We start from the raw sequence: 123,290 nt of genomic DNA, 5'->3' as shown, positions 1-123,290 counted from the left end.
TTCAATTGTTTTTCCTATCGCAACGCTTCTGTCATGTCCCATCTTTTTTATATAAAATAATATTAAAATAAAGTATATACCTACACTTCACTAACATAATTGCATGCTATTTACAATGTCACTTAATTTCACTAGTGGTAGATAAAATGAACGCAACTGGACTCCCTGTCTCTAACTGGGACATGTAATCGCAATGTGTCGGGGGGGGGGGGGGAGATTTTAATGGTCTGTAAATGGGAGTTCGGTAATTCCCTGAATATCCTGCTCAAGCCACTGTAGAAGAGAATAAAAGACACGAAAAACTTGATAAATGAACCAATATTGCGTTATCAAATATATTTTGATTCAAGCAATATTGCTTCTTCCTGATTTTCTGACTACTGTTTCTCTCTCCTCGGACCTTTGGTAATTATTTGACAAAGTCGAACAATATTCAATATTCATAATTCTAGAATCTGATTGTAAAATCCTTGATCACAAACGTAATCAGGGGTGAAATGCTAAGGAATAACGAAGAATGAAACTGGAAAAGCTGATCAAAAGTGTTAAAAACTCTCTCTCTCTGACACAAATTTTCCCCTTTTCTCTCAAGGCATCAGATTTTCCTCGGAATATGGGAATTTTCCCTTAAGCCCTGATCACCAGAATGATACAAAGGAGGAGAGTTCGGTCAGTGTCATGAATTGGGTCCGGCATAGCTCAGATAAAAAGAGCGCTCACTATGCAGAGCTGAGAGGTCCTGTATTCGAAAGAAAATACTGACCATTGACGCAAATACTTGAAGCACTATTGTAGCGCTGAAGTAAGTTCAGTCCCTGAATAACATATATGGATGAAAAACGAAAGTTTAATGACCAGTGATGCTAATACTTGGAACATCATTGTGCTGTTGAATTGTGTTCAGACTCTGAATAAAATATATGAACGAAAAACTATAGTTTTATTCGCAGTTCAGAATTATGTTTTCAAATGTAATTATAAAAAATGAGATGATTGAGCCTTTCCATAAGAGTACGGACATTTAACAAATCTCCAAAAATAAAAACTGACAGCAGGACAAACCTTCAAAATATGGACGTTTGGTAACCCTATCTTCAATAATAGGTATCTACATGTATGACTACATATATTCATTCATTCCCGGTGCTGGAACAAATTTTTCTCCAATAACGTGTACAACTTTTCAACTTTGTGAATGTAAATGGGGTGTATTCCTGATAATATAACACAGAGCCAGCTAATTACCAGTGCAGGAGTGTCTGCTTGGACAGGAGTGAAGATTTTCTCAAGTCAGGTAATACTGTACAATTCTATCGTCCTTCAACAGTAGCTCTAACTCAGTGATCGTCAGCACTCGCTGAAATGGGTAAAGGGTAAGTGGAGCTGTCCCGTGTGCCCCGTCGTGCAGCAGGAAGAGGTAGAGAGCATTCCCGCTAGCAGCTACGAGTGCACCATAGTGCAGTGTGTTCTCCGCAGGTAAGAGACGCTAGCCCCAGGGTGCTCTGTGCTAATGACCACTGCTCTAACTCTTGGAGACCAGCTTCAACCCTTCTCGATTATTAGTACTGTTAAATCTGCAAACTCGTTACTCATACCACAACCCTCCACCTGCAACAAATCTAACCCTTTCCTTAACTGAAAGAGTCCGAAGTGCACTTCACAAGCACTGTGATTCTCCAATGCGTGACGTCATGTTACCAAGGAAATCAAAGTGGTGGGTGGGTGAGTGAGAATGGGAACCCAAATAGTTTCACCTCTACAGTATTATAAGTTCCAACAGGTACTGCTTCGCTCGGCACTTGTAACAGTTGACATGATTCTATTCAGCAGATGGTTACAAGTATTGTTTATACAACTAAACACTGTTCATTTCGGCTGGAGAAAAAAAAACTTTATCTTAATTTTAGAAATAAGGTACAGGTAATAATTAAATTATTAGTACGAGATAAAATTATATATTACATATAAATAGGTGAAGTAGCATTTCACCTGAATAACCTCCCCTGAATGTAGGCTAACCTTTATTTTTAACATATAACACTATTTGAAAAAAAAAGTACTCACAAGATAATGTTCAGTTTTAAGTATTGCTAAGTCATTTCTCATGTGAATGGACAAAATTTTTAAAAGAATAGGTCATTCGTTATCTTGTTAAAGCTACTTGCTCGTCAGGAGAAGAAGAAAGTAGACTGAGAAGCTTCTTCCTCACTATGCTTCCACTTGCAGCTAGTTAGCTCATTTACCCCCACCATAAGATTTTTACTATGAGCTAAGGAGCATCTCTTCAGACCACTGAAGAAGGTTTTTTTCAGGGGTTTTCCCTCAACCCAATACGAGCAAATGCTGAGTAACTTCCGGTGTTGGATCCTGGACTCATTTCACCGACATGATCACCTTCATATCATTCAGACGCTAAATAACCTAGATGTTGATACAGCGTCGTAAAATAACCCAATAAAATAAAATAAAAAAAAACCACTGAAGAAGCACCTGGGTATTATCGATTCAACACTGATATAGTTGTTCAGCAAACTCATGACATGGCTTCAAGGACTTCACACAGAGTTCTTCTATGCTGGCATCAATGTCTTGGTCTACCATTGGAACAAATATTTGGACAAGCATGGTGACTATGTTGCAAAGTAGTGTGTACCAGTGTGCTACTACTGTGTATCAGTATATCTGCCTGTGAAATAAAGTTGTCCATTAGACTTCTTGTCACCTTACTTTTTGAAGCACCCTCATAATTCTTCCACAACTTACAAATTTTCATCCATCCCTCTAATAAATCTACACAACTGCGCCATACATATATGTCGATATTCTCATCAATAGCTACTGAGTATGTTATGAAATTTCTTACCCTCTCATTAACTGTTCATAGAGATAGTCCGCTAGATCTTGAATTCTGAGTGATATTGTGAAAGTTGACAAGCGTACACTTTAAAACTGATGAATATGTATAGGAGTGAATTAGCTGAATGCTATAATGAGACAATGTTTAACCTTCCATCAGGCGTAATCCTTCCTGTTACACAGTCGGTCGCAATGTATCTGAGACATACCTTTCATAATATTAAGGTCTATGTTGTGCCTGAAAATTATACCAAGTATGAAATTTGTATTTATTTTGTTACATTACACTTAATTTTGTATTTCAGAATAATTAGTTTTTTATTTTGTTTTCAATATACATTCTAATGCTGAAATAATAATAGGTAATCTAGAAATCCTTGAAAACTATACATTTCAATACTATTACTACTGGTATTTGAAAAATGGCCCACATTTTGGCACAGTCTGCCGAGTTAGTTCTGTGGTAGCGTGTTTGCCTCCAGATTAGCCGGCCCCGGTTCGATTCCTGGCGGGGTCAGAAATTTCAATATAAAATTTCTACCTCGGGACTAGGAGAGATGGCGGTGCACAACTTCTAATCACTAGATTGTGCACCAATATGCCTGAGTTAAATCCCAAATCTCTCCGCAGTGCATATAAAGAGAAGGCATATATCACTGTTGATAGTGATTCGTCCATCGGATGGGGATGTTAAGCCTGGCGGCCCCCTTGGTGCTATTCGAAAGGAGTAGGCTATGTGCTGGCAACAGGTTTCCCCTTCTCCCTTCATATCTTTATCATTATCACTCATTCCCGACATTACACTTAAACGAACACTTACACATACACTCACCCTAGTACACGACATAATTCGTCACAGATACACATCATGTACAGTGTGACCCGTCGAAGTGATGTACAACTAGAAAATGGGTCTCACAGTTCTGCCATCTATCACGCAAGTGAAGGGGGTGGACACACACACACACAAACACGCACGCACGCACACACACACACACACATTTTAGCACATCCCTGGGATCGTTTTTACTTTCTTTTTACGTGATTATTTTAACGACACTGTATCAACTACTAGGTTATTTAGCATCAATGGGATTAGTGATAGACGAGGCCCAGGATTCACCATAGATTACTTGGCATTTACCCTATGATTGAGGAAAACCTTGGAAAAAACCCAATCAGGTAATCAGCCCGAGCAAGGATCGAACCCATGCCAAAGCACAACTCCAGGTCGGCGGGCAAGTGCCTAGCCGACTGAGCTACGTTGGTGGCAATGCTGGGATCATTAAGATCATACACTTTATCTTCTATTTCTTTTTTCTGCGACATTATGTTCACAATAATATACCATTCAGCACTGCAAGCTGCTAAAACAGTGTGTTACATGTGCGCAAGCAATGTGTCTTTCAGATAATTCTGATTAAAAATGATTTAAAGATTAACAACAGACGGTCAGTAATGAATCAAGTGATGCAACAATGGATTCTAAGAAGTTACTATGAAGTACAGTTGTTTTGCTGTTACAACAATGATGTTACTTTTAAAAAATCCGGGAAGCGGATCTCTCAGATACATTGCGCCTGACAGAAGATTAATAAATTGTCCTTCAAAAAGTGAAAAAACCTAGTGTTTTCTAGTGCTATTTGATAACTCACACGAACTGCAGGTTCTGTATCTGTATTTTCTTCCATTTCTTCCTCTTTCCTCTTTTAGTCTTTGAATTTAAGCAGTACGTTTTTCATTTTTCAGTTTATAATAATCTTTAACGTGCGTTCAGATAATGACATTGAAGGTTAAATGTTTTCAGAACTTGAAATTTTTTGTTACAAATCAAACATATGACACCACCATTACTTTCAAGAAGTACTAAGTATTCTCCCGTTCGGAATTAAAATGACAATTGTAGTGTAAGACATTTGTTTTAACTTGCTTTCTCTTATGATGAGAGATGATAAGGATCAGGCTCCCACTGACACTGAGATACAAATGAACACCCACAATGCTCCACAGAAAAGCTACACATACTGGAATGCACAGTGCAGGTGGGTGTGCACGAGCATCATGAACAGAGATCGGAACTTTGGCAGATTGCCTTTTTAAATGCGTTAAATCTATCTTCATTTTGAAAGTAAATCTGTACGAATTATACCTTTGTGATTGAAACATCACAGTTTTATGTTGCCCTTTTCTGCCTTTTTTAATATGAATCCCTAATTTACAAAATAAATGTTTTTTTGTCCTTATTTATTTATCTGTTATTTATTAATTTATTATTAAAAATTGCCTACAGGTATTATTTTAATTTATTTCTATAACCGCTACAATGAAAGTGACTTCAGTGAATGTATATTATTGTCTTTGAGTGAGCTCATATTCTCTTTGCAACAATGAGTGCTGCCATGCAAAAATGAATAACAGTAAGCGTTTTAATTATCACTTTGACAAGGCAACTTTGAGTGCGGGTCTAACGTTATTTTTCTTTCAGTTTTCATTGCGACATTGTTGTAGCCAGCTAAATATTTCATATTGCACATATCAGTACGACCAAACACAAAAATGCACTTTCCAAGGCTACTGGGAAGATTTCTTTGCTTCCAACAGTAATTGCAACATCGAGTCGAAAATCTCAATTTGCATTCGACTTATGTAAAGCTTTTCTTGCTGCCGAAATCCCTTTGTGGAAAGGGCAAAGTTGTGGGCCTAGTGCAAGGTTTCTGTAATTGCCTTTTATTGGGTATTTTAGCTATTTATAATGCCTTTTTGCCTGCCTATTTTAGCTATTTATGATGCCTTTTTTGGATGCCTATTTTAATGATTCATAATGCCTAAACTTCCGGTCTCTGATCATGAAAAAACAAATTGGCTGTGACTGCTTTAATGGTAGAAGAAATCGAACAGATTATGATTAATACAGGTGTGGAGAATAGTGATGAAGGGGGTGAAGATATGAACTCTGCGTCTAGTAGCAAGGACAGCAGCAGAACTGATAGAGCCTGATCGGAAACTTGTGGCAACAAAATGCACGAGCTTCTTTCTGAGACTTCTGCTGCGTGCAGAGTGGGGTTCTGTGTGTGCGGCCATTTTCAAGTGACTGCTTAAAACAGGCATCAACTGTTCAAACACCCCCCATCAAGACTTTCGGGCGAGTTCATGTAAGTGGATGCCAATTAGTCTTTGTGCAGGTACCACGAGTTTGCGATCGCGCTCTACAACAGATGGAGACGATTGAACTGACATGGCTTATGAATAAGGAGCGGATTCCTATGTAATTAAATATTCTTTTTGCATGTGATAAAACACAATTAACAAAGTTAAAAATTCCGAACATGAAGTTTCAAGTTTAAAACTCGAATTTTATTTCACATAAAAACACATATTTTCACAAAAAAAAAAAATGTAAATACATATTTTCAGGAAATCTATTATAAACACATAAATCTTGGAGTTTTTACTTAAATAATTTTTTTACAAGAACTTTTAAATATTTTAAAACTAAATCAATTATATCACTCAGAAGTACGTTATCTTTTTAAGAATTCTTGGTTGCTTCGTGTTTTTAAGCGCTGTGTGGTGTGTCCGTGATCCATTTTTGTAATAGTATCGTTTCAAATTCTGAAAACTGCTAGGCAGCATATCAGTGTTATTATTAGAGAATAAATTAACATGGACAAGGAGGAGGGATCTTGTAACACATGATTAGGAATGTTTATTGTTGCTGAAGATGATTTCATTCCACGCTTTGTTTGTGAAACACAACAGATAAGAGCTCGGGTATGAACATCATTTAATTTAAACAAATCTCTCGCCTCTCGCTCATGTCCATAAAGTAAGGCAATACGTCTTGTTGTGATTCCCTGTTACCTGGCTTCGTCAATCGATATCCTTCAAGATATACTGAAAGATGGTTGTTTAAAAAACGATTGTGAGACACCATAAAAAGAACTCGAAACATCCAAAAATCTGTTGTCTGAAACAAGGAGGTGCGTGCCGTGAAAATTAAACTAGACTCGCTACAAGGTTCAGAAGTACAAGTACTAAGGGACAAATTCCAGAATGTGTTTGGGAAAAACAGTGGATATAAAAAAAATGTGTAAAGTTATTCAAATATTGGAGGGTGTGCCTGTAGGTGAAATTGACGGTGTTTGTGTTTGTGACATTCCTCTCTTTAAATATGCACGTCTGACGTCCTGTGATATGGAAAAATCGTTTTCACAATATAAGTCGTTGTTCAGAGATTATCAGCATGCATTTGTGATGGAGAATTTGGAGATGACCTTTGTCGTTCACTGCAATTCTCGGCCAACTACTAGCACTCAAGTGTGGTTGGTGAGTACCTAGTAACATTTTTTTTCCAAGCTAAGTAAGGTATTTTTGTCATATTTAAAATAAATATTTTTTTTATTTTTAGCAAATATTTTCATACTTTTTAGCACATAAAAAATAAATATATTTAAAATTTTTAGCACACAAAAATCCGCTCCCTACTTATGAAGTTTTGCCATCTATCTCCAGATTACACCCTCCTCTAAATTAAGATGCGTCATATCAGCATAATAATTGAATTACGAATCTTGTTATTGTTAAATTTGCTTCATAAAAGTTATCCTGAACTGTTGTTGAAATTTCTTTATACACCAGCTGTACAGCACATTCTACTTATTGTCAATCTCACATGAGCTCATCAGTTCCCCACTCGAAAATGGCAACGATTTGTGCAACATAATAAATCCTGTAGCACCAATTCACAACATACTCGTATGTAATGTATGGATGTCACATATCACCATTACTTTAGCTAACATAAAAAAACTGAAGGCCGAAAGGCCATAAGAAAAAGAAATAGAAAAGAATCTATGTATTTGAATAAGAACACAATCGTTATACAAGAGAATATTAACTCAAATATATTTATTTTCTATAAATAGAAGACAACACTGCATGGTACAACGACAGTATCTAAAAATAACTTTTTCTTTTTCTGAGAAAAATAAACTGAGCAAGACCTCTTTTTAATACATACACACTACACATACATACACATTAATGTTTGTTTTTATTAATGCAACATACATGGCACTGATTTCAAATAATTGTTTACAAAACAACGATAATGAGGCATTCTCTGGAACAAGAACCTTAACTACAAAATCTTGAATTTGAGAATTTAACATTTTAGATCTCACATAACGACATTCAATGTTCCTACAGGGTGCTGTGTTTGTTGGAGAGAAATAATATTTTGTCAAGGGGGATATGTGTTATTAAGAATTGAATATAAGCTAGAAACGAAAAAACGGCGTAACGTAGTTAAGCTGTTGTTCCAGAGTACATATCAACGAGAAACATTGTCAGTTGTTGACTTGCATATCTTGTCAATATTATGTTTGATTAAAGATCATATTGTAAACATCATTAAACTGTTGAAATAAGGTGTGAACCTAACTGCTGGTAAAAATATTAAAATTATAAATTAACCATTTTTTGTCTCCATGCACAGACATTAAGTTTCAGATATAGTACATAACGACACAATATGATTGCCGGAAATATTAACAGCCTTTGAAGATTACCAGTACAAACCAAACTGAGTAATTGAAGATAATAAAATACGGTGTTTCACACATTGAATTTTAGAGATTCAACTTACATTATACAGAGTGTTCGGGAAAAGCAGTCACTTTGTATTGTTGCGGAGTAATTAAAGTCTTAATCATTATCATAAATAATCCTCAGTTCCTGCTTTTTCTGAAATCAACTCCGTGATGTTAGAAATGATTATTTATAAGATAGGCAGTGGTGTGGGCATGTGAAAAATGGCTTCAAAGAAGATTGCTGAAATGGGCACCAAGAGGAAAGAAAGGAGGAAGAAGGAGACCAAGGAAGACATGGATGAAAAGAAATATGAAAAGCATAACAGCAAGACACCTTGTAGACCAAGGAGATGAACGTATTAGGCAATTGATGGCACACACATTACACAGGAGAAGGAAAAAGTAGGTTTGTCTCTCTTACTATTGTACAATAAAAAAATGAAGAATACCATGCACCTAAGGCTAGTAGGCAGATAAAACAGTGACAACAGTATTAAAATATCTACAATTAATTGTGCATGCAAGTTCACTCAAAGATATTAGCATCATATTCTTGATGTAGAGTGTAGCAGAGTACTGTGACATGGGTAAATCATGAACTGGAGTCATCCCAGTGTCATTGAGATTCTATGCAGAAAGTTATTAAGCAAGCAATTAACACTTTCCCGCGTTTTTCAACAGTGTATTCTATTTAATGAAATAACTCTCGGATATTTCTGTAATGAGCGATAATGGGGTGTTGATATCAATTGAATAAATTAATTGGTACAATGTCCTATATTCTTCAGTGTTGTTGTTGGACATTTTCCGAACACACTGTATGTAAGGAAATGTGTGTGAATTTTATGTAATTTTTTTCTTGCTCCCAAGTGCAAAATTATCTTTTATATTAAAAATTACATCTAAGATGTTGAACGATTATATAATTTACATTTTATATAGTCAAAAAAGGTCTAGTCACCTACATCTTACTTCTACGGGCTTTTGGTGTCACTCAATGCTGATGGTTCTATTTTTTTTTACATGCCTTTATACCCAAGGGATAATATGTACAATTCTTTTGTTGGTGTCAATTTAGTTTTAGCTTCTTTCTCATACAATTCAAACAATAGTAAAAGCATGTTCAGAAGACAAAAACATACAAGCTATTTCTACTGAAATAAATTGAAGAGTGTGATCTCAAAACTCATTCAGTCCAAATGGCCATTTTTAAGATTTATACATACAGTATATATCAGTGTTGATTTTATTGACCTCTTATATTACGGCACAGAGCATAATTTCTCAGGAGAAAGAAAAAATTAATTAATAATCAATAGGCCTACTATGATCCTCGATGATGTCATTTATGTTCATCATATTCACCAACGTTTTCTACTGAATTACCTCATATTCTTATTTAGGTCTATTGATATTTAATTTTTTTTTTCCTACTGAAAAATTATGCTCTGTACCAGTGCTATCATGGTAATTTTTTTCTTGACCATACGCCACTCTGTTTATTTTTCTCCCTTGAAATATATTTTACTCTCCTCTCTCTCTATACCTCTCCGACCGTCATTTAATAGTTCTTTTAACATATATTTTAAGACGCTTCATCAACTGCGATGGTTGTATTTGCTGTTAATGGGTTTGTGGAAAAACCCCGGAAAAAACCTCAACCAGGTAACTTATCCCAACTAGGAGTTGAACCCGGTCCCGCTTGTTTCACAGTCAGACTTGCTAACAGTTACTGAGAATCTTTAATTTGAAGAGAGTAAAGAATTATTGTTTTGATTTACATTTTCATAATTAGAAAATAAGAGTGATTTAAAGAATATCCCATGATGCACACGTGACTTGATGAATCTTGGAGCGTGCATCTACAGCACTTGGGTGTTTTTCAATTATACTATTATGGTTCTGGATTCCAGCATTGTAGTGATGGACCTTTTATGATCATAAACATCAAGTAAGATAATTATACTAGGAACAGTAAGTGAGAATCTAGGATCAGTACAGATTTCCGTGTAAAAAATAGATCTCCATGTAGGTCTACAAAACTTAGGCACGCATATGCCATATGGGTCCGTATAGGCAGAAATTTCTCTTCCCCATACAATTCATTAAAAAACTGTAGGTTCCCATACGCAGTATGGTCTCGTATGGGCCCCATGACAGCACTGCTCTGTACTGTCACATAGGAGTTTTCGTAAAATCAACAACTACATATGATTATATACATATATTAATATATGAAGTCTCGCTGTCCTCATTGAATACAATGACTATAAGTAGCCATACTGTAGAGATATCTATTCAAGAAAAATTCGTTCCGACACCGGGAATCGAACCTTTCAGCTCTGTGCTCTGAGCGCTCTTTTCAACTTTCCGGTACCGGAACGAATTTTTCTTAATTTAAAAGATATATGATTATGTTTGAGACCTCTATTATTCATACATTTTCGTAGCTTTCACACATTACCCTATTACATAAGCGAGTTTACTAGACTCCTGCTTGCATTGCAAAAGGACATGGCATCTTTCAATGTGCAGATATACAACTTCCGGCCTTTCTTCTTCCAATCCTGCAGTCAGCTCCTTCACCGTCCCCTCTCCCCCTTTATGCGGTAGCTATTAGGTTACGTCCATTTTCGGCATTTTTCCCTTCAAAATTTTATAGCGCTCCTTCAGCAGAGCAGTGAAACCTGGAGTGAGACAAGTGGCCAACAGGCTTGGAGCTCGATATTTAGTTTTTCTCAGCCATGAACTCCCTTGCAAGAACGCGTTTTCGAGTACCTTTTAAGGTTTCTCCTAGCCCAGTCCTTTCATAAAATTAACTGAACGCATTTTGGGATCATATATTGTAAATATTTTTGCTGAACATTTGTACACAACAGGATTCAGCTAAATGCGTCCTCTTTAAAAAGAAGTCAATCATAACAATAACTAGGGAACATTTGTCTGTAAGTTAAACCTAAGTCTACACCCCAACTCTGGCTACTAGCAACAGGCATCTATAATGAACACCGATAAAAATACCCCTTATTTCTCGTGAGAAACAACAAGTGAATAGACTACAGGACTATAGTAGACTTTATGTTGTCAGCAAACAGCTGGATACATTAAAAAGATTGATTAAACCTAAGTTCATTTATCAGATACTAGGCCCTACTCACACTTTTAAATTGGAATGCTGCAGCCAAAATGATTAAAACCTACTAGTCCATTTTCACTAGGAATCAACAATAGAACTGTAAATTCCAGTCTAATTTCTTATGCAAACGTATTGAAAGGGATACATAACAAGAACTACTTCTTTCTAAATGTACTTCATCACAGAAGAGAAACATTTTAAATTATATACAATTTTAAACTTTGTACCTTTGCTTACCGAGATATTAGTGCGTAATGTATTTCTGTTTCATGCATTTACTCGTATGTTTTGGAATTATATAATAGAAGCTTCAATAATATGGTAGCATTTTGAAATGAATACAAATTTAAATACTTTCAACATATGATAGAAGACATGCTCTCATCTACCACGTTTCATTGTGTCCTGTTCTTCACTGCTCACTATAAATTTATTAAATTGTCATTAAAAAATCCGTCCAAAAGAAACTGTGCTGTTTCGTGAGAACAAAGTATGTACTGTATATAAATAAACCTAAAACTTTTGGAGATAGGACAGAGGACTTCTGAGAACTATCATGCTGCAGAGCCAAGCTACCTACAAGAAAGATGCCACTGTATGTTGCATTCTCACGAACTCTAAAGCTACAAATCTCTCATGGCTAAGTACATTCATGCAATAACACTACAGATCTACCCGTAACATCAAGGCAGGCAGCTCGTGATTGTTAACTAATGAGAGCACTGTCACAATGTACAGAGTGTTCAATTCAATTTTATAATTTACTATTTTACAATGAGAAATGAGTACAGTCCTCAGATGATTAACTGATCTGTTGCTATGTACAGTGAAGCCCAGTTCCCAGGGTGCTTGTTTTCTTGCTCGTTTCCTTGCTGGCTCTTGTGTTTGTTACCATTCATACACAGCTGGCTCTTTTTACGGTTCAAATTGGAAAATCATCTGCTGCTTCATCTGTTGCCAACACTTATGATGAAAAAGAAACTAAACCACCATGAGTGGAAAACAGCTTAAAGTCTCATATTTAATTGCTGTTTCTTAGGGGGGGGGGGAAACAGGTTTAGTTGGAAAAAAACGAACGTGACAACATGGTTCCAGCAGTGATACTATATTATCATCTTTGGTTCCAGCATACAGTCCAACACGAAACATAGCGAGCAACACTTATGATGAAAAAGAAACTAAACCACCATGAGTGGAAAACAACTGAAGTCCTACATTAACAATACAGTAGAACCTCTATTATCCGTGGTAATGGAGGGTGTGGAGTGAACGGTTAATCGAAAAAATCGGATAATCCGTACCATAAAATACTTTCATAAATTAAGTGCATAATACAGTTTCCTAATTTCCTCCGTGGTATTGTGTTTTAACATGTCAGGTAGTGGATCAGACATTCACTAATTTAAGTCTGATTTTCAATGATGGGTTTTAAGAGCCAAGGAAACACTTTATGGCGACTGTCTGTGGAAAGATAGAATAGTACAGGTCTCATGTTGTAGATTTGCATACTTATTACACTATATATTTGTTTTTAATTAAATCGTGCGTGGTTGTAATTCTATTTCGTATTCTGATGCGAGATGAACCACAGTTTCTCTCTTCTAAAACCTCTCAATTACATGCATAATTTTCCGTAGCACAATTCCTTTTCTTTGACACTTGTGGAAGGCATTTTGCATAGAATTTAGGCCCCTCGAAGAGTAGACAATACTGTGTAAGAGTAAAAGTTTGTAAAAGACACTCTATAGAAAAAAACACATTCGTACTAATAACATGTGCAGTACTTCATGTTTTTTCTGCAGCATAAAAAAAAGAGCGCAAGAGAAAGACAGTCGGATAATCCACCAATCGGTTAATAGGGTGACGGAAAATCGGGGTTCTACTGTAGTAAATTTCGTAATAAAGTAATTAAACCAGAAGTGTAAAACAGCTTAAAGTCCCATATTTAATTGCTGTTTCTTAGAAACTAAGGGACACAGAAAAAAAAAAACAGGTTTAGTTGAAAGAAAACAAACGTGGCAACATGGTTCCAGCAGTGATACTATATTATCATCTTTGGTTCCAGCATACAAGCCAACACGAAAAATAACGAGCAACCTAATCTCGAAATTCAGCATGATATCTAACAAAGCAGCCACCAGTGGGCAGGATTTTCAGCAAGCAAGCATGCACAGCTGCCATCAGCGTTCCCAGCATTGAATTCATCACAGAAACAAGAACTATGGGAACCGGGCTTAAGTCATAATTGATTGAAACCATATCAGTTATATTCCATTATATATCATATCACACTGCCTTCTTCTTATTAAGTGACAACCAAAGTGCCTTATTTATTAAATATATATAAAACATATACGTAAACCCTATATAGAGTGTCTCACTCTTACAGGTCATGCTTTACAAGACAATTTATGGGCGCCATAACAAACATGTTCATATGAATACACACACACACAGAACACTCTCTCTCTCTCTCTCTATCTGTACATTACACTCTATATCCCTAAAATAACAGATTTAGGTAGTAAAATAATGTAATTCTGACGCCATTTTCAGCATAACAGTCGTCAATCCGTCAATAACTAACCAGAAAGTTTCCTGCACGATAGATTGGTTGTGGACATTATTCTGCACACTCACTAGACTTGAATGTCTTGCTACTTTCTGGAAATATTTGCAAACCAACGTCTATGCGACTGACATTAATACTAGAGTGAAACTATATCTCGAACTTAACATTTTTTATATATTCCTTAAAATCTCCGAATGTCTGCAGTCGATTTTTATGTTGACCTGAACTGTTTGTATATGAGTGTTTCCTGATGTGATGCCTTTGTTACCACAATAATTACTCATAAGTACAATAGGTAACATATATTACATTTTAATCATCTTACGATCTGTAATCCTCATCAGGTTTGTTTCTTAAATTCTCTAAGCTTCATTTCAATGACTGTGCAACCAATTTCTCTCCTAGTCTTCTAGACTGTATTAGACTCGCATATGTAATCGCTCACTACCAACCACTGCTGCTTAGGCAGTGGCACCAAGATTAAATAAGTGAAGCACACCAATATCCGTAATTTCGTTACCCACGATCATTAATGTCTTTAAAATTCGTTACATTTCATTATGCACGTTACCAATTGCTTAAATTAATTACTTTTTTGTTACTTTCATTACCGGTAGACACCCTGATTACAGAAGGAATAGTTTAGAAGGGGAAGTTAATTCTTTTACATGTTAAGTGATAATTTTACTTTTGAGTGCTGGTTTTACTGTCAGATATGTCTAAAGTTTGACACATTTTCTCTAGAAATAGAATTGAAAATTTTTCTTGAAACAAAAATATTGCCTATGTTAAGGATGCTTTGGTTGCGTCATGTAAAATGAGTCCAGAAGAATGATGTTAAGTTACAAATGTGAATATGTTTCTCATTTTACTACATTGAAGCTCTAAAAAAACAATGCAATATTTAGATTGTCTTAAAAAATCGATTTTAGTTTCAAATAATTACAGAAAAAAGGAAAATATTTGATACTGATCATTAATGTGTGTTATGAACTAAAAAAATATCTGGTAAAATTAGGGACGAAGAATAATTCTTGAGGGGTTTAATTTATCATCACCATAATCATCCTTGCATGTTTTGGACCTAGGGGTCCATTACGGTCTCTATCCAACATTTGAAGGGTCGACCTAAGGATCTCTTGGATGCTGGTTAGTAATTTAGAACCTAACCAGGTATTCTGATATGGTTCATTCTTGTAACACGAGATTTCCAATTTCTTTTATAGTTTTGTATATAATCCATAACTGATTCAATTTCTAGCTCTTTCATGATGTCAGAGTTTCTCTTATGATCTGTTCTGGAGCAACATCTCATACATTTCATTTCTACCACGGTCAATCTTTGTATATCCACACTGCGGACTGTCCAGACCTCACTGCCATAGCATTGTATAGGTCTAGCTAATGTTTTGTAGATTCTAGTGCGAGTGTGTTTCTGTACTATGGTTGGTTTTAAAATGTTATTAATAGTTCCCATTGCTCTGTTGAATTTAATAGTTTTTTGATTGAGGTCTTTTTCTTCTTCATATGTGAATTGCTTTAAAGGATAACGACTCAAGCTTGTTAAAGACTTTAATTTATTTGCCATTAAAATGTCTGAAGACAACTTTTTGACACTAAGAGATACTGTCTTTTAATATTGTTCCAAATAAGCAAAACTACATGTTTCAGTAACTTAAAAACACGGAACCATCACATCGACATATGTGCATATGATAATATAATTAATTAGCCAGTGATGCCAATATTTAGGATATACATTCACATGAACGTAATTATATAATGTGATGCCCAGGAACTGACTTGTAAAGTACGGCCACTTATTCATCTTCCAATAACAGAAAACCAATTACCAAGAAGGTGAACAGAAGCCTACTAAGAACTTATGCATTAGCAATAACAAGAACAATGAGCAATTCAATTGTTCCCATTGAGAAATTTAACTTAGGCAATTATCGTGTATAGTTTGAAAATGAAAAACCATAAAAACTGATGGAAAAATACTCTGGACACTCAGTACAAATATATTACATTCTTTTGGTTAAAATATTTATATAGATAAAGGTGGTATTTTCAGTGTAACTTAAGATCAGTAAACTTACTGTGCTGCTCTTTTCTCAGGCAGTGTGGAATATCTGGCTGAGCTGCTAACATTACATAAATACCAGTATGCTTTAGTTTAATATCACAACACTACTCCATAAATTGAACACTTGAGCCTAGGCTTGCTCCTAAAAGATTCCAGATAATTTAATAATTTACATAGAATAAAACATATTACAAACATTAAAACAAAATTATGCTCTAGGAAATGAAAACAACTTCACATCTTGGCAGTGTTATAGGAAGCCATTTATTTTCTACATGCTTATTCTGAGGCTGGTTTCCGAAACAAGTCTTACTGTAAGACGGGCATCGGTAGGACTCTTGAAGATTCTGCAGAAAGACATGAATTTTGATGTGCTTTAATAGAAAATCAGAAAAAAATTGTTTCTGTAGTTAACAGAAATGTCAATGTGCTGATAAGTAAAAGCTGCATGTGTTTTTGGAAGCATGCGTCGCTGTACCTCCAAAATCCAATATGTGCATTTAAACATAATTATATAGATCTCATGAGAACACAAAGAAGTTGGTACATAGAAAAATAGTAATTATACTCGTAGTATAAGAGTAAAATTAGATTTCATCTGTGAGTGAAAAGTTTAGCACCCGAGACGAAGCCAAGGATGACGATTTCTACGAATGTATAAAATCTCTTTCCTCTCGTATGCTATACATTATTTGATCCATTACTGGTATCTAAATTTAATTTTAAATTGTATGCCTTTTCTTTGTAATGTGCTGTTTGTGAAGAAGTTATAAATGAATGAATGTATGGACTTTATTGTTGCCAATGTGTTGATTGTCATGTATAAAGTGATTTACAAACTTTTAATTCACTGCTGTGAATAAGGCCATTGTTTAGGTTGTTAAGGACGGTCAAAGAAAGACCACTTTAGATACAAGTCATGGATAAAGAGAAAGAATGTGCTGTTGCCACAGAGAAAGAGAAAGAAAGCAAACACTGCATTCACATCACAAGCTTCTGTATTAAATTTGTGTACTATGGCAACAGTGTACATGAATAGCTCACTGTCTCCTTTTTGTTGGAAAAAGCAGTAAACGCATTAAACAATGTTCTGATTTATTCAAGAGCTTGACACCTGCTACTATCAGTTTCTAAGGTAAAATAGAGTAATCTGTGGTACTGTATTGTATTTTGGGAGGGTGGCACTATGACCTAGGAGATCTATTGCGCTTACCCTCGAATTAGACATATTTACAACTCATACAGGTTGACTACACTAAGGTTCGCTGCATATCCAGGTTTCGAGCAGGCAACCCCACTTATCTCTAAACCAGCCCTCTCTATGCATCATCAGTTGGTGTTTGGGGAATAACAGAATGGAGATAGGATGAAATGAAGTTGATGCCAAACATGGGGAAAAGGGAGAATCCCGAGAAAAATTCCAACTACAAAAATTTTAAAATGTTAAAATTAGTCTATAAGCAACTCAGAATGCAAACACAATTTCATTAGCGATATATATAGCATGGAAGTTTGCAAATGATGGAAGCTGATTGGCTAAAATAACACCACGTGACCATATGTGCAGGAACGTTTTAAAATGGGCCACCTTCTGACAAGATAGCCACAATAAGGTCTAAGCCAGGGGTCAACAAATTGCCGGACCTTGGTCCAAATCTGGAGTGCAGCATCTGTTCTTCCAGACCAGTTAACAAGTAAAAACTAAATTTTTTTCTCATAAATTAAATTACTGCTGTCCTAACTCTAAGTGACGTAATAATGTACACATACAATGATTCTACAAATGCATGCACGCAAAAATCTCTACTGTCAGCTCTTATCAAAACACAAATGATATCGCTCATGATAATGTTAGTGAGAACTTATCGTTTCTGTAATAAATTAGTTTATGATTTGTGACTGTCAATGTGCAAGGTAAAATATGGAAGCCAAAAGAAGAAAAATCGACTGTGAAAGTAGACAGCTGTTATCAAAATTGAACGATTTATATTGTTTCACGTTATCTAATCGATGTGGAGCTGTACCAGTTTATTTGATTTATTAACAGACTGTTGGAATAACCAAGAGTTCCAATATAGAAAGGCATTATGACACGAAGCACAAATCATTTGCAGAAGAGTATCCTGTTGGTAGCAGCCTTACTAATTATACCATACCCCAGAGGTTGTGTGTCTACTTATGATGGAACAAGAGAAGTACACTGAAGTCTCTGTATGCATAACTTGGATTCTGAGCAAACATATGAAGTCTTTTACAGACAGAGATATATTTGAGACAGCGTATGATTGGTGTTGCAGAAAACCAAAAAGATGTTATCAATACTTTCTAATGTGTGCTTGTCAGGTTCTTCAAACACAAGAAATACTCATGTGTTAGCTCAACAAATTGAAATTAAACTGAATGAAGCTCTGAAAGTCATACAATTAGTTCATTGCCCAAATCAAGGAAAGATTTATTTGTTGGAGAATATTCTGGTTTCCGATATTAATTCAGTTACAAGCTTTCCTTTTCTTCGTAATTTCTTGTTCAGTTCATTCATGTGCTATCGAAAAAGCAGTGGCAGACATGAGTTTTTCATTCCATACGGTCTAAGTGCCTGTGACTATGAATGTTTGAAGCGAGATAAAAATTCTTTCATTTCTGACAAAAGTGCATAAAACTTCTGCAATATAACACCTTTACTTAATCACGGCACATTGTTATTCAACAGCATTTAATTCATCAAGGAATGATTGAACTTGCGATGCTGAGTGATGATTTTAGCACAAATAAAATTAACTTTGTTATACATCTTGATTACACAACTTTTAACACTATATCACTTCGGAAAACGTATTATCAGTCTTTCACGTGTTAAATTTTAATTATCTTGTACACATGTTTTGGCCTGTTACTGGCCATCTTCAGAGCTGGTTGTTGGTCTTGGCACTTTTTGTTTTGTTTCCTGTGGGGGTGTGTTTGTGCAGTGTAATGTGGAGTCAAAGAGTGTGTGTGTTCTGAAATTGAGTTGTGTGTTGAGAATTTCATTTGGATGTGTTTTTGTGTCTGTATATTTCGTCTTGTTCTAGTGTGTTTAGTTTCTGGCTTTTTGGTTGGATGTGTAGAATTTCCAAGTCTGTGTTGATGTCTCTGTATGTGTGGTTGGCATTTGTGATGTGTTCTGCATATGTGGAAGTATTTTGTAATTTTGTTATTGCTGTGATGTGTTCTTTGTAACGTGTTTGAAATGATCTGCCTGTCTGTTCTATGTAGAAGTTGTTGCAGGTGTTTCATTTAAGTTTGTATATGCCTGTGTGGTTATATTTGTTTGTTTGTGTTGTTTGTGTGTTGAGATGTTTTTGTAGAGGTTTTTGCGTGCATGCATTTGTAGAGTCATTGTATGTGTATATTATTATGAGCTCTGAGAGAGAAACATTTTTAGGAATTTTGTTCTGTTTGCGATGTTGTAATTTAATTTTTTTGAATGAGATTGCAATCTTGTGTGTGTTTTTGTTTTCGTATGTTAGTGTGATGTATTTTCTGTGTTTTTGTGTTTGTATTGTATTAACTTTGTTAATAACGTGTTGCATTACAGTTAGGAATTCAGAATGTAATTTTCAAAAGTAAACACTTTGATAGATAATACAGTGATATGGTATCAAGTGCGGATTAGAATTCTTCAGTCTCTGAACTAAGCTTTTATTTGAACTTACCATGGCTGGTGCACCATCAGTTGTAATTGAGAATAATTTGTATAAACCCCGTTCTAAAGTATGTATCATTCTGATAAGAGCTTTGAACGAGTCCCCCATCATTGTACTGTGTTCTAAAAGAGCAGTAACTCTTTCAAAAATTCTTCCTTTTTCTGCAAATGCACAAATGCTAGTAGCTTAGCATTGTCTGTAAAATTACATGGTTACTCCATCATACACATGTATGTTTTATATGGGTGATTCAAGCACTATGTAAAATTTCTCCGAGAGTAATAAAATGGCCACAAAGGGAAGACAACTAAAGTGCTCAGTGGTACCTGGGAAGATTTCGAATATTTTAAATGTGACTGGTGCTACAGACAGTTCATACTGTATATACCAATTAAAGCGCCAAAAACAGGATGCTGAAATGTATATGAACAAGAAATGTTTTCATGCCATTACATTACATGCAATTTATGACCATTTCACTGACTTTGTACAAGATATCTGAGCTCTCAGAGAAACAAACATTTTTAGGAATTTTAACATTTTCAAACTCTCAACATTACTATCCTAATGATACATTTTTAGTTGGGGATAAGGTGTGTCCTGTATTAGAATTATAATTAAATGACAGTCAAATATTACAAATATTCTGCACAGACTGTTTTAATAAATAGATTTCCCTAACATCAATCTGTTGTGTTTTCACTTGTTACTCAGACATTTTGCTTGCAGGTGACATTATGGTCACCAGATTCAATGACAAGATGACTTGTTTGATTAATTAATTAATTAAGAACTATAATTATAGTACTGTAACTGAATAAATATTAATTAAAATAACTGAATATAAACGTTTAAGATAAAGTCACATCACAAACTTAGCAACAGTGTTATTCTCGACAGACATTCAAGGATTTATCATTTTTGATACTGGAAGAGTACATAATCTATGGTTATGGAAATGACTTGTGAATTAGGCTAGGAATCGATATTGGTTTGCATGATCACAAACTGACAGGTATGTTTTGAAATAAATTCTTTGTGCATTGCTTATTTCCCATGTGCCAATCTCTCATTTAAGTTAATCTTTAAAAAATGCACAAATCAGAAATTGTAGTTAATATATATATTTGTTAATACTATAATAAGAAGCACAACCATAACGCACTGAGGGATCCTAGATTTGGCAATAAATTAAAAAAAATAATAACAATTTTAAAAGTTTTTAATTTTATATGGAGGTTAAGAAAGGCTATTTTAACTCTCATCATTAGAGGGCGGATGTTGATGAAAAGTTAGCTTTTTATTTTTCACATTAGGACGATGCCTATTAATATAGAAATCCTTTCTATGTTAATATCAACGTAAAAAATTAATTTCTTATATTGCATTTTTTGGTCACTTTTAATATTTTGAAGAACTTTCAGATCATTTTGAATGCATTTTACTTCCTTCTTTACACATAGGCCTGTTAGGCTAAATTTTTTTCTAAGCAAACAGATCAGTAGTAGCACTACCATCGTGATCTAAACCAGGCCGTAATGCAGGATGTGTGACGTCACTCGATGGGTCGGGCTTTTCTATTTGAGTATACGGAGCTGAGTGAAATATATTACTTTAATGCGTGTCGGTGCTCAATTTTATTTAGTGCAATGTGTGTATAAGATACGTTCACTTCTTACTGTATAATATGTTGCAGAAATAATTACAAAACTGTGTTATTTTAATGTGAACGGAGTTTTACATGTTAACATAACCTGTTTGCATCAACATTTTAAGTTTGGAATGGAAGCTATTTTGAGATTTAATAAAGAAGAATTATTTATATTGTGATTTTAATTTAGCACATCTATCTTCCTTACTTGTAGGTAGAAAATTTACCACAGTCCCTCCTATGAAATAAGTGTAGGTATGTACGGTTGTGCGTTACTTCATCTGGTAGGTTAGATAAATAGAATTAAATACGACCCAGTATAGTAGGGAACAAATAAATAATACAATTAAATTGTTATTCAATGCAATGTGTGCATAGGTTCCGGCTAGTTCCATTTATTTGTTGCATAATGTGGCAGAAATAATTATAAAACTGTGTTATTTTTATGTGAAGAGAATTCACCATGTTAACATAACCTATTTGCGCCAACATTTTAAGTTGAGAACGAAAGCTATTTTGAGATTTAATAAAGAAGAATATATTTAGGATAAACTTCAGAACACGGTTATCTTCCTTACTTATAGGTAGAAAATTCACCACAGTCCCTCCTATGAAATGTACATACGGTTATATTACTTAACTAGGGTTAAACGAGCGCTGAGATATAATTCCGGTAACTTCTGAACTGAAAACAGTTGAATTTATTCTTTGTGGAGATGCATTTCATCCTCTAAGCAAGGCATAATAAAAGCCTGTACTAACCGAACTAATTAGTATATGCAAGGTGTATGAATACGAAGGGAACTACCTCAGCGCTAGTTTAGTCCTGGTAACATTAAACTAATCAGACCGGAGTACCGTATGAAACAAATAAATACAATTGAAGTGTAAACAAATTGCATTTACAAGCTATACGTAGCGTTATACTTAATTATTGTGCATAATTGCGAATATAGAAATAAGGCAAGTACTGATAGAGTAAACATAACCTATAATGTCAACACATCAAAATATGCGTGCGATGCAACTGAAAATTGTTGAAACGTGCTTAAATGAATGTGCAAGAATTTCGTAATGAAGCGAGCGTGCTTTATTTCAATTAATTACAATACTAGATACTGTAAAAGTAATGAAAACTATAAGGTATAATTTTTCATAATATACTATATGTATCTCGCTTTTAGTTCAAATTGTGTATATTATCAAACGTATTATTTATAATGTAGATTATTCACACATAAGAAGGGCGCAATAATTTAAATTTAATAAAACAAATACGGTAAACTAACAAAAATGGATTAGACAAGAGTAACATCAGTAACGCTGCACTTAGGCCTAATCATAATTTAGTTTACATCCCAGTCAATGTTTCACTTTCACGTGTATATTATTACAACTATTTACTGTTTATAACACCAAAAATTCACTTAACCACATAAGGGCGCAATATTTAATCGAAATAAAGGCAGGTATTACAGATAGGAACTTTGCCTGCAACAAAGTAATTTTCACACCAAAAATAATATTATACCTTACGTTGCAAGTGAATTGTGTCTCAAGTGTCTCACAGTCACTGTTTAAAATTTTACTGACGCGATTACACTGCATTTCAGAGAGATATATGTTATTTTTCATGTACTGCAACTAATTGATATGGTTGAAAGACCGCCCTTCGCGATCAGCTGTTAAGCGAGTCACGTGGTCTGCCTTACGGCCTGTATTAGATCACGACGGCAGTGGTAGTAGGCCTTAATAGTAATTACCTACCGAATAAGTGAATAACAGTGAAGTTTGAGTTTTATAGTTTGGAACAAACTCTGAAGGCTTCACCTCACACAACGGAAGTAATATAAAATGCTTGACAACAGCTTAGTTTAAGTGAGGGCTTTGACCTCTACTGTTCTTTTGTCAGTACGAGGGCGTCTTTACAATGTATGTATGGAAGAAGGGGAACTTTCACCGTTTCCTGGAAAATAGAATATTGTGTCCCCAATATGATTCGAAAGAGATGTACTACAGTATACATTATTTATAACACAAAGATTGCAAGAATGCACACTGCGCCCACAATTTGTTTTGTCATTTACATTCCCCATCTGAAAGATCTGGTAAGAAAAGTGAAGAGCAGGAGGAGAGACGGAGAACGAAGGCACTGACATGGACTACTCCTGATTGAAACACATTGTAAACTTTCATTAAAATATATATGATTTTCCTTTAGTACTCTAATTTTGTTGCATGCTCTTTCCCTTTATCTTAGTCAAATCCTAGAAATTTGTCTCCTCTCTCTGAAATTTGCAGGACAATTACTGAAACAAGGTGACTAATTTTTAAGAAGTTGTGTTGCGAGTACAGTGAATAATATTTAAATATCATTTTCCATTATTTTAAGGGCATTTTATTGATAATTTTAAGTAGATTTGTAGGTCATCAACATCCGCCCCCTACTCATCATAAACCACTATGTGTTCGAGCTGCAATATTTGGCAATGACGATTTATTCTGTCAGGAATCAACTTAGACTGATTCCATACATTGAATTTTAATGTGGGTCTGCTTATCTTGATTGACTTCTCTTGTGGGACACATGCATGCATGCACACACACTTAACATAGGGTTCAGCCTAAAAAAAAAGTCTTTCTGAGCATATTCAACTCCATTATCGATTATCTCTATTAGGTTTCAATATGTGAAACTTTAATCTGACAACATGTGTGGTACATACATCATAGGCCATGGCCATTGCTCTGGGCTGACATTTCATGTCGTGGAGTTAATTAAATTGTATTACCTAACCATTCTGTCTGTGGAACGGCAGTTTTTGTACTAATATACAGTGTGCTGCTGTTACGTCACCTATGCAGTACGGTCGCTCTCTTATTCTACCCATAGTCACCGACTGTCTTTCTCTTTCCCACAGAGTAACAATATAAGATAGCAGTGCCACTAGTTACGTTCCACATACAAAATGGTCACCTAGTAAAGGGACATCATTTTATTTTTACTTCAATTTTTATTGTACCTGAGTTTTTGAATGTACTTCACTCCCACCCCTTCTACTAGTGACTTTCCAACTGATCTGCACACAGAACCAAGACAGCAGTGAGTTAGTGAGTATAGTATGTTTCAGAAACACGTTCGCGTTTTCCAATGACGAAAGAGCTTTCAATATTGAATCATATTTTCGCACAGGTACTGTCGTCCGTTTGCCTATCTCGCATCCCGATTTTCCCCCACTTGCTTCTGCTTGTCCCTCTGTTAAGGGCTAGTGGCTGGGCTGTCTTAGATCTTTTCTGAAAACAATAATTTGTTAGGAATTGGACGTCTACTTAATATTATACAACTGTTTAAAATAACTTAAATAAAAGGACCTTGTTGAGTAATTAACTGTCACGTGATTTTCCCCCCTTTTACGATCCTGGGACATAACCACTTGGATGGACAGTAGATAGCATGTCGGAATAATTTTATCTGTGTGGGTCGGGCAGAAGTGAAGATTGAATTTACAGTACATAAGATACTCTTTTATAGAGTAGATGCAGAATTATTTCAACATGAGTTACTAGTACGGAGGACGAAACTGGTAATAATTGGAATTAGATGCAATAGTCTATAGTGCGATAATATGCACAAAAGAACTGAAGCCTGTATCGAAATGAACGGCCACTATTTTGAAAAATGTGTTCAAATATCCATATTATGATTATTTTTCAATTTAACTTCATTCTCTATATTGTACGCTAATGTGCTGTAGACAGTATAATATACACTGCATAATGAATACGTTCACATGGATAGCTCAGTTCGTGAGTAAAAACACTCATTGTTAATACAGTACTGTATTTTGATTAAACAAAAGCTAATGAAAATTATCAAACTCAAAATTGCGATATTTCCTAGTTTACGTAAACGAATGAACTACTTTTCTTCCCTCCTGTACCTAGTAAAGTGATCTGTATTTTACTCCACTATCATCGAACTCCAGTAGTGTAAGGGGTAGCAAACGGTGTTTCCGGTTCTCGATCCGTTAATTCAAAGGTATAGCCAGGTTAATATTAAAAATGTTAGTAAAATTAAAATGATATCCCTGTATATTTAAGGATGTAAATGATATGTAACTAAAATAAATAAGTATACACACCGTTACTATTACTATATCACTGAGTTACAGCTATCACAAATGGCAAGATGAGAACACCACTTGTTCCCGGGACTTACATGTGCAGTCAATAATACTGCATGCAACATTACATGATGGCATTCTGTGTACACAGTGTACGGGAGCATGCCTCAAACCCAAAATTGCACTTTTCAACAATCCCATGGAAAATTGAGCATGAGGAAGCAACTCTCTGACATTCAAATGGAGATTGTGATCTTCAGACAGATCCATTCTTTCCAAATCAAAAAGTATGGTATTCCTGTAGATTTCTGGAGACCATTATCAGATCATTTTCTGAGATTACATAAATTCTCACTTGAAATACAGTAAAACCTGCCCTTAATGAAATTGTACAGGACCAGGAGAAATTTTCAGTACAGCCAGTTTTCTGTTTAGTGAAGATGCACTATAAAAATCACTGGACAACAATGATTTTGTTAAATGTACAATTTCTGCTGTTTATTATGTAATTTCATCTGCTGATTCTAAAAATGAAGTCAGAATTTTTCTACCACCCACTATTTTTTTTTGTAATTTTAGAGAAATTGATTTATTTTTATTGCTATATTATATAGTCCTTAACATGCTAATAGAAAGAAAATATTTAATTTTATTGCTTTAACAATTGACCTATAACTTTAGATCATTGCTGTCTGTGAAGTCAAAATTCATAAAAATAAATTTTATTCCTCGTAAAACTGTGAGACTTAATATTAATTCTCAGTTGAGTTGGAACTTACATTCATGAAACAAGTTTCATAACCTGTGTTTTCTTTGTCCTTATTTTAAGTGTAGTAAAAGTATCTTATAAGGTGAAACATACCTCGAAATATTGTATATATCACATAAACAATTTTTGTTGCGTTTGTGATTAGTTAGTTAACTTTCAATTTTACTACACTAGTTAAAAGATGTTAAAAAATAGGTGATGACATGAATTGGGGCCCTGAAATCTGTTGTACTCCATGTGATTCTATTAAGTGGTTGGCTCAAAGGATCCCGTTATATGACTTTTCCAGATCCAATGATTTGCCTGGAACCTAAGGATCATTCAACACTGTTAATTTCTAGGAACAACAAATCAGAAGATTACAGAGAAATTGTCAGTGAGCTGATGGGATGTCATATCTCTCAAAATAACTTCTTCGATTCTAATATATTTTTTCTTTCCTCAAACCTTCGATGAACTGGGGAGCGTTTCCACCAGAACTTTTCTGAAATGGAAAGGCACTACCAGGAAAAATGGAACCCAAATATTCTCTCAGACTACTGCTGGACATTCAAAAGAGATGTTTCTCAAGCAAAGTATAGTCTATCTAAAATGTATTTCACACACATTTTAGGTAAATAAATATGATTTTAGGTAAAATGTTGCAAGATATCAATACTAGAAAAGTCTGAAGTACATTTCATACAATTACTCAAAAACCTTGCGTGATAGAAACATTCTGAAAACAGATCTGAAATCAGCATGAAATATGCTATGAGAATCACCTATTCCTTACCTTTTAACAAAAAATATGTTTAATTTTGTTGACCAGTGAAATTAAACCGGGGAATACACGTGATTCAGATGAAATGAAATATCTTACTCTTTTAGTTATTCACGCTATAACTAAACTCAAAGAAACATTACATAAAAGCTCACTTTTTCTTTATCATTCCTAGTAGTCAAGCTGGGTTTTCTGTACTCAGTTCATATTTTTGCTACCGAAATTTTCACAAATACTTTAGCCTGAAGAATCACACTAAGCATATATTTTCTGTACCACAAAGCCTGACATGCGGTGATTTTTCACCCTGACACTAACAAATCACTTCCATACAATTTCATTAATGTCTTCATTTGCAGTTTTCTTTTTATTTTCCATTTGCACAGTTTTTCTTACAGCTTCAGAATGTCAGTTTTATTCTTTAGAGTTTTACCAACATTGAACACCTTCATAATCTGTTTAAGAGACGATTTACCTAGTTCAATCACATGAATCATTTTTACTCTCGTTATAAGATCAAGTACAATTCATGTCTTTGAAGATACAATGACAACTGCCAAACTAAAGTAAGAAATGTACCTTCTCGTACAATATTTCGTCATCACTGAATTATAATTAATAATTCTGTATAATTTTTATTCTCTAAAGCCTTTATTGAGTAAAATTTTAATACAGGTAGTGAAAGATGAATATTGCAGGTAGAGCTGCGCAGTTTAAATCTGAATTCCAAAGATGAGTGACCACTTAATAGTGCAGGAACTGAGAAGAACAGAGATATGTAACAATCAAGAGGCAATTTCAGAAAAAATTCTGTAAGCAGGGTAACAAGCAATAAAACAACTACCAAGGAGAAAGGAAATGTACCTGGCTTCACATTATCTCAACATAAGAGCAAAAACAACTAGATGATGTAGGTGATGATTGACTGTAAAATGTTTCAAGTGAGTGGTTTAATTATGTAAATCCTACTTAATTCTAATTTAATACTAATATGTATACTAATGTGTTTATTTTTATTTTTACTGTGTACATTTTTTTTATTGAATTATTGGCTTCTGTTTTTATGTGATTCGTATTTGATTCTAACAACATTAATATGTATTTCACTATGTTTATTTTTATTTTATGAGGTAAATTTTATGTAACTACCTCTTTTGATCTCATTATGTACCTAAATTGTATCAGTATGTAATTACTTAATTCCGATCCAGTTTTATGTTCAACTGTGTAAGCAAGTTTTAATCCTGGTAGAGTGTAAGAGAAGGCCTTACGGCCTTAACTCTGCCAGGTTAAATAAAGCCATTATTATTATTATTATTAACTATGCTTGAATGCAATTGTTTCTCTGTGGTAACTAGGGATGTCCAACATTGAGACACAACTAATGACTGATTAATGAACACTGAAATTATTCGAAAGTTCAAATATATATTGAAAATAAAATTCTATATAATGTATAGGGTACCTAAAATTTTACTAAATGATACACTTTGAAACATTGGAAATTTTTCCATATAAAAACTTATTTTGATTTCAGTTTCTATGTTAAAGACAGTTTCTGTTTAATCCAGTGAATTTAACATGTTTTTCAGCCCTAAAGTCATAGGACCAGAAAATACTTTCTAAGATAAATTTCCGTTTAATGAAAGGGCATTTTAAGGCAGGTTTTACTGTACTATCATTATTCAGCAATATACTCAAGAAAGGATTTGTGTGTGTGAAAGTGTTTTTTCCGCATTAAAAGCAATTCAGTCAAAGAAAGTGCTCCACTGGAATTCTGCCTGAGACTTTCCCTAACAGAACTTCAAACAGACATTGAAAACTTCTTTCAGGAAAGCATTGCTAATTTTCACATTGTTTCCAATAAGGTTCAGCACAATTAATAAATTATTTGAAGTTTCCATTAATGTTTTATATTAAATGATTTATTTTCATGTTAAACTTGTGAATTAAATTTGTGCGTAATTTATTAGTAGATAAAAAAGGGGGGGGGGCATTATTACAGAAGTGACAGTCAATGCTTCCTTAGATAGTACTATGTTCTGACAGACTCCCAGGTAATCAAAAGTTGGACTACATTGACTTCAGTGATCCCTCATCAAACCATCTCTAAGCTTGTTACAAACCTCGGTATACTGCTATCACAGATAATGCTACGGTATAAGGTTTCTTTTCCATCTGTACTAGTCTTTCATTTGCTCTTTTTACATTACACTTGTTGCTACTACTGTTACTGCTACTATGGCAAATCTTAGCTTAACAGTTCAACTAGTATGAAGATTTCAAATCATTCAAGACGAATTATATAATATTCATGTTGATAATGAAGAAAGTGTCTTCTTTTATGTCATAAGTTATAAAATTATTTCTATATATTGTTCATGCTGCAAAAGTGGTGTATCATGATGTAAAGTCATTAGTGGTTTATAATTGAGTTCCCATACTGAATATTCAATTATATTTGATCTGATTTGTACAAAATACTTTAGGTAACTTGTACTATAGTACTTGGCACAATTACGCTCGTCATTATTTCTTGTTTACCCTGATCATTTTCTCAGCAATAATGTATGAACAATGACGCTCCCTTAACAATGTGTACACATTCACCTCATGAGATTATTTCCTCCATTTACATTATGAGAAAAAAACAAATTAAGTAGCACCAAATGGTATCATCAACATGACTAACTTACTAACTCTACTGTAAATTAAAGATACATTCCTACTGAAATATAAATATTTCTAAATCAGAATTAAGATAAGTAAGTAGACCAAGTTGTACTATGCTAACAGAGACTGCTAGTCCACACACAGTGGATTCGTCTAGCCTTCACACTGCTGGCAACAAGTTAACAGTTGTCTCCAGCAACTGCTCCTCCACCTCTACAAACAGAAGTTTGGCACTTGGTCATTTCCCTGCAGGAAAGACTATGTTTGCAGTTCAGGCGATGTTACTTCTTTGGGAAGCCACAGCTTCTGCTGGCGTATCTCCTTCTTGCACAGTGTGTACACAGCCATGCATCCAAATACAATGCCGAGTACCAGAAAATAGCTACCATAAACCATGAACTGTAAAAGAAATGTAATAAGTTACGAACATTACACTCACATTTATTTAATTAAAATTAAAATAAATTTGCATGTTTCTTCATAAGCTTGCAATGAACTAATATGCAACAATTTATTTCAGCACTGCACTTAATTAAATTAATTATTATTAACAGTTCTGTGTCAAATTTATTGCATTTTGTTATATATATGTTATTATGCTTTGGATATAAACGTTATTGGTACATCACATAATATCACGTTATCATGTCCTGCTTTTTTTGGGGAAAAATCCTGCTTTTTCAGATAAAATTCCTGTTTTTCATTATTCTCATCTGAGAACCATACTAATGACTGTTTCTCTCAGGGTCCGCCACTTCACTTCACTGGAAGCCTTCCTTTCCCACTACAAGTTATTTCTGTTCAGTAGCACCTTGTCAAACCAGCCTTGAATTCCTGCATGTAATTTATTACTCATGGTTTTTCGAGTATGTGGCTGCTCATGGACCGCGCTGAAACCACAAGTCTCTCCTCCACACTGAAATTTCTCTTATTCGCACTCTTGAAATAGCTGGGAATATCAGTGTTTTATGGTTTCCCTCACGTCCGAAAGATGTCTCCCACCATGATCACACCTCGAAATACGTGTGCCAGAGGCTGTAAAAGGGTATCTGTCGGATACAGGGGGGAGAGCCATTAATCCTTCCCATTGAAAGCTTTAAGGAACCAACCTGGACAAATACCCAATGTCCCATCCCTACCTTCCCATGGTGCAGCTGTTAGTAAGCATAATTTTACAAGGGAGGGGCTTCTCATCAATTAGCACTGGTCAGCTTGATGAGTCAATGACTGAATTTGGTATAATTTTCCTCTATCCAATACCTAATTCCCTCTTTACCCTTTCCTATCCAGTCCTCTGACTGAACTCTTACTTTCTTCGACCCCAACGGCATTAGAGCAATCGAGGCCTAGGGGTTCATTTCCCTTTCCTTCCTCCTCTTTCTACTTTTCTGTTCCTAGTGCTGACCTGCTATGGCACTAAAATCGTCCTCCAGTGGCTTAAGGAGGGAAAGCTGGTGATCAACAAGATCTCCCAGCTAGGTCCAATGGACCCGTCGACCAACAGCAGGTGTGGTCCTCCAGACATTCTGGGGGTTGTGTGTGAATGAAGTAGCCACCAAAACGTTAAAATATGGTATTCACTTAAATCGGCTACAACTTGCCATTTTCACTCCAATATGAAATGAGTACCATTAAGGTAAAATTATCCGGAGGTAAAATAGTCCCCCAATCGGATCTCCGGGCAGGGACTACTTTAATGGTACAGAATCAACTAAACATCTTACAATGGAATGCTGGTGATATAACATCATCCAAGAAGACTGAACTAGCCAGCATACTCTCAGATAATAATGTAGATATCTTCCTTATTCAAGAAGCATATTAGTCCCCTAACTGCCCATTGTGCAACTCAAACCAAGAAATGGATTCGGAACACCTCAAAATCTGTGCTTCAGTGGCTGGCCATGATAATATCTTTGAAAAATATTGGAGTGCAAGAGGTCAAATGACTTTATTGTCAAATGCCTGGCATTAGAAACCAACCAACCAACCAACCAACATTTATTTAATTGGTAGAAATATGACATACGAGATTTGGTCAGAAAGCAAGGTTATGAATTACAATTCGTCTTATTACACTGAATAACAAGAATTTTGCTCTGACTTAAAACAATGTGTTCCTTAGAGGTTTGGTATGCAATGAATCCGAAAATACATCTCTTTTCCACGTAACACGTAAGATTTTTAAGATATACTATGATTTCACTTTTTGATATGCTCTCCCCCAGGAAACATCTAGCGCAAGTTGGGGGGGTTGTAAACCAAAACAAAGGCTAATGCATTTTATGAATTTATGACTTATTTCCGGTTTCTTATGGTTGTTGGCATGTTCTTTTGTACTTCTAATATATAAACAGATATTGATCCCTTCTATTCAGTAAATTTCATAACAGTTCAAAGTGAGGACTATGCAATAAATAAACAAGGGTGTGGTTTTCTGTATTTAAAAGAAAAAGTTTTCTATTTTGAGTGAAGGTAAATTAAAAGAGGGCATTTTCATCCGTCCACAAATTCACGAAGTTATTGCCGACTCTTTGTTTGAGGACAACCTTTACATTACAGAAAAAATGACATGGCATGCTTTCAAAGATATTTGCTCAAATTTCCTTGGAAATTCTAAGGCAGACAACTACATTTAACTTGTTGTGGAAACCATGTCAAGTGGATATGCGAAAATGGAGTGTAATATGTCTCTCAAAATACACTTTTAACATTCTCATTTGGATTTCTTTCCTCCTAACCTTGGAGCGGTAAGCGACGAGCATGGGAAAAGAGTTCATCAAGAAAATCTGAAATGGAAAGTCGATATAATGGAATGATCACCATCCAGCATGCTTGCAGACTATTGTTGGTTCCTTGTAAAAGACAGTTCTGGGTCTAGTTATAAACAGAAGTCATCCAGAAAATTCTTTTAAATGGTAAGTTCAAATTCCGAGATTTATCTCATTATAGGCATGAAATGTTTTCATTGTTGTTGTGTTTTATACTATGTAACACTATTTTTGTACCCAGTACACATTTTTCAAGTATTATAACGCATTTTGAATTCCTAGTGTGTTGTAATTTTACCAGTAGCAGTGAAAAATTAAAAAAAAAAAAAAAATTTTCATAAAAAATTCAATTCATTTTTCCCAAAAAAATGGTACATGATGGGGCAATTTGGATTTTAAATTCAGATTTAGGACGCACATATTAGTAATATTCATATATTTTTATTTCGGAGCAAGACGAAAAACAAAAATTTGTTGTTCAGTGTATAGCAATCACATCAGTGACATCTGCTTTTCAGCAAGATGTTTTATGTATATATTTGCAATCTGCCTTCACTCTTTTATTGCAGCTATGCGAGCTGCAACACAGAATCATGCAATAATATTAAAAATACAAGAACAAGCGCTGATACAACACGAAAAAATGCTTAGGTTAGAACACTTCAAATGGAGTAAAAAAAGTTCCAACAACAGAGAGAAACTCCAAATAAGAGAAAACCCACTAGATTTTAAACAGCTCAACTACACTTTACAGCTAACAGAAGAAGTAAATAAATCAGAAACACTCACAGATGTAATGAAAGCTCTAGCCCTCGAAACAATCAACACAAAATATCCCCCAAAAGAATGGTTGCATATTTTTACAGACAGATCTTCTAAAGACCACCGAACTGGAGCTGGAGTCTCATGTTCACTATTCTCATTTTATCAAGCAACAGGTCTTAACATCACGAACTATGACGGAGAAATAATGGTAATACACATAGCTCTACAGCAATTAATGAATCTCCCAATTAACAAGTACAATAAAGCAGTAATCCTCTCAGATTCCAAAGCTGCAATTCAAGCAATATGCTCAAGCAATATGCTCAAACACCACAAAAAAATCAGACAAAATAAAGGATTGCTACAACATGTTAGTTCAACTTCAAAATCTTAACAAAACAATTCACATACAGTGGGTCCCGGCACAACAATACAGCAAATGAAAACGACAAATCTGCCAATGACTTCAGTAAAGCGCCTGATCAATTCTCAATTTTCACACCTTCATATTGAGGAAACAAAAATACATGCCGAAAACAAAAAATGGAACACCCTAATCTTGAACCCAGAAGTAATCCCACAAACACCAAGGAAAACTGTAGTTGCAGCCTTGAAGGCTGCTTACAGGACACGATTGCTTGGCAAGCCACTCACATAAACTACAAATTGTAAATTCACCAGTGTGTCCCCTGTGCAACAGTCAAGAGGAGATGAACGAGAGCCACTTGAAGACCTGCAATGCACTATCTACAGAAGACACTGTAGCCCAGAAGTATTGGAGAGCACGAATGCTAATGGCTTCTTTGCTAGATGCAAGGCATTGAAACAACAACAACATTTTAAAAGTATTAATTTTTCTTTTCGTAACTGGATTTTAAATTAATGTCAAATAAAGAAAATGAATAATACTCTTAGATTTTTTTTTTTTTTTTTAACTACTGGTGGGTACATGACTTTTCATCATTCACCCTATGAAGCCAGGGGCGTAGACCAATTTAACGACAGAGTCATTGCCCAGATTGTATCATAGGAGGTTGGTCTATGTTACACCCGCAGTGAGATTGGATGATGATGGAGATTTGTTGGGATGCCACAGGGAAACCGGAGCTCCCTGAGAAAAACCCTGTGTTACCTGGACCACGGGCTTGCCCAACACAAGTTATAATCGGGGGTATGCTGGGGATCGAACTCGGGACACAGAATTATAAGTTCAGCACTCTAGTCATGGCAGCTTTCTTACATATTTATATACACAAAAATGTTATTATAAAAATAAACTTTTATATTTTATTTAATACTCAGATAAATTAACTTTATAATATTAGGATGCAGTATGTTCTAACTTCTAACTATTCCTCATAATATGAGCAGGGCTGGGCAAAATACTGACATCCAAGTATTTCAAATACGAATACAAAATACTTCAAAAAATTGTATTGGAATACAAATACAAAATACTTTTAAAAAATTAACCAAAATACATTTGTATTTCAAATACTTGATACAATATATAGGCCTAAAGAAATAAGAATATTACTGAAAATCTAAAATATTATATTAACATTAAAAGTATTTTACCTCGAAGTTTTAAACACTATAACTGAACATTCTTCCTTTACCCACTCAGCAATGAAATTATGCTACATATGAATAATTACTGCTCTCTTTCAAAAAACCCAGTTTCTCAAGAAGTTTATCAGATAAGGATCCCCTTGCTTGTGAATGAATAAATCCTGCAAAACAGAACAGTCTTCCTACAGGCGCAGAGGAACACAAACTTGTATTATACTTTATAAAAGCTTGTTTCACTGTTGGGTAATTCTCTAGAGTGCACAGGGTTGTCCCATTGCCATTGACGAATTGTATGAGCTCATACTCCGCAGCAGATAAGTTCTTTTCTTTTTGCATTTCAAAGTCTGTTGTACTTGAGTTGAAAACATAAAAATTGTTTTCGTCTTCATCATCTGAACTGACGAAAGGTGTAGCAGAGAACTGCTCAGCTGATTTCACACACATATTCTGTATCCTCTTAGCATTTGGTGAGGCAGTGTCAGGTAGCCATCCATCTTAAATGATGGGTGGAAGCAGCTGCCAAAATAGCTCAATTTACTTCTGGGGTCAGATCAAATATCGGTTTAAATCTTGATGAAAGCGAACTTATTAGGACTGAAGTTACTTGGAATACATGGCGTAGATTGCTAGATAACATAATATGTAATCTGTTTTTGAGGGAAATTAATGTGGACAAAAGTTGGCCGTAATAGCACGTCTTCTCATTTTGCATTAAATCAGGGCTACGGCAGTTGGTTTCAGAACTGCATAATATTCTTCAAGGTACTGAAACTCAACATCTTTGAAGGTTGGCAATCCCAGTTTTTCACATATACTGTTTATATCATGTTTGAATTGCAATATTTGAGAGATTGAGTTATAAAGAGAATTCCATCGCGTTGGGCAAGGAAACTTTAATGAATATTTCAAGACATCTGATATAATTTCTGATGATTTGGGTCTCCTACACGCATTCCATAATGCTGAACATTGAGCAAATATGTTGGGTGATGGATCCTTGATGCTGTTATGGCATTAAGGAAATCAGTTGTGGCAAGAAAACTAAGTGTATGGCTAGCACATCTGAAATGGGTAGGCAAATAAGACAAAAGTTCACTTTTCACATCCAAATCCAAAACTTTAAGGACAAGAAGAAGAAAAAAGTATTTTGAGTATTTGAAATACAAAATACATCAATGTTATGTATTTAAATACAAAATACAAAATGCTTTCGAAAATCCTTACAAATTACAAAATACAAATGTATTTCAAATACTGCCCAACCCTGAATATGAGTCTCCAAATAAACATTTGCAAGTCAATGATTACTTACAACTATGATACCGAGGTATCATTAGGAGAAAATTTTCACATTTTTCTTACTCTTATGCTGCTTGTACATGATCAAATTTTTCTCCGAATGCAATACTTACAAGAAAACTAGTCAAAGATTGATCAATACTGGAAAGGGGTTGTCGTCAAAGACTGTTTTATATTGGTAAAGATTTGATAAGATTTTAAAACATGTGCTTCAAGTTCACTGTAACCTATGTAGGCCTACCTACCAAATATTACAATTTAATATGTAAATCCTTCGGAGAATTACTAGGCTATACAAAACAATATCTGTATTACTAACTAGAATCCTAAAACGAAGAATATTACGACTGCATAATGTTTTAAAACAAAATATTTACAATTAACATTTACCTAGGATACAAATTAAAATTACTAAAAAAATTTATGTATCGGTACTTAACTCGAGAGAGTTTGTCTGCTGATCCAGAGTTGCACTTGGATGTGTGTTTGATTCTTGGTTGGGCTCATTATCTAGTTGGGTTTTTTCCGAGGTTTTCCTCAACAGTAAGGCGAATGTCAGGTAAACTATGGCGAATCTTCGGCCTCATCTCGGCAAATACCATGTCACTATCACCAGTTTCATCGATGCTAAATAACCCAGTAGCTGATACAGTGTCGTTAAATAACCAAGCAAAAAAAAAAAAAAATTTGGTGTCCAGGTTACTGCAGATGGACAATGCGGTGACTCAGATTCCCTGACATTTTTAAGAACATTTTAACAAGAGTACGATATACAATGCATTCACTGATGATTATGCGAAGCAGACAACCATTTTTGTAGCATAGTTCTCATGGTAGCAATATGTACACAAGTGCACCTACGTGACTGCTATCAGTTAGTTTTTAGTTCATAAAGAATGGAACTGACCTGAGGACGAATTTCCAATCCAAGACCCATATCACTGACAACCACCAATGTCAGTATGGACTGGAGTGCTAGTGCGATGAAAGTATTCACTCCAAATATGAGTCCATAGCTGTCATCAGTCAAGTGCTTTGCCACCTCTGCACTGCAAGAATAGATCAGTTTTAATGGTTATATAGTCGTAATGGATCAAAAAGAATAGGCTATCTTTCTCAAGTAGTTAGTTACAATTGAAGACATTATTACAAAAACAACCCTTGTCAAAATTGCTATTTTTCGGGAAAAAATAAAAAAATAAATAAATAGAACAACACATGTCAGCTGTTTCTGTACAACTGGTGTTTATCCTTGTGGCTATTGCACCTGACATGGATCATGTTTGGAGTCTATAAACATTTGAAATAGTAGAAAATGTGTCCTTAACTCAATTTCATTAAAAATGACTAGGGCTGTTTTTGTAATAATGTCTTCAATTGTAATATAGTGAGAGCCTTTATTTGAAAATCTGTTACATATTACAGCATAAAGGTAGGAAAGAAGAAGGAAGGTAGAGAGGGCATTCAAGGATTATGAGAAATGAAGAATGATATTGCCTTGGGAAAGGGACTGGAACTGCAATAATGCAAGTGACCTTGATATGAAAAACTAATAATCCAGTAGAAGTGGTGCTCTCAGGAGCAAGTGGAGTGGAACTGCAATAATGCAAGTGACCTTGATATGAAAAACTAATAATCCAGTAAAAGTGGTGCTCTCAGGAGCAAGTGGAGTGGAACTGCAATAATGCAAGTGACCTTGATATGAAAAACTAATAATCCAGTAAAAGTGGTGCTCTCAGGAGGAAGTGGAGTGTATCTGTGACACTGTGTACAATCAAAAAATATATTCTACTGAAATACAAAGATATTGATAAATAAACTTACTTGGCCACTGTTATCATGGTGTGGTAGATAACACCAAATAAGATGTATAGCACGTATGCAACTATCATAGAGTTTGTCATTGTTGATAGAATGAGCAGTGCCCCTTCGATAAGAGAGCATACTGAAAGAGTGGCCTCACCCAACACTTGCCAGTTGAAGCGTAGCCAACCTAGCCCCAATGATGCAGCTGCTCCTGTGGAAATCAGAACAAAATGTCAACACCAATTCCCTCTTTTCATGTCAGGAGCAGTAACCAGCACTATTTAAGAAATTATCTAACAACCTAGAAACTTTGTGAATAGAGTCGTTTAAAAATTCTTGGGTAAGAGATAAAAAAAATCATGTTGGGTAAGGAAACTTTTTAGATAGTAAAACTTTATCAATTATAACAGTGCAATGCAAATTAAGCTTTCAGGAATAACTCCCTGTAAAGTTAATATGAATAATTTCGAAGGAAAAATTGTTCCGGGACCGGGTATCGAACCCAGGACCTTTGGTTAAATGTACCAACGCTCTCCCACTGAGCTACCCGGGAACTCTGCCCGACACCGATCCAATTTTTCCCTCTATATCCAGAGACCTCAAAGTGGGCTGACAACCGTCAAGCAACCAACATTTGAGTGCACACTAACTCTGTGTGACTTTAAATTGTGGTTTTCTGTTACGTACAGTGACGTGTATTATGCAAATTAAGCTTTCAGGAATAACTCCCTGTAAAGTTAATTTGAATAATTTCGAGGGAAAAATTGTTCCGAGGCCGGGTATCGAACCCGGGACCTTTGGTTATAACAGTGTTAACTATTTACACGAGAATATATATCACTTGAAGAAATCCGGAACAAGTGCAGAATTCAGACAGTACAGCAGAGCCGACTATGCTTGTCACTAGTCACCAGGTCATACCGAGCCATGTCAAACAAAAGAGAATCAAAATGTTGCTAGTAAAATGCATGACTATATTATTTAAGAATTCATTAAACTATTCAAGTGCAAGATTTACAGAGTATAATGGGGAATTTTTAATGCAATAAAAAAACTTCACGTTTTCAAAGATATCATAACATGTTATCACAGAAAAATGGAGAAATATGGTGTGGTTCAATTGAATGTCATTGAAATCGGCTAATTTTAGAAACGAAAATATTATATCAAAGGGGAATGGACCATAACATTCACTTGTGTAATTTTTATGTAAAGCACTTGTCACTAATATAGTCCCTCATCAAACCTTATCTAACCTTAACACTAACAGTGCATCTAATTGACACTAATATCTCCTCATCAAACTCTATCTAATCTTATCACAAACAGTAGTGCTATCTCTGTAATATTAAGGAGGATGGAGGGAGGGAGAGAGAGAGAGAGAAACAAATTTCTGCTGGCAACAAAACCGCAGGTAAACATCATGTCCATATGTTGGCGATCATGTACATAATTGCAATTGACTCTCATCGTAATAGCATGGTTGAGAGCTGCTGTACCTGATTCTCCACTTTAGCGAAGAAATCCATTTCATAGAGAGAAAGAGGAATGGAGGAAGCTTATCTTAATTGCCCCAAGCATGAGCAATTGCACTTTTTGGTGCAAACTATTTTAAATATATTGTGGCGTCATGTTAGAAGATTCTGGTAGCATCAGGAAGTTGCGCACACATCTAGGGAGGCGCGGGGAAAAGGAAACACGAACCCATGACGCTAGCCGCGGTGCGGAGTGAGGGGGAAGAAAAGCGACTGTGACTGGGCGGAAGTAAGGAAGTATCTGGAGATTGATTGTTGTTGGTTCCAGAGGCTTCGCGACGCAGAACTTTATAGATGTTCGTGGTAAATAAATAACACCGTGAGTTGCGAGTAAGTTAGTTAGTCTTCAGTCAGCCTTCAAGTCTCGGACAGCAGCAAGGTGGACCTAAGTTCGACGTGCAGTGAACTTGAGTGAGTCCGTAACTGTGGCAGTATCCAGGCGAATGCAACGTATTCAGAGGCTTGGGTTCGATGTGTAGTGAACTGTATCTGGAAGGCTTGGATTCGACGTACAGTGAACTTGAGTGAGTGAGCTAGAAGAACTAGCCAAGGCGAACGAACTGTGAACTGAGAACTGACAGTTTTGTTCTGCACATAGTGCTTTGTGAACATCAGTTGAAATTAGGAGTACATTGTTGTTCTTCTCAATAATACACGTGTATTGTCATTGTCGTCGTGTGAAGTGCAATAACGACTATTGTGTTGCTGTGAACAGTGGAATACCCATTGTTGTAGGATGACTGTTAAGAATGAAAGTCACATTGTGACAGGTGTGGTGGTTAAAGTTGAATAAACGTTACAATATGATAACCAGGGACTGGATTTTTATGTAATTACATATTATATTCCTTTCAACCTAACCGTATATAAATAACAAATATTTGCGGATCTTGTAATTACCATTAATATATTAAAATTTGATACTACAAATTTTTACATATTTACCCCAAATTACATATTATGGCTTGGTATTACATAAATCTACATATTTAGGGATTTTATTTATTTCTACTTCTCTAAAAGAAAAAAAAAAAAACTTCTGCTGGGCAAGTTTACAATCTGAAATACAAAGATTTAACAAACCTTTTTACCTACCCAAGAAGGGATATATTTCGGGACGAAACATAACGTCTTTAGTTCCAGGAAGTAGTAGAGGCACTCACCCCATACCACTAACTGTTAATATAAGTAAACAAAAGGCAACCTTTCTCATACAACTACCTTGTATTGTAAAAATCATTCAGAAAGCAGCATTGCCTTCATGTAGTGGAGTGGGACGAGGATGACATGATTTGTCTCGAACTATAATTGTTCTGCACACGTCTTAACAAGCCGTTTCCATGCAATTTGCAACCTTACCCACCCTCTTTCTAATCCTTCCAGGGAGAACTCGTGTCAAGTCTGGCATGAGCCGCAATAAAGTAGTCGAATTTTGAAAAGAAGCTGGAGTAAAGGAACAAACTGGAAAGTTGTTGAAAGATTAAAATAAATAGCTTTTCAGGTTATTGCTTGACTCTTTACTTTAAATTTAGTACACCTATATGGAAATAGGATTTTTCGACGAATTAAAAAGTATGGTTCTCGGCTGGAATAATCTTACCCTTCTGAATGAGACAGGAATGTCACTTTTCAAACAACAGTTTGTAAATGCCTATAGTTTGAGGGTTTAGTAGGTACTTACAGGGAGCAGCTAAAATGCATGTCTCACATCTCTTATTATCTCCTAATCCAATAAAACGTTGTGTCATTCATTTCACTCAGTTCTCTAGTTTCAGTACTTACAGTATAAAGTGCAAGTAACTTTATCTACTGCTTTTAACTAACTAAAATGGCCCCTGTATCTTCAACCTTGACAACAAAAATAAAATCATGGATTGCGATGAAAGCTTCTTTCACTACAGATGGAAAAATAGTAATGTGTCAAGTGCGCGGTAAAAAATTGGGTGCTCTATGAAATCACAACTGAAGAGTCTTACCTATTCTATACCTGCCAGATATTGATATTAAATATTTTCATGATTTTACATATTTTGGTATATATTCGGCTTATTTTTCTTACATAAATATGTACATATTTCACACCTTGATATTACATAAAAATCCGGTCCCTAATGATAACATTTGTAATTTCAATAAATTAATTTGCACATCATTTTATTCAACACTTCTCCTTGTAGTAACTTTAAATCAAAGACAATTTTAAGCAGTATTGAAATAATAATGGAGCAATGTATCCTTGATGAAAGTGGATAGTATACCAGCCATAAGACAGGAACGCTATGAATTGAAACTTGGATTTAGAAGACAATAAAATCTCTATGCACAGCTTTCTTCTGAAGAAGTGAGAAACTGGAATGTCTTGTCACGGTTTTATCATCACATCATCACTCACAGAGCGGACTGGCATTGTTCTTGATGGACTTGCACTTACCAAGCAAGCCACTGGTTTCAAGGTTTGTGGGTTCAAACCCAGTCGAGGACAATATAATCCTAAGTATGTTTTCTTCTGGGATGAAAAGTACAGCTAGAAAACCTGTGTCATAGATTTACAGTATGTAAAAGAATCCAGTGTTCCTGATACAGGTCTCCAGACAAAATTTTTCTGCCATTTTTCACTCACATAAAAATTTAGAGATTGAGCTATGGGCCCATATCATCATTTAATCCATAATTTCGAAGTCGGAACACAGATATTCCTTAGCAGAGATTTCCATACCTACAAGGAATTTAGTTATACTTATTTACTGACAGAGGACAGAGGGACAAGTGGTAATCTCATCAACTCAAATACTACATAATATGCAGCTAAGATACCACTAGATCGCGAGAGAGACGATATTTTAGTCCAGAGACTCTAATTTAGGAGGTCTTTACCGTGCTAGAAAACTCTGACAAGGGATACAGGGCTCGAAATCCCTCCTGGAGGACTTGCACTCTGGTTTTTTGCTTACTGAAAAATCCATCGACCCCAGTCAGGTTTGAACCTGGGTCTAGAGGAGAGTGCTTTACTTCTAGACCACTGGGGGCGACAATGGGCCCATATCAAGTGGTCTAAATGCGTGTGGGCTTGTCCCACCCTTCACTCTGATTATCAAATACCATATCAAGGGAACAGGCAAACTTTCTCAGCCAAATCAAAACTCATCTCCATTAAGCATCATTCTATCACTGAAGGCAATGAATTACATATTATACATGTCTTGTCATTAAAAGCAAAAATCTTAACAGTTAGGCCAGTAGAGAATATGAAAAATATCGGATATCATACAATAATCATATGTGGAAACAGTGAAATGGGGATGAAACAAATTTCGTGCAATTTAAATAGTGCCAGTCATGATAAGACACATACCTACCAATGAGGGTGTAGAGAGCTTCCACCACCCCATTGTACAGGTCAGTGTTCGTATTCTGGTGGTTGCTTTCCACAATATTCTGCCATATCAACTGGATGTAGTTGAGACACTGAAAACATACAAACAGTGAAACAACACTCAACTGTACTGGCTATCATGCAATACATTTTTATCAAACTGGTAAGAAATGGCAGCAACTCAGAAAACTAACGAGGAAATGTTTACAGTAATCTAATTCAGTACTGTTGTATCCACTTCATGTGTTTAATACATGAAGTGTAGAGAAACTGTTGTGGTAAACATAAAACAGATTTTGGAATTTCCTACAATTAGTCATATTATCAAGAAATTACAGCCAGAATAGTTGTTTTGGATGTTGTCCTCCAATGGTCATGCATGGAGAGTTTATTTATGAACATTTAGTGAACAGTCCAAAGAGTGGTTGAGACATCACTCACGAGGCAATTAAGCCATGAGATAATGGGGTAGGTGGCCAGCTCCTTTCCCCCTCCATTGCATAAATCACTAACTAGTAACATATTTCATTAATCTGACTTGAGAAAGAGTTTACATTATAAGTAACAAATACTATCACATAATGTGTTCATTCAATTTACACAAAAAAAAGCATTATATTTTATGAAATAAATTATTAACAAATTTACATAAAGAGTTCAAAACACTACTTGGAATAAAAAATGACACAAACTTTTTCCATTATATATTTCACGTGTTTCGCAACAATTTGGTTCCTTTATCATGATGTGAATACTTACTTACAAATTGCTTTTAAGGAACCTGAAGGTTCATTGCCACCCTCACATAAGCCCACCATCGGTCCCTATCCTGTGCAAGATTAATCCACTCTCTATCATCATATCCCACCTCCCTCAAATACATTTTAATATTATCCTCCCATCTACGTCTCGGCCTCCACACAGGTCTTTTTCCCTCCGGCCTCCCAACTAACAATGTATATGCATTTCTGGATTCGCCCATACATGCTACTGCTACATGCCCTGCCCATCTCAAACGTCTGGACTTAATGTTCCTAATTCTGTGGTGTTCAGGTAAAGGGGTATAAGTCATTTTTTCGTCCAGGTGGAATTTTGTTCACCAGATGAACACACAAGATAAATTATACAAGTGGGTGTGCAAAAATCAAAGAATACTAGCAGTTGATGTGTTTTATTTGTGTAGAAAATTATTTGTAATAAGGGTTCCAAGTTTAATTTTCATTTATCTCCGAACTCATTTTTTATGACTTATCTCCCTTTACCCAAACACCACAGAATTATGTCAGATGAAGAATACAATGCATGCAGTTCCGCATTGTGTAACTTTCTCCATTCTCCTGTAATTTCATCCCTCTTAGCCCCAAATATTTTCCTAAGAACCTTATTCTCAACACCCTTAATCTCCATTCCTCTCTCAAAGTGAGAATCCAAGTTTCACAACCATACAGAACAAGTGGTAATATAACTGTTTTATAAATTCTAACTTTCAGATTTTTTGACAGCAGACTAGATGACGAAAGTCATGATGTGAATAATAATATTTTTATAGTTCATTTTCTATGCACCATCTGCAAACAACCAGACACTATAATGAATGGAGAACATCAACCCCGCTAACAAAGTAGGCTACTATTCGGATGCTAGATGGAAAATGGAAGAAATAAAAAATCCAGAGCATTAACAAACAACAACACAGTTAATTTTCTTGAAAAGACACGCATAAATAAAATTGTTTAATACAAAACCAAGGAAGAAGATGAAATTTTGTTTTCTGAATTGCTCAGAAAGAAAATTCTTTATTAATCCAAAAACTAAGATATTTCACTTGATTTATAAATTGTATGGTTTAAAATAAATATAATGTAATTAATTCCATAAAGATGTATATAAAACAGTTATATGTACATTGTAATCCTTTCAAACAGTTATTTTTCTATTTATGAAAATAGGCATTTAAAAATGGCGCAAATGTTCTTCATTGGTTATTTAATGATGCTATTCAATTGCGATGTTATCTAGTGCAAAATGTGTTTTTATCAATACTAACACCACTGTCTCATTTGTCAGTTTATTCTGTGTAATACTACTAAGAAAAGCATTGGCTTTGATTTTGAGTGAATATAAATTGCTTTTTTTTGTCTTCATATAAAAACGGATTATATTTTTACTAAAAATATACTTTACACACATTTATCCGATACTGAATATGAACAAAAATCCGTCCAATAAGTTAGGAGAAATCGCTGTACACAGACACCATACCCAAAATAATTTTTTCTGTATCAGGGTTGCTGGAAACATGGATTCCGGCAAAAATTTCAAAAGCGAATTTTCGCAGTATCAGAATACTTTCTCTTTATACTTACTTACTGGCTTTTAAGGAACTCGGAGGTTCATTGCCACCTGCACATAAGCCTGCCATTGGTCCCTATCCTGAGCAAGATTAAATCAGTCTCTACCATCATATCCCACCTCCATCAAATCCATTTTAATATTATCTTCCCATCTACGTCTCAGCTTCCCCAAAAGTCTTTTTCCCTCTGGCCTCCTAACTAACACTCTATATGCATTTCTGGATTCTCCCATACATGCTACATGTCCTGCCCATCTCAAACGTCTGGATTTAATGTTTCTAATTATGTCAGGTGAAGAATACAATGCGTGCAGTTCTGTGTTGTGTAACTTTCTCCATTCCCCTGTAACTTCATCCCTCTTAGCCCAAATATTTTCCTAAGCATCTTACTCTCAAACACCCTTAACCTATGTTCGTCTCTCAAAGTGAGAGTCCAAGTTTCACAACCATAAAGAACAACCGGTAATATAACTGTTTTATAAATTCTTTCAGATTTTTTGACAGCAGACTGGATGATAAAAGCTTCTCAACCAAATAATAACAGGCATTTCCCATATTTATTCTATGTTTAATTTCCTCCCGAGTATCATTTATATTTGTTACTGTTGCTCCCAGGTATTTCAATTTTTCCACCTCTTCAAAGGATAAATTTCCAATTTTTATATTTCCATTTCGTACAATATTCTCGTCACGAGACATAATCATACACTTTGTCTTTTTGGGATTTACTTCCAAACCTATCTCTTTACTTGCTTCAAGTAAAATTCCCGTATTATCCCTAATCGTTTGTGGATTTTCTCCTAACATATTCACGTCATCCGCATAGACAAGCAGCTGATGTAACTTGTTCAATTCCAAATCCTCTTTTTATACTTGGTAAAATGCTCAAGACTAATGATAATAACTAGAGCTATGAAAAGAGAGCAGTTAAAGCTAGTGATGGTACCGAGTATAGCTGCGGCGGGTGGAATGGGGTGGATTTCCCCTACAACTTGACATAAGCAGCGGTACAGACTGTACTCGGTACCATCACTAGCTTTAACTGCTCCCTTTTCATAGAACTAATAACAACACTGCATGTATAGAGATGTGGGCATGTGAAGGAAGCTCAGAGGCATACTGGAATCGAATGAGTTGGTGAAATGAAATCTGTAATGCTGATAAAAATGGCAGAATCTCGAGGAAAATCCTTCTACAGTACTTGGTTTTTGTCCACCACAAGTATTGCTCCAATCAGCACCAAAACTGAACTGAGTGGCAATGGGAAGAATTGAAATATCCTCTGTATTCGCTGGACATTAGTCCTTGTGACTTTAACCTGTTTTCTAGAATGAATCTTCTATGCCACATCAATAAATTTAAGAATGCAGTTATATTGTCAGACTCCAAAGCAGCTATTCTATCAATAGTCTCTAAGCACACACCTTCATCTCAAACAGCAGAAATAACTAAAATGATCTCTCAATTAATATCACTCAATAAAAGAATTGTATTCCCATGGATAACATCCCATTGTGGAATTCTGGGAAACGAGAATGCGGATGCTTTAGCAAAGAAGGGCAGCACTGCTACTTACAGACCTGTTACTAAATCTACGTATTACTCTGTGAAGAGATTTATTAAATCTACATACTTAGACTTCAACAAAAAAAATTTGATAACACAATCCCAAGGGAAAAAATGGAACTCTCTGCATCAAAATCCACAGTTAATTCCTGATTTACCACGAAAATCGTCTGTAGCTGCATTTAGATTGGCAACAGGCCATGATTGTTTGTATAAACACCTGCGAAGAATTGGAATATATCAGTCCCCTAACTGCCCATTGTGCAACTCAAACCAAGAAATGGATTCGGAACACCTCAAAATCTGTGCTTCAGTGGCTGGTCATGATAATATCTTTGAAAAATATTGGAGTGCAAGAGGTCAAATGACTTTATTGTCAAACACCTGGCATTAGAAAACAACAACAACAGAATGAATAAATGAATCTCTTGATGGCAAGCTATTTAATAATGCACAAGAGTCACTTTGAGCAGTAAAGCACTCCACTAACAATACCAACAAGAAATATTTTGCTGACAGCGTCTTGAGTATGTAAAAAAGATGTGGGCATGAAGTTGTCCATGGTGGGCTTGTGGTTACCACATTAGCAATTGGATCTGAGGTTCGCTGTTAGGTATGGCTTCCTTTGGAAAGGAAGTAAAGCTGAAAGCCTATGTTGTAGATTTACAGCATGTAAAAGAACCTTGTCCCAAACAAAAGGCTACAAAAAAAAAAAAAAAAATCAGCCTGCCATTTCTCCCTAATGTAGAAATTGTTGTTGTTGTTGGTTTCTAATGCCAGGCGTTTGACAATAAAGTCATTTGACCTCTTGCACTCCAATATTTTTCAAAGATATTATCATGGCCAGCCACTGAAGCACAGATTTTGAGGTGTTCCGAATCCATTTCTTGGTTTGAGTTGCACAATGGGCAGTTAGGGGACTGATATATTCCAATTCTATGCAGGTGTTGCCAATCTAAATGCAGCTACAGACGATTTTCGTGGTAAATCGGGAATTAAATGTGGATTTGATGCAGAGAGTTCCATTTTTTCCTTTGAGCTTGTGTTATCAAATTTTGTTTGTTGAATTCTAAGTATGTAGATTTAATAAATCTTTTCACAGAGTAATACGTATATTTAGTAACGGGTCTGTAAGTAGCAATGCTGCCCTTCTTTGCTAAAGCATCCGCATTCTCGTTTCCCAGAATTCCACAATGGGATGGTATCCATTGGAATACAATTCTTTTATTGAGTGATATTGAGAGAGCATTTTAGTTATTTCTGCTTTTTGAGATGAAAGTGTGTGTTTAGAGACTATTGATAGAATAGCTGCTTTGGAGCCTGACAATATAACTGCATTTTTAAATTTATTGATGTGGCATAGAGGAAATTAAACACAGAATAAATATGGGAAATGCGTGTTATTATTCGGATGAGAAGCTTTTATCATCCAGTCTGCTGTCAAAAAATCTGAAAGTTAGAATTTATAAAACAGTTATATTACCGGTTCTTCTGTATGGTTGTGAAACTTGGACTCTCACTCTGAGAGAGGAACATAGGTTAAGGGTGTTTGAGAATAAGGTGCTTAGGAAAATATTTGGGGCTAAGCGGGATGAAGTTACAGGGGAATGGAGAAAGTTACACAACGCAGAACTGCACGCATTGTATTCTTCACCTGACATAATTAGGTACATTAAATCCAGACGTTTGAGATGGGCAGGGCATGTAGCACGTATGGGCGAATCCAGAAATGCATATAGAGTGTTAGTTGGGAGACCGGAGGGAAAAAGACCTTTAGGGAGGCCGAGATGTAGATGGGAGGATAATATTAAAATGGATTTGAGGGAGGTGGAATATGATGACAGAGACTGGATTAATCTTGCACAGGATAGGGACTGATGGCGGGCTTATGTGAGGGCGGCAATGAACCTTTGGGTTCCTTAAAAGCCATTTGTAAGTAAGTAAGGCATAGAAGATTCCTGAGACTTTCACTTATTGCAATGATTTCTCCATCAAAACTTGTTGTTCCATATCCAAGAGATCTATAAAGTGAGAAGAGACAGCATGTAACACTTGCACCGGCACCTTGTCCTCTGGAGATCAAGGATCCGTTGGTGTATAAATGAAGCCAGTTTTGTGGAGGGTACCTAATATTGTCTCTAAAGACAATTGTTTCATTATTTCAGTGTTTACTTCTGATTTCAGTATTTCTTCTGTTAAATTTAGATTATATTCTATATTTAATAGAGTTAAAGGGTTTGGTTTAATTTGTAAGTTTTCTTTTAAATTCGGGATACTGATTTTCTGTTTTAATTTTTGAACCATGGATATGAAACTTTTTTGAGTTTTCAATCTGCAGAGAGGACTGTATGAATGCCAATTGTTTCCTGGTAATCTGATAATGCAGAAATTTGGAGGTAGCATAATGCGAAAATAACAGTAGCCTAAGTGCAAGTGGGCTTGTCCCAACCTCCATTCATAATCTATCTATCCATTATAGCACAAAAGATAACTGAGAAAGAATATGATGGTAAATATCAATGTATTAAACTATTTTATTAACGGTTTTTATACTTAAAAACCTATAATTTCGTTAGCCTTACCTGCAAGAAGCCACAAGTGGCAAGAGCCCACCAGAAGGACCACTTGAGCACATAAAGATTTGAGTAAGCAGTGGTGAAGTCCTTCCATAGGTAATAATAAGCATTTTTCCAGCGACTGACTGTACTCTCGGAACTAAAATGGTGGCCATTTCTTAAAGAGTACTTTGTTTTAGTTGAGTTTCTACTGGAGTTCAGTGGCATGCCTGTAACACAACAATGACACTTACATTTGAACTTCACAAGTCATGTGCGACTTATAATGATAATGTGAAGTACATTTTATACTGTGTGAAGAGATTATAGAGAAATCTTAATGTGGTGGCCCAGCTCTCAGTTGAGCCACTCGCAGTCTCTGGTTATGCAGACAGCTTGCTATCAATGTTATGTAGCACAGTATCGGTAATTCAACACATCACAAAGTTTATGTAAAATATTACCAAATATCATCATCATCATCATCATCATCATCATCATCATCATCGTCCTTGCAGGTATTAGGCCTAGTGGCCAGTTAAGGTCTCCATCCATCTTTTCAGGGGGCGTCCCAAAGATCATCTTCCATGTGGTATATAGCGGAGAATTTGTCTTGGGAGTCTGGAACGGTCCATTCTATTGACATGGTTAAGCCATTTTTGTCTATAGTGGTTGAGATGTTCATAAATAGGTGTAATTTTCAATTGTTTTGTAATTAGTTCATTCTTTTTGTGGTCAAGCAAGCTGTAGCTGGCAGTCCTCCTTAGAAATCTCATTTCCGCAGTTGTTAGGTGTTGAACATCTGAGTTTCAGACAGTCCAGGCCTCACTACCATACATGAGGACAGGTCTTGCTAGAACTTTATATGCTTTTAACCTGGTATGTTCCCGGTGGAGGTACCTGACAAAGAAGCGGCTTACCAAAATACCAACTGAAATCCAACCCAATTGGGGCTCCCAGCTGGAGAACCTTGGTGGGACTCCCAGTTGGAGCACCACTTTGGTGTATGGGTTGGTCTACCCAAGCCAAGGTGGAAAGCATCGTGCCGAGGGCTGAATGGCACTGGGGTAGCAAAATAATCAGTGTCGCTAACGATCTCTGTAGGGCACCAGGCGACACCCTGCAGTACTTGGCCTTCCCAACATATTCGGGGCTCTGTGTTGGGTGACCTTTAGTTCCCCGGTTCTTGTGGGACCAAAATGCAGGACACAAGAACAAAAGAGGATGTTAGAGACTCTCCAGCTGAGAGACATCTAACATCGGATAAAAGGATGGGGATCACTGCCTCTTCCATAAACAGGCTGCACCTGGGCTCGAAAAGGCTATCAGGGGCAGAAAGAAAGAGAAGGAGAAGGGAAAGGGAAGCGATGTTGAGAGCCGGGAGCACTGCGCACCCAAGCCCTTCATCTCTAGCCACTGGTGTTGTGAGCGGAGCCGAACCAAAGACTCCCAAGAGGACTAGGTCTAGCACTGCCACTCCACCCTCGGCAGGGACTCAGCCTGTAAAGAGACCCAAGGGCATTGTTCCTGAAGTCTCTTACAGCGAGGCCTTAGCAACCTTTAAAATGGCTATCGTCGGGACATCATATCCTGATGACAAGCTAATAGAAAGTGACATTGGTCACATTCAGGCAGCGATCCTGAGGGGATTAGACGGCGCGCAATCTGGCGAGCCTCTACCACTCCTCAGGACATTTTTATTACAGGATGGGGCCCTGATCTACTATTATGAGGATCAGAACTCATGTTTATGGCTCCAGAAATGCCTTAATGGAACAACAATTAGGGATAATTTTGTCCTAAAGGTAATGGATGCCAAGGAATTACCCAAACCAGTTAAGGTAGCCTTTAGGACCCGGGATCTTACGACCTCGGATCCTAAGGTGCTGCTGAGACGAGTTCAACTACTTAATCAAGGGCTCTCCACAGAGCATTGGAAAGTGGTTAATAAGCAGACCGATTCAACTGGTCAGCATTTAATTTTGCTGATAGACCAGGAATCGGCTGTAAAAATTTCAGAGAAGGGGCTGACCGCCTATACTGGGGTAGACAAGGGTCAATTCAAGATCCTACTCGACCCCAATAAAAAGGCGACTCAAGATGCTCAAGAAGCAGCTGCTGGAGTGGATGATTCTCCGGAGTCCATGGAGACTGGAATCCTGGAGGAAATTCCTGCTCAAGAGGCTGTATAAGTGAGTATTTTAATTGGGTAATTATGAGAGTAATTCAAATTAATCTTCACCATTGCAAGGCAGCTTCTGCCTTACTAAGCAAGAAACTGGCTAGTGAAAATATAGACATTGCTCTCATACAAGAACCATGGGTATACAGGGGATTTGTTACGGGAGTTAACTGTACTGGAGGCACTCTTTACTGCCCCAATACTGACAATCCAAGAACTTGCATTTATGTTAGAGACTGGATGAATGTTTTGCTTAAAGTAGAGTTCTGTTCCAGGGATGTAACTATTATAGAGACGTCCATAAGGGAGGGGGGCAGAAAGAGGATTTTACAATTCTCATCTGCCTATCTTCCTTATGATGAACCTAACCCGCCATCGGAAACGGTGAGGAGACTTGTCTCCCACTGCAAGGAAACGGGTAAGGAACTCATCATAGGGACTGATGCCAATGCTCACCATGTGCTGTGGGGAAGCACCGACATCAATACAAGGGGCGAACAGCTGCTGGAATATCTGGTAAGTACGGACCTGAATATTCTAAACAAAGGTAACGAACCAACTTTTGTTAATTCACAGAGAAGGGAAGTTATTGATCTAACGCTGGGGACTAAATTGGTTGAGGACCTAGTTTCTAACTGGTATGTATCATCAGATACGTCTGCATCTGATCATAGATATATATACTTTAGAATTAAATCACAGATCACTAATCCAGTGATCATTAGGAACCCGAGGAATACCGACTGGGACGCATACAGGATGGACCTATCGGCATTGACAGCGGGTATATCAAGGGACATTTGTTCTATAAGAGATGTGGAGTTTGCAGTTGACCAGTTGCAACAGTCAATTCTCCTATCATATTATGATAATTGCCATGCTAAGATCGCAGGCTCGTCAAGACTGGTTCCTTGGTGGTCAAAAGAGCTAAGCGAACTTAGACATAATACAAGGAAACTTTTCAAACTTGCTAGGAGAACTGGTGATTGGATTACCTATCAGAGAGAACTCATCAGTTACAACAAGGCTATTTGGAAAGCAAAAAGGCAATCATGGAGGGAGCACTGCGAAGGGATCGAAAGTATTCCTAGCAGTGCCAGACTCATGAAGCTAATGGCAAAAAGTGCTAACAGAAATGTTAGCACAATTAAACTGCAAGATGGCAGTTATACACAGTCTGGAAAAGAGACGTTGCTTCAATTAGCTAACGCACATTTTCCAGAATTAGAGGTAGTTAACAATGGTCGGATGGCTGATCAGGTGTGACCGGAACTGTTCCGCTTGTGTTCGAGCAAGGAGGACTGGGCCCTGGTCAGGGATGTGATCACGTTAACTAAAATAAAATGGGCCATTTATTCTTTTGACCCATATAAATCAGCAGGACCTGACCAGATCATACCTGCACTGCTGCAACAAGGTATGGACTCTATACAGTCCATACTATGTAGCATCTACAGGGTCTGCCTAGCCTCTGGGTATGTTCCACAGGCATGGAGACAGACCAAGGTTATATTTATACCAAAACCGGGGCGTCCAAGCTATGCTGTTGTGAAAGCATACCGCCCGATCAGTCTCTCCTCATTTCTTCTAAAGACACTAGAGAGATTAGTGGATAGACATATTAGGGACAAGGTGTTGAAGGAGTTTCCTTTACATAAGTACCAGCTTGCCTATATACCTGGGAAATCTACAGAAGCAGCACTTCATCAGGTAGTCTCATCTATCGAGAAGGGGCTGGCTTTTAAAGAAATTGCCATAGGAGCATTTCTGGATGTTGAAGGAGCGTTTGATAAAACTTCTTGCGAAGTAATACTAACAGCACTTCAAGAACACAATGTACCTCTGCTTATTTGCAAGTGGATACATTACATGTTAAAAAGCAGCAAATTACCATGAGCTTGGTTGGGGAAACGCTCGGGATGTCTGTGGCTGGGGGCTGCCCACAGGGAGGCGTTCTTTCGCCTCTGCTGTGGGACCTAGTAGTGGATGCCTTGTTGCGGGAACTCAACGAGGCTGGGTATCTTGCCATTGGATATGCAGACAATATTGCTGTAATCGTAAAAGGGAAATTTCCCACCACAGTCGTTGACATGCTCCAAGTAGCACGGAAAAAGGCTGAAAATTGGTGTAGCATAACTAAGCTTTCTGTTAATCCTAACAAGACGGTACTGGTACCTTTCACAAGGATGAGATCTGTGGGGAACCTTAGGGAACCCACACTCTTCGGTGAAAGAATACCATACTCTTCACAGGTTAAATACCTTGGACTTATTTTAGACAAGAAATTAACCTGGAAAGATCATTTAGATTATTGCATAGCCAAAGCATACAGGGTCTTTTGGACCTGTAGAAGGATGCTTGGCAAAACATGGGGTCTAAAACCTAGGATTGTGTACTGGATATACATTACTATGGTTAGACCTATACTCTCTTATGCTGCACTTATGTGGTGGCCAAGAGTTAAATTAAGGAACTGTAGAACAGAACTCAACAAGTTGCAAAGAGTGTTCTGCATTTCAGTAACGGGAGCCTTTAGAACAACTCCTACAGCGGCAATTGAAATGCTAATAGGACTCACTCCTTTGCATATATGGATTGAAGCTGAGGCCCTTAAAGGCATTTCACAGAATTTGCTGTCAGACAAAGGTGTTCAATGTTGAACACCTTCATCATCTCAAACTCCCTTGGGATAGGAGTGTCAGTGATGCCCTGAGCATGGAAACTGACATGTTAGAACCAAGGGTTTTGTTTGACAAAAAGTTCACAGTTACCTATCCAGAACGTAGTGAATGGAAGGACCGGACTTTTTGGGAAATCTACGGTTGTTCATTCTATCCACATGATATTTCCATTGGGTTCTGTAACTATGAATGTAAACTGGTTAACAATAAGGGCCCAGTTTGGTATACTGATGGCTCCAAAACCAAATCAGGAACCGGGGCTGGATTGTTTGGCAATGGTACCAGACTTTCTTTTAGCCTGGATCAATACACCACTATCTTTCAGGCTGAGGTCTTTGCTATCTTAGCCAGTGTAAGGGAAAGTATTAGGAGGGGCTATTCAGGTAGACACATCCTTATACTTTCTGATAGCCAGGCGGCACTAAGGGCGATTGAATCGCCTTTGGTTAAGTCGAAACTGGTACTGGAGTGCCGGAATACCCTCATGACACTGGCAAACACTAACTCGGTTCATCTGAGGTGGGTACCAGGACATGCAGGGATTCACGGAAGCGAGAGGGTGGATGAGGCTGCTAAAGAAGGAGCTGAGACCCCATTTATAGGACCAGAACCTGTGTTGGGACTGGAAGCGAGAGGGCGGATGAGGCTGCTAAAGAAGGAGCTGAGACCCCATTTATAGGACCAGAACCTGTGTTGGGACTATCTTCAAGACCAATTAAGCAGGTCATCAGGGATTGGGCTCACAGACGACATATTAGTTACTGGAACTCAATTAAGGGCTGTAATCACAGTAAGGCCCTTATCAAAGGTCTTGCAAGGACAAAATCGAATGAGCTGCTGAGACTCAGCAAAAAGCAGCTCTCTTGGGCAACAGGATTTCTTACAGGACACTGTGCCCTGAAGAAAAACTTATACAGGATGGGACTTATTACTGACCCAATGTGTATAAGATGCTCACAAGGAGATGAGTCAGTAACTCATCTGCTGTGCGTTTGCAATGCGCTTGCGCAACAAAGATCTCTCTTCTTTGGGAATCACTTTCCAAAACTTGAAGAGATCTCAAAGGTCCCAGTCCAAAGTTTGATACAGTTCATCAAGAACTTGAAACTTTTGGACTGAAAGGGATGAACGACGGGGATGCGCAATAGATCTTATAGGTCGCAGTGCTTGGGCCGGAAGGAACACCCCTGTTAAATCTAATCTAATCTAACCTGGTATGTTTTTGGGATTTCGTGGTTGTGAAAACCTGGTTGATGGTTCTTAAGGCTCCATTAAAATGTTGAATATTTTCAGATATATCAGTAACAGGTAAATATGTCAAATCATAACCTAAATATTTAAATGAGTTTACCTGTTCTAACGTATGGATTCCAATGCAAATTTTACTCCTAACTGGCTGTTTACCTTGGCACACCATAATTTTTGTTTTGTTTGGGGAAATTTTCATATTGAAATTTTGTGCTATTATATTACATATTATAATATAATATAATATAATATAATATAATATAATATAATATAATATAATATAATATAACATAATATAATGTAATATAATATAATATAATATAATTAAATATTGTGCTATTATATTATATTACCAAATATAAGCAGTTAAAACATGATTTATTTACCCAAACTACGGAAGAGAAGCTGTAACTATCTGCCTTCTTGTTTCAAATATTTGTTGCCACTGATTAAGGATACACTGACGTGAAATTTTGTTAATTTTGTTGAAAAAAATTAGATTTTTCGTTTTTAACATTAAAAAAATTGTACAGTAGAATTCCTTGTATCCGGCAACTGTGAGACAAAGACAGTGCCGGATAATTGGAAAATACGTTTATAGGATATGTAAAGACAAACTGTATTGCACAAACATTTTTTTTTCATGCTGAAATTTAGTAATTTTCGTATAGATATTTAAAAATAAAGTTTTGAAATACGTACAATGTTTATTTTTGAATACAGTAATGTACATTCATCAGTTCATAATTATTATAATACAGTAATACATAATACTGTAAAAAATACTAAAAGTTTTCGTAACCTTAGGCAGTCATGTGACATGAAGAGCAGTATAGCCAAGTCCCAACTATGAAGATATTGAAGTAACACTTGATAAGCAACGCAAAGTAAGACCAGCGAATAGGGATTATAAAGAATGGACACTTCGCGTCGGTACCTTTGATGTAGCCGGACTGATTTCAATGACCTTCAAGCCAGCTAAAGCATCAGATTCTGCTTTCTCCCTAGAGTTGGCACTGACATCACACCAGCTAGCAGTCGACACAGCGGAAATATAACACATACAATTAATACATCTAGGTACATTATGTACTCAAATAAAATAAATTGGAGCCATAAAATAATAAATCCTTCATTAACTGCAATGTCTAGACTCTAGAGTTCCTTTATAATGAGAGTTGAGACGTTGACCCCAACAACAATTAAAATATGTAATGATTTGATAGCGCTGAAAATGGAAAAACAAAACTCTTACGAGAAGTAAAACCATATACCTATATTATATTATTATACAAATATTAAACGAATTCGATACTTAATTTTATAATATAATGTATTATATCTGAAATATAAAATATTATTATTACAACTAGTTTGTCACTGAGAAATAAAGAAAAGCTGATAACTTGAATTTATTTGATGCAAAGCGTTACTGGATTATGCAATAAGGTAGGCGATGTTTGGATCCTGTGCCTTAACTCTATTCTCAATTATTATCTTAGCGTATGCTCGATTACACTAACTCTAGCGCTTGAAAGTGGAACTAGCCGCTGGCGCACATAGAAACAAAACACAGGAAAATTCGCTCAGTGTCTATTCTTTATAATCCCTATTCGCTGGTAAGACCATAAAGGACAATAAAGTATAATGACGTCACATTACTATCGACTGAAATGCACTATCGAATATGTTGGTACTATTGATTATTATAATCAATAATCATTGAAAGTCTAATCGATATTTCGGGCTTCATTAACACAATATCTACTTGAAAAGTATTCCTAAAAAGCAAATTTTCCTTAAACTGGGTTTTCTTAAAAGCTGGAATTACATTATTCTTATGATAATCTGGTTGGGACTTAACATATTATTCCTTAAAAATGGGAATTCCTTAAAAGTGGAAACACCTCATCTCTGGAATGTGGCTGCTGAAATAAACAACCAGCATCGTGCTTTTTACCCATCATTTGTAAGAAGAGGAGATTCATAGTGAAACATAGTGGAACACGTGTTGTCAGCAAATAGCTGAATACACTACGAAGATAGATTAAAAGTGGAAACCTTAAAACGGGATTTTACTGTAGTAATATTTTACATTGATACAGTATTTTGTGGTGTGTCAAATTACTGATACTGCACTGTGTATCGCCAATACAAAGTTAACTCTGTAACTGAAGACTGTGAGTGGATTGGCAGAGAGCTGGGTCATCACATCGCAGTTTCTCCACAACCTATTCACCCACTAAATTTTGGTATATAAACTTCCTATGCTAAATCTAAGTAGTTCTCTTCCCATCATCATTTGTTACAGTATCAAAATCTGATTTTTGTGGTGCCACAATATTTCTTCTATAATTTGCATATAGTGTAACTATAATTCTCCACTCACCAAACTCCTCCATCAGGGCAGGATGATTGTCAATGTTATTGGCATCAACCTCATCTTCTCTTTTGTTATTGTTGTCTCGATAGAAGTAAATACTATGGTTGACAGATGGAAGAAAGAATGCCCAAATTGTTGCCAATGTCACAGCTATAAAATAAAAGACAGAGGTAACAAATAAAGTTGGGAATAAAGAAACGAATTCATTCCAGTTATTAAATTAGCAAAGTCATTTCAAATAGAGTAAAATCCCATTAAAACACTCTTCAAGGAACCAGTATAAAACAATGCATTAACCAAGACCACATATTAGACACGAGATGATCAAGTAACGAAGATACATAACACACTACTTTAATATACATTTTTCACATGTATATACATTAACATTTTTATTCAAATATTGTGCATAGGCCTATGTATTTCAAAGAGGTGATACATTATACATTAGTAGTAACGGTCATTCACTTATCTCTTTCTAAAAAGTGGTAGGTAGGTAGGTAGGTACGTAGCTAGACAGACAGTCAGTCAGGTAGACAGACAGACAGTCAGGTAGACAGACAGACAGACAGACAGAGAGAGAGAGATGGATGGATGGATGGATGGATGGATGGATGGATGGATAGATAGATAGATAGATAGATAGATAGATAGATAGATAGATAGATAGATAGATAGATAGACAGACAGACAGACAGACAGACAGACAGACAGACAGACAGACAGACAGACAGACAGACAGACAGACAGACAGACAGACAGATAGATAGATAGATAGATAGATTATTAAAACCATAAAATTTCAGTTTTTGTATGAGTATATCATGAGAAATGGTATTAAAAGCTTTGGTAAAATCATAAAAAGGCCAACCCTTAACCTGCACTTTTGTAAAACACTAAAGCACTTCTCCACAAATTTAACTATGGCTTCAATTGTATTTTGGGAAGATCTAAAACCATACTGATTAACAAATAGACGATTATGTTCAAAGTAATCTGTAATTTGATTATTTAATAAGATTTCAAATACCTTTGAAAGTGTAGGTATCATACTAATTGGCCTATAATTTGAAAAGTCTAGCTGATTTCCTTTTTTATGAATCGGAATAATTTTGGAATATTTAGAGATGTCTAGAAAGGTGCATTTATCAATACAAGTGTTGAAAATATGAGTTAATGGCTCACAGATAAAATTATGTGAACCTCTGCAACAAATAATCGCTTACATTTCATCAGAAGAAGCAATGATAAATTGTCTTATCACTGTCATTACTGCGAGGGCTTCCTTGGTAGTTTCTCTTCTTCACCTCACTTCTTCCTCAGTTGCAGCATATTTTGGATGATCTCGACAGGCCAGTTCAAAAGGGAAACAATTCAAAATGTTGTTTTCTAATGCCAGGTGTTTGACAATAAAGTCATTTGACCTTTTCCACTCCAATATTTTTCAAAGATATTGTCATGGTCAGCCACTGAAGCACAGATTTTGAGGTGTTCCGAATTCATTTCTTGATTTGAGTTGCATAATGGGCAGTTAGGGGACGATATATTCCAATTCTATGCAGGTGTTTGACCGAACAGTCATAGCCTGTTGCCAATCTAAATGCAGCTACAGACGATTTGCGTGGTAAATCAGGAATTAACTGTGGATTATGATGCAGAAAGTTCCATTTTTTCTCTTGAGATTGTGTTATCAAAGTTTGTTTGTTGCAGTCTAAATATGTAGATTTAATAAATTTTGAGATAACTTAAAGTTTCGTGTTGCTGTGAAAGTCCAATTAACACCACTCTAATTGGAACTTACAGCATATATGAAACATCAGTAACAGAATTTGAAGTAATATCAGTGATTCTTGTCGTCAAATTTTAAAATGCAGTTTTGTCGAAACTTTGAATTTTAAGCTTTTGAACTTACCCATCGATATGATCTACATCCAGAATTATTCAAGTCACGTCCCATTGTCTACAGACACTAAATTCTCTAATTGAACAATTTCCGAGCTTTTCGTGCACAGCAGAACCATCTTCCTCAACATCATCATCACTGATTACACCTGAAATAGGATTAGTTTCAGAAGACAAATGATTGGAACCTCAAGAATTAAAAATTGATAGCATAACTGTGGCAGTCCACTATTGTGGAGTAAAGGTTAGCATGCCTGACTGTGAAATGAGTGGGCCCAAGTTCAAAACCTGGCTGGGACAAGTTACCTAGTTGAGGTTTCTTCCAGAGCTTTCCCTCAACCCATTAAGAGCAAATGCTGGATAACTTTTGGTGCTGGACACTGGACTCATTTCGTCAGCATTATCACCTTCATCTCACTCAGACGCTAGATAACTTTAGCAATTGATAAAGCATTGTAAAATAACCAATTAAAAATAACTGAGAACTGAAAGATGATATTCAATACACATTAACTTCAATAAAATCATAAAGTTTAAGTTATTAAAACCAACCTTTCTGAAGAAGTCTACAATGATGTAACAATGAGCCCCTTCCCATGCAACAACAACGTAATTTACAGTACACAAAAGAGTGACAGGTTTTAATTTTTGCAATTACTGCAAGAAGATTAGTTTGATTCATTGGCTGAAGCCTGCTAGTTGTGCATGGAGGCAAAAACAGCAGGATCCACATTTTTATGGTCCAAATTTTGAGAGTGAGTGGGACAGTTGTCTATAACAGAATCTGGCTTTCATCATTTTGTTGTTCTAATCGTTTAACCATGTGACAAACAAGTTACTGGTCTTCTATGTATAATATCGGACTTTTATAATCAACATTAAAAGTTCTTTATGTTTTAAAGCATTGCAGTACAGCTGCTTTTCCTCACCACGAATAAGGGCAGTTTTACAGAACCATCAGAATTTGCAGCGATGAGCACTGTTACGCTTCCTTAACTTTTCCCCCCCCATTAACACTACTTCTTTGAAAATATATGATTTGTCAGACATAATTTTAAAGAATAAACCATATTTGTCTTCACTGAAATCACCGTGTTCGCATCTCGAAATAGATTTGAAAGCACTCCATTCTGTCACTTACCAATATTGCTTTCACTGACAGATTCTGACTATCTAGAAATCTGGCTACAAACAAATCCTTGTCTTTGGTTAAATCTGTCCAACCAACTACTACAGACAGAAAATTCAGTGTTTTATTTGCGTGCTATTTCACGCGTCTTTTCTTGAATATCTATAGGCAGTTCAAGACTAATGAAGCCAATCAACCAAAATGATCTTCAAATCCTTATGTATGTTTCTTGCATTTCACTTATCTCTGCTTACATCCTTTTAATGCTGCAGCTGTGATGTTTGAGAAAGTTATGTATAATAGATTATATCATTACCTGGAGTCCAACAATATATTAGTTTTAGAACAGTTTGGATTTAGAAAACAAAAATCGACAGAGAATGCTGCTTTTAGTTTGGTGGATGAAATACTAAATTCATTAAATTCGAAACTACATGTAGGTGGGATTTTTTGTGACTTGGCTAAAGCATTTGATTGTGTAGACCATAGTATATTAGTAAAAAAATTGAAGTTTTATGGTATTAAAGATGAGATGTTGGGTTGGTTTACATCGTACTTATCAAATAGAAAACAAAAAGTAGAAATAAATGTACCAAATAGTCATAAAGTTACTTATTCAGAATTTAGAAATATTAAACATGGTGTTCCGCAGGGGTCAATTTTAGGTCCATTGTTGTTTCTAGTTTATATTAATGATTTAGCCTTGACCATAAACAATTCATCCCATGTAATTTTATTTGCAGATGATACAAGTGTAATTATTTCAAGCAAACAATACGATCATTTTATAAACACTTCTAATACAGTGCTGAATCTAATGAATGAATGGTTCCATGCAAATAAACTAGCACTTAATGTTGATAAAACCAGTGCAGTCAAATTTAGTACACACAATAGTGCTCAGGTTTCCTACAGTATTCGATTAAATGGAACTCATCTCAAAGAATCTATAAGCACAAAGTTTCTTGGATTAGAATTGGATAATCACTTGAACTGGAAAACGCATATAGAATGTATTACTCGTAAATTGAGCTCTGCCTGTTATGCATTAAGATCCTTATCTACTATTGGTGATATAAACTTACTTAAAATGTCATACTTTGCATATTTTCACTCTGTAATGAAATATGGATTAATATTCTGGGGTAACTCGTCTGAAGCTAAACACGTTTTTGTTTTACAAAAGAAAGCTATAAGAATAATGGCCGGTGTGCATAAAAGGACCTCATGTAAAAATATTTTCCGAAACTTAGAAATCTTGACTTTACCTTGTGAATACATTCTTTCCCTAATGATGCTGTATATTAAGAACCAAGATAAATTCAGTATTAATCAAGACATTCATCATTTTAATACAAGACATAAATCAGATCTTCATCTACCCTCTGTTAGTCTAAGCTGTTTTAAAAAAGGAGTTCGCTATTCATGTATAACAGTCTTCAATGCACTGCCTAATTATCTTAAAGATTTGAAGAACAACGAGAAAAGGTTCAGAAAAGAATTAACCCAATTTCTACATACTCATACCTTCTACACAATTGATGAATTGTTTATGCTTGTGAATTGAATTATTCTACTCAAATGACATGTACAATTTTATATAGCTCAACTAAAATATGTTTTTATAGTGACTTAATCTGTTTACTATGTATTGTATTTTTTGTTTAGCATAACTGATGAATTGTATGTACTGTAAATTGAATAGTATACTGTATAGGTCTACTGATGAATTGTTTAAGCTTATAAATTGAAATAATCTACTTCATATGAATTGTATAGCTTAACGAAAATACTAATTTGATTGTATATGTTTGTATAGTTTGGCTGATGAATTGTATATGTTCTTAAAATGATTACTAGTCTGTGTAGCTCTACTGATGTATTGTATATAGACCTACTGTAAATTGAATGGTAATATGTATAGCTCAACTGATGAATTGTTTATGATTATAAATTGAATTAATCTACTTGATATTAATTGCACAAATTTGTATAGCTTAATGAAAGTATGCTACTTTGTATTGTATATATTTGTATAGATTTGGCCGATGAATTGTATATGCTTTAAATTGAATAGTAATCTATATAGCTCTACTGATAAATTGTTTGTATTTGTAATTTGAAGTAGTTTGCATGATATGTATTATCAATTTCTGTATATCACAACTGGTTGAATTGTTTATGCCTTAAATTTAATTAAATTGTTTTGTATTATAATATAGCTCAACTTATGAATGATCGTTTGCGTTTGTAAATTTAATAATCTGATTGGCTATGTATTGTATACTTTTAGTAGAGCCATCGATGTTGCTCAGTCGACAGACTCGCTGGGCTGCTGATCCGGAGCTGCGTTCGGGCTTGGGTTGGATCCCCCTTTGGACTTTGGTTTCTTCGGAGGTTTTCCCCAGCCGTGGGACTGAAGCCGGATGGTCTATGGCGAGTCCTTGGCATCAACCCCTTTGATTTGATTACCTGGTTGGGTTTTTCCGAGGTTTCCCCCACCGAAAAGGCAAATGCCGGGTAATATTTTGGCGAATCCTCGGACCTCATCTCATCTCACTACATCTCGCCAAAATGTAAAAAAAATGTAAAAAAATTGTACAAAATTGTAAAAATTGTAGAAAATTACTAAATTGTAAAACTATAAAAATTTGTAAAAATTGTAATTGTAATATTGTAAAATGTTGACATGTTCCACATCTTAAAGCTTCATTGCTCATGTAAGATCTATGGAATAAAATAAATGAATGAATGAATGAATGAAAAGGATCCTTGTTAAAGTGGATGACAGGAATCCTAATGGATCAGCAAGTTTGCTTTTTACATTCAAACAACCACTTCAGTATTACACCAAGGACAACTAGAAACTGACGAATAAAAATTTCCAGAATTAATCCAGTAAGTAATATTATGAGAAAGATGGAGTAACAAAAGGACGAGGTATTTTATGTAGACACAAAAGCCTACTTAGCAGACATCTTTAAATACTAAAAGGACAACAAAAAATATCAAAATTTGAGGAAACTCTTCTAAACAGTTCTTAAAGGAGCAGTCTGCGATAAAATTAAGTTGGCTTTAATCAAACACGTTTTTCAATCTAAGTAGAATGTAATTTGCCGCATGTCAATGCGAGACATGGTTCTTGAGTTACTGACTCCGCACAAATACTTATGACGTCACAGCCACTGACCTGGTGTGATAGCGTAGTAAGCCAAGAACATCCAGAGTGCAGCGTTTTGTATTAAATAATCTTCTCGCTCCGTAATACACGTGAACAGAATTTCGGACTTAGTTGTGATTGAGTGAAGTCATATTTTGCTTTTCATTTAATCATAAAACAGCACATACCAATGTTGTGGTTTTATGTAGGGCTATTTTCTTTTATATGAACGACTTTGAACTACAGTAGACTAAACAGAAAAAATTGTATCGTAATACGTTTACAATGCCGTGGTGTTGTGATTTTTCGTTTTCAGAGGGAAGAACAAAAGCAGAAGGTATAGAAGGGGTATCATTTCATGTATTTCCGAGCAAAGAAAAGTCATCGCAAATATTTAAAACATGGGCGAAGAAAATCAACAGAAAAGATTTAATACCATCGAAAACTGCTGTTGTGTGTTTTAATCATTTCCGTGAAATTAATTTTGAAGAATCGTGTCTATTAAAAAGACGTTTAATGAAAGACAATAGCACTTCTATGAAAATGAAGAAAACTGCTGTCCCTTATTTTTGAAAGGAGAATCTCCCCAAGACAGTTCTAATACTAAGCGCTCCTCTGCTTATAAATGAAAAAAGATCGTCGAAGAAGTAATAGCAAGTTGCAGTGATGCACCTATAGCTGAAAATATTGACGTATGTGTAGTTCTCGATGAGGCTGAAAATTCACAGAAACTTAATATAAATAAAGCTGTGCAGTGTGAGATAGGGTGCGAGACGCTAAGAAATGTGTGTGGTGAATCAGATGTGAGTGAGCCATAAACTGACTTAGACAGATCTTTTCAAATAGAAGAAGAAACTTCAAATTCTAATTCATCAGGTATAAGGTACAAATTGTTTGAAAATTTTTCAAAAACTTTACAACTATATTTCATCGGCAAGACAACATTTTATAAAATAATTTCAATATTCGTAGAACCAACAGTAGGTATAGTTATTTTCACATTCATGAAAAACTTATCAATTCCCTAAAGGATAAAAACGTGCGAATCGCGGTGATGACCAATTTGACTCACCTGATTATAGTGCAAAATATGTGACTTACAGTGTAATGGACCTCGATTCAGATAATCTTATAAACTTCATAGTTCTGCAAAAAGGCCTAATTGTAGGCAATCTTGAAAAAGCAGCATGCGAAAAAGCTCTAGATCGTCTAAAAGAAAAAATGAACATTACCCTCTCTCTGTCGGACCGCAATAGAGGAATTAGGAAATTCATGAGGACCATCAATTGACATTTGGCACATTGCAAAAAGCTTATCTAAAAACCTTAAAGCCACCGCAAAAAAACATATGAGAAAATACAAATGTGGAAAGACAGCATCATAAATCACTCATGGTGGTTATGTGCTACATGTGAAGGTGATCCTGACGACTTAGAAGACAGATTCATTTCTGTATTAAATCATGTTTGTAATATACACGAACAGAGACATATAAAAAATGTGCACACATTCACCCATTCAATAGCGAGAGGGAACGGATCGAACCTGGACCCAACGATTACAATGCTCTGAAAAATGTTGTATGCAACTCTCCCTTTAAAAGACTTAAAGCAGACTAATCAGTTTTGTCACACCAGCAAACTTGAATCATATCATAACGAGAGATTGGTTTACATTCCTACTTTCCATATTATGGAATAGTAACAAGAACTATGATTGCGATAGTGGGCCATAATTACAACGTGAAAAGAGATGTAACTGGCTCCAGACTCCAGTACCCTAAAGTCACTAAACGATGGGTAGAAAAGAAAACATATAGCAGGAAGGAAAACGCGTGGAGAGAAGATATACAGAGAAATGTGTTGGAAGTAGCTCGTGGTTATCAACTACTGCAATTCGATGATACACATGTTTTAGAGTTGTCTCAAACATAGCCCCAGTGCCTAAACCGTGTGACTCAACAACTATGGTGCAATAGAATAATATAAACCATGTAATAATTTATTGCTGACGTGAGATAAACACGTATCTGTAGTCCCTTCATAACGAATATTTCACGTCTCACATACATTCACTCGCTCAGTGAAGACGTTGACTTAGGTTATAATTGATCAAAATATTAAACCTTTTCAGTTCGAACCCTTATCAGACCCAAGTCGTTCTAATCACAGAATGGAACAGAATGCATTGTACATGGGATTTAAAGTGGGATAGAGTTTGGGTAAGTTATTATTATTATTATTATTATTATTATTATTACTATTACAGTATATGCATGTGATAGGTCCTAAGTGAGTTAATAATAACTGACTGTAACATATGAATATGTATTTACTCGTTCTACACCACTGTATGTCAAACGGAACTACAATGCAGTCTTATGAAGCGATCAGTGGTTATGACATCAGAGCTTGCAGTAAGACCTTTAATATTTCACAAACTAAAAGGCGTAGAGAGATGAGACAAACACCGTTGATCTAAGGATTACTTAGGTAAACATCCTATAATATAATCAAAATTTCGAATTTTATCGCGGACTGCTCCTTTAATCACACCACCATTGGCAGTAATGTCAGAAAGACTATTCAGTACATTAGGTACCATAGCTGATAAAAAACGAAGTAGGCTAGACCCAGAGCAAGTTCGAATGCTAGTCTTCTTAAATAAAAATCTCTATTAAAGATTTCTGCTTTTTTTTATTGTCCCGATAGAGTTCAGTGTTTAGTGTTTTTATTAACTCTTAAAATAAACACGTTTTTATTTTGCTTAATTTTTGGAAAGAATATTGTGTCCCTTTCCTCGATACTTGTTTCAATTTAAAAAAGGTTTTGGGCATTTTATTATTAAATTAAACCGTAGAAAATGTGAACTGTTACTCAAACATGTTGAGAAAACGAAAATGAATCTCAAGACTCAAGAGTTTTAATTATGTACTTCATTTACTAAACTTCATTTGTATCTTCTTAATGAATATAGGTCTAATTTTTGAAAACTATATTCTTAAATTTGGATTTCATTAAACACAGAATTCAGAACTTTAAACTTTTAATTTGAAGTTAAAGTTTTTTCCTTTTCTTCTATTTTTATTCTTACATGAAGGAATCGAGAGATTCGAGAACTTTCCAGGATTAGGATTGAAGAAAATTTAGAATTCATTCGACAACTAGAAATGTGCCAAATTTTTTAGTTTTAGAGCAACTTATCAGCTGCATCAGGGAATGCATAAGAAGGGGAACCTACCTGTTGGATCTGCTACTAAGATCAAATATGACACATGCAACAGATAAATTCCCCTTTCCTTGTCTTCCTTGATATGGATGTTTTTAAGTCTATGACATAGTGGGGGGGGGGGGGAACTTGCACTATACTGAACACATATATGAGGAAGAGGTGAAGGTTCTAGAATAACAGTGTGGTTGTTAACAGGGCCGGGCAAAATACTGACATCCAAGTATTTGAAATACAAATACAAAATACTTCAAATAATTGTATTTGAAATACAAATACAAAATACTTTAAAAAAATTAACCAAAATACATTTGTATTTCAAATACTCGATACATTATATAGGCCTAAAGAAATAAGAATATTACTGAAAATCTAAAATATTATATTAACATTAAAAGTATTTTTACCACGAAGTTTTATATAAACACTGTAACTGAACATTCTTCCTTTTCCCAGTCAGCAATGAAATTATGCTACATATGAATAATTACTGCTCCCTTTCAAAACAACCAATTCCTCAAAAAGTTCCTCAGATAAGGATCCCCATGCTTGTGAATGAATAAATCCAGCAAAACAGAACAGTCTTTCTACAGGCGCAGAGGAACACAAACTTGTATTATATTTGTAAAAGCTTGTTTCACTGTTGGGTAATTCTCTAGAGTGCACAGCGTTGTCCCTTTGCCATTGAAGAATTGTATGAGCTCATACTCCACAGCAGACAAGTTCTTTTCTTTTTGCTTTTCAAAGTCTGTTTTTCCTTGAGTTGAAAACATAAAAATTGTTTTCATCGTCTTCCTCGTCTGAACTGATGAAAGGTGTAGCAGAGAAATGCTCAGTTGATTTCACACACATATTCTGTATCCTCTTCTTATCATTTGGCAAGGCAGTGTCAGGTAGCCATCTCATCTTCAATGATGGGTGGAAGAAGCTGCCAAAGTAGCTCAAATTGCTTCTGGGATCAGATAAAACATAGCTTTAAATCTTGATGAAAGCGAACTTATTAGGATTGGAGTTACTTGGAATAGATAGCGTAGATTACTAGGTAACAGAATATGTAATCTGTTTTTAAGAGAATTTAATGTGGACAAAAGTTGGCCGTAATAGCAAGTTTTCTCATTTTGCATTAAATCAAGGGCTACGGCAATGGGTTTCAAAACTGCACAATATTCTTCAAGGTACTGAAACTCAACATCTTTGAAGATTGGCAATCCCAGTTTTTCACATATACTGTTTATATCATGTTTGAATTGCAATATTTGAGAGATTGAGTCATAAAGAGAATTCCATCGAGTTGGGCAAGGAAACTTTAATGAATATTTCAAGACATCAGATATAATTTCTGAGTATTTGAATCTCCTAGACGCATTCCATAATGCTAAACATTTAGCAAGTGTTGGGTGATGGATCCTTGATGCTGTTTGAGATTTCTTCATGGCATTAAGAAAATCAGTTGTGGCAAGAAAACTAAGTGTATGGTTAGCACAACTGAAATGGGCAGGCAAATAAGACAAAAGTTCATTCTTCAAATTCAAATCCAAAACTTGAAGCACAAGAAGAAGAAAAAAGTATTTTGAGTATTTGAAATACAAAATACATCAATTTTATGTATTTAAATACAAAATACTTTCAAAAATCCTTACAAATTACAAAATACAAATGTATTTCAAATATATGTATTTCAAATACTGCCCAGCCCTGGTTGTTAAATACTCGCCTGCAAGGGAGATGAAATTGAGCTGGTAGTAATCCATTGTACCAGATGACACCAGAGCCTGAGCCACAATGCCAGAGAGTGCACGACCAAACAAATAAGCAGTTCTTGTGTGACTGGTGACTTTTTGATAGTGTTCCCTGTCCACCTGAGCATATATGTATGTGTAGTAAGCAACCTCTGCTGCCATGAAGAAGCCATAGAACACCTCCATTATCTGCCAATGACATAAAAGGAAAATGTAACAGTTTCTTGCTTTCAGATATGACATTATGTAAAACACAAATTTGGATGAATTATTTTAACTTTCTAGAACAATATCATATCAATAACTCCCGTAGTACAAAATAAACTATTTAATAAATAACTATCTCTTACTTATGACTAGGCAGCGCATTTTCGTTCCCAAACATACAGAGGATCGAGTAGTTTCGTCTGGTAGCTACATCTGTTACGTCACGTGGATATGTAAGCAAGGTCGAACTGCAAGCAGGTACGCATGGGGCCATTAAATAATAATGATGTAATGTATTATAAATATGCCCCTGTACCGTCATATGACGTAGAAACAATATTCTCTTAGTTTAAACAAATATTATGTGATGTTCGTAAAAGATTTGCATTTCATATAATAGTATACAATATATATTATAGAACATAATATTAAACACGATACACATTAACTGTAAATACTCTATATATAATATATTCAATTAATTCATTTAACGAAATCAACTCCGTTATGGTGAACAAAAACATATGAGCCGTTCAGAGCAAATGTGGTGTAAGTCAAAATTGGGCAGTTATGTTTAAAGTAAAAATGCTGAAAAATACAGCACAAAGTAGCAATTAATATGAGCTTCTTGCTATCCACTGACTACTAATAGCTTAAACAAATTGAATATTAATTGCTACTTCGCGCTGTATGTTACAGAAAATTTAATTTAAGCCTCATTATCCATTTTTGACTTACACCACTTCTGCTCTCTGAACGGTTCATATATTATATTCTGAGATTATGAAATTCATATCTTTTACTATAACTGCCAATAAAACTTTGTTTAAGATAAGAAAATGTTCTTCCTACGTCACATGACGTTACAGGAACAAAATAATAATAACAAAAATCAATATACAAATTATCAATATTTATATTTTACACAATATATACAAATAATTCGTTTATCAAAACCTATCTCGTTGCAGTGAACGAAAACATATATTCTGAGGTTATGAAATGCAAATCTTTTACAAACATCACATAACATTTGTTTAAACTAAGAGAATGTTGTTTCTACGTCATATGATGTTACAGGGGCATATTTATAATCTATTACATCATTATTATTTAATGGCCCCATGCGTACCTGCTTGCAATTAGACCTTGCTTACGTATCCATGTGACGTAACAGATGTAGCTACCAGACGAAACTACTCGATTCTCTGTATGTTTGGGAGCGAAAATGCGCTGCCCACTTATGTATGGCATTGTAAAAGAAGTTATAGTAACCTCAATGTGCCTAATCAGTTGACAACCTAACTATTCCTCATGTTAGATTATGGCATCTCGTTTATTTGATGATGTTTGATTACTTAACATTAAGTAGTAATGGTTTTTAGTTTTTTTGTTTCTATTATTGTCATTATCATCATCAGTGCCATTCTCACCACCACCACCGTCATCATCGTTGTTGACCACTGTCTCCACCAAACCATAACCATCACAGTTATAATCATTAGGGCTGAAGAAAAGTATTGGTAACAGGGTAGTAAATAATTTTTATATATATTGTTTACAAAATGCGTCATGTTGCCGGGTATATCTACTATGTGTAAGGAGCAGAGAGAGAGAGTGAACATCCGACTCTCCTCAATAGTAAACCTGCTTAAGTGATGTGAGGTTGTATCAGAATCCAGACACAAAAATCCAACAAGGAACAAATAATAAGAGGACTGAATATATTCAGAACGTGGGGAAAATGTGTTTGACTTAAATGATACTGATATTTTTTGTAAATTTAATATTTCTTTCGAGTTACTTAATTTCAAACACAAATAATCCTGTAAATGTAAATTCTATTATGAGTTCATTCATATGGAGTGGACTGTACAAGCAGCCGCTGCCATAACTAGTCACGCGTGCACACAAGCATTTTGTAAACACAGAGCTCTACTTATGATGCAACATAGCCTATAACCAATACTTCTTTTCGGCCCTATTAACAGTAAATTTGCGTGTAAATCTTGATTTGCTCAAGACAATGTTTCCATCAAAACAATATGAGGCTAATGCTTTCTGATTTATATACTGACATTCTCAAACTTTTTTCTCTTGAATACCTCTTGCTCAACATACTGAATTTGTTTAAGGGGTTAGGTACAGCTTACAGCAGTAAAAGTTTTGGAAATATTCACCATTTTTTTCCTCCATTATTGTATCTTGTACAATAATGAAAATTGGTATGTGTAAAACACTGTCCTTCTGCTAAATGAAAAAATATATATATATATATATATATATATATATATATATATATATATATATATATTTTTACGATTTAAAAAATTATATTTATATATATATATATATATATATATATATTTTTTCAAAATTAAAAATGGTTGCAGTTCACTGTGCAGTGATGAAGCGTTTCCTTCATAACTCATAAACTTGTTAACTTTTTCAGGTTCTCTCTCTTTTATTTTATTGCTGAAACTCATAATTACAATATCATGCTCTTTCAACTACATTCCTTAATATATAATATTTTTTTATTATTTTGTGTTAGAAGAAAATACTGATATTTGACCCTTTTTTAAATGAATTTATTTTTTATCAGACAATCTATCAGAGGTAGAGGAGTGATCTTGCATCATATTGTAGATATGACATGCATAAATACACACAAAAAATTTCATCACAGAATGTTGGATAGTTTTTGAGTTGTGTGGGAAATGCTTCATTACTGCACAGTGAACTGAATTTTGAGAGAAAAAAAAAAAGAATGTTGTTGTTGTTTTCTAATGCCAGGCATTGGACAATAAAGTCATTTGACCTCTTGCACTCCAATATTAAAAAGAATGTAAATATTTTTTTTAATCGTAAAAATATATATATATTTTTTCATATAGCAGGACATGTCCTGGGCTCTTGTCCGCACGGTGAAGTACTCCGTAACTCACGACACCATAGAATTCGTTCGATGATCGCCGAACAGTTTAGATCAATAAATTTTCAAGCGTTCGAAGAAATTCACGGACTGGCAGACAATGGCAGTACAAGAAGAATAGACATGACTGCCATCCCGCCAAATAACAACAGTGGCTACATCATCGATCCCACCGTTAGATTTGAAAAACAAAAGAGCCAACCTGAAGATGTAAATAGGGAAAAAAACGACATTATGTACGTACCGTTCCATATTTCATGGACAAATACGGTCTACAACAAATTGAAGTAATAGGCCTTATGGCTGGAGCACGTGGAACTATTCCCGGTTTCTTCTTCCAGACCTGGCAACGTTTCGGCCTACAGAGGAAGGCAATTGATAACATCGTTCTTGCAGCTCTGAGAGGATCAATATTTATACTCCGCAACCATCTATACGGTCAACAATGATCTTCAACTAATTAATTAGTAGCTACTTATTTATTCAGTCATTTCTTGTCATTGTTGTAAGACTCCCTTCAACTTAAACATACTGTATGTATATTATTTATACTTCCAACTGCCTATTGCACAATATGCTCTGTCTTTGTGGCAGCCTGTTAATACAGGGAGCTGTTATCGTTTAGATAAATAAATAAAACACATACCAATTTTCATTATTGTACAAGATACAGTAATGGAGCAAAAAAATGTTGAGTATTTCCAAACTTTTACTGCTGTAAGCTGTACCTAACTCCTTAACAGAATGAATATTGCGACTGCATACAGTATAATCACCTGCATTATCAGAATACTCTTCCCCCATATCAGAAGGCTCCATGTAAGGACTGCAAATATGCCATCCAGAACAATGACAGGCTTGTAGCGCAGAAGGTCTGTCACCAGGAACACAACCACCAGCTCTGCCAGGTATGCATATGTGCCAACAGGGAATATATCCTGGTTCACCTATACAACACATATTACAATACAATATGTTTATACGTCTTTTATGCTCGACCATGCCGAAATGTAGTAATTATACACCTGGTAGCGGTCCTTTAATGCATGTCATTAAAGTACACCTATTCATTAAAGTTCAGGTTTTCGATTATTCTCGGATATGCAATCGAAAGACGAGGGAAACGTCACGGAGGTTGGAAATCCAATACTGTCGCAAAAGGTTATGTTCTGTTACTATAATAATTAGCGTTAATTGTAAATAATATTCAAATAAATTCAATTTGTCATCTCGTTTTTCAATTCTAAATCAATTTCCAGGTTATATCAAACTTAGTTCACGTTATTCTCTACATTACATCAAGGTCAATGACATTATTGTTCCTCAGAAAAAATCAATACTTTCGCGTCTGCGCACATCTCACAATTTACGAGCTATGAACAAGGTCACTTCTGATCTTCTGTAAGATACAAATAAAATGAATACTTCTGAATAATTTCAAGTTAGATATATGGTCGAGCATAAAAAGTCGTATGAAACTAGCCTATAATGGTAATTAAGATGCTCGTATGAAAACTATGAAACTCGCTTGCGTTCGTTTCATAAACAAACATCATCGTGTCTTAATTACTACCGTTATAGGCTTGTTGCATAATGTACTATTATGCCTGTCTGTCTTTCGACCACACCTGTAGGTAAATTTTCCTTTCTGTTACACGATAGTTTGTAAATACAGGTCTATCTGACCTGTTCTTCAGCTTGTATTATCATAATCTTAAATACAGCACTTTTTAACTACAGTATTTTAAAAAGTTTCGTAAAAGCTGTTATGGCAGACCAAAGTGGATAGAAAGAGAACAAAGAAAAGGCGTAGACAGAATAGGGATGAACAACTGAGAATGATTTTTGAAAGGAAGAGGAATGGATGTTAACAGAACAAACATATGAGTACTAGCTAGAGATAAAAATAAGTGGAAAATTCTTTGTAAAACCTCTATACGTGATGGTAGAAGAGGATGAAGTGAGTAAGTCAGTGAGTAAGCAAGCATGTAAGTAAATAACTTAAAGCTATACATTTTAGAACATATTATTGTAAAGACTGTTAACAACATAAACCTTCAGTAGAGAAATTTTGGTCATCTGTTGTAAAATTTGAGTATTCTATCATTCTATAACATTTCCCAATAAAAAATTGTTTAAAGCAGCTCCCAGCTGTCAAGTTGTTACTATCTAAGATTCCTGGAATCAAATCAGGCAGAAGGTGATTTTTAATGTGACTATTACACTTTTACTACGTCACACTACTTTTGACCAATAAAACAGTATGAAAGGACGTCTTTCAACCAATCATGGCTGCTTATCGCACAATTTTATCGCGTCCCTAGCATTTGTTTAATTTTATCGCGTCCCTAGCATTTGTTTATTTTTATCACTACCCTAGCATTTGTTTCTTTGTTTGTCAACATTTAAACTGCACTGGTCTGGACGTCAAAAAACAGTAAATTACAAACCACTCCAGTCGATGCACAGCAGTTTCAAATATGACTCACATTGGCATTCAAGAACAAGAATTATTAAAGATCACTGGTCATATATGAAGAGCACCATTCGGAAATCCTGAATAAGTTGAGGGATACACCATGTACATCAACGAGTTCACTTCTTTTACGCACACGTCCAATATAACATCAACTGAACCATCAACCACTAAAACATTCAAATTTGAAAACTGTACTTTCAATAATTGTTTCTTTTAAAATTATTCATGTTTATTTTTTATTTCATCATCATTAATTAAAACGTTTCTTGTTTATTTCATCATCCCTAATTAAAACTTTTCTAACACGTGTTTATATTATTTAGGTTATGTTTGTTATAGCTTCTGCTACCGTATATGATATTATGGATAGTCACGTATCAGAGATTGTTTAATACTAAGATTTGTTGAAAATCATCTGTCAAGTGACGTTGATTACTGGGATCGGGAATGCAAATGTTTTAATAAAAATGAAACTGAATCAACAAAGCCTTCTTGACTAGTAACCATCCACAGAGTTCAATGAAGATTCCATAGCTGGCACAACTGATAACAAGAAAACATAATCATAAAACACTACTGCCATCTAGGGTAATGTTGAGATGGTACAATAATACATTAGAAGACAGTTGTATTTTCGTAAGCCAATTAATATTTTATTGTATTGGAGTAGTTTGTTACTTCTAATCTTGGGAAAAACGTAATACGGCGAACGCAAAGCTCCGCCCACGTCCCCTTTCCACTTTTCCCCTACAAGCTCACCACACACACCCTAGCGGGAAAGAGTGGAAATAGGGGTTTAGGGTGGGGTGACATCTAGTGTAGGGAAGTGGAACAAAAAGAGTAACGACATCTACTAAGCAAAAGAGGAACTTCGTCCTGTCAGTCTCTCCCTCTCTCTCCTTTCTCTCTCCAGCCTCTCCTCTGTTCCTGCTTCATGTCTCTCTCTCTCTTTTTTTTTTTTTTCTTACGACTTCGCAGGAGGGGAGATGCGATCCGAGAAAGTTCGTAACTAAACCTAAACGCACGCTTTTTGATCACGCTTTAGACCTCTCGGCTACCGAGGCGAGTTGGGGTAGAAGGGAAAATGCATCTATTTATGTTTAAGGGAACTGCCATAACGTATTGTAGAAGGGGACAATGACGAAATAGCGTGGGTAGAAACTGGTGGGCTTGTGAATGTCGCTTGGTAGGGGTTGACTACGGGGGTGGCATAAGTGTTAACGCGCGGAGCTTCATTGTGTCCGTGTCCAACTTCGTGTACAGACGTAACCACGTGTAGTGATGATCCGTACCGAAGACGTGTACTTCTTCCTGAAAATGAACTGGGAGAATTTGAAGGCGGATACGGTAAGGTACTGTGAGGAGCATGGACTACTTGCTAGTTATTACGAGTGTCCAACCCGTGGGAAAAAAAGACTATTGTGTTACTTCGAGGATGTGCAAAGTTAACAGGTGAGTGTTGTTTAATGAAAACCACATTACATTGTGTTGTGTTATGTCAGTACATGTTATGGACAGTTGTCTAATGCGTATTGCATTGTGGTTGTGGACAGTTGTCTAATGCGTATTGTCTAATGCATATTACAATGTGGTAGGCAAACCACATTACAGTGTGTTGTGTTGTGTTGTGTCAGTACATGTTGTGGACAGTTGCCTAATGCATATTGTCTAATGCGTATTACAATGTGGTAGGCAGTGATCCATCGAAGCGGGACAGATAGTAGAGAGAGACAGTAGAGAGAGAGAGCATGCGAGCGAGGTGCCGAGCGGAGCGGGTGGGGATAACTTCCCCTACTGGCGTTCGCCGTAATACATTTTTGCCCTAATCTTTAATAATTTCTTCTAATCGTGTAACAGTCAATTAAATTCCACTCGAGTTTTGATTTTCTCTAGATAAATCAAACCCTCTAGTGAGATTACTGTTGATAAAAATCCTTACAATGACCACTTTAGGAAAAGAAGTAGATGATATCGTCATCTTTTAACATTATGGAATTATCCAACACATTTACAAGATGAAATTTTAAAAATTTCAGGAGATCTATAAGATTTCTTATAGGAACATCATTTAAAATATTTATTTACCTGTGCTTGTGTGAAGTTCTTCCATTCACCAAGAAGGTAGTGTGTAACAAATGGCTCAGATGGGCGAAATTCCTTCACAGCACCAAAAACACACAGAAGCAAGGATATTCGCAGCCAAGTTTCCATCTTTAAGCGAAGCGGCAGTTTAGATTTCAGTCCTACAAAAATAAAGAAACAAATTGTGTCTTACTATCTCGTCAGTGTATAGTAATCCCATATACTGCATAATAGAAATTCTGTCCAGCAAAACTTCATCTCCATTATGCTAAACTTAATCTAATGCAACAATTTATATTCAAATGCTAAAGTCTTATTTTATTCTCAGCTGCTACATAATTCATATTTTTATTGTTTAATTTCTCTCAAAGTAGACAAACACAACTGCATATAAAATATTCAAAACCCATAACAGTTTTCAAAATGTCTATTTCATAATTTACAACGAAAATCAGACATTTTAATAATTGAAAATTTGTTACTGGTGGTTAAATTACGAAATAAATATATTCAAAAAATGATAAGCGATGTTTTTAAATTGATGTAATATACTGACAAAAATAGTTTGGAAACATATTGGTAGTGGATGCATACTTTACTAAGCACTTCAAGGATTGTAAGATTAATCATTTAAACAAAAATAACAGACAGTTTTGGTATTGCTAAGAAACTCAAACCGACAGAAAACTGAACCGGTATTCCATTACACTAAATTAACATGTGTGATAGCTGTTTTTAAACTAAACCTATAGTCCCGTCGCTCTAATTTCCGGCAGCCAATCGCGTTGCAGGTCGGCTACATTTAAACGTGTGCGTCTTGTGATTCACTGAGGAAGATGTTATTAATTTCTTAAGGCTCGATAAATACTCAATATAATCGCCCGCCATTTTGGCTCTTTTGTTGGCGTTCGCAGAAAGCACACGAAGACGTTATTTGCCGCTCAATTATTTGTTGAATTACAGTGCGTTTGATTTATTATCATAGGAGCTACGACATGATCATGTTTAACGGTGTGGCAAATAGATTCCTCGTATGGTAGCTCGGCAACGATAGAACAAAAATGGCGAACGATACTACCTACCTAGACTTTACAGAGCCTTGACTTCCTAAGACGTAAGTAAAGAGGAGGAGTCACGCCGGGAATAATAGCGTCGCGACTATAGATATAAATTCAATATAAGAAAAAGAACATATTCCAGTAGAGACAAACTTCTTCCTACATTTGTAACAGTATTGTCATTGACTACTGATTTGTAAGACAATTGAATGAAGACAGAAGTCTGATAAGAAATTACTACAATTTTTTTCTTTCACAATCGAGCTTATGCAACAAGTCTTGAAAGTTCAGTAACACAGTGCGCATAAAACATTTACATTTTAATGACATTTGCATTGAGCTGATAACACTCTAAAACCAGCAATTAACAAGTGTAACTAGAAACTTTACTGTTCAAGGTTAGCAGGTAAGGAATGTTAAGTGAATGCTTCCGCCTCTATTAGTACCTGTTTACAATGAAAATAAGACTGATATCAGATAACTATGTCATTGATTTTCAATACTGAAGGCCTGCATTTAATTAATCATGGTGAAATCGAAATAACATTTTTACTGGCCAAAAATGGTACTGGAGTGGGTTTCCTCAGGGATTCGTCTGCCATAATCTCATCATTTCTCTATTATGGAAAACCTCTGTTTAATACAATCTTTCCAAGAGTATTACCAAGATAAAGGGCGGGCCACGACAACATCTAGGATATTAAATGCCATTCTCATAACACTAATGAACATGAGAAGAATATTTATGACAGCTCAAAAACATTTACAAATCATGGAGAATTAAAGCACATGAAAATAGTTCACCTTAAATGTCGTGTATAGAAGAGAATATGTCATACGTCCACCATTCAGCTGGAGACACTCCTGAGCACAACTGAACACATTACACACTGTTTGATGACACATGTTAGCTGGAATGTCAGTAATGGCATAGCGAATATTATTCTTCGATGCAATCACATTGGCTGATCGATTCATTGAACAACAAAGTTTTACTTTTTGTCTTGCTCCAAAATAAAAAAAATAGGTGAATAAGTTATTACTAATATGTGTGCCCTAAATCTGAACTTAAAATCCAAATTGCCCCATCACGTAATGTTTTCCAAGAAAATTAATCGAATTTTTTATGGAAAAAAACCTCTTTTCTATTTTTCACTGCTACTGGTAAAATTACAATACACTAGGGATTCAAAATGCCTCATAATACTTGAAAAATGTGTATTGGATACAAAAATGATGTTACATAGTTTAGAACACAACAACAATAAAAATATTTCATGCATATAATGAGAAAAAACTCGGAATTTGAACTTATATTTAAAGGAATTTTCTGAAGGACTTCTGTTTATAACTAGATCCGGGACTGTATTTTACAAGGAACTAACAATAGTCTGCAAGCATGCTGGACGATGATCTTCATTTTAGATATTTCTTGATGAAATCTTTCCTCATGCTCGTCGCTTACCGCTCCAAAATTAGGAGGAAAGAAATCAAAACGAGAATGAAAAAAGTGTATTTTGAGAGACATATTACACCCCATTTTCTTATATGCACTTAACATGGTTTCTACAACAAGTCCTATGTAATTGTCTGCCCTAGAATTTCCAAGAAAATTTAGGCAAACATCTTTGAAAGTGCGCCATGCCATTTTTTCTGTAATGGAAAGTTTTTCCTCAAAGAGTCAGGCATAACTTTGTGAATTTGTGGACCAATGAAAATGCCCTCTTTTAATTTATCTTCACTCAAAATAGAAAACTTTTCTTTCAAATACTGAAAACCACACCCTGGTTTGTCATTGCGTAGATCTTACTTTGAACTGTTACGAAATTTACTGAATAGAAGGGATCAATATCTGTTTAATTATTAGAAGAGAAAAGAACATGCCAACAATCATAAGAAACCGGAAATAAGTCATAAGCTCATAAAATTCATTAACTTTTGTTTTGGTTTACAACCTCCAACCCACACCAGATGTGTCCCGGGGAAGCACTTATTGAAAAGTGAAATCATAGTATATTTTAAAAACCTTAAATGGTACAAAGAAAAGAGATGCATTTTCGGATTCAGCACACACCAAACCATAAAAGACATATTTTTTAAGTTGGAGCAAAATTCTTGTTGTTCAGTGATCTATTCACCTCGCCACGAAGCAAAAACTGAGCTTCGTCACTCATTAAATGGTCCAGGAATATATCTTCCATCTGCAACTCCAATAACTGTTGGCAGAATGTGAATGTTTGAAGAAAATCCACAAACGATTAGGGAAATTTTACTTGAAGCAAGTAAAGCAATAGGTTTGGAAATAAATCCTGAAAAGACAAAGTATATGATCATGTCTCGTGACCAGAATACTGTACGAAATGGAAATATAAAAATTGAAGATTTATCCTTCAAAGAGGTGGAAAAATTCAAATATCTTGGAGCAACAGTAACAAATATAAATGATACTCGGGAGGAAATTAAACACAGAATAAATATGGGAAATGCCTGTTATTCGGTTGAGAAGCTTTTGTCATCTAGTCTGCTCTCAAAAAATCTGAAAGTTAGAATTTATAAAACAGTTATATTACCAGTTGTTCTGTATGGTTGTGAAACTTGGACTCTCATTTCGAGAGAGATCCAAAGATTAAGGGTGTTTGAGAATAAGGTTCTTAGGAAAATATTTGGCGCTAAGAGGGATGAAGTTACAGGAGAATAGAGACAGTTACACAACACAGAACTGCACGCATTATAGTCTTCATCTGACATAATTAGGAACATTAAATCCAGAAGTTTGAGATGGGCAGTGCATGTAGCATATATGGGCGAATCCAGAAGTACATATAGAGTGTTAATTGGGAGACTGGAGGGAAAAAGATCTTTGGGGAGGCCGAGACATAGATGGGAGGATAATATTAAAATGGAGACTGGATTAATCTTGTGCAGGATAGGGACCAATGGCAGGCTTATGTGAGGGCGGCAATGAACCTGCGGGTTCCTTAAAAGCCAGAAAGTAAATATAACTTTTGACTTGTTACACATCTTAAAGTCACAATGCTGATGTAAGATCTATGTTGTTTTTAATCAACTGTCCGAAGACAGATTTGAACCTCACAAGTGATACCAACAAAACACTGTTCATGAGGCAACTAGATCAGGAAATAATAGGGTAGGTGGCCAGTTCTTTTCCCCCCTCCATTGCATATATCGTCATCTAGCTACACATTCCACTAATCATACTTCAAATGTATACACACAATTGATCTTCCTCTGACACATATCGTCAAGTGAGATGTACTGCCAGATAATAGGGACTAGATGAACATATCAGCCAGAATCTCAATCAGAGGTAAAGATCTATGGAATACAATAAATGAACTGAAACGATGCTGTAACTAAGGACACAATGCATCTTTACATAAGGGTTGTTGAGCTTGTAATTGACCACAAATTTCATTTCCTTCATGACTGTACCTCTACACAACGATAAAGAACAACATGTTCCTAAATTCTGCCATCTCACAGTAGCATGAATATGTAAGGTAGACAGTTTGACAATACTGGAAAACATATTATGTACTACAAAATATGCGCCACGAATTGAGACAAATATATTTCTTGCTCCTATACAATGACGAATCCCTTCCATTTTATAATAACTCTCACCTTCACCACCAGCAAGCTATAAGCTCTTGGACGCTCAACAGACAATTTTGTACACAGCAATTTATCTGAAATATTTAACTGTTGTTACAGAAATACGAGCGCACATACTATGAGAAATGTGTAGAAGTAATATTACGAGTGTCAACACGTACAATAAAAACAAAGCAAATAATATAATAATACGCCTTATTGTAATTAACACAGAATTTACTTAGGAGTTCATTACAATATAATTGCACTAAGGAATCACCACTGGTCGACAATTTTGTTCTTAACTTACTATTTAGGTTTTTCCTGCAATTTTCTAGTTACACCACTCCACTGTCGTCATATCATTAATAAATACGGTACTGGTATTATCTTCATTATTACCCACTTTTCACAGCTCAAACGACAGCTGACAATGTCACAAATATCAACAAATCAGACTGTAGTCTCAATTCGAATTCGCTTGCATCATAACTACCTCACGCAATCAATGCTTTAAGATTAATGTTAACTGATTGTTGACCTCATTTAAGGTCGTCTGTACGCAGTGCTGTGTGTTTCAACTGAAAGAGTTTCTCGAACAAAACAAGAAATCGTTCTTGTTCATACAGACAAAGAAAAGAAACAACAATTCAATAAAACATACCAAGTTTTCCCATGCCAATATATATCTTTAAATTAAGAAAAATATTATTATTATTATTATTATTATTATCATTATTATTATTATTATTATTATTATTATTACTACAATAACTTTACAGTGTACGCATAATATTATCTAACATATTTTGATGTCATTACTCAAAAATGGTTTCATATCGCAAATTAAATTTTGTATACTGTGTAAGTCACGATACTGCTCTAATAAGTTCATAAGGCTTTCACAACATATTATACTGGTTCAAAAAGTGGCAAATTCAATTGTAATTTGAAGGGGAAAAAGATAAAATTAAGACGAGCTTGCCTGAATATTCCTGTTTTCTCTGCAATCATTCCACTCTTTCTCCACAATTAATAATCTTATGACAATGCAACAGCAACGGGAAAATACTGCAAGACACAATTTGCCTCTGAAGATCGATTTAATTGGATCCCTATACCAAATGTTCCGAAAACAAATAAGCACTGCCCAAGTACACAACATTATTTCACAGTACCGAATATGACATTTGGTTTGCATTAATAAACTTTGGATAAATTATAATTTTTCACTGTGAATATAAATTTCAAATTCAAGAGCATAAAATTAGTCCTATTTTTATTATTAGACAATAAAGTGCACTTTCTTTAACAATCCAAAAAGCAGTAAACACACTAAGAAAATGAATGTCAGATGTGACTGGTTTTGGACATCAGTTTTACTTTCTGAAGCGAATAACAGTAACTCAGAGTTAGAGACTTAATGTAGTGAATTTTTATTAAAATTAAATCCGTGGCATGACACCTATCAGAGTGCTGCACAACAGCGCTTAGAACCGGTTTATATTCGACTGGTTGCAGATCAACTGGTGAGGTTGAACATTCATTCGAATATCCAGTCTTGAAGTGGCTAGACAGAACCACAGATATGCATTTCATCACACAGGAACTCTATGACATTTTGTAACTACACAAATGGAGTAACAATTGAAGGAAATTTACTTTTCCTAATTAAAAAAAGTATTAGCTTGAAATTCTTAGGAAAATATTTGGAACTAAGAGGGATGGAGTTACAGGAGAATGGAGGAAGTTACACAACGCAGAACTGCAAGAATTGTAATCTTCACCTGACATAATTAGGAACATTAAATCCAGATGTTTGAGATGGGCAGGGCATGTAGCACGTATGGGTGAATCCAGAAATGCATATAGAGTGTTAGTTGGGAGGCCGGAGGGAAAAGGAGCTTTGGGGAGGCCGAGACATAGATGGGAGGATAATATTAAAATGGATTTGAGGGAAGTGGAATATGATGATAGAGACTGGATTAATCTTGCACAGGATAGGGACTGATGGCGGGCTTATGTGAGGGCGGCAATGAACCTGCAGGTTCCTTAAAAGCCATAAGTAAGTAAGTTTGCTTGAAATAGGATTATAATTGATTAGACACTTTGGTACATTTATCTTCATAACTAATATATAAATCAATTAACGGAGACCAGTAACAACAAAGGAAATAAGCAAAGGAAATAAGCGTAATGCATAGATGAAATCTGACATGTAAACAAATACAAGAATAAAATAAATAACAATTACTTACAAAATAGAAGAGGAAATAGACTATGTACACTCTTACTATTATAACGTTCATACTTCAAACTCAAAATACATAGACTACCTCTGAAAGAGTAGTTGTTAATATAGCCTATGTCTTTTAATTACTCTAAGTGGATGTATTATTATTTCTCTAATAAATCGCTTTTAGGGAGATAAAAAGTTATTAACAAAAACAAAAGCACTCTTAAATCTAATGATTGTACGATGAAAGAGTAGTGGAACGGAGAAAATTCTCTCCTGTACCGGGATTTGAACCCGGGTTTTCAGCTCTACGTGCTGATGTTCTATCCACTAAGCCACACCGGATTCTCATCCCGGGGTCAGATCGAATAGTCTCAGTTTAAGTTCCAACTCTGGGTTTCCTCTAGTGGTCTGCCCTCTGCACTACGTCATAAATGTCTATGAACATAGGACAATGTCCACATATGTGCAGAGGTGCACTCGTATGAGTGACTGATTGGCCGGGATCTGACGGAATAAGCGCCGTCTTAAATCACGAAGTGATTTACGCATATCATACATTATTTTAATGTACCGAAGTACATATGAAGTTGTCAAGCAAGTGACATCGGAATAGTGTGACGTATAAATAAACCAAGAAATGAGTAAATCTCGCTGTAATGCTTACATTTTTACTTTCCGATAATTATTTATTTTTATTATTATTATTATTATTATTATTATTATTAACTCCAGACGTAGATGCAAGATGAAATTATTGGGGATCATCAGTGCGGTTTTAGGCGAAATTAATCGAATATTGATCAAATTGTTTCTATTCGACAGATATTGGAGAAAAAATGGGAGTATTAGGGTATAGTACATCAGTTATTCATAGATTTCAAAAAGGCATGTGACTCGGTTAAGAGAGAAGTTTTATATAATATTCTTATTGAATTTGGTATTCCCAAGAAACTAGTTCGATTAATTAAAATGTGTCTCAGTAAAACTTACAGCAGAGTCCGTATAGGCCAATTTATATCTCATGCTTTTCCAATCCACTGTGGGCTAAAACAAGGAGATGCACTATCACCTTTACTTTTTAAGTTCGCTCTAGAATATGCCATTAGGAAAGTTTAGGATAACAGACACGGTTACATCAGGTTCTTGTCTATGCGGATGATGTGAATACGTTAGGAGAAAATTCACAAATGATTAGGGAAAACACGCAAATTTTACTTGAAGCAAGTAAAAGCGATAGGTTTGGAAGTAAATCCCGAAAAGACAAAGTATATGATTATGTCTCGTGACCAGAATATTGTAGGAAATGGAAACATAAAATTGGAGATTTATCCTTCGAAGAGGTTGAAAAATTCAAATATCTTGGAGCAACAGTAACAAATATAAATGATACTTGGGAGGAAATTAAACGCAGAAGAAATATGGGAAATGCCTGTTATTATTCGGTTGCAAAGCCTTTGTCATCTAGTCTGTTGTCAAAAAATCTGAAAGTTAGAATTTATAAAACAGTTATATTACCGGTTGCTGTGTATGGTTGTGAAACTTGGACTCTCACTTTGAGAGAGGAACAGAGATTAAGGGTGTATGAGAATAAGGTTCTTAGGAAAATATTTGGGGCTAAGAGGGATGAAGTTACAGGAGAATGGAGAAAGTTACACAACGCAGAACTGCACGAATTGTAATCTTCACCTGACATAATTAGGAACATTAAATTCAGACGTTTGAGATGGGCAGTGCATATGGGCGAATCCAGAAATGCATATAGAGTGTTAGTTGGAAGGCCAGAGGGAAAAAGAGCTTTGGGGAGGCCGAGACACAGATGGAGGATAATATTAAAATGGATTTGAGAGAAGTGGAATATCTGTGGTGTTTGGGTAAAGGGAGATAAGTCATAAAAATGAGTTCCGAGATAAATGAAAATTAAACTTGGAACCCTTATTACTAATAATGTTCTACACAAATAAAACACATAAACTGCTAGTATTCTTTGTTTTTTGCACACCCACTTGTATAATTTAACTTGTGTGTTCATCTGGGGAACAAAATTCCAGCTGGACACAAAAAAATGACTTATACCCCTTTACCCGAACACCACAGATATGATGATAGAGACTGGTTTAATCTTGCACAGGATAGGGACCGATGTCGGGCTTATGTGAGGGCGGCAATGAACCTGCAGGTTCCTTAAAAGCCATTTGTAAGTATTATTATTATTATTATTATTATTATTATTATTAACAATTGAAACAAAACTCCAAACCTATAATAAGGAGTACTATAACATATGGGGCGGACACGTGGCATTTAAACACAAATCTGAGATTGAAACTCCTCTCCACTGAAATGAATTGTTTTAGAGGTTTCACTAGACATTCTAAATTGGAAAAATTTCGAAACACAACCATTAGACAAGAAATGGGAGTTAATAGTACATTGTTAGATTTCGTTAGCTACAAGCAATTAGAAGCCAGAAACAAGATTGCCCAGACAGATTTTGGAATGGATTCCGCCAGGAAGATTAAAGAGAAGACCAAGGAAAACCTGGATTGACGATATAAGAAGTGGAATGAAGGAGAGAAGCTTGGAAGAACGGGATTGGGAGGCAAGAGAAGAAGGGAGGAAGAAGATAAGAATTTAAACACTTTGGATACAGGATGATGTAGTTTACCTTGTAGCCCTGTTTGATGATGATGATGATGATGATGATGATTATTATTATTATGTTACGTGCTCTACAACAGTTGATTCTATCAATACAGTAATCGTAAAGTATCCTGCTGTGTACTGCGATTCCAAGTAACTCTATCTTGCTGACGTCGCCATTTAGTTTCAAAACAAGCCACGTCTCTTTCTTTCCTACTCCACTTACACTAACTCATTGCAGCTGCTAAGCAAGTGACGTGAGCTGTTAAAATTTTCGTAACGTTTAGTTTTACACGGGAGCATAAATGTTTCACGTTAAAAAATGATGCAACCTACTGTTTACTGTTAGTACACTGGCCAGTAGCTGTGAGTCATTAATCCAATTGAAATCCTTTTCACAGTAAACAAGCATATTTTTCCTTTGTTGACATACTGCTTCCAATAATATACATACCGGTAACTATTGAGTTCCGTCTGTAACTTATCCAACATTAATTAATTAAAATATAAAATATTGTCACATATTATAAAAAGACGAACCTTCAGTTCGAATAGAATCACTTGTCAGATTTATAAACATTTTCACGTCAATCATATGTAGCATATTTTACGTAAGAGAACACATTTATATTTCAATTTTTAATTTCAAATTTATATTTTATTATTTTTCGTCTGCACATATAATTATAGCCTATTGTATATTTACAATGTCCAACTGCAGCATCACTATAATTTTAATGTTTTTCATATTTAATTGTCAGTTCAACATACGAGGGCTGTAAATAAAGTAGTGGCAACATAGATAGTACGAACATATTATTGAACTTACATGGAACATACAGTACATTTAAATCTCTTCAATGTAATATAATTTTTAATGTACAATTAATTTATTTTCATGATCACGCTTTAATAATTATCATCATAATTTTAATAGTTGTATCATACATAATAATTGCAATCGTTCTTAATAAATACATTAATCGATTCTTACTGGAAGGACAAATAATTGAACTAGCATGAACAATTGCCCCTGCAGTAATTCTAATTTTTATTGCAGTACCATCATTACGACTATTATATTTAATAGATGAAATTAATACACCTACAGTTACATTAAAAACTATTGGACACCAATGCTATTGAAGCTATGAATATTCAGACTTCGCAAAAGTAGAATTTGATTCATATATAATTCCTCAAGACGAAATAAATCCTAATATATTGTCTATTAGATGTTGATAATCGAGCAGTATTACCTATAAATACATTTATTCGAATTATTGTAACAGCAGCAGATGTATTACACTCATGAACAATCCCAAGCCTTGGTGTAAAAGCTGATACAACACCAGGCCGATTAAACCAAGTTAGATTTTTAATTAATCGGCCTGGTGTACTATATGGTCAATGTTCCGAAATTTGTGGAGCAAATGACAGATTTATACCTATCGTAATCGAAAGTATTTTAACAAACGGATTTATTAACTGAGTACTAATGAAGATGAATCGTCAGATGACTGAAAGCAAGTAATGGTCTCTTAAACCAAATTATAGTAATTTAGCAATTACTTCTGATGAGAACATTTAGTTAAATAATAACATTATCTTGTCAAGATAAAATTATTCGAACAAATAATTTTCTATTCCACAAATAATACCTTTAAGATGATTAATAATATTTCTATTTTTCTCTATTATATTTATGCAATTTAATTCTATAAATTATTTCTCATATATTCCAATTAAACTATTAACAGAAAAAAATTAATATAAAAATTATAAATTGAAAATAAGTAACTTATTTTCAGTATTTGATCCATCAACAAGTATAATAAATTTATCATTAAATTGAATTAGTACTATATTATTATTATTTATTATTCCAATAAGATTTTGGTTAATTCCATCACGACACTATATTTTATGAAATAAATTATTAATAAACCTACGCATAGAATTCAAAACATTATTTGGAATAAAAAATGTTTATAAAGGAGCTTCATTTATCTTCATCTCTTTATTTTCAATAATTATATTAAATTAAAAATTACAGGGCAAGAAAAAAAAAATTGAAGCATTAGCCACCAAGTATAATAAATTATCTCTTCTCTCTAATAGTACTGTAACAGTATAACTACAGATCTCATTTTTTTTAATTATTAAAATGAGATCTGTAGTTATACTGTTCCTGTATCTTTTGCCAAATCTGTGATAACCATTGAATGCAGTTAGCGAGGTTGTTTGTGTTGATTTCTCTGATGGACTGCCTTACTGCATGAAGCGCTGATGCAATATCTGGAAATCTCTTGCGTTTAAGTGGTTCTTTCAACCGTAGAAACAAGTCATAGTCACAAGAACTCATTTCAGAGGAATACGGAATATGTTCCAATACTTCCCAAACCCATCTCTGTAGCAATTCAGCCATTGCTCCAGCGACATGGCAACGAACATTATCATGCAAATGATGAGAAAGAGATGGAACGGAGAAAAATTCTCTCCGGCGCTGGGATTTGAACCCGGGTTTTCAGCTCTCCGTGCTGATGCTTTAACCACTAAGCCACGCCGGGTACAATCCCGACACCGTTGAGAATCGTCTCAGATTAAGCTCCATCTCTTGGGTTCCCTCTAGTGGCCGCCCTCTGCACTACGTCATAGATGTCTATGCACGCAGGACCGAAGTCCATACATGTGTAGAGGTGCACTCAGATGAGTGACTGGTTGGCCGGGGTCCGACGGTATGGGCGCCGTCTTTAAATCACAAAGTGATTTATTACGCATATCATATTTATTTTGATGTACCGAAGTACATATGATATTTTCATGCAGATATTCTGCTTTCTCAGATGATGAGAAAGAGATGGAACGGACCCCGGCCAACCAGTCACTCATCTGAGTGCACCTCTACACATGTATGGACTTCGGTCCTGCGTGCATAGACATCTATGACGTAGTGCAGAGGGCGGCCACTAGAGGGAACCCAAGAGATGGAGCTTAATCTGAGACGATTCTCAACGGTGTCGGGATTGTACCCGGCGTGGCTTAGTGGTTAAAGCATCAGCACGGAGAGCTGAAAACCCGGGTTCAAATCCCGGCGCCGGAGAGAATTTTTCTCCGTTCCATCTCTTTCTCATCATCTGAGAAAGCAGAATATCTGCATGAAAATATCATATGTACTTCGGTACATCAAAATAAATATTATCATGCAAGACGAAAGATGGATTGTGTCTCAGGAAATGTGGACGTACGCGTCACATAGCTGGACGTAGGTTGTGTTCGAGAAAATGTTGGTAGTACGCTGCATTGACATTTTGGCCTTGAGGTATGGCATGGCATGATAACACCTTCACTGTCGTATGTCACTATCAGCATGACTTTCACCATAGCGGGTTCATATCGCACTTTTTTGTGGTGCCATTCATTAGACTGATGCTTTAGTTCAGGCTCGTATGCCCGTGCCTACGTCTCGTCAATGGCAACAATACATTGCAGGAATATGTCACCTTCATTGTGTTATCTCTGTAGGCGAAATTGAGCTATTGCGTATTGGTGGCACTTCTGTGCTTCTGTCAGGTTATGAGGAACCCTACAATTTTTCTCATGTGGAGGTTTTTCTTCAGGATGTGCCACACAGTTTGGTGGCTGAGTACAACCTCGATTGATAATTCTCGTACAGTCCAGTGATGGTCAACAGCAAGGAGACCTCACACTAACTCCACCTGTTTGTCACAAATGGACGAACGACCTGTGCGAACCACATGTGTCATCTCACTCTGACCTGTACAAATTGCAGAGACCCATCTTGCAACCATCCGATACAGTAGTGCATCGTTGCTACAAGCTTCGAGTAACCCTTGATGACATTGGCATGCATTTCTACCATGGGTTATCTCGATTTTTATCCATGAATGCTGCTCAAGTTTAGCAAACATACTTTAGAGCAGTTAAAAATAGTGCTCCACATTTAACCACGCACAATAACATCCATTGTAATAGCAACTGGTTTTATCATTCAATAAATCGACAATATCTCCTACTATGATCACCAGTTGCCTTGTATGCAAATGCGCATGACCCATTCCTGGCAGTGTTGCCACTACTTTATTTACAACCCATACATTATACGTATTCATTAAGTTGCTCATGAAATATACTTTTAAGATGTGTAAGACATATATAACCAACATGGAAAATGTAAAATACTATAGCCTGCCATTACATTGTGTTCTTAAGTGATTCTATTCGACCTGAAGATGACTTTTATATAAGTCAAAAACGCTCGTCCTTTTATCATATGTGACAATATTTTTGTATTTTAATAAATCAATGTTGGATAAGTCAAGACGGAACTCAAACAGTTTATGCATATTTTTCCTTACCGATCTCTTTCCCTTCAAATTGCCGACATTTATTAGTCTCTTTCAGGTACATGGAGATGGAAAATACTTCAGAAGTTGAACTCAAATACAGTACTGTAACATATCCTACTTCCATCACAGTCTAGTATATACAGTCACGAAGCTTGAGTTGTGGGGGTGCTAGGAACAATAGACTGTGCTGGTACTATTTCACATTGTCTGTATGAGGTGATATTAGCGATCCTAGTGGTTAGCAACTATCTATGGATGCATATTTAGTACATATTGAGCTTCGTGACTACTGTATATACTAGACTGTGCTTCCATGCTCTTCCGACTCTTTTCATGGTTCTCAGTGCCTTCTTCTTCATCTTCTACCTCACTGATTTTTTATGATAACGCGATTTTAAATGCCTAGTTTGAATATATTTTATATCTTATCACACATTTTTTCACATCTTGTTCATAGTGGACTGTTTGTGTAAATGAGAGTGCTCTTAAGGTAATTCCCCAAATTATGGTTGCATTTTTTTGATGTCACTAGGCCTAATAATCACTTTGGTAAACATTTAAAACAACTGCAATGTTTTGCAGATTTTAAATGTAAATCTTGCAGTCTCTGCGACACAATACCCACTTCTAGCTTCTAATCTTTTCTCACACAAATCTTTTTATTAAAAAAATGTGTCATTTGAAAAAGTTCAATTATAAAAACTGAACCTTAGTTTAAACTGTGAAGCAGTTTCATCTTGAAACTTAAGAATCTTTACTTCAATTTTCAGTCTTTGATCAGCAATTTTACACTAAATAAAAGTAGCAACTGAAATCAGGGAACAACAATTGGTTTTACAAGCATATCTCAAGCATCCTGTTGAGCATTTTGCCACTGACCAATATCTCATTCTGGTGCTGAATGTTGTATGTAGTTCTCTGCAGAGTTGGACTGAACCATAACTTTCTTTCTATGTACACTTCCTCACTTTTCTTTAAGAATAACATCTGACTTTTAGTAGACAGCAGTGAATTGAACATCAAGACTATTTCACAGTACTTCATGAACCATCTTAGCAGTTTTCTCTTCAGAAGATATCCATCCAAGTCAACCATCAATTCCAGTGTGAAATGTCATCTTTTATGTACAGTGTATATTATAGTTGAGATAAAACAAAAATCTGCTTCAGACATTAATTAACATTTCCTTTCTAAATTAAAAGAAAAATGGTGGTTATTAAAAGTGCTTATGAATTTTGCTTCTAGTTTTGATAAAAATGTTCTATAAAATAGCTACATTTCATGTTACTTGCTACCTTTCATGTATTAAACATAACAGGTAAGCAGGTAATCTGTAATATATATGATTTCATTATTTTAAATTTAGAAGTCGTTTCTCTAAACTACCAATTTTGAGATGATACACTAATGTACTGAGGATGCGATATGTTCTATTCATTTTGAAAATTAGTACAATGACAAGTATTTAACTCGCTGCTTTGAGTAACGGTACCACTGGACCTTGCAAATGACGAGTTCTTAAGCAAGATATGCTAAGAACTTATAAAAAAAAATATTAAACAGGTAAAGAAAGAATCAACCTACTGTATTATGTATATTGTAACCATCTGACCTTGTATTGTGCTCCTTCTTAAGGAATTATAAGCCTAACACCCACAACAATGCTTGCAGATAATATCATTATCATATGAATCACATCAAATTGAATAATAAAAATCAATTTAGATAGTCACATAATCCGGCACTATTTAAGAACTTGACTCACAAAAGCTCGAGAATTAACAATATATACTTAAATGTGATAAGAAAGATAGAAACAAAATTCAAGGACAAAACAACGTAACCAAACTAATTACTGCAAGAAAGATAAAGCTTACTTGTGCATTGTTGCCAATAGCTCTATAAACTGCAGGAAACTATTAGTAAAGCAAATGCATGCTTTATAGTAATGCTATAATGACATCATATTAGATGTAATCTGTTACAAATGTATTTTTGTTATATGTAATATTGTCAATGACTACTTCTGTAACAATTCTTTATCTCTAGAGTAGTAGTAGTAGTAGTAGTAGTAGTAGTAGTAGTAGTAGTAGTAGTAGTAGTAGTAGTAGTAGTGGTAGAGGTAGTGGTGGTGGTGGTAGTAGTAGCAGTAGCAGTAGTAATAGTTTTTTTACTTGGTTATTTAGCGACACTGTATCAACTACGAGTTTCTTTAGCGTCGATGGAATTGGTGATAGTGAGATGGTATTTGGCGAGATGAGGCCGAGGATTCGCCATAGATTACCTGACATTTGCCTTACGGATTAGGAAAAACCTCGGAGAAAACCCAACCAGGTAATCAGCCCAAGCAGGGATCAAACCCGTAACCAAGCACAACTCCTGATCAGCAGCAGTAGCAGTAGTAATGTTATAATGACATCACATTAGATGTAATCAGTTACAAATGTATTTTTCTTATAGTATCGACAATTAAAATTTAATTTAGTACTAAACTGCCCCCCATTGAGGGTAGCCCTTACGGACTCAGTATATCCTCAAAAAAATTATTATACATATGTAAACATAGGTATTAAATTTAAAAAAAAAAAAAAAAGGGAAACAAAGAAAAGGGCGTGAAACATTACAATTGCTATTAATGTGGCACCATGTGATTAATTAGGAATTGGCAGGATTTTTTTAACACAATTATCACAATGTCATCCCTCAAAGATGTTGACAGAACAAATTTCCGTCGAAATTCTTCGAAAAAAGCTGGTATAGTCCCTCGAGCACCCATGAGCAAGCCGAATACCTCAACGTGAATTAAGGCAATAATTCTTTATCTCTATGATGGCAGTAGCAGTATATGTAAAATTTGTTTAAGTAACAGAAGTTCCCAGCTTTGTTGAAATGTCATGGGTCACATCGTTACTCATTTTCTTTCAACTTGTAAAAAATTTCAACATTTCATATTAATTGAAATGACAAAGATAAGCGTTCATTATGATTAGGGTCTATATAAGAACTTTTAACTTTCATTCTTGTTTATACTATATGCTCAAAAATTCAGTAGTGCTCTGGAAACATGATCAAATTAACGATTGTAATTATTTGCTTCTTATTTGATAGATTGAATTAAGATAACAGAGTTCAGAAGAAGAAGAAAATAATATAAGTGGGGAAAAAGAAAATAGAAAAAAAAAGGTGATAAGCAGAAAAAAAGAGACTAGAGACATTAAAGGAAACAACGAAAAGGGCGAAAGTAGTGATAGTAGAACAGGACAGGTGGAAGGGAGACTGAGGAAAAAGAAAAGAAGTTGAAGAGAAAAAAAAGTATAGTGAAATGTAACATAATTCAGTTCACATATTGCAGAACTCTACAGCAGATACACATAACAAATTAGCTGCCCAGCTAATTTGTAAGGATGTGAAATTAGTTTTCATAAAAGATTATCAAACAAACTGAGTAGCCTCCAGTCTTGAATAGATAGTGCTTACTCAGCTGCCCCAGTGCATTTAATGTGCGACTTTACCTCTCATGTGACTTGACTGGATATTGATTCACGAAGGTTGGCAATTCAACCTCCCTCTCCACTACTATTACATGCTGTTGTTTATTCACAGAACATTGCAAGGAAGTTTTCATCCTTATACATAATTAGTACAGGTAGCTAAATTTTTATATCTGCTATGGAGATATACCTTTTTTTAGTTGGTTATTTAACGACGCTGTATCAACTACTAGGTTATTTAGCGTCGATGAGATTGGTGATAGCGAGATGAGGACGAGGATTCACCAGAGATTACCTGGCATTCATCTTAAGGTTGGGGAAAACCTCGGAAAAAACCCAACCAGGTAATCAGCCCAAGCGGAGATTGAACCCGCGCCCAAGTGCAACTTCAGACCAGCAGGCAAGCGCCTTAACCAACTGAGCCACACCGGTGGCTATGGAGATATAACTATTTGCATCTTTTGAGGAAAGGTTCTGACATGAGTTTATTAACATTTCCCTTGTGAGAAGTATTACAGAAAATTTTATATATATATATATATATATATATATATATATATATATATATATATATATATATATATACAAAGTGTAACTAAAATGTATATCAAAACTTTAGAGACATATTCCTCTGATATAGAGGATGAAAAAATGTTTTATGAACATTGGTCAGGAAACGTTTTATTTCCTTGTTACAGCCCTTTTTGTACAACTCTGCTTACATTGTATGATGATGAACATTATGACTTAAAAATAGCATACCACATGGAAGTCTGTTTCACAGAAAGTGCTCAAAATGGCCCCCATTAGCATGGATACATGCATGCCATCGTATTAAATCTCGGATGCGCTGATGTATCCTGGAGAATATTGTATTGTCTTACAGTCTTCCAAAATACAGGCTTGAAGACTCTCTTTACCTTGCACTGGGATTTCATACACAAACTCTTTTAAATGGCCCCACAAATAGAACAAGTCTGGTGGGTTTAGATCCGGAGAGCACAGAGGCCAAGGAATTGGTCCACTTCTATCTATCACTCATGGAACCTTTGATTTAGAAGTCGGCCAACATTGACACTGAAATGAGCAGAAGCTTCATCATGCATGAAGTACGTGTTTCGTCATATTGCTACTGGCACATGATGTAACAGAACAGATAAGATGTACTCTAAGGACACTTTGCATCTTTTTTCGTTGAGCCTGGGTGAAAGAACATGAGGTTTCACTGAAGCATCACCAACAATGTGGGTCCAAACAATGACAATTAAGCACCTTCAAAAAGTGATTCACTTCACTGCTTCATAAATGTTGTGAATATTATTCACATATGTAAAACCTAAAGATGTCCATGTATATGCCACTGAAATGCAAAGCCAATGGTTTAAATTTATTTTGATTTAAAGAATTTATTAAGAAAATCTGAGTATGACAAAAGTAAAATTACACTGAACAACAAATTTTTACTTTTTGTCTTGCTCCGAAATAAAAACAGGTGAATATTACTAATATGAATTTAAAATCCAAATTGCCCCATCATGTACCAATTTCCGGGGAAAATGAATTGAATTTTTTATGACAAAACTTATTTGTTTTTAATTTTCCACTGCTACTGATAAAATTACAACACATTAGGAATTCAAAATTCCTCATAATAGTTGAAAAATGTGTACTGGATACAAAAATGATGTTACATAGTTTAAAACACAACAACAATAAAATATTTCATGTGTATAATGAGAAAAATCCCGGAGTTTGAACTTACATTTCAAATAATTTTCTGGATGACTTCTGTTTATAACTAGACCCGGGACTGTCTTTTACAAGGAACCAACAATAGTCTTCAAGTATGCTGGATGATGATCTTCCTTTATATCGCCTTTCCATTTTAGATATTTCTTGATGAAATCTTTCCCCACCCTCGTCGCTTACCGCTCCAAAGTTAGGAGGAAAGAAATCCAAATGAGAATATAAAAAGTGTATTTTGAGAGACATATTACACTCCATTTTGTCATATGCACTTAACATGGTTTTCACAAGTTCTATGTAGTTCTCTGCCCTAGAATTTCCAATATAATTTGAGGAAATGTCTTGAAAGCGCACCGTGCCATTCGTTCTGTGACGGAAAGTTTTTCTCAAATAAAGGGTCAGCCATAACTTCGTGAATTTGTGAACCAATGAAAATGCCCTCTTTTAATTTGCCTTCACTCAAACTGGTAATCTTTTCCTTTAAATACTGAAAACCACACCCTTGTTTGTTCATTGCATACACCTCACTTTGAACTGTTATGAAATTTACTTAATAGAAGGCACCAATATCTGTTTATTTATTAGAAGTACAAAAGAACATGCTAACAACCATAAGAAACCGGAAATGAGTTATAAACTCATAAAATGCATTAGCTTTTGTTATGGTTTATACCCTCAACCAGAACCAGATGTTTCCTGGGGGAGCGCTTACCGAAAAGTGAAATCATAGTATATCTATGAAGAAAAGAGATGCATTTTCAGATTCAGCGCACATCAAACCATAAGGGACACATTGTTTTAAGTCGGAGCAAAATTCTTGTTGTTCACTGTTATCAAGCAGACTGTTCCAACAATGGATCAAGGATGATGTAAATGTTTCTGACTTTCTGTTAAGACTGCCAAAAGCATGTGTACAAACTTATGTAACAAATTAGAAGCTTTATTCCAGAAGATTATGAAATAAGGTTTATCAAGTAGCAACACACTAAAATGTAATAAATGATAAAGTGTTTATAATTTATACTATACCTTTGTAAATTAGAATAGTACACTGTAAGGATAAAATAGTGTCTGAAAAGCGTAAAGTAGTTATTTCCATTAACAAAACAGGTTAGATTAGATTCCAAGTATAGCTGTAAAAAAAAAAAAAAGTGACCACACTCGTGTACAGTGAATATATTCTAAGTTCATTTTGGATTATGATGACATTACACGCTGCATGCGCTTGAGAATCGCACTTGAAGCAGTTTCGGAACTATTGTGTTTAAGCAGAAGTCATTTGATATCTGTATCTTGTAAAGCAGTGGTAGTGCGCTTGCTTAGTGATTCGAAGGTTGTGAGTTTGAGTCTTGTTCAAGTTTTTTTATTTTATTAATGTTCGTTAGTGATATAAATAATATTCAAATCATCATTTGTATCCTGTTATCGTTTTTTAGTCATATAGATAATATTCAAGTTATATTCTGTTACTGGCATTCTTTAGTGATATAAATAATATGCATGTTATAATTCATATTCTGTTATCATTCTTTAGCGATATAAATAATATTCAAGTTATCATTTATATTCTATTATCATTCTTTAGCGATATAAATAATATTCAGGATATCATTTATTTCTGTTATCATTCTTTAGAAAAATAAATAATATTAGAGTTATCATTTACGTTCTGTTATCATTCTTTAGCAATTTAAATAATAAAAATTTAATGTTAGGTTTGGAACAATATAGCTGCTTAATACTAGTGTTAGTTTTTTCTTCTTATATTATATTATATATACTATCCTGTAACACAATGAAATGAAAAGAAGTGACGAGGATTTGAACCTGAGGCACTGACATCTAAATTCTGATGTTCTTCTGACTGAGCTACAGGGGCACAAGAAGCATATGCGGAAAAATTGGTCCAATCCCCCTCCAAGACATTCTGATTTGTGGAAACTCTTCCAGGATGCTTGGAATGCCGTGGCTGAGAACAGTCGTTATTTGAAAAGACTAGTCAATTCCATGCCCACTCAACTGCAAGATGTGATCGAGATGGGAGGAAGATTGCTTTTTGTTTTGTTTTTTGGAACTTTTAATTGTTTGAATTTTCTAAGGCAGATGCCAGTAAGTTTGTTTTGTTTATGCCACGGAAGATATTTTTGTTGAGAATAAAATCTTTTTTCTTTTCATTTGCAGCCATATTGTCATAATAAATAATGATGAAGTCATGGCATAATACATTCGTGAAACTGATGTCTAAAACAGTCCTAAAAGAGGCAAGGCAATTATATTTTCTACCTCTCTCTTAAAAACAAAAAAACTAAAAAAGCACCAGGTTGTGTTCGAACAAGCGACCACATGAGTTCCAGCGCAGAATGCTATGATTATGCTACAACAATTATAATTGTAGATATCAGGCCAATCAGGCCATGTGGTCCAACAACATGTAACATCGCCTGTCTCTGAATTGTAGCAAGGGAATTTAGCTTCTAGAGAGTGGTCACCTTTTCTTTTGACAGCTTACATTTTACTCTAAAAGTATAAATGTACTGTACAGGCTAGATTAAACACAATTAAGCATTTATTACTGCATTTTAATATATCTTGAAGAAGGCAGTAACAGCATCTGAGCAGAACACTTTAAAAGAGATGTGATACATACCACTTAAGTGGCAATGCTTGCAAAATTCTTGTACCCATCAAACTCAACATACATTAATTTAATCTCAAGTCGTTGATAACCCATGTCATGGAGACAAGTTGTACTCAATATAGCAAGACACTAATCAATTCGACTTACAACGAAGATAATTGCTGTCAAGGTCCAAACTTTAAGATACTGAACTATTAGCCTCTATATAAAAAGCACATTCGGCAGTGTAACAACTGTAAGTATGATTACCAGATGACTAACTTCTAAAGAGGACGTGATATATTGCGTGCGTGTGTTCGTGCACTGTTTTGAACTTACTTGACACATGTCCTGAAATCCAAAGCCACCCATACGGCATGTACGGAAAATATAATAATTTACATGCCACTTTTGGCACTGTATTATGATTAGCGCACATTTGCAGGGTACTTGTTCTTACATTATTTCAATTCACAAATTGCGTTTCCTGTACGTCTGCAGTTAATGCCAATTACTGAAAACTATAATGATATCACTATAAATTAGAAGAATATCTTATGATCAGTTGCCAGACCTAATGCATTGCAAATATTTAATGCAATGTATTCCACTGTGTTTACTTTATATTTTTTGTTTCTTATTTGTATCGTGTACAGGGTTTTTACCTGGTTTCGTTATTTCCAAGAAAGGCATCTTGTGTGTACCTAATAAGACTGGCAAAGCTCGGATGGGATTAATTCCAGAGTGGAAAAAGCAAGCAAGTCCACCCCCGTTACAAGTCACCGCATCCCACGAGATGATACAAATTAATTCCATTTGAGCTTCACCAATCTCTCCGCAATTCAGCTATCGGTGTGATTCCTAACGCACATGATGTCATTCAAATTCATTATCAGAGATCGGAAACAACCCTGTACACTTAATTCAATCGTCTTTTTAATGTCATTATGTAAATAGTATTTTCTTCTAATTTAACGCTCATATGTTTACCGCAGCTTTCATTTTTTTTTGCATTCTTAATTCAAATCTCTGTTTATGACTTTATTATGTAAATTGTGTTCATTTAACACCAATTTAATACCAATATATATTCCACACTACATATATATATATTACTACTACTACTACTACTACTACTACTACTACTACTACTACTACTACTACTACTACTACTACTACTACTACTATTATTATTATTATTATTATTATTATTATTATTATTGTGTACATTTTATTCAATTGTGAGTTTCTGGTTTAATTATGTGAATTCCACTTGCTTGTAATTCAATACCAATATGCATTCCAATGTGTTTATTATTATTTTATCGAGTACATTTTACTGAATTATCTTCTGATTTCATGTATTTGATTTTAACATCAATATGTATTCCACTGTGTTTATTTTTATTTTATTAGGTAAATTTTTATTTAACTGCCTCTTTTGATATCATTATGCAAATTGTATCTGTATGTAATTACTTACAATCTGATTCAGTATATGTTGAACGAAGTAAGCAAGTTTTAATCCTGGTTGAGTGTAAGAGAAGGTCCTAACGGCCTTAACTCTGCCAGGTTAAATAAAACCATTATTATTATTATTATTATTATTATTAGCTCCACACATTGTGATAGCTATACTACAGTGACCAGTGCATGGCGCCGAGTGGGGATTTTTGTCCTATATGCAACGCGGCTTTCTATGGAAGGCAGAAATTTCTCAGGTGTTCTGGTAGTTGTGGTCTAAGGTACCATCTAGGGTGCCTTAAATTTGGCGAGCCTGAGTATGATATATTTATGAAGACTGGCTGTTCTACATATCTCTGCCAAACCTGCACTAATACAATGAAGAGTCTTCAAGGAGATAATACGCCTGTTCGTTCTATCCACAGTGGTGTTGGGGATTGTACCCCCAAGTCAGAGCATAAAGATATTTCTTCAGTGAAAACTGGTACTGGGGCTGTGAAAAAGAAGATCATCTGTCCGACTAGAGAGCTGAATCTACCTGAACTTCAAACAGTGAATTCACTATCTGTGCAGATCGAGACTGTCAGACTTAATAGTGTGTCTATTTTAGAAACTTCGAATTCTGTTGTGGAACATGTTAAGAACCTGGAAAGTGAAGTCGCACATTTAAAATCAGAAAATGCTGCATCAAACTTCAAGTATCGGAAATTGTTACTAGTAATTCAAGCTCTTCTAAGTCTGGTGGTTACAGTAAACGACTTTCTATTAAACTGTATAGCACAGCAGTTCAGCAAGCACAGAAGAAGATTTCTGCTGATCATGCACATTCTGCTGTAGTCGAACATCCTGTTGCGAGGAAAGCTGTGGATGATGTTTCTGCTGTAAGTACTATTTCGAGTCCAGCCATTACTGAGATCGTTGAATTCTTACTTGATGGATTTCAAGTTGTTACTCATAAAAGGCGGAAACGCGAACGTGGGTTGGGACACGCAATGCCGCAGGTATTGAGATGGCCCCCAAACGAGTGAAAACCAAATCTCTGTTTGTATCTAGATTTGGTCCTAAGCATAAGTAATATTAAGGATTCTCTGACGAATCAAATAAATATCAATTTCCTAAAGATTACAAAATTAAAAACAAAATTTCAAACATATTCCTCCTTCCACATATTAGTGGAGGAAAGAGATTTTGAAGCTATTAATAATCCGAATGTTTGGCCAGAGGGCTGTTTAATTGCGCCGTTCTATGGAAAGCTTAAGCCTGAACAGCATTTTGATTTTGCTACACTAGTGGTTTCCAATGATACTCAGGGCACTTCCTCCTAGTTATGTTATTCTATTGTCATGTGTAATTCTAATAATCACCTTGAGATTTATTACCAAAATGTACGACTTAATACTAAAGTAGATGAAATTTTTCAAAATACAGTATCCAATAACGAAGCAATCATCTGTCTCACAGAAACATGGTTATCTGAGTCTGTTTTTAGTACCAATCTATTTCCTCATTCTTATACTGTGTTTCGTGCTGACAGAGTGCATGGTGACACTAATAAATGTAAAGGTGGACGCATCTTAATTGCGATAAGCAATCAGATTCCCATTATATGCAGGAGACATGATCTAGAAAAAATTAATGAATGTGTCTGGATTGAAATAAAAATTTCTGATGGTAGCAATTGATTAATTGGTAATTACTATTTCTCTCCTGACACTGATCCTAAAAATTTAAGAAATTATCTTACTTTTCTTGACAATAACCTTGATTCACATAATTTTAGAATATTTATTCTCGGTGATTTTAATTCTCCTGGTATTGACTGGGGATCTGGTTGTAGCCTTCCTAACATCCATCATTACGCAAAAATTAAGTTTCTTGATCTATTTTCTTCTTCTTGTCTTCTTGTCTTAAATCAGATAAATTTTACTTTGAATAATAAAAATCTTCTTGATCTTGTTTTTACCAATGTTATTAATAGTTCTGTTTATCTAGCTAATCATTCACTTGTTCGTCAAGACAATTATCACCCTTCTATTTGTGTTAATCTTGAACTCAATTTATCTCTTCCTTTATATTCTTCTAATCAACCTTATTTTAATTTCTCAGGGTGATTATATGAAATTATACACAACTCTTTTTAATCATGACTGGACTAGTCTTTACGAGTCTACTGATGTCAATGAAGCCATTGTTTCATTAACTCATACATTAAATGACGCGATTGCTGCTGCTGTACCTTTATCACGAGTAAAAAAATCTACTTATCCTAAGTGGTTTTCAAACTCGCTTCGTTTACTCATAAAGAAAAAAATAAAGCTCACAAGAATTTTAAATAATTCAAATCTGATCATCATTATCTTATCTTTTCTTCCTTTAGAAAACAAGTATAAAATAAGATAAAATCTGATAAATTACTTTGGCTCCAATCTATCGATAGAAATTTGAAAAATGAGCCTAAGAAATTTTGGAAGTATGTAGAATCATTTCGTAAATCTAAATTCTTGCCTACTGAGTTAATTATTAATGGGGAGCACATCACACTGATCAAACTGATATCGCAAATGCTGATCAATTTAAATAGGTACAAAAAAAGCTCAATCATCTATTTGTTAGTGATTCCATCACTACTGACTGCTTATGTTTACCGGTTATTGTGTGTGAAGATGTCTTGAATGTCATTAGAAAGGTTAAACCCAATAAATCTATGAGAACTGATGGCATACCTAATTTCATTATTAAAGGTTGTTCTCAAATTCTTATTCCTCTATTAACATTTATTTTTAATCTTAGCCTTAGAACGGGTATTTATTGTTCTTTATGGAAGGAAGCGTCTGTCATTCCGATATTTAAGAATGGTAATAAACATACTGTTAATAATTACAGACCTATTTCAATACTAAATAACTTTTCAAAAATTTTTGAAAAAATTTTATAAACATGTTTCATTTTATGTTAAATCTAAATTAAATCCTGCTCAACATGGCTTTACTAAAAGTAAATCTACAACGACGAATTTGGTCAATTATCTCAATTTTATTATGCCTACAGTTGAATCCCAAGGCCAAATTGATGCCATTTATTTTGATTTCAGTAAAGCATTTGATGTTGTTCCTCATCAAATCTTAATAAGTAAATTAGATCAGTCTGGACTTTCCATTAATTATCTTAGCTGGTTTGAAAACTATTTAACCAACAGACAATCTTGTGTTTGGTTGGAAAACTCTCTCTCTGATCCTTTCACTACTCTTTGTGGTGTTCCTCAGGGCTCTACCCTAGGTCCGTTATTATTCTTGCTTTTTATCGATGACATTTGTAAGCCTATCTGTTGCCATTATCTTCTCTTTGCCGATGATTTAAAAATATTTAGGAAAATTAATAGTCTTGCTGATTGTCATTTACTTCAAAATGATATACATGCCATTCAATGTTGGTCTGATTATAACGGTATGAAAATTAATATTTCTAAAACATGCGTTGTCTCTTTTTCTAGGAAGACGACTACATTAAAGTTCAACTATTCGCTATCGAATGCTGCCATAATCAGGAAGGAGTGTATAAAGGATCTCGGTATATATCTGGATTCTGAATTGTACTTTCATGACCATGTTGATCATTTATTTAATCATTCACTAAGAATGCTTGGTCTCATTAGGTCTATTACTTATTCCTTTTCTTCTCCTGATACACTACTTACATTATATTATGCTTTAGTAAGGTCTAAATTAGAATATGCATCTGTTGCGTGGAACTCTATTACTTCTACTGATTCAGCTAAACTAGAAAATATCCAAAGAAAATTCATTTCTCTTTGTGCATTCAGATTTGTACCCAACTCCTCTTCTTTAAATTATGAACTATCTAGTAAATATTTTAACTGTACCAGTCTGTATTCGAGACATCAGGATATGGATTACACTTTCTTTAGTAATGCTATTAATGGTGTCATTGACTGTGATTCTTTTATACATAACACCTATCTTAGATTTCCCATGAAAGGTTTTCGTGGTCAAAGAATTTTCTTCACTAAATTATTTAAATCCCTTTCTCCAGTAGCCAGGTGTATTAAAAGTGCTAATTTGCAAAATCTGATTTGATTTTACTTATTCATGACATATCTTTACTTGTTATTTAATACTTACTTACTGGCTTTTAAGGAACCCAGAGGTTCATTGCCGCCCTCACATAAGCCCGCCATTGGTCCCTATCCTGAGCAAGATTAATTCAGTCTCTACCATCATATCCCTCCTTCCTCAGATCCATTTTAATATTATCTTCCCACCTACGTCTCGGCCTCCCCAAAGGTCTTTTTCCCTCCGGCCTCCCAACTAACACTCTATATGCATTTCTGAATTCGCCCATACATGCTACATGCCCTGCCCATCTCAAACGTCTGGATTTAATGTTCCTAATTATGTCAGGTGAAGAATACAATGCATGCAGCTCTGCGTTGTGTAACTTTCTCCATTCTCCTGTAACTTCATCCCTCTTAGCCCCAAATATTTTCCTAAGAACCTTATTCTCAAACACCCTTAATCTCTGGTCCTCTCTCAAAGTGAGAGTCCAAGTTTCACAACCATACAGAACAACCGGTAATATAACTGTTTTATAAATTCTAACTTTCAGATTTTTTGATAGAAGACTAGATGACAAAAGCTTCTCAACCGAATAATAACACGCATTTCCCATATTTTTTCTGCGTTTAATTTCCTCCCGAGTATCATTTATATTTGTTACTGTTGCTCAAGATATTTTAATTTTTCCACCTCTTCGAAAGATAAATCTCCAATTTTTATAGTTCCATTTCGTACAATATTCTGGTCACGAGACATAATCATATACTTAGTCTTTTATTTAATATCTTTTATTATTTGTTAGCTATTGCTATTTATTTTGTTGCATTTGGTGAATGATTAATGCTGACTATAATAATGATTGTATTTCATCTCACTACCATTTTCTGTCATTCATTCTCATAATCATTTGTTCTGTTATGTTTTTTATTTTGTGCTACACTGTAATTGGCCTTGTGCTGTTGTTTTGCACATTAATATTCAAAATAAATAATAATAATAATAATAATAATAATAATTATTATTATTATTATTATTATTATTATTATAGACTCTTAAAATTGTCCTGAAATTATTTTGTGCTAACTTTACATATAACATTAATGTAAGAATACATATTATTTCTTTAATGATCCAATTTTTATGAGTAGTTTTTACCTAACTCTGGAGAAGATAATATTGAAACTGTCCACAAGGTAATGCTCGTTTAATAGTGAACATACATAGAATTTCCCTCAATTTGAAGAGATTGAAATCTTGCATTAGGTCTTCATTCAGTATCATTAAAAATACTCTACAGAATAGAAATTACTTCCATATGTGAACATTCTTTCTTTTTTGTGTTAAAGGGTAGAGAAAATATTGCCATACAAGTAAAAAAATTGCAATATCGCTCCAGTCTTGGTCAAAACAGGAATTTCATCTCGTAAAACAAAATAAGATATCAGCGCAGATATATTTCAGCAGCTAAGCATAATGAGACAAGGGAACCTGAGGACTCCAGCTGTTTGAAGATAATGCAGTCATTTGCATCATGCCATGAACTAAAGAAAGTAGAGAAAAATGGAGCAGATTTCATGGAAAAATTCCAAAGAAAATTTCGAGATTTTGATTCCATGCATCCTAAATTTGGCCTTTCAAAAATGTTATGGATGTTGAAATGAACCAAAAGTGTCCAAATATTCAGATGGAGTTACATGAGTAAACAATGAGGGGGATTGCAGTCTACACTGGCTATTCTGTACTATGCACATAATTCAGCAAGTAACACTCATATCTGTTTCATGTTCAAAAAAAGTTAAATAGGTTAAACAGGTAAATAAAAATCTTAAATGTAAAGTTACATAGTCGTTGTTCCTGGAATAACTTCTATGTGACATATTTATCGATTTTAAGATTTTTGCTCTTTTAAATAACTTAAATAGTGATACAGCAAATAATAAAATCTCCTATATGTAATTATATTTCTTTCTTTCGAAAATGCAAGAATTCACAATCTCCTATGTACCACTGCCATAGAATGAATAAATGTGTTTTTTCTTCCTACTGAAAAATTTTATATTTTGCACATAGGAGTTATTGCAGGAACGACAACATGCATTTTTATCAATTACTAAGTTACTTACTGTTACTACAAACTGTAGAATAAAATCACATAGATATAATTGTATATGACCAAAATAATTTAAAGGCAATCTCAAAATGTATTATTTCTGTTGAAATAAGAAAATTAATTCTCTTACACTAATACTGTACTTTCTCCATGTGATTAAAGAATGGGGGAGGGGGGGGGACTTTCAGAATCTATCTAATAAAGATTGTACTTTAAACTTCGAAGTCTGTTTCTTACAGATTACTCACTTATAATTAGACCACGAATGACATTTGCGTTTGCCGTCAGGTTTGAAGAGACAGTTGCTCCTTCCTTCACTCAACAGATGCTTGCACAAAAGTTCAAAGGCTTACACTGCACACTGGTGGCAAAATGCCAGTGAGTATTTTTATGTAACACTGTTTCTTATAAAGCACAAACTTAAATACATTCATAGTACTGGTATAGAAAAATCCAGAGACTGTATCAATCATGGGGAAATACAAGTTTGATGAATGACGCAAACAGTGGCTTCATAATGGGAAGTTATTTGTGAAATAATACAGCTAACTGCTTCATGAAACGGACACAATAAACTTCCTTCCTGTATGATGCAACAACTCTGAAAGTACAAGATGCAACGTTGTTGTGGGAGTAAAAGTCTGTAAGTGATGCAATCTGTGTCTTAGCGAATATTTTGGTGTAATGTCCGCCGAGTTAGCTCTGTGGTAGCGTGTCTGCCTCCAGGCTAGCCAGCCTGGGTTCGATCCCCAGTGGGGTCAGAAATTTTCATGTAAAATTTCTACCTCGGGACTAGGAGATATGGCGGTGCACAACTTCTAATCACTAGATTGTGCACCAATATGCCTGGGTTAAATCCCAAATCTCTTCGCAATGCATATGAAGAGAAGACATATGTCACTGTTGATAGTGATTCGTCCATCGGACGGGGACGTTAAGCCTGGCGGCCCTCTCGGCGCTATTCGACAGGAGGCTAAATGCCGGCATCAGGTTTCCCCTTCTCCCTTCCTCATCTTCATCATCACCACTCATTCCATACATTACACTTACACATAAACTCACCCTAGAACAAGACATAACACTCCACAGATAAACATCATGTACAGCATGGCCTGCCAAAGTGGTGTGCAACTAGAAAATGAGTCACAGTCCTGCCATCTATCCGCAATATGCGGAACCCGAATCATGTAAAGTGAAGTGGGTAGGCATTGGATACATACATACATACATACATACATAAATACATACATATTTTGGTGTAAACTTCAGAAAATGTTGACATCTGTACAAAATATCAGATTTTTAAATTACTGGTACACAAAGAAAGTATATTATTATGAAAAATGTTTTTTTTTTAATTTGAATAGAAAATGAACATTTTTTCCATTTTCACAATTCATCTATGAGGGGGAGGTTTTGTCTCTTAAGACATAAGTTAGATTTATCAACCTACTCGTAAAAACAGTAGAGATCAAGGACAGCTCAAAGGTTCACATTAAGCAGCTATATTAAACTGAAATTCTAATTTGACCTGAAACAGGCTTTTAAGTCTATATTTTAAATGATGAACAAGATGGTACAAGATTTTTGCACTATGTCATAAATGCATTCAATGCTTCAGAGATATACACCAGCTCCATTATAAGGGAAGGTGAACCCTATCTCTTGAATTGTTTGTCCTGAAGAATAACTCTTGGTAACAGAACCAAGAAGTAGGTTTGCAGGAGCAGATTTTTTGGTATTGTACCGAGTGTAGGAAAAGTAGAAAAAGCACACATCTATGACAAGATAAATAGTATAGCCTATATATTGTAATTGGAAAGCTATGGGTAGCTCGTATACAGAAATGTGGTGGCAAACGATAGCCAGTAAGCATGATGTAGAAATAAATATATGAATATGTTTTTGTTTAGTCAACTGTCCGAAGACAGGACTGAATCTCACAAGTGATACCAACTAGACCAGAGATAAAGGGATAGGGTGGCCAGGTCCTTTCCCCCTCTAAATTGCATACATCACTGACTAGCTACATATTACACTAATCAGACTTCAGATGCATACAAACAATTGTTCTTCCTCTGACACATATCAAGTGAAATGTACTGCCTGATAATAAAATGTACATATCAGCCAGAACCTCAATCAGAGGATAGTGAATATGAATATCAATAATAATTCCTGATGATAATTTGGGCAAAGCTAACGATTTTACAGTATGTTGTTATTAATTCTGAAGACATTTGCTTTGATGTATGAAAAAGACTACCAGTTTAGTTCGTGAATGAAGAAATAAAAGGCATGTGAGAGGTATTAATGAAGAAATTGTATTAGCTTACCTTAATTTTCGGTAAGCTTCGTCATTGTGTTTGTGTCACTTGATGTTGAAGAAAACACTGAGTGTAAATGGAAATGTGAGTACTGAATGGTGAGTATGACAGTAATATGTATAGCCTATGAACGATATTTTCAACTGTGGTTACTGTCATCAGGGCTGGGTAAAATACTGACATCGAAGTATTTCAAATAAAAATACAAAATACTTCAAAAAATTGTATTTGAAATACAAATACAAAATACTTAAAAAAATTAACCAAAATACATTTGTATCTCAAATACTCGATACAATATATAGGTCTAAAGAAATAAGAATATTACTGAAAATCGAAAATATTATATTAACATTAAAAGTATTTTACCTCGAAGTTTTATATAAACACTATAACTGAACATTTGTCCTGCGCCGTGGCGTCGCGGTCTAAGGCATCCTGCCTGGGACTCGCGTTACAGAATGCGCGCTGGTTCGAGGCCTCATGGGGGAAGAAATTTTCTCATGAAATTTCGGCCAGTGTATGAGACCGGTGCCCACCCAGCATCGTGATGCACTTGGGGAGCTACGATAGGTAGTGAAATCTGGTTGCGAATACCAGCTATAACAGCTGGGAGGATCATCGTGCTAACCACACGATACCTCCATTCTGGTTGGATGATCGTCCACCTCTGCTTCGGCATGTGGGCGTGAGGCCAGCAGCTGGCTGGTCGGTCTAGGCCCTTCACACCACGGATTATTATTATAACTGAACATTCTTCCTTTACTTAGTCAGCAATGAAATTATGCTACGTATGAATAATTACTGCTCCCTTTCAAATAAACCAGTTCCTCAAAAAGTTTATCAGATAAGGATCCCCTTGCTTGTGAATGAATATATCCTGCAAAACAGAACAGGCGCAGAGGAACACAAACTTGTATTATACTTTATAAAAGCTTGTTTCACTGTTGGGCAATTCTCTAGAGTGCACAGGGTTGTCCCTTTGCCATTGAAGAATTGTATGAGCTCATACTCCACAGTAGACAAGTTCTTTTCTTTTTGCTTTTCAAAGTCTGTTGTACTTGACTTAAAAACATAAAAATTGTTTTTGTCTTCATCGTCTGAACTAACGAAAGGTGTAGCAGAGAACTGCTCAGCTGATTTCACACACATATTCTGTATCCTCTTATCATTTGGTGAAGCAGTGTCAGGTAGTCATCCATCTTAAATGATGGGTGGAAGCAAGCTGCCAAAATAGCTCAATTTACTTCTGGGGTCAGATCAAATATCACTTTAAATCTTGATGAAAGCGAACTTATTAGGATTGGAGTTACTTGGAATAGATGGTGTAAATTGCTAGATAACAGAATATGTAATCTGTTTTTGAGGGAAATTAATGGCCGTAATAGCATGTCTTCTCATTTCGCATTAAATTAAGGGCTACGGCAATGGGTTTCAGAACTGCACAATATTCTTCAAGGTACTGAAACTCAACATCTTTGAAGGTTGGAAATCCCAGTTTTTCACATATACTGTTTATATCATGTTTGAATTGCAATATTTGAGAGATTGAGTCATAAAAAGAATTCCATCGAGTTGGGCAAGAGAACTTTAATGAATATTTCAAGACATCTGATATAATTTCTGAGGATTTGGGTCTCCTAGACGCATTCCATAAATCTGAACATTTAGCAAGTGTTGGGTGATGGATCCTTGATGCTGTTGGAAATCAGTTGTGTCAAGAAAACTAAGTGTATGGCTAGCACACCTGAAATGGGTAGGCAAATAAGACAAATCCAAAACTTGAAGGACAAGAAGAAGAAAAAAGTATTTTGAGTATTTGAAATACAAAATACATCAATGTTATGTATTTAAATACAAAATACTTTCGAAAATCTTTACAAATTACAAAATACAAATGTATTTCAAATACTGCCAAGCCCTGACTGTCATATTGATAAGACTGTTGGTCTGTCGCAGTATTTCAAAGGTATGGGAATTTCTGAAGTAGCCTAAAGTCAGATAGTTTCAAAGCGAACACCCCAGAATTTAACAAGAGATTTCTGTAGAGAGTTGATAATATATATAGTACTGTATTATCTATTGGAGAAGGTTAACGCAATTGTAGATGTATAGTTCAGAGCGAATTTCATGTCATTTGTGTTTTGTATAATAACATAAACATGCCATATTTAAGATTGTTCTTATGATGGGTATTTTTGGTGCTTGCCAAGTTGGAGAATGGTTGAAAATGTCGATTGATGGTATCTCTGATAGAGGGAATGTAGTGGGAATGTCACAGTTTTAGATACAAAGACAAAGCATGATGGAACCACAGTTTAGTATATACTAAACTGTGATGGAACCTTTACTGTTAGGCCTATTAATCAAGATGATGATCAATCATTTCAGCCGCTTGATAATAAGTAAATCAGAATTATGTGAATTTGAGATCCAATAACACAGTGCATAGAAGATTCTTTGTTGATTATAGCTGAATAAAAAGTGCACAATACAGCCTGTGGGTGTAAACAAGTTAGAAAAAGTATCAAAAAGGATTGTCGAGTTTTTACAACTGACAGATACTCATACTTACACTGCCCACTGTTTATGACTAGACATCAGAAGTTAAGGCGCCTAAAAAGGCTCTAAAAACAACAAAAATAGGGCAATAAAAGGCATTGAAATTATATTGAATCGCCCATAATTCATAAAATAAACATCCATAAGACCACAAGTAATTTACAAAGTACACTGGAGAAGTAGTTTCTCTGTTCTGCAGACTTGTTTCACTTGTACTTATTCGTCCACAACTTCACGTCCATAATTTGAGTTACAATAAACAACAAGCAACTTTTCAAGATTAACGCACAAACTTCTGTCACGTTTATTGGACAAAATCAGTGTGATGATTAATATAACAATAATGAGACATCAGTAGAGCCGCGAAGGCCTACCAGCAAGCACCGTCTTGGTCCACCACAAATTATAGTTGGACTCACCGGGATTCGAAACTGGCTTATCAGCATGGAAATGCAACGCTTCATGTATTTGAAGACCAACTTACGAAGACAGGTTTGAACCTCACAAATGACACCAATAAGGCATCACTTATGAGGCAACTAAGCCAGGAATTAATGGGGTAGGTCAGTGCTGGAGTCAGGTAGCAGTGCTGGGTAAGGACAAGGTCGATTCCGAAGTGAAACAACAACACTGCATTGCAACAGGGTGTCACATATCTACAGCTATAGTCGCGATGCTGTTATTCTTGGCGTGACTCCTCCTCTTTGCCTACGTCATAGAAAGTGAAGGCTCTATAAAGTCTAGATAGGTAGTATCGTTCGCCATTTTTGTTCTTTCGATGCTGAGCTACCGGACGAGGGATCTATTTGCCACACCGTTAAACATTATCATGTCGTAGTTCCTATGATAATAAATCAAACGCACTGTAATTCAGCAAATAATTGAGCGGCAAATAACATCCTTGTGTGCTTTCTGCGAACGCCAACGAACGAGCCAAAATGGCGGGCGATTATATTAAGTATTTATCGAGCCTTCTTTATCTTCATCAGTGAATCACAAGACGCACACGTTTAAATGTAGCCGACCTGCAACGTGATTGGCTGCCAGAAATAAGAGTGACGGGACTACCAGTATACTAAAATAACTGCAATTTCCTGAGTTTCGAGCACAGAAATAAATGCAGTATTGTTGAGTGAGTAATCATATAAAAAAGGCAAAAAAGGTACATATAAAAGCAAGAAAAGGGCAAGAAAAAAAACATATTAAATTAAAAAAGGCATAAGCGGCAAAAAAGGCAAGATCAAACTTCATCAGAATGCTTCATTTCTCATGATTCGTGCACATTTACTAAAATCTTTAAATATGAACATTCAAATAAAATACCTAGGCATTTTCCTAAACATACGATGTCTATTTATGACATTTCTCAGTGACTCTGCTCGCCGAGAGTGGTGAACATTTCTTAGTAGGCCTACTGCTAGTAAAGAGATTAGAAGGGTGGCTCTTGTCAATAACAGCAGAGTGATACGTTGAAGACTGAATTACAAAGAAGACTGTAGTATCCAGGAAATTGATAAGTCGATCATCTGCTACACAGTCAGTCTCCAATAACAACAATTACTAGCAATGTTGTTGTTGTTGTTTTCTAATGCCAGGTGTTTGACAATAAAGTCATTTGACCTCTTGAACTCCAATATTTTTCAAAGATATTATCATGGCCAGCCATTGAAGCAGAGATTTTGAGGTGTTCCGAATCCATTTCTTGGTTTGAGTTGCACAATGGGCAGTTAGGGGGTGATATATTCCAATTCTATGCAGGTGTTTGGCCAAACAATCATGGCCTGTTGCCAATCTAAATGCAGCTACAGACGATTTTCGTGGTAAATCGGGAATTAACTGTGGATTTTGATGCAGAGAGTTCCATTTTTTCCCTTGAGATTGTGTTATCAAATTTTGTTTGATGAAGTCTAAGTATGTAGATTTAATAAATCTTTTCACAGAGTAATACGTAGATTTAGTAACAGGTCTGTAAGTAGCAGTGCTGCCCTTCTTTGCTAAAGCATCCACATTCTCGTTTCCCAGGATTCCACAATAGGATGGTATCCACTGGAATACAATTCTTTTATTGAGAGATATTAATTGAGATAGCATTTCAATTAATATCACTCAATAAAAGAATTGTATTGTATTTGGCTGCAAAAGGGTATCTGTCGGGTACAGGGGGGAGAGCCATTAATCCTTCCCATTGAAGGCTTTACGAAACCAACCTGGACAAATACCCAACGTCCCATCCCTACCTTCCCGTGGTGCAGCTGTTAGCATAATTTTACAAGCTGAACTAAAGGGAGGGGCTACTCATCAATTAGCACTGGTCAGCTTGATGAGTTAATGACCGAATTTGGTATAATTTTCCTCTATTCAATACCTAATTCCCTCTTTACCCTTTCCTATCCAGTCCTGTGACTGAACTCTTACTTTCTTCGACACCGACAGCATTAGAGCATTCGAGGCCTAGGGGTTCATTTCACTTTCCTTCCTCCTCTTTCTACTTTTCTGTTCCTAGTGCTGACCTGCTATGGCACTAAAATCGTCCTCCAGTGGCTTAAGGAGGGAAAGCTGTGATCAACAAGATCTCCCAGCTAGGTCCAATGGACCCGTCGACCAACAGCAGGTGTGGTCCTCCAGACATTCTGGGGATTGTGTGTGAATGAAGTAGCCACCAAAACGTTAAAATATGGTGTTCACTTAAATCGGCTACAACTTGCCATTTAACCACTCCAATATGAAATGATTACTAGCAATGTAGGTGTTAACATTAATGTCCCACATCATCAGGTGCATTTTAGTGGTTCTTTTGTGAATTGTAACTTTCATTTCGAAAATCAATAAATGGGTGGTACTTTGAGGAGCGATTAAACATTTCTAATAGTGAATAAAACTTTTAATACACTGCTACAGTTATTATTAGTCTGCCAACAATGAAGAAATAAAGAACAGTTTAGATACCAGTTATTTATAAAATGCTTTACCCTTCTATATAACTACAGTGCAACAAATTTAAAACTTTTGGTAAAGTACTTTTAACTGTCAGCAGCTGCACTATTGCCTTAAGCTTACAGCCAGTGAGGTAGTACCTCAGAAATAAAAATAATAATAGCTTTACTTAAAAGCACTCATCAGTCTCAAAGATGATGGTTAAAAATGTTAACCCCCCCCCCCCCCAATATCCACATATTTAACATTTAAAGAGTGCAATTCGTCTCTTTTTAAGAACTGTATTTTCATTTTTTGTTCCAGACTGAATTGTTTTCTTGCAGCTGTTCTGCTTATGGATATTTGTCCTATATATTTTGTTTTTACTACATCCTCAAAGGTAAAAATTACAACAAGAGGTTAGGTTCGGAGATCGAGGTGGCAACACATTTTTGCTTATTAATTTAAGACATCTACTGCCTAGATCTGACTTAAAAGTTTTCACTGTGTGCTTTATAGGGCCTATTGTGTATGCTGGCTGAGATGTAAACTTGGAATAACATTAACATAACACGGGATAAACACAAGACAACTGAACTCATGACAGTTTTCATAGAAGAGAATTAATCTTCCTGCTGGGTCTGCCAGCTGATATGAGCGAGAAATTCTATGGGACGATCTTATGATTGAAATGGTGTTTTACAGTTTTCTCTAGCTACAAAGTCAAGTCTTCATGTTTCTCATGTAGTCTACTCAAACTCTGCCTGTTAACTAGGCCTATAATGGAGGACTAAAGAGAATAATTTTCCAGGCATCTATGTCCTACTACAGTACTTGATCTTGTTAGAAATTTGAAAGCTGGCATGTGTACAAAAACGTAGAAAGAGACTGCATGTTTTGATCCAGAAAATATAAGCTTAAACATAATTTATTTTTAATCTAATAACAATTAAGTTAGGCCTAGTGGTAAGCAACAGACTGTAACTGTCTAACAAATTATTTTGCGATTGTCTTGCAGGTTGTACGATGGGATTCCATAACAAAGATGTGGGCAGTTGAAAGTGTGGCTTTGTGTTAAGGTTTTAAATCCGGAGCACTTCATCATAATAGCCTACCTTAAAATTATAATTTATAAAAAAACCACATGGAAACTTAACACTGAATTTCTTTCTTCGAAACAAGATCGGGTGAAAGTTAGGCCAGGAGACACCAATTATAGTGGCAGACCTAATTATTACGTTTTGAATTTTATGAATTTCATTCTGTGCATTTGTACTGAAATTATTGTGATCACAAATCTAAGGCTCTTCAATAGCATAAGTTATAGGCCTAGTACTGAATTGGTAAATAGGCAATTTACAAAAATCTAGAAAAGAAAAAAATGAAATGCAATTTACATGTAATTTCGGTATTCCTATAATAATTATAGGCCTAGTGTATTTTTTTCAAGTGGGAAAACTTCAGGGTATAGTTTTCTCACTGGTAACAATTTATCTTAAAAGAGTACATGTCTGTTTATCGAATACGCTTACGAAAAGACATTAAAAGGCGCAACAATTTATCTTGTGTGCACAAGGTAGGAGTGGTAGGGGTAGAAGAGAAGGATAATATCCGTGTTTTGAAATTTATTCTCATATATAGGCCCATATGTCTGTTATCCTGATAAATAAATCAAAATAAATGGTGGAAGGTCTGGAAAGAGCATTTCCCTTCATTACCATGCACTGCACTTCTTGCTCTTGGCATTATCATTCAGGTTTCTTTACAATTGCGCTACCAAAGAAAATTAAAACGTAATTATGTAGATGGCTTCTAGTTGAGTCATGCGTACCGTAAACAAGATACAAATTGAACGGCGACGTAATTTCTACCGGTAAGTCTCTATGAAAATTGTGGCCGGCAGAGAAGCAGGACTGCATATCTAGCATGTAAGCTTTTAGTAGATACACAGAAAGCGAGAGTAGGTATTTCAAAGCGAATTTTCGTAAGGTTGAGTACCAGTGACAAGTTAGGTTTACTTGGTTCAAGCTTTTGGTATGCCTTACATAGGCTACAAGCATTTTGGTCGGTAGATGGGTATGAATATCTGCCTTTCTTTCGTAACGCAATTGTAAAGAATTACTAAATCACCATTTAATTTATCATATCTGTAGCGGTATACCATCAAATATCTTTACCAGTACATTTTTTACTTTTTTATGCTGAAATACATTTCTGTCGCTGGGAATATTAGTATTAGCTCAGTATTCAAACTCAAGATATATGCGCAATTCTTCACCACTGAGAACAGTACCGTAACACACGGTTTTACTACTGTACCTAAAAAAATACATATTTTCATGGAGTTTTCACTGTATTCGGTCACAAAACGCCTAGAATCATACAGGGTTAGGGAATCCCAGGGTTAATATAAGGTTGTGTTTTAAATATACAAAATTTTCTCTTTTAACAACGATAGCTCTTAATAAAACATACTGAAGAGTCGAACATAATGTAATATCTTTTCTGCACTTATACTATCTCAGTCTAGAATATACTATCGTTAAATTTGATTATCGCGTTTCACATGCACTACATTACATCCTGGTACTAACCCAATTATCTTCTTAATCCTGTATTTTGCTCTCGATCAACGACATCGGTAATATCACATTAAATTCACTCTTACCAGCCTTCACACAACTCGTAAGACGACCACATTGTCTACTCCGGACCCTTCGGGCAGTACGGTATATGTACCGTCCACCATGATGTCCAAATCAGTGCTATCAGTTTGTACGAAACAATATCCCCGCCAAACTGCATACATTCCCTTTGCGCTGTAAAATATCCTTTTGGGTCTTAATTGAACGTGCGTTTTCAGCGTATCCTTCCCAGATTGCATGCGTATGAGCATGGATAAATAATAATAATAATAATAATAATAATAATAATAATAATAATAATAATAATAATTGAACAGTTAACAGTTGGAGACTGAAAATATAAAGTTCGCAATAAGAAAGAAAGAAAAGAAAAACAAACAAAAATAAGAAGTTAAAATAAAGAAAGCAGTAAAATATTTTGAATATTTAGGATGTCATCTTTCACAAGTGGAGTAACGGCTAGCGCGTCTGGCCATGAAACCAGGTGGCCCGGGTTCGATTCCCGGTCGGGGCAAGTTACCTGGTTGAGGTTTTTTCCGGGGTTTTCTCTCAACCCAATATGAGCAAATGCTGGGTAACTTTCGGTGCTGGACCCCGGACTCATTTCACCGGCATTATCACCTTCATCTCATTCAGACGCTAAATAACTTAAGATGTTGATAAAGCGTCGTAAAATAACCTACTAAAATTGAAAAAAAAAATGTTTCATATGAAAACGATATCGATCTGAATGAAGAATTAAATAAGTATGAAAGTACTGGTATATGTGGGAATATTAATAGAAATTTGAGAAATAAGATACGAAGAGAGGCTTGCAGTGCAAGTGCGGTTCTGGAGTAACTGAATAGGTGACTCACCAAGTCATTTTTACGCAAAATACAGAACTTATATATATATATATATAATAATAATAATAATAATAATAATAATAATAATAGTAATAATAATAATACGGTAATATTAAATTATTAAAACTCTCGATGGTTTCAATTTTGACAATTATTGTTAGTGATAAATCTCGTGAAACCAAATCATATCCAAGATTGGAAGTGATATTGCATCGCGAGAGAAAGAAGGAACATAGTGGAAGGAACCGAATGAGGAAAACATTTCACCAAGAAACCAATTTACTATTACTGTCCGACCGAGTGGTTACGTAGCAGGGTCGTTGAAACGGGGGAAATCACGTGACAGTTACTTAATGGAACCCTCTTCTTTAAATTATTTTAAACAGTTGCATAATATTACGTAGAATCCTAATTCCGCACAGCAAATATTTTTAGGAAAAAGCCTCAGAACTCAGTCACTAGCCTTTACAGAGGGGCCAGCAGAAATAGATGTGGAAAACCCAGAAGCGACATAACCACTCGGTCGGACAGTATTTCCTACTTCAATTACTACTGCAAAATCGCCTATATTTAATATTATGAGGTATTGGAGATAATAAGTGATCACCAGGAGAGCTGTGTGCCCACCCAACCCTCCCCATTGTAATTTCTCATTTTGTTTTTGATAACATTAGAAACATGGAAACATAATTTATGATATAATTTGTATAGTAGCGGAAGATCCTCTAATAAAAACTCTGGATAAATTTAGATGACCTTCTAAAAGTGGATGATATATATTTTTTTTCCATTAAGAAATTCCAAGAAATTTTCTTTATTAAAACAACTGATGATTCATCATGACCCTGAATGGGAACTCTTTATTAGTTAAATAAAAAACTGCATCAATTATCCGTCTTAATATTTCTCTATCCTTTCTGATTAGTTCATTATGCCAGTTGGTGCCACCCGAAAAGCTCTAACGGTAGTAATCAGACGTGAGTTTGCGGCTGAGGACTGGATAAAAAAACAACAAAACAATCTGCTTGAAGTTTCTCGTCCCGTCAACCACTGCATTGTGTGGCAGATTAAAAAACATCCCTGCCATCTATGACCACCCTATTGAACTATTTCGGATGTTCAATTGTTTGTTGTAGCAACGGCGACCAACAATAGAGCAGGTTTTTTAGTGAGTACGACGACACGTTTTCTATCTTTGCATTCCCCACATATTTTTGGTGCCGAAACCTGGGAAATCCTTGTAACTACTATTTGCATCTGACACTAGAAGCAATTTTGTGTATACTTCGCACTTCAAGTCTCCGAGAGAAGATGCACAGCACGCTGGAACGAGGAAGGTACCCTTGCTGTAACAAGACCACGAGGCAGATGTGACCACTCACTCACTGACGTTATTACTACAAGATAAGTTTTGTTGTGATATTATATGCATATGTTAACTATTCAGAGATTAAATTAGTGAATCGACAGAACAGTTTCAGTTGTGAATATACCGGTACTACTTTCGCTTCTCCCAACGAAATAGAAATACTGAAGAAGATAAAGAACACAACCATGCAAACAACGTAACTTGAATCCTGAACTGTGAGTGATAAAAGTAATGGCGATGTTAGCAAGCTGCCGACCTATTTCAATAATATTAACATTCAGAAAGGAGTTTCCTAGTACTCGGTACTCGTTACATAAGCTGTTAAGTCAGACATTGTTGTATAATCATAAAAGATGTATATTTCCCTGGACCAAAAATATATTACAAACTGACTAGAATCACATCTGATAATAAACTATTAACATTCTTTTCAGAAAGGAGCCATTGTGTAAACATAAAAACGACCTATGTAACGAGTACCAAGTACTAGGACACTACCAAATACTTTTATGGAAATGTCTTAAAAGGAAAATTAGAGGATGATGATAGTATCAGACAATAGTACGAGGGCTGTTTTCTTTCAACCACCGATGGTTCATAAAAAAGACAAGTGGGTCATTCCATGAAAATGTGACATTTTCAGAACAATAAAAATCTCACGAATCTCTGCTTGTTATAAGCTTATGTCATTTTTTCGTTATGATCCGAATTTTTTGAATTTGACAACACTGATTGTGTAACAACACGTATGTTGGAGAAAAAGCACAAAGAAGTCTGTGGTTTAAAAGCGCGAAATTATCCATTAGAAATCACATATTTGAATGCATATTTAAGGCAAATAGATCATTACTTCTGTATATTAAATTCAATTAAAGTAAAGTCTTGACCTTTGTTAATAATTATAATGGATAGAAACCGTAATACAATGATTATTTCGTGCTTGATTACAATTATTACAAAGAAAGGTTGAGAGTTCGTGTGTCACGCCCAAATGGACATTTGTTTATATTTCTTCAAAATCATTTCATTTTTTAATGTTTAATAAATGTGAAAGTGAAACACCGCACATAAAAATCAACTTCTTACATAGACAACATTTTGATTTATGTACAAATTCTACAAGAAAAACACGTGACACGTGACACACGTAACACAATGACTATGACACACGAAAAAAATTTTATGTTCGTATGTCACTAAAGTTTATCCTAAAATCCAGTTACAATATTTTTGTTATTGGAAGTCTTTACGCCTAAACATAATTAATAGTGAAATTTCAAATACTTATTGTTGATTTAGATAATTGTGTGTATGTGTGTGTGTGTGTGCACACGCATCTGTGCGTTTTTTTCAATGTAGCTACATATACTGTAAGTTAAACACTCTTGAAAATTGTGTTCCATAACTGTTGTAAGAAGGAAAGGAACTGGCCACGTTACCCCATTATCTTCTGGTCTAGTTGCCTTATAAGTGGTGCCTTCTTGGTGTCACTTATGAGGTTCATACCTGTATTTGGACAGTTGACTAAACAACAACAATTGTAAAAATATAGTGTGTAGGCCTAAAATATCCCTAAGGTTCGTAAAAAATATTTACTATTTTTTTAATTCCTTGAATTAAGAACTTGCAAAAATTTATTAATTCATTTCATATAAAAAGCAAGTTTATACAGTACATTTTTACGGTAAGTAGGTGGCCACCATACTAGGCCTATGTATGAATAAATTGGTGTAATTATTTGTATATTAGGCAAATGGTACTAAATTTCTGATATTAATTTAAAATCGTTTTATTTAATAACATTAATTAACTTACCCTAGGTATCATATAGCAGTTCTAAAAGAGAGGCCTTTTTAAATCTATATTGTTGTTCTATTGATATAAATATTTATACATTTTGAACATTTTTGATAGTATTTTCAAGAATTTAAGTTGGGCTGATTATTTGGTTGGGTTTTTTCCGAGGTTTCCTCCAACCGTAAGGCGAATATCAGGTAATCTATGGCGAATCCTCGGCCTCATCTCTCCAAATGCCATTTCGCTATCACCAATCCCATTGACACTAAATAACCTAGTCGTTGATACAGTGTCGTTAAATGACCAAGTAAAAAAAAAGATATTAAATATACAGGTGAAGTTACAAAAGCTTGTGGTGGCGAAGAATTTAAAGTATCTGTGATGTCCAAGGAAGAGAAGTACTACAAATCGCTATCATATTGTTATATTCGTCACATGACATTACACAGGAAATATCACCATAACAGTGGATATTTTAAATTAAAAAGTGTATTTTAGTGTAATCTAGTGTTGTTTTGTATAATAAGAATTGTAAGCATAGTGTATGGCCTAAGTCTTTTACAAGAAGTGATGTATTATAGCGCATTTAAAACAATTAGTAACCAACATGACATAAATGTTCGTGTGTCACAACATATATATTTGCAATACTTTATTTCTTAATGGCATGTTAATTTTTTTTTTAAAGTTTGTGATTTAGCAGTTAAATGTACTACACAAGTGTCTTAATTGTTTGGAAAACAACTGAATGCATTTATGTCATTTGGCACAATAATATGAACATTTTCCATTTTGGTAATAAATAAAGTGGCAAGAAAATGTTCGTGTGTCACGCCATACATTATTTAATATTTTTTACATTATTAATTATTCCTTTTCTATATACATCTTGATTACACAACTTTAAACACTGTATCACTTCGGAATATGTATGTGTTATTCCTTTTGATTAAGAATTTGTGTTTATATTTAGGAATACTTATGTTAAAAGACAGTAATGTCTTTTTCATGAACTACTAAGTATTTAATTAAATATCCTGTGAAGATCATAGTTAGTTACTTCAAAAATGTTACGTGTGTCACTATGGAATGACCCAAGTGCAAACAACAAAATAAATTTATTACCAAAAGTTATGTATAAACATCGTAACTCATAATCACAATGAAGATTGAGGCATTTGTCATATATGTGGTCGAGCTTTCCAATCTTCTCTTCATAGTATGTTGCCGCCAGTGAGTTGAGATGGGCCTTAACGTTGTTAGTCTGGAAACTCTGCCCTTCTTGCCACTTTTTCAGTTCAGGGAAGAGGTGGAAGTCGCTCGGCGCTAAGTCGGAGCTATACGCCGGTGTTCAAACATGTCCCATCGAAACTGCTAACGAAGCTGTTGGGTTATAGCAGCAATGTGAAGGCGGGCGTTGTCATGAATCGGAAGAATTTTAGAAGTCACCATGCCTCTTCTTTTGTTTTGAATGGCTCTCCGCAGTCGTCGTAAAGTCTGACAATAAACAGCTGCATTAATCGTAGTCCCCAGTTCCATAAATTCAACAAGCAATACACCTTTTTGATTCCAAAACACGGTAGCCATAACCTTCCTGTTGCTGAAGGTTTGTTAGGAGAGTTTGAGTGCATCTATTGTTGTGACTGTTTTTTTGTTTCGGGGGTGACATATTGAATCCAGGTCTCATCTCCAGTCACAATTGATTTAAGAAAATCTTCACCTTTAGCCTCATAACGGGTGAGAAACGTGAGCGCTGATGCCATTCGGATAACCTTTTTGGTCATCAGACGATATCTTTGGAAACCATTGAGCGCACAGTTTTTTTTGTAGAGTAGCTGTTCTGTTACGATCGTGTAAACAGATGATCTTGAAACTTCAGGAAATTCCACACACAACTCACTTATGGTAAACCTCCGTTTTTCTCGACCCACTTGGTCAACTCGTTGAACAATGTCTTCTGTTGCGACAGACGTACGACCTTGTCCCTTTTCATCGTGGACATCGGTTCGGCCTTCTTTAAATTTCCTACACCATTCACGCACAACACCATCACTCATATATTCGGCTCATCTTCGATGAATTTTCGCTGCATTATTCCCTTCTGTTTGAAGAAACCGAATTACACTACTCAACTCGCACTTGGCGGGAGAATCAATAGTAGCAGCCATGTTTACATGCCTGTAACTCAGCTCAAAATAGCGTAATGACGTTGGAAATGGCAGAGGTTATATTGGGGGAGATACTCAGTAGCCCTCTGAGCATCCCCGTCTCTTACTACTCGATTGGTTGTTTACCGGCAGGATCTGATGTTAAAAAAACAGCCCTCGTATAAAGCGTAGCCAACTTTTATTAAGAGAATGATTAGGAAGAAATGTTATTGTGTATTTTGTTTATTAAAGAGTGATTCATTATTGAAGATAAAATTTAAACATGACTTGGTAATAAATATACATGAATTGTATGGTTAATTGCTCAAATATATTCGAAAAACACACACATCTAAAAAAAAAAACAATAATCTAGAACAGAAATAAAACGTAAGAGCAAAA

At 35.3% G+C, this 123,290-nt stretch overlaps 1 protein-coding gene across 4 annotated transcripts; it reads right to left on the bottom strand.

Annotated features, from left to right (window-relative positions):
• Positions 1-9,861: 9,861 nt before the first annotated feature.
• On the bottom strand, positions 9,862-116,836 carry LOC138696021 (folate transporter 1-like). Of its 4 annotated transcripts, none has more exons than XM_069820498.1 (10): positions 116,677-116,836; positions 76,861-77,018; positions 73,073-73,243; positions 69,130-69,343; positions 58,003-58,146; positions 49,530-49,732; positions 43,012-43,120; positions 38,139-38,331; positions 37,222-37,363; positions 9,862-30,306 (listed from the first exon to the last, which is right to left on the bottom strand). In XM_069820498.1, exons 2-10 carry the CDS (start codon positions 76,984-76,986, stop codon positions 30,166-30,168), a joined length of 1,443 nt encoding a protein of 480 aa, XP_069676599.1. In that variant the 5' UTR covers positions 76,987-77,018; positions 116,677-116,836; the 3' UTR covers positions 9,862-30,165. The 4 variants fall into 4 exon arrangements, with proteins under 4 accessions (XP_069676599.1, XP_069676602.1, XP_069676600.1 ...); XM_069820501.1 differs by having other exon boundaries at positions 116,751-116,820; XM_069820499.1 differs by lacking the exon at positions 116,677-116,836 and adding an exon at positions 106,529-107,283.
• Between the last annotated feature and the right edge of the window lie 6,454 nt (positions 116,837-123,290).

The sequence above is a fragment of the Periplaneta americana genome, chromosome 3 (assembly GCF_040183065.1).
Source record: "Periplaneta americana isolate PAMFEO1 chromosome 3, P.americana_PAMFEO1_priV1, whole genome shotgun sequence".
In the NCBI taxonomy this organism is placed as follows: Eukaryota; Metazoa; Arthropoda; class Insecta; order Blattodea; family Blattidae; genus Periplaneta; species Periplaneta americana.
The sequence above is the reverse complement of the archived record's forward strand: the minus strand, read 5'-3'. Positions and strand labels throughout refer to the sequence as shown.

Excerpts from the sequence above, each read along its gene's own strand:
- LOC138696021 (XM_069820498.1), bottom strand. The coding sequence starts at position 76,986 with ATGGAAACTTGGCTGCGAATATCCTTGCTTCTGTGTGTTTTTGGTGCT. Across the intron at positions 69,344-73,072 it reads AGAGTATTCTGATAATGCAG|ATAATGGAGGTGTTCTATGG; the intron begins GTGATTATACTG and ends TGTCATTGGCAG. Across the intron at positions 30,307-37,221 it reads GATTGGAAATTCGTCCTCAG|TTCATGGTTTATGGTAGCTA; the intron begins GTCAGTTCCATT and ends TTTCTTTTACAG.